This window comes from Symphalangus syndactylus, chromosome 20 (assembly GCF_028878055.3).
Source record: "Symphalangus syndactylus isolate Jambi chromosome 20, NHGRI_mSymSyn1-v2.1_pri, whole genome shotgun sequence".
NCBI lineage: Eukaryota > Metazoa > Chordata > Mammalia > Primates > Hylobatidae > Symphalangus > Symphalangus syndactylus.
Window position 1 is genome coordinate 43,225,302 of NC_072442.2, and position 134,569 is coordinate 43,359,870.

Here is a 134,569-nt window from a genome sequence, read left to right on the forward strand (position 1 = left end):
GGCTGTGGAACCAAGTTCCGAGCAGAAAGAAAGGAGCAGAGACTGGGCATGGTGGCTCACACCTGGAATCCCAGCAGTTTGGGAGACTGAGGGGAGATAATTACTTGAGCCCAGGAGTTTGAGACCAGCCTGGGCAATGTGGTGAAACCCGGTCTGTACAGCAAAAAACACAAAAATTAGCTGGGAGGCATGCACCTGTAGTCCCAGCTACTTGGGAGGCTGAGGTGGGAGGATCACCTGAGCCTGGGTTGAGGTTGAGGCTGCAATGAGCCGAGATCATGCCACTGCACTCCAGCCTGGGTGACGGAGTGAGACCCCGTTAAAAAAAAAAAAAAAAAAAAAAAGGAAGGAGGGAGGGAGGGAAAGAGAGAAAGAGAGAGGAAGAAGGGAGGGAGGAAGGAAGGAAGGAAGGAAGGAAGGAAGGAAGGAAGGAAGGAAGGAAGGAAGGAAGGAGCAGAGCCAACGGGGAAGGAGCATCCAGCTTCACTTGCCCTTTTGAGAAAGTTTACCCAGGAGCCCTGCTCCACGACTTCTGCTTACATCTCATTGGCCTGAACTGTGGCAAACACAGACCAATCATTGGGCGGTAACTAGGGTGAAAGGGTGAGACTTGCTGCTCGACACTGTCTGCCACAGGGACCTCAGATATAGACACAAAATCTTAAGCCATGCGTAGTAGCATACATTCGTAGTCCCAGCTGCTTGGAAGACTGAGGCAGGAAGATTGTGTGAGTCCAAGAATTGGAGGCCAGCCTGGGCAACAGAGCGAGACCCCCTCTCTCTCTGTCTCTCTCTCTCTCTTTGAAACAGAGTCTTGTTTTGTCACCCAGGCTGGTGTGCAGTGGTGCAAAGACTGCAGCCTCGACCTCTTGGCCTCAAGCGATCCTCCCACTTAGGCCTCCCAAAGTGCTGGGATTAGAGGTGTGAGCCACCATGCCCAAGACAAGGTCTTGCTCTGTTGCCCAGGCTGCAGTGTGGTGGGATGATCTCATCTCACTGCAGTGACCCTATCTCTTAAAAAGAAATCTTAATACAATTTCAACGCTACAGAAGCTCCCAAAAGTAGGCACATACCTCAGCTCTGTGAGCCTCAGTCTGCTTATCCATAAAATGTATGAGATGCATGACTGGCATTTTGCGTAGGACAATTCATCAGTGTGTGGAGCTCTCCTGTGCATCACAGAGTGTTTAGCCTCTCTAATCTCTAGATACCAAATGCCAGTATCACCCACCCACAGCATTGTGATAAAACCAAAGGCCTCTGTGGGTTTGCAAATACCTTCTGGTTGGGGTGGGGTATGGGAGGGGACCACCTTTCTGGGCTGGAAACCACCATACTTTTTTTTTTTTCTGTCACCCAGGCTGGAGTGCAATAGTGTGATCGTAGTTCACTGCAGCCTCAAACTCCTGGGCTCAAGCAATCCTCCCACCTCAGCCTTTGGAGCAGCTAGAAGTACAGGCACACAACACCATGCTCATTTAATTTTTAGGTTTTTTTAAGAGATGGGGGTTTCATTGTGTTGCCCAGGCTGTAGCCTCTTTTATAAAGGTTAGAGGTTTTTTGGGGTTTTGGTGTTTTTTTAGCTTTCTTTCTCTGTTGCCAGGCTGAAGTGCAATGGCGCAATCCTGGCTCACTGCAACCTCCACCTCCCAGGTTCAAGCGATTCTCCTGCCTCAGCCTCCCAAGTAGCCGGGATTACAGGTGCATGCCACCACATCCATCTGATTTTTGTATTTTTAGTAGAAACAGGATTTTGTTATGTTGGTTAGGCTGGTCTCAAACCCCTGACCTCAAGTGATCCTCCTGTCTCAGCCTCCCAAAGTGCTGGGATTACAGCCATGAGCCACCGCACCTGGCCTCTATCTACTATTGTTCCAATGATCTAACGACTTCAAAATCACTCCTCCATATTCCCAGAAGATCTTCCTCTCCACATTGGGGGGGGCGGGGGGGGCAGCTCACTCTCATCCCAGGTGATTTTTATTAGGTTGGTGCAAAAGTAGTTGCAGTTTTTGCCATTACCTTTATTTTATTTTATTTATTTATTTTTTGAGATGAAGTCTCGCACTGTTGCCCGGGCTAGAGTGCAGTGGCGTGATCTCGGTTCACTGCAACCTCTGCCTCCTAGGTTCAAGCAATTCTCCCGCCTCAGCCTCTGGAGTAGCTGGGATTATAGGCACCTGCCACCACGCCCGGCTAATTTTTTGTATTTTTAGTAGAGACAGGGTTTCACTATGTTGGCCAGGCTGGTCTCCAGTGCCTGACCTCATGATCCGCCTGGGATCATGCTGGGATTACAGGCATGAGCCACCGCACCCAGCCTACTTTTTTATTTTTTATTTATTTATTTTTTGAGACAGAGTCTCACTCTGCTACCTAGGCTAGAGTGCTATGGCTCCATCTTGGCTCACTGCAACCTCTGCCTCCCAGGTTCAGGTGATTCTCCTGCCTAAGCCTCCTGAGTAGCTGGAATTACAGGTGCCCACTGCCACACCTGGCTAATTTTTGTATTTTTAGTAGAGACGGGTTTCATCATGTTTGTTGGCCAGGCTGGTTTCAAACCCCTGACCTCAGGGGATCCGCCCACCTTGGCCTCCCAAAGTGCTGGGAATACAGACGTGAGCCGCCACACCTGGTTGCCATTACCTTTAATGGCAAAAAGCACAATTACTTTTGCATCAACCTAGTATGTCCATCTGGATGGTCCTGGCTGGACTGGCCGTTCCCCTTTACCAACACCATTTACCTCTTCTCTATTTCACTTGCCCACACAGTGGCCAGAGCCCAGCACTTGCCATCCATGAACTATTCCTTAACCTTAAACTTCACTGGCTCTGGCCGGGCGTGGTGGCTGTAATCCCAGCACTTTGGGAGGCCAACGCGGGCAGATCACCTGAGGTCAAGAGTTTGAGACCAGCCTGGCCAACATGGTGAAACTCCGTCTCTACTAAAAATACAAAAATTAGCCAGGCGTGATGGTGCATGCCTATAGTCCCAGCTACTCTGTAGGCTGAGGCAGGAGAATTGCTAGAACCCAAGAGGCAGAGGTTGCAGTCAGCTGAGATCATGCCATTGCACTCCAGCCTGGGTAACAGAGCAAGATTCCGTCTTTAAAAAACAAAACAAAACAAAACAAAACAAAAAACTTCAGTGGCTCATCCGTGGTTCATCCCTTCCTGTATCTCCACTTTCTCATTCCCTTGGTCTCATTCTTCTTCCCCGTGTTTATTCACCCTCCTCAGCTATCAGCCCCATTCTAGCTTCACATTCTTCTTCCTGCAGCCTAGATATGCTGATCCATGCTTCCTCCATTCCCCTGATCCTCCCCTCATCCTCCTGGGAGAACCTCAGCCCTGGCTCCAGCTGACTTTCTGCCCTCTTATCCCACACTTGGCAGCTGAGCACTGATGGAGGCAGTGCACACCCAAGCAGATGGTTGCCATGACAACCCGGTGGTCTCTGGCCGCCCCACCCCCTCCACTCCTGGGCTGGGAGTTCTTCTGGGCTGTCCTTGTCAGCCCTTTCTGTTTCCTACCTTTATCCTCCTCCCTTCTCATTGTAACTCTCAACAGATAACTTCACTCCTACTTGTAGGTGAAAATAGAAGCCATCAGAAAGAAGCCCCCTCAACTTCCTGCCCCCCACTCCCACCCCACTGAAACATTTATTTTTATCCACTCTTATCCTTTCCTCCCTTTTATTGTGGGAAAGGTTTCCTTCCTGTAGTTAATCCCTCCACCTGAGCCCTGCATCCCAGTAGTTCAGCCTCCTCAGGGACCTTGGCTCTCAAAATCCCCTCTCTGCCCTTTCAGTATTTTAAAATGTTAGCCTCTCTTCTCTCCTAAAAAGCCAGGTTCCCCAGACACTACAAGTCTCCCTTTCTCTCTTTTCTCTTGGAGCAAGGGTTCCTAACCTTTTTTAACTGTGGATTCCTTTGGCAGTCTGGTGGGGGTTTTTTTGTTTTGTTTTTTTGTTTTTTGAGGCGGAGTCTCTGTCACCCAGGCTGGAGTGCAGTGGTGCAACCTCTGCCTTCCCGGTTCAAGCAGTCCTTCTGCCTCCGCCTCCCAAGTAGCTGGGATTACAGATGCCCACCACCACGCCCAGCTAATTTTTTTGTATTTTTAGTACAAAAATACCATGTTGGCCAGGCTGGTCTCGAAACTCCTGACCTCAGGTGATCTGCCTGCCTCAGCCTCCCAAAGTGCTGAGATTATAGGCATGGGCCACCGCCCCGGTGTTTTTTGAATACATAAAATGATACACATAGAATTACCACAGGAACCAATTACATACAATATGTTGTTACAATATTTTTAAGTTGCCTGAATAATTTTTGACACAGTTATACATTTTCTTTTATTTTGTGTCCTTTATTAATGCATTCAATAACGAGATCTTGAAGTGGGCCTAATAACTTCTGTATTTAAATTTTTTATTTTTTTTTAGAGACAAGGTCTCACTCTATTGCCCAGGCTAGAGTGCAATGGCACGATTATAGCTCACTGTAACTTCAAACTCCTGGGCTCAAGCAATCCTCCTGCCTTAGCCTCCCAAAGTGCTGGAACTATAGGCATATGCCACCATGCCTGGCTAATTTTTTTTTTATTTTTATTTTTTTGTAGAGAGAGGGGGTCTGCATGTTTCCCAGGCTGGTCTCAAACTCCTGGGCTCAACTGATCTTCTCACCTCGGCCTCCCAAAGTGCTGGGATTACAGGTGTGAGCCATCACACCCAGCAATTTCTGTATTTTTAAAATATTGATAATTATAAGCAATATTTTGCAATATCTGCATCAAAAAACTTTTTTTCACTAGCCGAGCATGGCAGCATGTGCCTGTAGTTCCAGCTACTCGGTAGGCTGAGGTGGGAGGATTGCTTGTGCCTGAGAGGTTGAGGCTCCAGTGCATGGTGATTATATAACTGTACTTCAGCCTGGGCAACAGAGCGAGACCCTGAACCCTCCAAAAAAAAGTGTATACTCACTGACCACTTCCTTATCTTCCACACATCTCAATTTTATGATTTCTCAAACATCCATTTGTGCCAACTGTGTATAAGGATAAGCAGTGATTGTTTCGGCAGCACATATACTAAAACTGGAATGATACAGAGATTAGCAAAATTAAACTAAAAATTCAAAAATACAGCCGGGCGCGGTGGCTCACGCCTGTAATCCCAGCACTTTGGGAGGCCGAGGCAGGAGGATCACGAGGTCAGGAGATCGAGACCATCCTGGCTAACACAGTGAAACCCCGTCTCTACTAAAAATACAAAAAATTAGCCGGGCGAGGTGGCGGGCGCCTGTAGTCCCAGCTACGCGGGAGGCTGAGGCAGGAGAATGGCGTGAACCCCGGGGGGCGGAGCCTGCAGTGAACCAAGATCGCGCCACTGCACTCCAGCCTGGGCGACAGCGAGACTCTGTCTCAAAAAAAAAAAGGCCAGGCGCAGTGGCTCACGCTTGTAATCCCAGCACTTTGGGAGGCCGAGGCGGGCGGATCACGAGGTCAGGAGATCGAGACCACGGTGAAACTCCGTCTCTACTAAAAAAAAAAAAAATACAAAAATTTAGCCGGGCGTGGTGGCGGGCGCCTGTAGTCCCAGCTACTCGGAGAGGCTGAGGCAGGAGAATGGCGTGAACCCGGGAGGCGGAGCTTGCAGTGAGCCGAGATTGTGCCACTGCACTCCAGCCTGGGCAACAGAGCGAGACTCCCGTCTCAAAAAAAAAAAAAAAAAAAAATTCAAAAATACAAAAAGGATAAGTAACCTTTTGCAACCTAGTTTTTACTCCATGGCCCAGGGCCACTAGTCTTTCCAAAGGTTCCAATAGTCCCTTGAATTTTTTTATTTTATTTTATTTTTTTGAGACAGAGTCTCACTCTGTTGCCCAGGCTGGAGTGCAAGTGCCATTCACTCAGCTCACTGCAACTTCTGCCTCCCAGCCTCAAGCAATTCTCCTCCCTCAGCCTTCAAGTAGCTGGTATTACAGGCGCGCACCACCATGCCTGGCTAATTTTTGTATTTTTAGTAGAGACGGGGTTTCACCATGTTGGCCAGGCTGGTCTCAAATTCCTGACCTCAAATAGTCCATCCACTTAGGCCTCCCAAAGTGCTGGCTGGGATTACAGGCACGAGCCACCGTGCCTGGGCCCTTGAATTTAAAGCACATTTTCTGGCTGGGTGCGGTGGCTCACGCCTGTAATCCCAGCACTTTGGGAGGCCGAGGTGGGTGGATCACGAGGTCAGGAGATGGAGACCATCCTGGCTAACATGGTGAAACCCTGTCTCTACTAAAAAATGCAAAAAAATTAGCCGGGCATGGCGGCGGGTGCCTGTAGTCCCAGCTACTCAGGAGGCTGAGGCAGGAGAATGGCGTGAACCTGGGAGGCGGAGCCTGCAGTGAGCCTAGATCGCACCACTGCACTCTAGCCTGGGCGACAGAACAAGACTCCGTCTCAAAATAAATAAATAAATAAATAAACAAACAAAAATAAAGTACAGTTTCTTTTCTATTTTTTTGAGATAGAGTTTTGCTCCTGTTGCTCAGGATGGAGTGCAATGGCACAATCTCAGCTTACCTCACGCAACCTCCGTCTCCCGGGTTCAAGCGATTCTCCTGCTTCAGCCTCCTGAGTAACTGGGATTACAGGCATGCGCCACCATGCCTGGCTAATTTTGTATTTTTAGTGGAGATGGGGGTTTCTCCATGTTGTTTAGGCTGGTCTCGAACTTCTGATCTCAGGTGATCCACCCGCTTCAGCCTCCCAAAGTGCTGGGATTACAGATGTGAGCCACCATGCCTGGCTTTTCTTTTCTTTTTTTTTTTTTTTTTAATAGGCATGTTTCAGAGCTCAGTTTGATTATGTAACATCTAGCATGAGTGACTCCATTCTGGTTTGGTCTGGATTGCTAGGGCCTAGGACAGGAGGCTAGTCTAAAGCAATGGCCTCCTGTAAATTGTATTTAACAGCATGAATAGGGTCTTCCAGGGAGAATATGTGCTGTGGGAACATCCTAGATTGGAAGAGGACTAGACTAGAACCTGATAGTGAATGGCAAAGAAAAATGAAGGAGCAAGCAAAAAAAGCAGAAGGAAAACTGGCATGTGCCAGTATGGTTTCATTGCCTACCCCTTCATTTGGGACAAAGCCTTGATTTCGTTTTGCATTCCACCCTTCCTCCAAGTGGTTCAGCAATGAGTCCTGATTAATCCAAGCCAATCATTGTTATCACAATTTCCCTGCCAGGGACTGATTTAGGAAGGGGCATATAATGCAGTACAGGCCAGTGAGATGTGAGGATAAAGACTTCTGGGGGCTTCTGGGGAAGGTCTCCTCATTGGTTAAAAATAAAGAGACATATGGGAAAAGACACACTCTCTAGCTGCATTTTTTCATGTTGGGATATAGCATTGGAATGACTTGTATTAGGGTTTTCCAGAGAAACAGAACCAGTAGGTTCTAGATACAGATATACAGATAGATATTTATATATGAGGAGATTTATAGGAATTGGCTCATGTGGTTATGGAGGCCAGGAAGCCCCATGGTATGCTCTCTGCAAGCTGGAGAACCTGAAAAGCCAGTGTGTAATTCTGTCTGAGTCCAAATGCCAGGTAATCAGCCGAGGGCCAATGATGTGGGTCCCACTCTGAGTCTGGAGCCCAAGTCTGAGGGTAGGAGGAAATGGGTTTCTCAGCACAAGCAGAGAGAGGGAGTTCACCCTTGCTTGATCCTTTTGTTCTATTCAGGCCTTTAATGAATTGGGTAATGCCTACCCACACTGGGAGAGCCATCTGCTTCACTCAGTTCATCAGCTCAAATGAGAATCCCTTTCAGAAACATCCTCACAGACACAGACAGAAATGTTTTACCAGTTATCTGGGCATCCCTTAGCCCAATCAAGTAATATACCCAATTAACCATCACACACTGCTGCAGTCATCCTCGAACAGTGCAGACAGCACCTTTAGGACAAGGCATCGTCTTCAGGGTGGTAGATCGGAATGGTGGATGGTAGCTGGGAGCAGCAGCTCATGCATGCAATCCCAGCACTTTGGGAGGCCAAGGCAGGCAGATTGCTTGATCCCAGGAGTTCAAGACTAGCCTGGGTGACATGGTGAAACCCTGTCTCTACCAAAAAAACCCCAAAAAATTAGCTGGGCATGGTGGCGCATGCCTGTACTCCCAGCCACTTGGGAGGCTGAGGCAGGAGGATCATTTGAGCCCAGAGGTCGAGGCTGTGATGGGCCAAAATCATGCCACTGTACTCCAGCCTGGGTGACAGAATGAGACCCTGTCTCAAAAAAAAAAAAAAAAAGGTGGAAGGCACCCAAGTCCCGGATGACACTGCCGAGCCTTCAAATTAATCAGCCCTGAAGCTCTTCAAATGTGAGGTATATTTTTCCTATGGTTCAAGCTATTTGACTTGGATTCTTTTTTTTTCTTTATTTGCAGCTAAAGGCACAGCCATAGAGAAGAATACTGCAAGAGCCTAGGTGGCAGAAAGCTCCAAAGAGGAAACGAGTTGGCATCTGAGGCTGCAGGGAAATGGAGTCATATGGAGAGAGAAAAAGGTACTTTAGGCTGGGTGTGGTGGCGCATGCCTATAATCCTAGCTACTTGGGAGGCTGAGGCAGGAGAATCGCTTGAACCCAGGAGGCAGAGGTTGCATTCAGCCAAGATCACACCACTGCACTGTGCCAGCCTGGGCAACAAGAGTGAAACTTCATCTCAAAAAAAAAAGAAGGAAGAAAAAAAGGCCAGGCACAGTGGCTCATGCCTGTAATCCCAGCACTTTGAGGGCCAAGGCAGGAGGATCACTTGAGGTCAGGAGTTTGAGACCAGCCTGGACAACATGGTGAAACCCGGTCTCTACTAAAAATACAAAAATTACCTGGGCATGGTGGTGCATGCTGGTAATCCCAGCTACTCGGGAGTCTGAGGCAGGAGAATCGCTTGAACCTGGGAGTCAGAGTTTGCAGTGAGCCAAGATCATGCCATAGCACTCCAGCCTGGGTGGTAGAGTGAGACTCTGTCTCAAAAAAAAAAAAAAAATTAAATTAAATAATTAAAAAAAAGCACACCACGAGATTCACAGCACCCAATCTAAAGAGCTCAGTTTACCTGTTGCCATGATAATGAGGCCGGCTCTGTTTCAATCCTGTAAGGAAATCACTTTGAAACAACAAATCCACTTTTTGTTCTCTGTTTCTGCTTTCCTCAGTCCTTTTCTGTCTACAAAACCAATCTTTTGGATGTTCAGTTGCCTGTTTGGGGTGACGGACTTTCCATCCTAGAACCACGGCCTAATTTGTCTGTAACCTCACAGAGGTGACTCTGGCGCTAGTGAACAATGCTGCTGTGACTTATGCGAAACCTCAATTGGCCACATTTTGATACTATGCCAAAGTTGAGCTGGTTCCTCCACCCCTGTTGAGATCCCTAGAGCTATCCAAAGCCTGGGGGAAAAAAATAAGTCACTAGTGCTCAAACTGGTAGCTTCAAACCGCTCACAGTTAAGGAAGTGGTGCTGAATGATTTGGTGGCCACTGAGGTGTGAATGTGGTTTTATGTCGGAGAGATCACAGGCAAGTGTGACATGATTGGCTATAATATTTGAAGAACAAGACTAGCGAACAATGCAGTCAGGATGGCTAAAGGTGACCCCAAGAAACCAAAGGGCAAGATGTCTGCTTATGCCTTCTTTGTGCAGACGTGCAGAGAAGAACCTAAGAAGAAAAACCCAAAAGTCCCTGTCAATTTTGCAGAATTTTCCAAGAAGTGCTCTGAGAGGTGGAAGACAATGTCTGAGAAAAAGAAATCTGAATTCAATGAACTGGCAAAGGCGGATAAAGTGCACTATGATCAGAAAATTAAGGATTATGGACCAGCTACGGGAGGCAAGAAGAAGAAGGATCCTAATGCCCCCCAAAGGCCACTGTCTGGATTCTTCCTGTTCTGTTCAGAATTCCGCCCCAAGATAAAATCCACAAACCCCGGCAAAAACGGGAATTTTTGGATTTGGAGACATGGCAAAAAAGCTGGGTGAGATGTGGAAGAACTTAAATGACAGTGAAAAGCAGCCTTACATCACTCAGGCGGCAAAGCTGAAGGAAAAGTATGAGAAAGATGTTGCTGTCTGTAAGTCGAAAGGAAAGTCTGATGGCTCAAAGGGTCCTGCTAAAGTTGCCCAGAAAAAGGTGGAAGAGGAAGATGACGACAAAGAGTTCTGTATTCTACACTCAGTGCTAACTTTTTGGTATGTCTATCTCCTTCACAAAACCATATGACTTTGGTTTGCTATCTCTCTTTTCCGAGCTTAAAGTAGTGTTCAAGGCCGGGCGTGGTGGCTCACACCTGTAATCCCAACACTTTGGGAGGCCGAGGCAGGTGGATTACCTGAGGTCAGGAGTTTGAGACCAGCCTGGCCAACATGGAGAAACCCTGTCTCTACTAGAAATACAAAATTAACCGGGCGTGGTGGTGCATGTCTGTAGTCTCAGCTACTCAGGAGGCTGAGGCAGGAGAATCGCTTGAACCCGGGAGGCGGAGGTTGCAGTGAACCGAGATCGCACCATTGCACTCCAGCCTGGGCAACAAGAGCGAAACTCCGTCTCAAAACAAAACAAAACAGTGTGCAAACTTGCACATGTACCCACTGAACCTAGAATAAGAGTTGGAAAGAAAAAAAAAATATGGCAAATAAATCTATAAAGAAAAGGGGCCGGGAGCGGTGGCTCATGCCTGTAATCCCAGCACTTTGGGAGGCTGAGGCGGGCGGATCACGAGGTCAGGAGATTGAGACCATTCTGGCTAACACGGTAAAACCCTGTCTCTACTGAAAATACAAAAAATTAGCCAGGCGCGGTGGCAGCGGCTGTAGTCCCAGCTACTCCGGAGGCTAAGGCAGGAGAATGGCGTGAACCCGGGAGGCGGAGCTTGCAGTGAGCCGAGATGGTGCCACTGCACTCTAGCCTGGGTGACAGAGCGAGACTCCGTTTCCAAAAAAAAAAAAAAAACTACAGAAACAGCCCATTTTGTTCTATTTCACAACTAAAATGAATTTAGTACAACTCCCTTCACGTAAAGACCATCGGCTCTTTGCCTTCATTGTTTTAATTTTTCCTTTTCTTTTCTGATTTATTTTGTTTTGTTTTTGAGACAGAGTCTTGCTCTGTGCCCAGGCTGGAGTGCAGTGGCACAATCTCGGCTCACTGCAACCTCCACCTCCCTGGTTCAAGCAATTCCCCTGCCTCAGCCTCCTGAGTAGCTGGGATTACAGGCGCACACCACCATGTCTGGCTAATTTTTTTTTTTTTTTTTTGTATTTTTAGTAGAGACAGGGTTTCACCATGTTGGCCAGACTGGTCTCGAACTCCTGACCTCAGGCAATCTGCCCGCCTCGGCCTCCCAAAGTGCTGGGATTACAGACGTGAGCCATCGTGCCCGGCCCCCTTTTCTTTATTTCGAAAGTTAAACTCTCCGGGGTCATAAGATTCCAGTCTCATGACTAGAAGCAGCTCTAATTAGCTGCTCTTCTTCCCAGTCCCTGCTACAGCCTCATTCAGCCACCTCACACCTCTACCTCCTCACCTTGACAAGATACCTGTGCTCCTGACATACCACAGGTTGGGCATTCAGGAAAGGTCAGAAATGAAAGTGCATCCCAAAACATGTTTTATTCCACCTGGGATGTCCAAGAAAGGCTCTGGACATTTAACAAACTTGTTAGTTTACAAATGCTACGTTTATTATCAGAGGCCAACCAAGGTCTCAGACCAAGGAACAGCACATCCCACTGCATTATCACAACCGGGACCAGAGAACTTGGAGCCAAGCCAATTAAAGTCAACATTCAACAATCAAGCCATGGGTACATGACCTTGAGGCCCTGGATGTGAAAGCTATGAGAAGGACCATGACCCTGGGCTTTCTGCTCAACCTCATGAAAGTTTGATCTTAAACTGAATCTGTGGGATCATAAGCACTTGGGTGTTCAAGACCAGCCTCGGCAACTCCCATCTGTACAAAACAAAAACAAAAACAAAAACAAAGCCGGGCAAGGTGCCTCATGCCTGTAATCCCAGCACTTTGGGAGGCCAAGGCAGGAGGATCACCTGAGGTCAGGAGTTCGAGACCAGCCTGGCCAACATGATGAAACTTCGTCTCTACTAAAAATACAAAATTAGCTGGGCATGGTGGCTGCCGCCTGTAATCCCAGCTACTTGAGAGGCTGAGGTGGAAAAATTGCTTGAACTCAAGACGAGGGCGTTGCAGTGAGCCGAGATCGTGCCACTGCACTCCAGCCTGGGCGACAGAGTGAGACTCTGTCTCAAAAACAAAGAAACAAACAAAAATTAGCCAATATGGTGGTATGTGTCTGTAGTCCCAGCTTCTCAGGAGGTTGAGGTGGGAGGATCAGTTGAGCCCAGGACCCAGGAGGTCGAGGCTGCAGTGAGCCATGATTGTGCCAGTGTACTCCAGCCTGGGTGACAGAGCAAGACCTTGCCTCAAAAAAAAAAAAAAAAAAAAAAAATTCTTTCATCTGCAGCAGCAGCCAAGCTATATATACTTCAGTTCCGATTGCATCTAGTGATGACAATAACAGTGGCTAATATTTGTTAAGTGCTTACTATGAGTCAGTCACTGTGCTAGGTGCTCATGCATCATCTTATTTAACCCATATTGATTGAAAAGCATACCCTGCTAATGACTGGGAGAGCCACGGTCAGTTCTGAGAGTGCATTTCAATTTCCAACCCACTTCTACAAGACCAAAAAGAGAGGAGCCTCCTGTGTGTTAGAGATGGCTTCTGAGAAGAACTGTGCCGGGCAACTCCTCCAACTCAGATTCACGTTTTCTTTTTTTTTTTTTTTTAATTTGAGACGGAGTTTCACTCTTGTTGCCCAGGCTAGAGCTCAATGGCACGATCTCAGCTCACCGCAACCTCTACCTCCCAGGTTCAAGTGATTTCCTTCCTCAGCCTCCTGAGTAGCTGGGATTACAGGCATGTGCCACCATGCCCAGCTAATTTTTTGTATTTTTAGTACAGATGGGTTTTCTCCATGTTGGTCAGGCTGGTCTCGAACTCCCAACCTCAGGTGATCCACCTGCCTCAGCCTCCCAAAGTGCATGAGCCACCACACCCGGCCAAATTCACGTTTCCTAAGGTTCTTGCTTGCCTACAACCTGGGATTTGAAGAAAGTTTTCCAACTTTTGGGAGACTTAAACTCATCCTTCAACTTCTGGGAGACTATATGTTTGAGTAAGGCACTGTTATGAATCACAAGAAAAGGAGAAACTTAATTCCCCGGTTTCCCAAGTGTTTATGAAGTAATTATCATTGTTATTATTGCTTTATTTTATTTAATTAATTTCTTTTTTGAGACAGTTTTGCTCTTGTTGCCCAGGCTGGACTGCAATGGCACAGTCTTGGCTCACTGCAACCTCTGCCTCCCGGGTTCAAGCGATTCTCCTGTCTCATCCTCCCAAGTAGCTGGGATTACAGGCTACCATCACCATGTCCAGCTAATTTTTGTATTTTTAGTAGAGATGGGGTTTCATCACATTGGCCAGGCTGGTCTCGAACTCCTGACCTCAGGTGATCCATCTGCCTCAGCCTCCCAAAGTGCTGGGATTACAGGCGTGAGCCACCGCACCCGGCCTATTTTATTTTTTTGAGACGGAGTCTTACTCTGTCACTCAGGCTGGAGTGCAGTGGCGAGATCTCGGCTCACTACAACCTCTGCTTCCCAGGTTCAAGCGATTCTCCTGACTCAGCCTCCAAAGTAGCTGTAACTACAGGCATGTGCCACCACCCGGCTCATTTTTGTATTTTTAGTAGAGACGGGGTTTCACCATGTTAGCCAGGCTGGTCTCGAACTCCCGACCTCAAGTGATCCACCCGCCCGCCTCGGCCTCCCAAAGTGGTGGGGTTACAGGCGTGAGCCACCACACCCGGCTAATTATTATTATTATTTTTAGAGATGGGGCTCTCGTTATGTTGCCCAGGCTGGGCTCAAACTCCTCTGCTCCACCAATCCTCTCGCCCCGGCCTCCCAAGTACGTGGGACTACAGATGGCGCCACCGCGCCCGGCTTTAGCTTACTATGTAAAAGCCCTACCAGACTCACGTGGCCGGGGTCCAGTTTATTCTCATCTCTTGAAGCCATGCGCTTCAGCTGGGCCGACTGGAAGACTGTCCTGGCAAAGCCTCTGAAAACAGCCAGCCCCTAAAGGAGCGGTTCTGTTGGGGGAAGAGAGCCTCAAGGCTAACGAAGGAGCTCCGACCCCACCCTTCAACTTCAGAGGGAGCAATGAACCCTTCCCTGAAAGGGCGAGACTACTGGGTCCTCTTGGGGGACGCTGGAGATCCTCCCGGCCGGAGCTGGAGGAAGCTGGGAGGCTCTGCGGGGTGCAGGGAGGGAAACTGAGACGAGGCCAGGTAGAGGGCGGGCGTGGGGCGAGCCAGAGACTTCTCAAGAAGCCCAGAGGATTCTGGGGACTGGAAAGCGGCCGAGTTCTTTAAAAAAAAAAGAGAGAGAGAGAGAGAAGAAAACAAAATCTCTCGTCTGAGCATGACTCTTGGCGGTGGTGCTTTCGCCAGCGCGTCTGCAGCGGTTCCCAGAGAAAGCCCGCCAGGCAGGGACAGACGGACAGACCGACTGAACGGTCTTCCCAGCGAAGACTTGGAACGGCCCAGGGGGTGGGGGAGGCTGCACCGCCTCTTCAGTAATTGGTTTGGAGACAATTGGCCATCCATATGGAAAAGATAAAGTAGATCCTATCTGACGGCAGGCCTCCAAATAAATTCCAGATGAACTAGAGACCTACAGGGAACAAGCAATGCTATTACAGAGCTTTGGGAAGAAAACGGAAAGATAGCTGTATGACACTGGGATAGGGGATGTTTTCTCTAACAAAGTATAAAACGTGCAAAACATAAAGGAAAAGATGGTATGGACCAGGCGCAGGGACTCACGCCTGTAACCCCAGCACTTTGGAAGGCGGAAGAGGGAGGATCGCTTGAGCCCAGGAGTTTTTGTTTTCGTTTTCTTGAGACAAGGCCTCTTGCTCTTGCCCAGGCTGGAATGCAGTGGCAGCGGGATCTCCGCTCACTGCAACCTCCGCCTCCCAAGGAACTGGGTGGGGCTACAGGCACCACCACCACACTTGGCTAATTAAAACAATTTTTTTTGCAGAGATGAGGCCTCACTATACTACCCAGGCTGGTCTCAAACTCCTGGCCTCAAATGATTCTCCCGCCTCGGCCTCCCAAAGTGCTGGGATTACAGGCTGTTCCACTGTGCCCAGGGCACTCAGGAGTCCGAGATGAGCCTGGGCAACACAGCGAGACTCCTGTCTCTATTTTTTTTTTTTTTAAAGATGGTATGGTGTTATGATACATATTGGTTTTTGTCCACAGCTCCTGGCTCATGACTCACATAGTCCTTGTTAGTCTTTTGTTATAATATTGAGTGTGTTAGCCCTCAGGGGCAGTATCTGACCTTCTCCTGCCCTCCTTTCACTCTAACCTTCCTGGGCCTTTCTGACTGTGGGCCTAACCCTCCCATAAAGCTTCCATGAAAACCCAAGAGGACAGGGTTCAGTGAGCTTCCAGATGCCTGAACACCTGGAGGTTCCTGGAGGGTGGAGCACCCACAGAGGGCATGGAAGCTCCACACCCCTGCCCTCGTACCTTACCCTCTGTGTCTCTTCATCTGTATCCTTTGCAATATGCTGGCTTTTTTTTTTTTTTTTCTCAGATGGAATCTTGCTCTTTCACCCAGGCTGGAGTGCAGTGGCACCATCTCGGCCCACTGCAACCTCCACCTCCAGGGTTCAAGCGATTCTTATTGCCTTAACCTCCCTTGTAGCTGGGATTACAGGCACCCACCAACCACGCCTGGCTAATTTTTTTTTTTTTTTTTTTTTTTAAGTAGAGACGGTTTCCCCATGTTGGCCAGGCTGGTCTCGAAGTCCTGACCTCAAGCAATCCACTTGCCTTGGCCTCCCAAAGTGCTGGGATTATAGGCATGAGCCACCACACTGGGCCTGTAATATGGTTTCTAATAAACCAGTAATTGTCAATGTTTCCCCGAGTTCTGTGAGCTGCTCCCACAAATCAATTGGACCCAAACAGGGGGTCATGAGAACCCCAACTTGAAGCCTGCTGGTCAGAAGTTCTGGAGGCCTGGACTTGGGACTAGTGCGGGGCAGGGAGGCAGTCTTGGGGACTAAGCCCTCAACCTATGAGGTCTGACACTATCTCTGGGTAGGTGGTGTTGGAACTGAATTAAAGGACACCCAGCTGGTGTCCACTGCTGGGTGGGGAACAAAAGCCCCATGTGTATGGTCACAGAAATCTTCTGTGTGGATGATTGCTGTGGCGTGAGAGTAGAGGAAATGGTTAGAGTTTTCTCTAAACAATTGGTGTCAGTGAAGTGGGATTTGCAGGAATGGTCCTAACTCACATAAACATGTGGTTTGGGAAGAAAAAGGATAAAAGGGTGGAGGAAGACGTCGTCAATTCCTGAGTGACCATGTGGTCACCATGGTGTGAAGCCACAACTTTGTTGAGATCAGTTACTAAAGGTAAAACTTACCAGTGGAATTTAGAGATGGATCCAACTCCCAGGAATTGGTTCATTGAATGTATAAGGAAATGTAAACTAATAAGAAAAATGTGAAATATTCAGTCCCCTGCTTATTGTTATCTATAATGGCTAAAATGAAAGTAAAAGAGGGTGCTGGGTTAGGAATTGAGGCTGGACCAAGCACAGATGTGGGTCTAGCTGAGCTCAGGCCACTAGCCTCAGAGTCACCCACAAAGGAGGAAATTATGCAGGGACAACAGAAAGTACCTCTGAGACCTGTGGTTACCAAGAAGGTAGTCAATGTGAAGGAACCAAGTAATTATCGAAACCAGACAGTAGAGTGTGGAGGAATTGTTCCAGTTCGTAGATCAGTATCATCAGCTTCCTGAGGAACATTTACTAAAATGGATTCTGAGAGTGACTAATTTAGGGGCAGTATGCAGAGTGAAAGAGCATGTTTGGGTTGATGCAGGACTCACAGTTCACTATTCTAGTCACAGATGGGTATATATGATTCAGACACACAGGAGATTATTCCTGAGGGAACAGCCAGCCTGGTGGAATGTAGAAAAGTCACTGTAAAGGTCGGGCATGGTGGCTCACATCTGTAATCCCAACACTTTGGGAGGCCGAGGCGGGTGGATCGCCTGAGGTCAGGAGTTCAAGACCAGCCGGGCCAACATGGTGAAACCCTGTCTCTACTAAAAATACAAAAATTAGCCGGGCGTGGTGGCTCATGCCTGTAATCCCAGCTACTCGAGAGGCCAAGGCAAGAGAATCACTTGAACCCGGGAAGCGGAGGTTGCAGTGAGCCAAAATCATGCCACTGCACTCCAGCCTGGGCAACAGAAAGAGACTCTGTCTCAAAAAAAAAAAAAAAAAAAAAAAAAAATTAGCTGGCATGGTGGCATGTGCCTGTGGTCCCAGCTACTCAGGAGGCTGAGGTGGAAGGATCGCTTGAGCCCAGGATTCCAAGGCTGCATAAAAAGTCTCAGAGGCTGGGTGCGGTGGCTTATGCCTGTAATCCCAACATTTGGAAGGGATCCACAAGGTCAGGAGTTTGAGACCAGTCTGGCCAACATGATGAAACCCCGTCTCTACTAAAAATACAAAAATTAGCAGGGTATGGTGGAGCATGTCTATAATCCCAGGTACTTGGGAGGCTGAAGCAGGAGAATTGCTTGAACCTGGGAGGCAGAGGTTGCACTGAGCTGAGATCAAGCCATTGCACTCCAGCCTGGGCTACAGAGTGCGACTACATCTCAAAAAAAAAAAAAAAAAAAAAAAAAGGCTGGGCGCGGTGGCTCATGTCTGTAATCCCACAGCACTTTGGGAGGCCAAGGCAGGTGGATCACCTGAGGTCGACCAACATGGAGAAACCCCATCTCTACTAAAAATACAAAATTAGCTGGGCGTGATGGTGCATGCCTGTAATCCTAGCTCCTCGGGAGACTGAGGCAGGAGAATCGCTTGAACCCGGGAGGTGAAGCTTGCGGTGAGTTGAGATCGAGCCATTGCACTCCAGCCTGGGCAACAAGAGTGAAATTCCATCTAAAAAAAAAAAAAAAAAAAAAGATTGTAACTTGGCTGAGCATGGTGGCTCATGCCTGTAATCCCAGCACTTTGGGAGGCTGAGGCAGGTGGATTACCTGAGCTCAGGGGTTCGAGACCAGTCTGGGCAACATGACGAAACTCCTGTCTCTACTGAAAATACAAAAAAATTAGCCGGGTGTGGTGGTGCACACCTGTAAACTCAGCTACTAGGGAGCCTGAGCCAGGAGAATTGCTTGAACCTGAGAGAGGCAGAGGTTGTAGTGAGACGAGATCGTGCCACTGCACTCCAACCTGGGCAACAGAGTGATACTTTGTCTCAAAAAAAAAAAACAAAACAAAAAAACTTAAGTGGCATTTACAGTGTTTGTGATTCTAGAATCAGGCTACATTTCATTCCATAAAATAAATAGAATGAGTGTTCAGATGAGTCAAGCACAGGTTAGTTTTTATGGACAAAAAAGGGCAGAGAAAAATAGAAACAGAAGAAAAAAAAGCAGATTGGTCATTTCAAAGTTACTTTTCTTATAAAGGTTAAAGCAGAAAGGACTTCTGTATCATGCCAGCTAACACTGGCTTGTTTGGGGTTTTGGCTATTCCTTCCCTCTCCTGATTCCTCTGAAGGTTTGATGAACAACTTAGTGTTGCTTAGTGACATGGAACTTTAGCATGAGTGACTCCATTTTGGTTTGGTCTGTTGGGCCAAGCACAGGAGCTCAGTGCAAACCAATGGCCTCCTATAAAATTTATTTAACTGAATCCTTGTGCATCGCTGGTGGGAATTTAAAATGGTGCAGCTACCATAGAAAATCCTATGGCGATTCCTCAGAACATTAAACAGAATTACCATATGATCCAGCAATTCTACCTCTGGGCATATATCCAAAATAATTGAAAGCAGGGACTCGAACAGATATTTGTACACTCACATTCAAAGCAGCAACATTTACAATAGCCAAAAGGTGGAAGCAACCCAAATGTCCATGGAGGGATGAATGGTTATGCAAAATGTGGTACATCTATACAATGGAATATTATTCAGCTGTAAAAAGGAAGGAAATTCTGATACATGCTACAGAATGGAAGGATCTTGAAGATATTATGTTAAGTGAAAGAAGCTGGACCCAAAAAGACAAATACTGTACAATTCCACTCATATCAGGTGCCTAGAGTAGTCAAGGGGAAGTTACTGTTTAATTGCTATAGCGTTTCAGTTTGGGAAGATGAGAAAGTTCTAGAAAAGAATGGTGGTAATGGTTACAGAACAATGTGAGTGTACTTAATGCCACAGAACTGTATGCAGTACTTACAAATGGTTACAATGGTAAATATAGGCCAGGAGTGGTGGCTCATGCCTGTAATCCCAGCATTTTGGGAGGTCGAGGCAGGAGGATTGATTGAGGCCAGGAGTTCAAGACCATCTTGGGCAATACGGTGAGATCCCCATCCCTATAAAAATACATTTTAAAAATGTAAAAATTAGCCGGGCGTGGTAGCACACGCCTGTAGTCCCAGCTACTCGGAAGACTGAAGTGGGAGGATCACTTAAGCCAGAAGTTCAAGGCTACAGTGAGCTACGATCGCGCTACTGCACTCCAGCCTGGGCGAGAGCGAGACCCTTCTAAAAAATAAAAAGTTAACATACATGTGTATGTATTGTAACACCATTAAAAAATAGAAATTTAAACGAAGAAAAGTTGGCTTCTAGCCCTTGGACCTAGCAAAGCTGACAGAGTCCTCACCTACCAATATAGGTAGGTGACTCCTTACACGTGGACAAGCACATCCACCTGGTCGCTTCTCCCCTTTCCTCCCCTCCCCTGCTCCTCTCCTCCCCAACACATCCAGGTTCCGACCCCGCCACCCCCAACGAGTCTCACTGCGCAGGCGCGGAGCGGTGGTCAGGAGCGGGCGTGGCCTGCCTCTGCGCCTGTGCGGAATTCCAGCTGCGACTGCTGAGGGAGAAAATGATACCCAGGTTGGGCTCCCCGGCCCACCAGCCGAGGAGAGGCCTGCGCTGCACACGCGCAGACCGAGCATCCGCGTCAAGAGGCGAAGAGAGCGCGCACTCCCCACGTCCTGCGCGCCTGGCTGCCAGGCATTCGTTTCAGCCGTGACTCTCGCCAGGCCGGGGCTGGCGCGCCCACGTCTGAAGAGCGATGCCCCGGGAGATCATCACCTTGCAGCTGGGCCAGTGCGGCAACCAGAGTGAGCAAGCGAGCACCTGCCCCGCCGGTCTCTGGTTCTGCCCCTTCGGGTCCCACCCAAGTGCCTGGCTTCCACCAGTCCCCCTTTCCCTTCCATGAACCCCCTGCCCTGCTGCTCTGGATAACCCAGACCGAGAGCTGGGCCTCCAGCCCGGGGCTGGGGCAGCTACCAGACCCAGGCATCCTGGGTCCACCCTCTGATCGTGTCAGCCTCTGAGACTAAAACTGGGCTCCTCAGGCCTTAAGGCTCCAGCAGACCTGGGCATCTCCCCCCTCCCCCAGTTGGGTTCGAGTTCTGGAAACAGCTGTGCGCCGAGCATGGTATCAGCCCCGAGGGCATCGTGGAGGAGTTCGCCACCGAGGGCACTGACCGCAAGGACGTCTTTCTCTACCAGGTGCCCCCAGCGACTTGGCCAGGGGCGGCAGTGGCCAAGGGGGCGGAAGGGAAGGGAGTGGCCTGGTCCTGGGAACCCCGCTGGGCAGAGGGGCCAGGCGGCTGGCTTGAGGAGGGAGGGCCGGAGGGAGCCAGAGTTGGGAGGACTTCGGACTTGGGCCGCCCTAGCTGATTGGGCCCCCTCCTGGACTCCCCATGACAGGCAGACGATGAGCACTACATCCCCCGGGCCGTGCTGCTGGACCTGGAACCCCGGGTGATCCACTCCATCCTCAACTCCCCCTATGCCAAGCTCTACAATCCGGAGAACATCTACCTGTCGGAACATGGAGGAGGAGCTGGCAACAACTGGGCTAGCGGATTCTCCCAGGTGTCCAGGCGACCGTTCCAGAGATCTTTGATATTCCCATCCAGAGGCAAGGCAGGCTGAAGCTACTAGGAATTGGACGGGACTGACAGAAAATAAGAGACAAAAGGATGCCCCGAACAAGAGGGACAGCCAGGGAGAGGTTTATGCAAATTTTGTGCAAATCATTTGCAATAGTAGCACTTCTGGGTTGAGGGCTACAGCCTAGGCTCTGCTTCAGGGTGGCAACAATATTCCAGGGTAGACAGAATTCTTGGTGCTGTGCTGAGAAAAGATGCTCTCTGGAACCTTTGGCCTGACCCTCGGTTTCCATGTCTCTATACAGGGTGAGAAAATTCATGAAGACATCTTTGACATCATAGACCGAGAAGCAGATGGAAGTGACAGTTTAGAGGTGAAGTTATGGAGTCGGGGGAAGGAATGGGCAGGGAGGCTGAAGAGTGCTGGGGAAAGGTCAGGAAGTGGCCTGGATAGGTAATAATGAGGGGAGCAATTCAATTCAAAACCCGTTTATGGAGCACCAGATGTGGGATATTGAGGTGAATAAGATATAATCTTTGTTCTCAAGGAAGTCATAAATCTGAATGGCACCGGCCCCTTAGGCATGAGTCATTCAGCTGCTTCTCCAGCTTCAAACCTTTCCAAGGAGCCTCAGCGTGGATGCATAAGAGGAAGCTTTGAGACATGGGCGTTTTGGGAATGGGGAATGAGCCATGCCTAAGTCTCTCCCCCAGATCCTTGGAGACTGCCTCTCCATCTCTCCCCATGCTGGGTGCGATATGGTCCTGGCTTACAGCTCTTATAACCCATGTAATTTCCTAAGGGACTAGAGCAATAATAGTATGTTTTGTTAAAATATTTGACCTTTTGTCCTTGGTTTCTGAAACAGCTCCAGAACAGCTCCAGAGTGATAAAGGTGAAAGACAGTCTTTTGTTATTTATAACAAGCCCCTTTCTTTTAGTTTAATCTTTCATTTTATTTTAATTAGTTAATTTTACTAACCGCAGTACTAAGGAGGAACAAGTGCCTTTCAACCAAACCTGAGCTTATGTTAAAGAGGCGATTTTGGAAAGTCCCAGATAGCCACTGGATGGGGGGCTGGTTGCCAGGGGAACAAACCTGGTGCTCTGACGGTTGGAATTTACAGGCCTACCCCTCACCTCTGGGGAAGGGAGAGGGGATGAAGATTTGAGTAGAGCACCAATTGCCAATGATTTAATCAGTCATGCCTGTGTAATGAAGCCTCCATAAAAATGCAAAAGGACTGAGTTTGGGGGCTTCCAGGAAGGTGAACAAGAACACATCCACAGGCCAGGAGGGTGCAAACCCAACGCCACAGGGCAGCAGCTCCTGTGCGCCGGACCCTTCCAGAGCTTCCCCTCGGTATCTCTTCATCTGGCTGTTTATTTGTATCCTTTAAAATATCCTTTATAACAAATGGGTAAACATAAGTAAGTGTCTCCTTGAGTTCTGTGAGCTACTCTAACAAATTAATTGAACCCAAGGAGCAGTCCTGAGAACCTCGATTTATAGCTGGTTGGTCAGAGGCACAGATAAAACAATCTGCAGCTTGTATTGGCATTGGAAGTGGCAGAGTCTTGTGGGACTGAGCCTTCACTCTGTGGGATCTGATGCTATCTTCAGGTACAGATACTCCTCAACTTACAATGGGTTTATCAGGATGTAAACACATCACAAATTGAAAATATCGACTAAGCACACTGGCTCATGCTTGTAATCCCAGCACTTTGGGAGGCCGAAGCAGGTGGATCATCTGAGCCCAGGAGTTCAAAGCCAGCCTGGGCAACATAGTGAAACCCCATCTCTGCAAAATATACAAACATTATCCAGGCATGGTGGTGCATGCCTATAGTCCTAGCTACTTGGAGGCTGAGATAGGAAGATGTCTTGAGCCCAGGAATTCAAGGCTGCAGTGAGCTATGATCACACCACTGCACTGCAGTTTGGGGGACTGAGTGAGATCCTGTCTCTAAAACCAAAACAAATTTGAGGCCAGGTGTGGTAGCTCATGCCTGTAATCCTAACATTTTGGCAGGCCGAGGCGGGCAGATCACTTGAGGTCAGGAGTTCAAGACCAGCCTGGCCAACATGGTGAACCCCCATATCTACTAAAAATAAAAAAATTAGCCAGGCATGGTGGTGCATGCCCGTAGTCCCAGCTACTTGAGAGGCTGAGGCAGGAGAATGGCTTGAACCTAGGAGGCGGAGGTTGCAGTGAGCCAAGATCGGGTCATTGCACTACAGCCTGGGTGACAGAGCAAGACTCCGTCTCAAAAAAAAAAAAAAATGGAAAACACCATAAGTAGAAATGCATCAGGTTATAACCCAATAAGCCCATCATGAAGTTGAAAAATTGTAAATTGAGCCATTGTAATTCAGATGCTTCTTTTTTTTTTTTTTTTTTTTTTTTTGAGACGGAGTCTCGCTCTCTCACCCAGGCTGGAGTGCAGTGGCGCGATCTCGGCTCACTGCAAGCTCCGCCTCCCGGGTTCACGCCATTCTCCTGCCTCAGCCTCTCCGAGTAGCTGGGACTACAGGCGCCCGCCACCAAGCCCGGCTAATTTTTTGTATTTTTAGTAGAGACAGGGTTTCACTGTGGTCTCGATCTCCTGACCTCAGATGCTTCTTGATTTATGATGGGATTATGTCCTGATAAACCCATCATAAAGCCAAAACATCTTAAATTAAACCATCCTAAGTCAGGGACAGTCTGTAGGTAGTCCAGAATTGAAGTGAATTAGTGGATACTCGGCTGGCATCTACTGTAGAAATGACTGCTTACCTGATGTGTGTGGTAAAACCCCACCCATCTGGTATCAGAATTGGCAGGAGAAACTGAGTCTGTTTATTCCTGTATACACACAGGGCTTCGTGCTGTGTCACTCCATCGCTGGGGGTACGGGTTCTGGCCTGGGCTCCTACCTCCTGGAGCGACTGAATGACAGGCAAGCCTGTGTTTGGGGAGAGGGCATTAACCCTGGTTCCCTGTGTAATGTCATTGCTTTTTTCTCTTGAGCTAGAAAGTCTGCCACTACCCCTTTTGAGTCATAGGAACAGACCCACCCAAGGACCATGTTGGAAGCCATTTTGGGGGTGGGGGTTTACCTATGGAGGGAAGGGGATCTACAGAGTTTGAAGCTTTCAGGCTTATCCTTTTTGGCTCTGAAGACTCAGTTCTGCCCTCACCCCTTTTGTACAAAATGGCACAGATGGGCGGTGATGGGTGGGGTCCTTCCAGTTCACTATGCCACCATCCTCTTTTCTCTCAGGTACCCCAAGAAGCTAGTGCAGACTTACTCAGTGTTTCCCTACCAGGACGAGATGAGCGACGTGGTGGTTCAGCCCTACAATTCACTCCTGACACTCAAGAGGCTGACGCAGAACGCAGACTGTGTGGTAAGCAAAGAAAGAGTTGAGGGGCCGGGTGTGGTGGCTCATGCCTGTAATTCTAGCACTTTGGGAGGCCGAGGCAGATGGATTGCTTGAGCTCAGGAGTTCAATACTAACCTGGGCAACATATGAAACCCTATCTCTACAGAAAATACAAAAGTTAGGACTGGGCGCGGTGGTTCACACCTGTAATCCCAGCATTTTGGGAGGCTGAGACGGGCGGATCACCTATGGTTGGGAGTTCGAGACCAGCCTGACCAACATGAAGAAACCCTGTCTCTACTAAAAAAAAACAAAATTAGCCGGGCGTGGTGGCACATGCCTGTAGTCCCAGCTACTCGGGAGCCTGAGGCAGGAGAATGGCGTGAACCCGGGAGGTGGAGGTTGCAGTGAGCTGAGATCGCACCATTGCACTCCAGCCTGGGTGATAGAGTGAGACTCCATCTCAAAAAAAAAAAGAAAAAAAAATTAGCCAGTCCTGGTAGCATGTGCCTGTAGTCCCAGCTACTTGGAGGCTGAGGCAGGAGAATCACTTGAACCCAGGAGGCAAAGGTTGCTATGAGTCAAGATCACACCATTGCACTCCAGCCTGGGTGACAGAGCGAGACTCTGCCTCAAAAAATAGCATAAAAAAAATTAGCTGGGCATGGTGGCATGTGCCTGTAGTCCTAGCTACACGGGAGGCTGAGGTAGGGGGATTGCTTGAGCTCAGGAAGTCGAGGCTGCAGTGAGCCATGATCACACCACTGCACTCCAGCTTGGGCAACAGAAGAAGACCTTGTGTTTAAAAAAAAAAAAGGGTAGAGGACTTTGGTCTGTCTCCTCAGGCCAGTGAATCTCATTCACCCCACCCCTCCTCAGCCCCTATACACACAGAACAGAAGACCAACAAAGCCATACCTGTGGGCCAAATTAGGAAATAAGGTCCTGACCTGTAAGTTTCTTAGAATCCTTTTAGGCAGCAAAACTCTCAACAAAGTGAATATACCTTCCCCACACCACCATGTATCCCACCTTTGCCTACTTAATGCCCACTCATGCTTGTATTCTCAGCTCAAGGATAACTTTCTTAGCAAAACCTTTCCTGACTACTCAGTCAAGATCAGATTCCTTTGTGTGTATTTCAGGGAGTTAACTATACTTTTCTGTTTTATATTTAGTGTGCCTCCCTCCACGAGACTGTAGGCCTAATGAAGGGAAAGACGGTGCCTGTTCCTCTCTGTGGTCTCCCCAGAGCCAGGCACAGTGTATGGCACATGTGGGTACTCATGTGTTGGTTTACTGCCCTGCGTAGTCCGAGAGTATCTCATGGTGCCCCAGAAACAGTACTTTTCTATTTTATATATATATATATTATATATATATGTATGTATATATATTATATATATATTTATACTTTTTTATTTATATTTTTTACAGACATGGCATCTTGCTGTATTGCTCAGGCTGGTGTCCAACTCCTGGCCGCGAGTGGTCCTCCCACCTTGGCCTTGGGATTGAGGCCTTGGGCCATGCCCAGCAGTACTTTATTTTATTTTTTATTTTATTTTATTTTTGAGACAGAGTCTTGCTCTGTCCCCGAGGCTGGAGTGCAGTGGCGCAATCTCGGCTCACTGCAAACTCCGTCTCCCGGGTTCACGCCATTCTCCTGCGTCAGCCTCCCAAGTAGCTGGGACTACAGGCGCCCGCCAACATGCCTGGCTAATTTTTTGTGTTTTTAGTAGAGACAGGGTTTTACCATGTTAGCCAAGATGGTCTCGATCTCCTGACCTTGTGATCCGCCTGTCTCGGCCTCCCAAAGTGCTGGGATTACAGATGTGAGCCACCGCACCCAGCCTCAGTACTTTTTTTTTTAAAGTAACAAACCTACTTCCTGGCTTTGGAGTTCAGCAGGGGCTAAGCCAGTATCTTATTTCTATGCCCATTTTATCCTCAAGATGCTGTGACGCTCTTCTGTCCCCCCAGGTGGTGCTGGACAACACAGCCCTGAACCGGATTGCCACAGACCGCCTGCACATCCAGAACCCGTCCTTCTCCCAGATCAACCAGCTGGTGGGCCCCCACTCCCGGACTCCTTTGGACTGGAAGCCCTCCTTGCTGGAGGGTCATCTGGGGAAGGAAGGTCCCACCCAGGCCGAGCCCCATGACATGGCACGCCTGTCCCCAGGTGTCCACCATCATGTCGGCCAGCACCACCACCCTGCGCTACCCCGGCTACATGAACAATGACCTCATCGGCCTCATCGCCTCGCTCATTCCCACCCCACGGCTCCACTTCCTCATGACCGGCTACACCCCGCTCACTACAGACCAGTCAGTAAGAGCAGCCTTCAGTGTGCCAGGCCAGGCCGGCCCTGGGCCCAACAGGCCCTGCCCTAGCCTTTCTCTCTTCCCCACTGCCCCAGGAGCTGCCCTTTGCGGGCCCCAAGGCACTGCCCTCAGGGACTGGCACAGAGCAGGCAACTTTCTTGCTGACTTGCCCTCCACCCTCCCTCTGCCTTTGGCTTCTGCCAAAGAGAAGCCAAAGGGGGACTGTGCCCTGAGCGCTGGCCAGGTCCCTGTCTCACTGTCGCATCAGGTGGCCAGCGTGAGGAAGACTACGGTCCTGGATGTCATGAGGCGGCTGCTGCAGCCCAAGAACGTGATGGTGTCCACAGGCCGAGACCGCCAGACCAACCACTGCTACATCGCCATCCTCAACATCATCCAGGGAGAGGTGGACCCCACCCAGGTAGGGGAGGCCCCTTCATACCGCGCCCTGGACCCACAGGGGTAGAGGAGAGGCCACCTCCACTGCTCCTGTGCCCACCCCAGGTCCACAAGAGCCTGCAGAGGATCCGGGAACGGAAGTTGGCCAACTTCATCCCATGGGGCCCCGCCAGCATCCAGGTGGCCCTGTCGAGGAAGTCTCCCTACCTGCCCTCGGCCCACCGGGTCAGCGGGCTCATGATGGCCAATCACACCAGCATCTCCTCGGTGAGTTTAGGTTTCTGTTCTTCTTAGGAGAGTCTGTTCCACTGGCCACCTTCATCATCTTCCCCAAGTTCACTCCTAACCCCCAGGTCGCATTTTGGAGATTTTCATCTCTTTCAGCTCTTTGAAAGTTCCTGCCAGCAGTTTGACAAGCTGCGGAAGCGGGATGCCTTCCTCGAGCAGTTCCGTAAGGAGGACATGTTCAAGGACAACTTTGATGAGATGGACAGGTCTAGGGAGGTTGTTCAGGAGCTCATTGATGAGTACCATGCGGCCACCCAGCCAGACTACATTTCCTGGGGCACCCAGGAGCAGTGATTTCCCTCCCCACTACTCCTTCTGGATGGGAACCACAGCCTCGACAATGCCTGCTCCCTCTGACCCAACTTCACCTCATGAACAACCCTTCTTGGTTCATCTCCAGCCCATGAGCTGGTCCTGCTTCCTCCCTTCCATGCCCTAACTCTTAATATGTTTGTTCAGCTCTAATAAAGTAATAAAGCTTGGTTGTCCGTATAGCCAGGGCTTGATCTGTGAATACAGGGGGTGGTGAAGGGGTCCAGTTTCTAGGCATCTGACAGTAGGGTGGCCTTCACCTCCTCCAACGTCTTACTACTTAGTCCAAATCTTAGTGTGTTCACTGTTTCCACTGGCATCCCTCACCTTGAACTAGGCTGTTTAGTATTACTAGAGTCAGCCCTTGTCTCAAGATTACAGAGCTTTACTGAGGTTTGCTGTCTCCTCAGCGCCTAAGCTTTGCCCCAGTGAGGGTCAATGTTGCCCCAACCTCTTCCACTCAGGGCAGAGGAGGTGGGGTCTACCGACGGAGGGCACACTACATTCCGAGCAGGCCAGGAGAGCCAGGACTCCAGATTCCCAGTGCCCAGGGCCATGAGAGTTCCAGGAACTCAATCCAGTTCAACCCAACCTGATCAGTAGAAACAGAATTCAAGAGTAGGGCTGAGCACATCCTGAGTTACTTTTCTGTGCCAGAGAAATTCGTGGGTTGGTTATCTGCCCCAAGCTTCTCTCCATTCTAGGCCCAAAGCATTAGGCACACCAGTGATGGGCCCAGAGCTGGACACTGGGTAAGAAATGGGCAGTGCCAGATCTGATGACTCACTGCCCTCCAGCCTCAGGGATTCCAGGAGGCCATCTGTATGCCACTCAGTGGAGAAGGGAGGGTGAGTAACTGCCAGCTTCCAATGAGGCCTGTTTGCCTGCTCCACCCACAAGCTTGTGGCAGCATACTGGCCAGGAGGAGGTTAAGTCTGGAAGGTCAAGGAGGGGGATGGGGAAGCGCTGTGGTGTCCAGACTTCCCCCAGAGCCTGGTAAAAGCCCAGGGTGTGGGCGTCCCCAGAGGCGGGGCTCTGCATGATGGGGTTCCAACTTGTCCCACTGAATAACACTCCCACAGGAAGGGTTTGTGTAAATAAGAAACCTTTTTTTTTTTTTGCTTCTCTTCTACAAATAAATTAAGAAACAAACTAGAAAATTGCCCACACCCATTGTAGCCCTTGGGTGTGGGATGTGCCCTGTCCCTGCAGGGCCAAAAGGGTCCATGTTTCCCTCAAATCTCAGAGCAGTCCTGGCCCAGGCTGCAGGCAGGAGGAAAGTCGTGACCTCTTGGCAGGCTCAGTCCTGCAGCTGCCCCAAGCAGCCAGACTGTCCCTGGGGCTCGTCCAGGCCCGGGCGCTGGCTGGGAAGGGATGTGTCTGGCAGGTCTTGGCATGGAGGAGAAGAGTTGCTGCAGGGCCTCTCGGGGGAGGGGTTGGCCAAGTAGGCATTCACCAGCTGCATGATCTCTTCCACCTAAGAGAGGGCAGAGGTCAGTGTGCAACAGGGGCTGCCAGGTTCTCTTCTTTTTCTCATCCTTTCTCCAGGCTCTAGGGCTCCAGCTTCCCCACCAGGGTCCTACGTGCTCTGGCCCTGCAACCTTTCCTTCCTTATCACCACTCTCTCCTTCTTTTTTTTTTCTTTTTGAGATGGAGTCTCGCTGTGTCTCGCTGTGTCCCCCAGGTTGGAGTGCAGTGGCACGATCTCAGCTCACTGCAAGCTCCGCCTCCCGGGTTCTCGCCATTCTCCTGCCTCAGCCTTCCGAGTAGCTGGAACTACAGGCGCCCGCCAACACGCCCGGCTAATTTTTTGTATTTTTAGTAGAAACGGGGTTTCACCGTGTTAGCCAAGATGGTCTCGATCTCCTGACCTCGTGATCTGCCCGTCTTGGCCTCCCAAAGTGCTGGGATTACAGGCATGAACCACTGCGCCCAGCCTCTCTCCTTCATTTCTATGTGCCAGTTATACTTGGTTCTTTCTGCTCTTCTAACATTCTGTTGTTGTTGTTGTTGTTGTTGTTGTTGAGACGGAGTCTTGCTCTGTTGCCAGGCTGAAGTGCCTCGGCTCACTGCAACCTCTGCCTGCCGGGTTCAAGCAATTCTCCTACCTCAGCTTCCCGAGTAGCTGGGACTACAGGTGTGCACCACCACCCCCAGCTAATTTTCATATTTTTAGTAGAGATGGGGTTTCACCATGTTCGTCAGGATGGTCTCGATCTCCTGACCTCGTGATCCGCCCGCCTCGGCCTCCCAAAGTGCTGGGATTACAGGCATGAGCCACTGCACCCGGCTGCCTTGCAATTCTTTCTACCTGGAATGCTGTTCCCCCAGGTCTTCCCTGGCTAGCTTAAATGGCACCCTTTTTGAGAACCCTTCCCTGGCTTCCTGTCACATCACTCTTTCCCTTGTAGCATTTCTCACTGTCTTCATAGCCTGGGATTCCTTGTTTATTGTCTGACTCCACTCTAGTGTAAGCTCCTTCAGCTTGTCTGTGATCACTGCTGGATCCCCAGTGCTTAGAGCTCTACCTGGCCCATGTTTGGTGTTCCATAAATGCTTCCTGACATTCCTTCCCTTCTCCCCTCCTCCCACAACTCCTCTTCTCACTCACCTGGGGGCTCTGCAGGAGGAGCTGGCTCTCTCCTACCCTCAAGGCCAGGGTGTGGGGGCCCATTAGTTGGCAGGCGGCCACATGGCCATAGCTGACACTGTGGATGGGCTCTGTCTCCCCCGGCCGGGAGAGGGACATGGCCTTGGCTCCCAAGCCCAGGCACAGCTTCTGTGGAGCACCCCCACCAGGCTCCTGCAGACAGAGGGGCAGAGTCAGGGTGGAAGGAGGAGCCCAGCGTTATTTTTGGTAGGGGGAGATGGGTGTCTGTGAGCAGGAGTTTCCTGATCCCCCTATGATTCACAGCACGTGTGTGGAGGGGGCTAAGGCTCCAGGGATGTGAGGGCCCAAGGGCTGGTGACTCCTGGGGTTTGAGATGAGTAACTGTTCTGGATGTGGGGAATTACGTGACCCTCCGTGGGACCTGTGGCTCTGGGGCAAAGGTGTGGGGCTTGGGCCGCCAGAGTCCCCTTCTCCCTTCTCCCCCTCACCGTGCTCAGCTCCAGAACGTCATACCGAGCAGCGCCGAACCCCGGACACTGCGCCGCCAGGGCCAGGTAGGCGGCCATGGCCTCAGCTCGGCCCATGCCCCGTAGCCGCTTCCAGCCGCCCAGCACGGCAGCTGCCGTGCCGGCGCCGCCTCCTCCCTCGCGGGCAATGCTTCCCGCAGTGCGGCCGGCCCCGCCGCGCCGGGCCCGCTCCGCCCGCCTCTTGGCCAGGCCCGGGCTCCAGAGCGCCCCGGCCAGCAGGGCAGCGGAAGGGGGCGGCCTGGAGGTCGGGCGGGGCGGGTCTTCGCGCGGCGGGGCCGGGGGCGGGAGCAGGCGGTCCAGGCGGGGCAGGGGCACCCGCGGAGAGAAGTCCCGGTGCAGGCTCTGCAGGCGCAGCGCCGCCAGGGCGCGCAGCGTGTCGTCGGGTGGGGGCGGCCGGCCCCGCAGCAGCAGAGCGTGAGCCTGCAGGGGAGGCACCTGGCGTCAGGGCACGAGCGGCGGCGGAACCGTCGCGAAAACGCCTCGCGGAATCTGAGGAGTTTTAGGTTCCAGTCACGCCTTCCGCGGGGCTGCCATAGTGATGAAATGAGACGGCCCAGAAAACCAGGGGTTCAGGTTTGGGGGTCTGTTTGGAGGCGTGAACGCCGGAGAGCCTCACCTGCTCAAAGAGGAAAGGCAGTTCGTGACCGTCTGGGGACAGCCCCTCAGGGTGCAGAGGTCCGTGAAGACGCAGACATAGTCTCCACCCGGAGTCAGGCGAGTCCTCCAACCCAGCTTCCTCCGCGGCCAAGCTGCAGAAGAGGAGCGGACGAAGCGCTAGGGAGAAGCCGGACCCCTACGGCGAGGGCAGCTTGGGGTGGGGGCGGGGCCATATGTTTGGGGCGGGGCCTGGGCGGAGCCGACGGCGGAGGTGATGCTGCAGTCGGACTGCAAACCTGCGGCAGGCAGGTCCATCTGTAAACCAGAGGATACCACAGCGCAGGGCCAGGGACAAGCGCTGGATAATGTCCGCTTAGAGACTGACCTCAGCTGAGAAGTGGGTGGGCTAATAGAGAGCAGGGCTGGGGCTGGACATTTACTTCTCAAACCTGGTGAGCACGTCGGCCACGAGGGTCCCCCCAGCCAGGGCTCGCTCCTGGGCGCCTCGCTGCTCGTACAGCGCGAATGCGTTGCGGCTCCGGGCCAAGCCCAGCCGCCCCACCAGCTCTCGAGCCACCTAGAAGAGGAGGGTGAGGGGAAAGTTAGACCACTCAGGGTTCTTGCCAGGATGCTGGGAGGGGTTGATTCAATTGGAAGGGGTCTCTTAGTCCTGTCACCACCACTCCCTCCCTTACCAAAATAATCTGAGACTCGGGGCAAACCTAGGGTCCAGGAAGCGGGAGAGACAGGCGTGAGAAGCTGGCAGGGAGGGATGGAGGTCATGGGGCCTTTCTCTGGCCTCACCTCCCCCGCCGTGGTGTGGGAGTCGATGGCCACAGCACAGGCACCAGCCCCCGGACAGTGCACGGTACACAGCAGCTCCTGCCGTTGGCTCAACGCGGAAATCTCCGCCAGCGAGGGCACCAGCTCTCGGCCGCGCGTCCGGCCCAGCGCTTTCCGGATGAAGCGCGCATATTCCGCAAGTTCCGAGTCCGGGAGTGCCTGCTCGGTCCTGGGTTAGGAGGAACCAGGGATCAATACTCCAAGGGCTTTCCTTCTCCCCCTCCCTCTTGCCTTCTTCTCTTACAGTTTATTTTATCTAGCCGATTTCCTCCCCGCCCCAACTCAAGTTCTTTGAAGGGTCTTCTAAATCTGTCCCCAGTGCTTTGCATAGAGCTGAATTACTTTTCAAGTCCCCTGGCAGCTTTCTCCCAACTGCCCCCACCACTTTCGAAAGTCTTCGTGATCTTCCTTCGGCCTGAAATCGAAATCCAGCTACTTTACTACATTTTCCTACGCCCTGGCGCTGGCCTGCATCAGCTGGAGGAAAAGTAGCCTTTTCATAATTCCTCAGCCCAAGGGGGGCGTTTTATTGTAATACATCCGCTCACAACTGAGGATCTTGTATTTCCCACAAAGGCACTGTATGTATTACTAGGTTCTTTACCTACCAAGTCTTTTGCAAAAGACCATTCTCTCCCAGCCCGGTAGCTCCTCGCCTAGGCCGTAACCCCCGCCCCGCCCCTCTCACCTCTCCAAGTGCCCCAGGAGGTGCCCCCGCACAGCTCCCCCAGGTCGGAAGGTGCAGCTCATGCAGGTGAGGAGTTGCCAGTACCGCAGGGCCGCAGGGTCTTGGGTAGCCGGGAGCCCGGGGGGGCCTGCAGGGCCGGAGGTCTGCTTAGCCAGCTGCAGGAAGAGTTCATCCCGGAGCGCGGGCAAGTCCCGGCAGGTTTGGAGCACACCCTGCATCAAGGGCCCAGGGCGCCGCGCCCCCTCCAGCGCCTGCAGCGCCAAGAACAGCCGCACCGCCTCCTCGCGCAGGGGTGCATAGCCCGGACCTGTGGGAGGGTGGGGGCGGAGGGACGGTTTGGAGAGGGGACACAGAGCTGCGCCCTGGGAGGAAGGCATGAACCAGGGGAAGGTCAGAGGGAATATAAGGGGATAGGGTGGCAGGGAGGGGAGGGTACGAACGACAGGAAGAGTGAAGGGAAAGCAGTGGTCCCACGGAGCCAGACTCTCAACCTCTGCCTCCCGGGAATCCCCTTCCCAATCCCACTAAGCCTGGATTTGGACTTAGGGAGAGGGACGGCCGGGAAGGGCTGTAGATTCACACCCCAGATGCTGTAACTCCATACTGAGGCTCACCACCATAGTCAGAAAACAGGCTGGACTAGGAGTCAGAAAACCGGGGTTCCTCTCCTAGCACCCTTTAATCCTCTAACTTTAGGACCTGGGCCAGTTACTACAGCGTTTAGGGAGAAGTACAGTTGGATGAGGCCAGCACGTTCTACAAAAGTGGTAGCTTTTCTACCACTTGTAAAGGTAATATGGCATGGTCTCAAGAGGATAATGAAAAAATAGGAGAGTGTACAAACTCCTGAAGGAACATCAGTAGTCAGAATGAGACCCATAGAGAAGGTGGCCAAAGGGGGCCCTTTTGTGTATGCTGGCTTCCTCCCCTCCACCCTGGCCAGCTTCCAGTTTCACCTTCATCCTTCAAAAAGTGGGGAGCTGGCAGGTCTCTGAAGGATGCTTAGATCCCTGCCAGTTAAGGGATTCAGATTCTTACCTCTGAACCACGCCATCCCATCAAGGGGACTTGGGCCATGGGACCACTCACCTGGGGCGCTGACTCCATAGGGCAGGGGCAGGAGCGGGGCGTACAAGGCTCCACTAGTGTGTCTCAGAATCGGGTTCCTCAGGTAAATGAGGGCAACGGCCTCTGGGTCCCCGCAACTTTCCTAGGGGGCCAGGGAGAGAGGGTCACCTTGATGGGGAAGGGAGTTCCTCACGAGCCCAGAAAGCTTTGGGGTCCACCACTCTCCTGGCTCTCCCTGGTGTGTACCTGTATGTCCCTGAGCAGTAGCTGGGTGGGGGTCTCCAGGGGTGCCTTGGAGGCGATCACTTCCCGCAATGCCACCCCCCAGCGCTCAGCCTCTGCCTGGCGTGGGGAGCAGAGGCGGACACTGTGTTTCCGACCAGACACAGTCACTGACCACAGACCTGGGGAAAAGAGAGGCCGGGGAGGGCCATTAGGGTCTGCCGGGGCCCCTGCCCAGGAAGGTAGGAGAGTCCCCAAGAGGTCTCACCTGTCTCCTTACGCCTGCGCTCTGGGCCGGTCACCGAGCACAGGCTGGTGAGCACGAGGCTCCCGAGACGCCGCGCCCCTTTCCCGCTGCTGCTGAACTGATCCAGGGAGTCCCGCGTGAGCACAAACCAGGCTCGGCGCGGGGGCAGCCAGGGCCGCGCCCCTCCTCCGCGGGGCTCCCGGTACAGCCAACCTGGGGGCCGGAGAGGGAGGGAAGGGACATCAGTAGGAGACATTAATCCCTAGGGGATTGGGATTGGGGGCCTCCAGAGTGCGCTGAGGGGGGTCTCTACCTTTCACAACGATGTCCGGGTCGTCCTCCGGCAGCCCTTTCTCCGGGATGAGGCTCCAAGTCTCCTCCCAGCTCTGCAGCCTGGGCCAGAGGGGAGGGAGGGTTGGGCCTCCACTCTGCCTCTAGGGGGCTCCTCTGTAGGGGCTCCCCAGACCGCAAGGGTGTCTGCTCCCAAGCTGGGCACCCCTCCCCCAGGCTGTGGGAACCGCTGGGCCATTCTGACCTGGAACCAGAAATAGCCCCGACCCCCCTCTTTCTCCCCGCGCCCCCAGCCGGACCGCCCCCCGGGACCCCAGCCAAACCACAGCGTCCGGCGTAGGGCCTCTCCCTTATTGCACAACCGCTAGGGGAGACAGAGAGGATGGAGGTCCCGGGAACATGCTGGGGTCTCCAGACTATGGGACATAGGGGCGTAGCTCACCTGTTGGAGACAGGCCCGCTCCTCACTGGCTGAGTCAGCGTCACTTCCAGGGGACCCTGGGGAGACAGGCGGGGAAGCCCTCAGGGTCAGAGCCCTTCCTGCGCAAGGTTCGTGCCTTCTGCCCTCAGGACAGGGCTGCTCAGGGGATTGAGGAAGGAGTCACAGAGTGGGGTCGTGACTGGGGTGGAGCACGCTGGAGCCGCTGGGCTCGCCCCTCCCGCCGGTCTCAACAGGACAAGCTCTCCAGAACAGCAGGAGCTAAGGAGCCAAGGCTCCTCTCAGTTACCCTTTGAAGATACAATCAAGGGTAGGGTAGGGTGGAAAGAGCACTGGGCAGAGAGTCAGGAGACCTGGGTTCCAATTCCCGCCCCACCACTAACTCACTGTGGAACCTTGGGCAAGTCTCTTCCCGTCTCCGGGCCTTAGTTTCCCCATCTTTGAAACAGGAGAGGTGAGCTCTTTCTGCCAGGCTCCAAGGCACCCTCTCCTCCTCATTTTCCCTTCTTCCACACTGCCTCCCTGGCCAAGGCAGGACAGGTGGTAGGCACAGAGGTGAATGAAGGGCAGAGGGACCCTTTCAGTATAGGGCTTTCTCCAAAAGCGTCTTACATTCTCCCATAGACACTCCTGAGACTCAACGGTGAGCAGAGACCCTGCCCCTTTGCTGGGGCTTAGGAAGGCCGGCCAGACTGAGGAATGGCACACCCTCTGGAGGCAGGTGTAGTTCAGGGTTTTGCCCTCCCCCTCCCCCTCCTCCTCCCTTCCCCCTGTCCTGGAACTTCAACTGTAGACTGGGGTCTGACAGAGGCCACAAACCCAACCCGGAGGCCAGTCAGGCAGGAACCGTGCCATCCTCATATTGCTCCCAGACTGCTAAAGCCAAGAGGGGGAGGTGGGGGAGGGGACCAGGGACACCTGTCCCCGGGCTCTGGGAAGGGGGGAGTTGAGGTGGAGCATGAGGGAGGCAATGGCTTGGTAAAGCCGACCCTGCCCAAGCTGGAAGCTTGGGGATGCCTGGGTCCTGCGCCCTTCTTACGTGAACCTCCACCTATTTTCTGGAAGGTCTGAGTGGGGCTGTCAGCCACACCACATGTGGCAGGTACTGACCACCCTCTTAGGCTAACTCCCCTAATCGCAGTGCCCTGCTTCCCTCCCCCCCCTCTATATTTATCCACTCTCCGCCTCCGCCAGGTGCTGGCGCCGGCCCCGGCGGCGCAGCCCGCCCCACCCGGGCACCGAGCCACTGGGCCTGCTGGGGACCCCTGCGCGGGGGATGGGAGCCTGACCCGGGCCACAGCACACGGGAGTCTGGCCGCCAGTGTGCAGGGGGGATGCGGGAGGAGACGTCAAGGGATGGAGGTCTCCCACACCAATGATGCCTCTATTTCCCCACGGGGAGATTCGACAAAACCAGTCAGCAGCCCAGTGTCCCTCACCATCCATCCCCTCAGGGGTTTCCCAGGAGCCTCACCGGGGAAAGCCGAGAGTTCTGTCCTGAGTGGCAGGGTAATGAGGAGGGGTCCTCAAAGAGCCCCCACCTCCCTCTCCGTGGGGTCCCCTCCACAGACCCCAATCCTGGGATGACTTCTCTCCCTCGTCCAGGTCTCCGCAGCGGGAGCTCTCGCATCTGGCCTCCGCGCTTGCGAACTGGGAGCGGAGGGGGACCCAGGCGTTCGAGCCGCCCAGCCGGCCTCGCCACATTCCTCGGCGCTGGCGGAGGCGGAAGGAGACGGGATGGGACGCGGGCCCAGCGGGGAAGGGAGAGGCAGGGCCAGGTCGGGCCACGCGTGACACCTCCCCTGCCTCAGGGCCCCCAGCAGGTGGACAGCGCCCAGCCTGCAGCGGGAGGCCCACAGGCACATCCCGAGTAGGGCTGCTGCTCCGAGAGCTCCCGGGGGCTTTGGCCCCCAGGCAAAAAACTCTCCCTTGTCCCTAGTTCGCCAAGCGCGCAGCGTGTGGCTGGAGGCTGGAGCGGATCAGCGTGACGGCCGGTTACAGCGAGAGTGATTGAGACGAGGCTCCGAACCCCCGGGACTTACCCTCCCGCCGCCCGCTGGACTCGGGGTCCGCAGCTCAAAGGTTTCCTCGTCCTCGTCCTCGTCCCCGTCCCCGCTAAGCTCGCCGTCCCCGTAGTCCCGGTGCAGAAGAGTGAAGCCTCGACGGCAGCAGAGAAGCCACCACAGTCCCCCGGGGAGAGGCATCCGGGCGAGGAGCTGGGGATGGGGGCGCGGGCAGCCGCGGCCGAGCAGCAGGGGGTCGGAGGAACTGGCGGGGCTCCGACCCGGGCAGGGGAAAGATGAGGTGGGAGGAGCAGAAGGGAGAAAAGGACAGGGAGGAGGCAGTGTCCTGGGCTGGGGTGCAAGGGGACGCTAGCCAGACGCTGAGGGGGGCTCAGTGTTTGGGCCCCCGGATGGGGGAGGGGGAAAAGCGTCCAGGGCCCCGGGAGAGGAGGGAGCAATGTCCGGAGCTGGGAAGTAGTGTCCGTTGGAGTGTCCAGCCCTGTGGGGGGCAGTGTCCGGTGCAGCGTCCGAGGTGGGCAGTTGTCCAAGCTGCAGGGAGGGTCGTGTCCGGTAGGGCGTCCGTTGGCCGGGGCCCGGGCCGCGCGCGCTGCGCTCCCTGCAGCCCCGGGACTGGCACGCTGGGGGCGCGAGCACAGAGCTGGGACCCCGCCCCCCAGGCCCCCTCCCTCCCGGGGGCCCCCCCTCTCTCTTCTTTCTCTCCTCCCTTCTTTACTAGGCAGGGTCCAGGTTTCGTCACAGCCTCCTCTGTCCAATCCCTGAGCCTGGCGCCGGGCGCGGCTACCAATCAGACGGCTGAAACCGCGTTGGGTTGCATCATGTGCCCCTGGCTTGGTGACAGCGGGGAGGGGCGGGGAAACAGGGAGGGAGGGGACGAGGCTATGTTAGCCACGCCCCAGTCTCTGAGGTCGGACGCGGGGTGCTAGTGACGTCACGGAAGCCCGCCTTCAGGCCCTTGTTTTAACTCTTGGCTCACCAACCAACAAATTAAAAACACTGTTGAGGAGCTTTGGCACAGGACAGAGGAAAACCCAACTGCCTCTCTCTGAACCCCTGTGTCGTCTCAGGGTCCCTGAGAAAGGGAAACGCCTTGGCTACTAAGAGTATGTCCAGACCTGCGAGGACACAGCTCTGGAGGTGGCCCTCCACGTCTGGGGAGAAGGAGTCCGGTTTCTCGAGTTTCTCGGTCTGATTCAGCTCTCCCCCATCCTTTTTTTTTTTTCTTCCAGACAGGGTCTCGCTGTCTTGCCCAGGCTGGGGTGCGGTGGAGCCATTATAGCTTACTACAGCCTCGAACTCCTGGGCTCAAGGGATCCTCCCACCTCAGCCTCTCCAGGAGCTGGGACTACAGGCGCACACCACCATGCCTGGCTAATTTTTAAAATTTATTTTTTGTAGAAATGAAGTCTCACTATGTTGCCCAGGCTGGTCTCGAACTCCTGGGCTCAAGCGATCCTCCCAGCCTGGCTTCCCAAAGTGCTGGGATTACAGGTATGAGCCACTGCACTCGGCCTCACCTCCTTTTTGAGGTGAAGGAGTTGAGGCAGGCACTCTGGGAAGGTGCAGACCTAGGCCGGAAATAAAATCGAATATAGAGCTCACAGCTCACCGAACTCAGCTGGGAAGAGTGGCTTGGGATTCTAAGGAATTCTGTGGTCTCCGAATAGAGTGGAGGCCTCTTAGGGCTAATATCCTGCGGTTCTGTATAGGAAGGGGTTAACTCAGGCGCTAGGCGGCCGGGGCGGGGCCGCGGCCTCCGCGGGCGCGCGCGCGCGTTGCTGACTCAGCGGCGATTCCCGAGATCTCGGATGGAGGGTTCCAGGTCGGTCCCCAGTGGCTGGCGTGCGGGACCCTTTGAGGATCGGCGCCGTCTCCGGACCTTCCCTGGATCCTGGCCCCTAGAGGCCGTGGGGGACTCCTTTTCGCCGCTGCTGCCGGAGGCTCTGTGGACTGCTAGCCTGGGCCGGGCTGGGCTGGGCGGGGAGGGGCGGGGCAGGGCAGGGCGGGACGGGCGGGGCCGTCAGGCCAGCACCTCCCTTGAGACCTTCTCGCCACGCCCCGCCCTTCTCGACCCTAGACTCCAGGCTGGAGCAGTGGGGACAGCTTTGCTGACCGATATTAAACCGCGAGAACTGTCGCACGTGAACACCATCCTGCCCGTTGTGATTGTGTAAAACAAAGACCAGGAATCAATGCGAGCGTGTCTAGGAGGCCATCTCGGCCGTGGCCTCTCTCCAGATGAGAGTGGCCTGTACTGAGAGATTACCTAGGAATGGAGATACCACAACCATCTTCCCGGTCTGGATCCCAGGCCCTTGCCTGCAGAGAAGTTTTTTCCCATATCCAACCTCTCTCCGGCCAGCTCAGTGCATTTCCTCTGACCCAGTCCCCAGAGAAGATGGAGTACAGCAAATATCCCTCACCCCCACCACACCCATGATAACTACTCTGGAAATTTTCAGATTGCAATCCCTCCTAGGTTTTTCTTCAAGGTGAAAAACTTCAACTCAACTTTTACAATTAACTTTTTCATTTTTTCTTTCCATCACAGACACTAGGAAGGGATCGTAAAGTGGTAATGTAATCCAAACGCCCACCAAAAACGGGAATCCCCTGCCCCTCCCCCTCCCCCCACACCACGCAAAGGCCCACAGCGTCCCCGACAGTTTGAACATTCCAATAGCGGGAACTCAGTATTTGCTAAGGCAGCCATTACTGGAGAGCGCTCTGGTTGTTAGAAAGCTCTTCCTTACAGTATTGCAAGAGGAACCCCCACCCCTCCTTGCCTGGCAGCTTTCCCACCTCACCTCTGTTGGCTGAGGCCAGGTGACGGTGGAGCGGGTGTCAGTGGCTAGAGCCTTAGTAGACTCAGCAGCCCCCCACCCCCACCCAGGCCCTCAGCGTCTTCCACTCAGAAAGCCAAGCGCAGGGCGGGGGGGCGGGGGCGGGGTGTTAACCCACCGGTTCCGCCCTGCCACAAATCACTTCCAAGTCGGTGACTCAAAAATAGTAACAGTTGTTGGGTTGCATCTCATTTCCATGTTATCAATTTAATGTGGCAAGGCACAGAGGTAGTCCCTTTAGGTCCCTGCCTCTTTCTCAGTGTTCCCCCACCTACTCCCCTTTCCCACGACCCTCAGCCTGCCCCCTCCTCTAGATTCGCAGCCCTAGTTGTCCCAGGAGAGACTGTGGGTCTCCGTGGGAGCTGAACAGGAAGAAAGGCGGGGCCGGCGGGGGCAGCCGCGGCGGGGTTGAGGCCCTGAGGGGCAGCCCGCACCCCGTAGCAGCCTCCGCAGGTCCTGGCGGAAGCGCAGGCCCAGGAAGGCGTAGAGCACGGGATTGAGGCCGCAGCGGGCGAGGGCCAAGCCGCTGGTCACCAGCAGTGCGACATCCTTGCGTTTGCTGGCAAGGCAGCTCCGCTCGCGCGCAGCCAGTAGATCGGCCGTATCCAGCAGCAGGGCGAGGCTGTAGGGCAGCTGCAGCACCACGAAGGCCGCCACCAGAGCCACCACGACGCGCAGCGCACGCTGGCGCTCGGGCCCCCTGGCGGCCAGCAGCGTGCGGCCCAGAAGCGCGTAGCAGGCTACCATGACGCCCAGCGGCAGCGCGAAGCCCAGGGCCACCTGCGCCACGGCGCTCGCCCCCTTCACCGTCTGCGTGAGGCCCTCGGGGAAGATGAGGCGACAGCGTCGTTGGCCTTCCCGCTGCCCATCCCGGCTGTAGAGGAGCGCAGGCAGCGCCAGGAGCAGCGACAGCAGCCACACGATGACGGAGACCAGGTGTGCGCGGCCAGGAGTGGAGGGCCGCGGCCCGGCTGGGAGCGCTCGCGCGATGGCCACGTAGCGGTCGGCGCTGATACAGGCCAGGAAGAGGAAGCCGGCGTGGAAGGAGGCCGAGTAGAGGCCAGAGATGGTGCGGCAGGTGGCACTTCCCAGACTCCAGCCCTGAAGAGCCCCTGCTGCCGCGAAGGGCAGAGTCAGGGCCAGCAAGAGGTCGGCCAGGGCCAGCTGGAGCAGGTGGGCAGAGGTGGGCGAACGCGCTGCGCGTCGGGCTGCCAGGTGGGTGGCCAGGACCAGGCCATTGCCGGCCAGACCCAGCGCAGCCACGGTCAGGGAGACACTGGGTTGGAAGGCCCGGCTGAAGGCCTGGACATCGGCCTTGTAGCAAAGCTCCGGTAGCGGCTCAGCCGAGTATGCGTCCTCTTCATCCCCAGAGTAATGGCCCCAGGAAACCTGGGAGGGTCAAATGAGAGGCGGGATCTTACGAGACAGATCTGACCACACAACTCCCCTGCCCACACTTGCCTTCCAAGCCGAGAGCTCCTGTGTGGCCGGATGTAACAGTACACAGGGAGACATAAGCTCTTCTCCAGACTCTTCCTAGCACACCTTCAGCAGGCCTTGGCTTCCCTTGCACCCCTCCTACCTCTGCTTCCAGCTTCCTGGGTGACCTTGAGCAAGCCACTTGCTCTTTCTAGACCTCAGTTACCTAACCTGTAATGTTGAGATTATAAATCCTGACCAGCCCACCTCTCAAGGTTTGCTGTGAGGATGGCAATATGGAAAATAATGGATGGGGAGAACCTGTATTCTCCAAAGGACATAATACAAAGTTTGTATTATTATTATTATTTATTATTATTATTATTTTTGGAGACAGAGCCTTGCTCTGTCGCCCAGGCTGGAGTGCAGTGGCAGGATCTCGGCTCACTGCAACTTCCGCCTCCGGGTTCAAGCGATTCTCCTGCCTCAGCCTCCCGAGTAGCTGGGACTACAGGCGCCCACCACCGCGCCCAGCTAATTTTTGTATTTTTAGTAGAGATGGGGTTTCACCATGTTGGCCAGGCTGGTCTCGAACTCCTGTCCTCAGGTGATCCGCCCACCTTGGCCTCCCAAAGTGCTGGGATTACAGGCGTGAGCTATTGCGCCCAGCCCAAAGTTTGTATTATTAATAAATCCTAGAGCTTCAGTTCCCTTTGCAGCGCCCTCTCCTGGAAGGATGCCCATATGCAGGCTTTGCCTCAGACCTGAGCCCTGGACTCCAACCTCGGTCTGGAGCGGGTTTCTGTTTCTCTTCTTTCCCTTCCCTACCCACCTTCCCTGTACCTCCAATACCAGCACACTGAACCACTCATGCCAAGGGGGTCTCCAGCGTTGGGACTCAGGTTTTCAGGGCCCAGGTGGGACCCTGGACCTCTAGGTTCAACCTGCCTTTCCCCTCAGCCCTAGTCCCTGTCCCACAACCCCAGCCTCACACCACCAGCCCATTTATCTGGAGGACCCTTAGTCTGAGATAGCGCCAAGAATCCCGATAGGATGGCAGAGGCCTATTGCCAGGTGGGGAATCCCATTCCTTCCCTGTTTCCTCCCTCTCTGTAACCCTTCTCCCCCTCCCTGCCCCCACTCCCACCTGCTCTGTGGCCTCCGTCCCCATCTCTGGCTACACAGGTTTCTGAGGTATAGCCACACGGGGTAGAAGTTAAACTACTAGCGGGACAGGAAGGAAGAGGCGGGGAGAGGGGCCGAGAGAGAGGTGGGGATTAGGGTCTACGGGGTCACTTTCCCATTCCACCTCCTCCAAAAGACTTTACCCTCTTGTGCAGGATCTGGATTTTACGAAAAAAAAAAAAAAAAAAAGAAGGAAGAAAGGAAGGAAGGAGGAAAGAAAGAAAGAAAGAAAAGGAAGGAAAGAAAGAAAAAAGAATGAACGAAAGAAAGAAAGAAAAAACAATTTACTGTCTTTGTCAGGGAAGAAAGAACGGGCTTAGGTATATAATCATTTGCTGTGTGATATTGACTACGTTTCTTGACCTCTCTGAGCCTGAGGTTTTTCATCTGCAAAGTGGCATAGGGCAAAAATGCTAAATTCACAGTGCCCAGCACTACTCCTAGAGCATAATTTGCCTTCAGAAAATGTTAGATTCTTTTACTTACCCTTCATTCCATTTCCAGGCACCCCTCCCCGCCAACCACCTCCCTTTTCTTGAAATTTTCAGGATGCTTCTGGCTCTAGGTTCCCTGCCCTCACCCCTGTGGCCCTAGTCCCGGGCAGCCTCGGGTTACTTGGGGTTTTCCCGGTGGCTAGAGGCTCTCTACCCCCGCCTTTTCGCAGCAGGGCTGAGGCACGCGCTTGCGCGGGGTCCGGGAAACCGGCGCGTGCCAGCAGACAGAGGCTGGGGAAGGGGGGAGGTGAGAGGAGAGAGGGTGGAAAGGAGAGGATAGAGAGAGAAGAGCGGAGGACCAGGAACCACAGAGAGAGAGAGAGAGAGAGAGAGAAAAGAGAGAGGAGAGAGAGAGAGCGCTTGGGGGCGAAAGGAGAGAGGGAGGGAGGGGTGGGCAAGGAGGAGAGAGCGGTCTGCTGCAAACCCCAGGAGGAGAGCTTGGAGCCCAAGCCAGAACTCGAGCCCTAGCCGGAGCCGTTCACAGGGAGGCGGCTGCCGGGACCGTCAGCCCTGCAAGATGCGTCTCCGGCTCTTCTGCATCCTGCTCGCCGCGGTCTCAGGAGCCGAGGGCTGGGGCTACTGTGAGTGTTGGGCTCGGAGGCAGGTGGGGTTGGGCCCAGGAGTCCAGAGCCTGCAGGGCTGCCCCGAACCGCATTGCGGCTGGGTGGTCGCGGGTCCTTCCCGGCCGGCGCGCGCCCGCTGGCTCTCATCTTTTCCTGCCTCTCCCCCGCGCTCCGCATTGCAGCTCTGAGGCTGCCGCGCGCGCCCGGGGCTGGGGCTGGGCTCCGGGGCGAGGATGAAGTCAGCGGGCAGGGATTTGGGGATGGGATCCAAGCAGGAGCTGGTGCCTGGGTTTGAGGCTAGGGGGCTGGGGGATAAGTGTATACTGGTGACCGATACTAGGATTAAGGTTTCGCCAGGGCTTGAGACTGGACTTTGGAGCTGGCCGAGGGGTGGGGTTTGTGGCTAGGGCTGGGGTTTGTGGCTGGGGCTGGGTTTTGCGGCAGGGATCCAAGCAGGAGCTGGTGCTCCTGACTGATGCTAAGGCTGGACTTGGAGCTGGTGATGGTGCTAGGACTGGCTGAGGTTGGGTGCAAGGCCTGTATTTGGGGATGGTGCAGGTTTTGGGGGCCGAGTCGGATTGAGGCTAGGGTTGGAGCTGGATTGGTGTCTTGGGTTGACTTAGGTTGTGGAAGATGCTGAGGTTTAGGATTGAGTTTGGGGAAGTACTAAACCAGGGCAGGTATTGGGCTAGCTAGGGAGGGTCTGGCCTTGGGCCTATAGTTGTAGCCCAGGGGTTTCCCTAGAAGGAGAAGGCAGCCTCCTCTGAGCATGCAGCCGTTGCTGCAGCCAGGATTGAATAGATGGCTTTAAGGTAGGGCTGGGTGTGCCTCTGGGGGTGGGGGTTGGGGGCACAGAAGGGGAAGCTTCGGTCGCTAAGTGGGCCGGCCTTTGGAAGGGTCTGGGAGGGGCCAGCGCTGACTAACATGTCGGTTTCCCTACCCTAGACGGCTGCGACGAGGAGCTGGTGGGTCCCCTGTATGCACGCTCCCTGGGCGCCTCCTCCTACTACAGTCTCCTTACTGCGCCGCGATTCGCCAGGCTGCACGGTGAGCTCCGCGGAACATCAGCTGCGGACTGGCAGCGCACCGTGGAAGGGTGGGGGCCTCCGGAGGACTTCGGGGAGAGGGATAGCCGGTTAAAGCTCCTGTCCCTTCTATAGGCATAAGCGGGTGGTCACCACGGATTGGGGATCCGAATCCCTGGCTCCAGATAGACTTAATGAAGAAGCACCGGATCCGGGCCGTGGCCACACAAGGCTCCTTCAATTCTTGGGACTGGGTCACACGTTACATGCTGCTCTACGGCGACCGAGTGGACAGCTGGACACCGTTCTACCAGCGAGGGCACAACTCGGTATTCTGGGCGCCAAGGCGGTAACACTTGGGGAGCTTCCTCTGTTCCGGGCTCTGGGCCGGGCACCAGCCTCTGGGAAAATGGAGGGGGCGGTGGTGAGGGCTCCGACGAGGAACAGTGACTCCACTCAAGGGACTCTGTCCAGAGGGACTGTCAGCTTAGGACGTGCGCGAAACACTTGGTTCACAGGGTTTAACACACTTTAGGGTAAAACCTGGGAGGGCTTCCTAAGGAGGTGACATTTGATTTCAGGTCTGAAGAAATAATAGGATTGTGGGAGAGGACACTTTATGGAAACTGTGCGGGCAAAGCCGCCAAGCAGGGAAGACCAAGGAGTGTTTACTTTCCAGAAGTCGAGATTGCCTGGGTGTGAAAGTTGTGGGCTGGGAGGCTATGGTGAAAGAAGCAGAGGGGTGCCGGGCGCAGTGGCTCACGCCTGTAATCCCAACACTTTGGGAGGCCAAGGCAGGTGGATCACGAGGTCAGGAGTTCAAGACCAGCCTGGCCAACATGGTGAAACCCCCGTCTCTACGAAAAATACAAAAAAATTAGCCAGGCGTAGTGGCGGGCGCCTGTAATCCCAGCTACTTGGGAGGCTGAGGAAGAGAATTGTTTGAACCCGGGAGGCAGAGGTTGCAGTGAGCCGAGATCATGCCACTGCACTCCAGCCTGGGCGACAGAGCGTGACTCTGTCTCAAAAAATAAATAAAAAAAGAAGCAGAGGGTGGGACGTGGTTACTACTCTCCCCCACCCCCGCAGACCTTCTTTGGTAACGTGAACGAGTCGGCGGTGGTGCGCCATGACCTGCACTACCACTTCACTGCGCGCTACATCCGCATCGTGCCCCTGGCCTGGAACCCACGCGGCAAGATCGGCCTGAGGCTCGGCCTCTATGGCTGCCCATACAGTAAGCGTGCAGAGAGCTCAGAGGGGGCCCGGGAGACAGACAGCCTCCCCAGTCCCCGGCCCACCTACGGTCCTTTGCGCAGAGGCCGACATACTCTATTTCGACGGCGACGATGCCATCTCGTACCGCTTCCCGCGAGGGGTCAGCCGAAGCCTGTGGGACGTGTTCGCCTTCAGCTTCAAGACCGAGGAGAAGGACGGGCTTCTGCTGCACGCCGAGGGCGCCCAGGGCGACTACGTGACGCTCGAGCTGGAGGGGGCACACCTGCTGCTGCACATGAGCCTGGGTGAGCTCGGCGACCGGGTGCAATGCGAGGCCAACCCCTGAAGCTCTCTCACCGCCCCCTCGCGGCACCTCCTCCGCGCATCCGCGCTCAAGCCTGGTCTTCCACTTCTCTAAGGCCTGGACCAAACTGTCCTTTTCTTGTAGCATTTGGTGCTAGCAAAACACTGGAGTTGAGTGAGAACTGGATTCCAGTCTCAGCTCTACCACTACACAGAGATGTGACCTTGGATGGGGCACTTCCGAGCCTCAGTTCCCTCTTTGTAAACACACACACACACACACACACACACACACACATTGTATCTCATTAGCTTTTCATAACACCCGCGCATGAAATAGAAGCAGCTCATGTGTTCCCAGTTTTACAGACAGGAAGCCAGGCTAAATGGCTTACCCTGTCACACACTAGCCAATGGCTGTTGATCTATTCGCCCACTCTCTCTGGTTGCCCTGGGCTTTGTTACACGCTGCTGCCTAGGAGCTTGGACACCATGGAGTTCTCCAGGCTTGAGGTCTCACTCTGTCCTGCCCCACCCTCAGGCAGCAGCCCTATCCAGCCAAGACCAGGTCACACCACCGTGAGCGCAGGCGGAGTCCTCAATGACCAGCACTGGCACTACGTGCGGGTGGACCGATTTGGCCGCGACGTAAATTTCACCCTGGACGGCTATGTGCAGCGCTTTATTCTCAATGGAGACTTCGAGAGGCTGAACCTGGACACTGAGGTGAGAGACTGGGGAGGTGCTATTTCGTGGTAGCGTAGATGCTGGATGAGTGAGTGCAGGTCGGTCGCTCCCTTTCTCTCTTTCTCTCTCTCTCAGAGGTAAGACCTCGCATTCAGGCTGTGGGTGGTGGCTCATGCCTGTAATCCCAGCACTTTGGGGGGCTGAAGTGGGAGGATTGCCTGAGGCCAGGTGTTCAAGACTCACCTGGGCAACATAGTGACATCCTACCTCTATTCAAAAAAAAAAATTTTTTTAAGACCTCGCATTCCAATTCCCGAATATCCTAGCAGCCCTTGGCAAACTTGCCGCTCACCAGAAAAAGGCCTGTTTTTTTTGTTTTTTTTGTTTTTTTTTTTTTTTGGTGGGTGTTGTTGCTGTTAGCATGCAGACTCCCAGGCACTATTTCAGAACTAATGAGATGGAGTTTGGAAATCCAGATTTTGGGAACTAGGCAAGGTAGGAAAATTGTTCCCTTGGATCCTCCGACAACTTTGTGGAGTTGTTAAAGACCCTGAACCCATCTGCAGATAAGAATCCCAGGCAGGCTGATTGTCTTGCCCAAGGGCGTGCAGCCGATTTGTGTTGGAGTCATAGCTTGAACTCAAGCCTTGAAAGGCCTAGCGAGCTTTAGTACCGACACTGGGGAAATGTGTGTTTTAAGTCTTTTACAAAGCCCCACCTGGCGTTTGGGAAAGCGTACGGTGGGGACGCGCGAGAAAGGCAGGCGCGCTCCTGTGCCCAAGAGGCCTCATTCCCCACGCCTCCCGCAGATGTTCATCGGAGGCCTGGTGGGCGCCGCGCGGAAGAACCTCGCCTATCGGCATAACTTCCGTGGCTGCATAGAAAACGTAATCTTCAACCGCGTCAACATCGCAGACCTGGCCGTGCGGCGCCATTCCCGGATCACCTTCGAGGCCAGTGGGCAGGGGGGTCTGGGAGGACAGGATACCAAAGCCTCGTGGAAAGCAAAGAGGTGGAGCGGGAGGAGATACTGAGCATCAGATAAAAGCCGAGGATCCCTCTGTCCCCAGCCAAATGCTCAAGTTGGGAGGGGAGCGGGTCTCACTCGAGGTGCACGAGCCACGCAGGCCCCTAGTTAAGAAGCAGTGGTCGGGTCCAGTCACCTTCTTAGTTCATAGATGAGGAACGTAAGGCGCAGAGACAGGGAGTGGCTTGTCCAGGGGTCGTGCGGCTGCACGGTGGCTGAGTAGGGACTTGAACCGATGGCTTCTGTGATATGCCCCCCTCACCCCTCTCCGACTCTGGAGCTCTGTCGGGAAGCTGGCAGGAGCCAGGTCTGTGGTCCAAATTTGCCTCTCGATACTGGAAGGAGAGAAGCGGTCACGTCGCAGACGGTGGAGACCAGCGACAGCAAGCCAGCAGAGTTCCGAGGGCCCACTGGGTTGGGGCCCCCTCCACAGATGGTCGAGCTTGGAGGGGAAGAGGTCATGTCGTGGTTGGAGATCTCATCCCCGCCAACACCGAAGGAGGGCGGTGACCAGGGTGTTAGACCAGTGTGAAAACTGAATTCCCAGCTGAGGCAGAGGCGGCTCACGGGTGTTGATGCGTCTTCACTTTTGCCCCTAGGGTAAGGTGGCTTTTCGTTGCCTGGACCCTGTACCGCACCCTATCAACTTCGGAGGCCCTCACAACTTCGTTCAAGTGCCCGGTTTCCCACGCCGCGGCCGCCTGGCAGTCTCGTTTCGCTTCCGCACCTGGGACCTCACCGGGCTTCTCCTTTTCTCCCGTCTGGGGGACGGGCTGGGCCACGTGGAGCTGACGCTCAGCGAAGGGCAGGTCAACGTGTCCATCGCGCAGAGCGGCCGAAAGAAGCTTCAGTTCGCTGCTGGTGAGGGCGTTTCGGGGGAGGCACAAGCAGAGAAGTGTAGAGGATCCCGGGAAAGTTGTAGGCCTGTACTGAGGCCTTTACATTCTGGAGAGGGGAGAGGGAGTGAAGGGGGCAGGGCAGGAGGCCCCAAGGTACTGGGAAAAGGTGGGAGTGGCTGGAGGCAGTGAGGAGGTGGATCTGAGGGACTAAGTATTCTTGGAGAAGGTGGAAGCCTGGGAGCCCTGGTATTCTCCAGTTCCAGAGGGCCCCTGGAGATTTGGTTACTCATTTATAACTGTGCAGACTCTGTGGCAGTTGCTGGGTCATGGATAATGAAGAAACATTCACAGAGGTCTCCACTGGGTGTGAGAAGTGTAATCACGCGGGCACACAGGCTGCTACTGGGACACAGTGGGGCTGCTGCTTCCCCACTCAGGACATTCTTCTAGCATAGTTGCTGCTTCCCTCCACCCACACCATCATGCATTCTTGTCCAGGGTACCGACTGAATGATGGCTTTTGGCACGAGGTGAATTTTGTGGCACAGGAAAACCATGCAGTCATCAGTATTGATGATGTGGAGGGGGCAGAGGTCAGGGTCTCATACCCACTGCTGATCCGGACAGGGACCTCATATTTCTTTGGGGGTAAGTGGGGGCCAACCTGACCAGACCTATGTTTCTGGGTGGGAAGGCTCCATCTAAGTCCACCCAGATGGGGCCACATGGAGAATTTTGGAGGGATCAAGCCCTCTTTCCCCTCTGGGGCCTTGGGGAGTGGAAGGTCATTGCCTTCTACACTTTGGTTGTAGCCCCCTTTCTTCCTTTATGTCTGGCTCCCCCTTGGCATCTCCCTGGGGGAGGGTCTTTGGGGTCTCCCCTGGGGAGGGTCTCACAGGGGTGGTTGCTCCAGGTTGTCCCAAGCCAGCCAGTCGATGGGACTGCCACTCCAACCAGACGGCATTCCATGGCTGCATGGAGCTGCTCAAGGTGGATGGTCAACTGGTCAACCTGACTCTGGTGGAGGGCCGGCGGCTTGGATTCTATGCTGAGGTCCTCTTTGATACATGTGGCATCACTGATAGGTACCCAGAAGCCCCTAACAAGAGGTGACCCCTCCAAAGCCCTCTTCCCTGGTCTCCCAGTAGGAATGGCCTTTCTCAATAATCTCCCTTCTCCTTGTCTCTGCCCCTTAGTCCCCTGCTTGGGGATGATTCTTCTTTGATCTTTTACTTCCTATTTCTTCCCTTAAGGTGATACATGCTCAGGATGGAAATGACATATCTGCTTTTGGTCCTAGAGGGGTTTTTTGTGCTAGGGGGATGATGGGGGTAGAATAAGGCATGTTTTGATGTTTTCGGAAGGGAAGGGGGAATAGTAGTACTTGAGCCCCGAGAACTGCCTAGTGCTCCTGCATCTGCGCTTATAGCCGGCTGGCTAGGCGGGGTGTGTCTCACCGGGTTCTGGGGCTTCAAGGAGCTGGGAGTGAAGCTTGCAGGGATCAGACCCCACTCTCTAGCTCCCAGTAAGCCTCCTTCCCTTGGTCCTGACCCCTTCCCTAGGTGCAGCCCTAACATGTGTGAGCATGACGGACGCTGCTACCAGTCTTGGGATGACTTCATTTGCTACTGCGAACTGACAGGCTACAAGGGAGAGACCTGCCACACACGTAAGCCAGATGTGGTATGGGGGGAGTCAGGGACAAGGGAGGTCAGGAGAAGGTTGCTGGGGATCATCAGTCTGCTAGAGATGGTGAGGATGGCCCTTCCAGCCCTCTCTCTTTTTGTTTTTGGCTTTTTTGAGACAGAGTCTTGCTCTGTTGCCCAGGCTGGAGTGCAGTGGTGCCATCTGGGCTGGCTGCAACCTCCGCCTCCTGGGTTCAAGCGATTCTCCTGCCTCAGCCTCCTAAGTGGCTGGGACTACAGGTGCGCCCCACCATGCCTAGCTAATTTTTGTATTTTTAGTAGAGATGGGGTTTCACCATGTTGGCCAGGCTGGTCTTGAACTCCTGACCTCAGGTGATGCACCACCTCAGCCTCCCAAAGTGCTGGGATTACAGGCCCGAGCCGCCGCACCTGGCAAGCCCTCTAACTCTCTAACTGCCTTTGTCTCACCCTATTATCTGCCAGCTTTGTATAAGGAATCCTGTGAGGCTTATCGGCTCAGTGGGAAAACTTCTGGAAACTTCACCATTGATCCTGATGGCAGTGGTCCCCTGAAGCCATTTGTAGTGTACTGTGATATCCGAGGTAAGTGTCTCTGATGGGTGGTGAGGGAGTGAGGAGAGAACCGGGAAGGATAGAGTGGTGGGTGGGGGCCAGTTAGACTAAACAGGTGAGGGTAAAGGAGGACAGAGGGGAAGGGGATACTGAGGGATTTGTAACCTAGCCTTAAAAGTAAATCCCAAGCCAGGCGTGGTGGCTCACACCTGTGATCCCAGCACTTTGGGAAGCTACTCGGGAGGCTGAGGCAGGAGAATCGCTTGAACCTGGGAGGTGGAGGTTGCAATGAGCTGAGATAGCGTCATTGGACTTCAGCCTGGGCAACAGAGCGAGACTTCATCTCAAAAAAAAAAAAAAAAGTAAATCCCAGCTTCCTTACCCATTCCAGTTATCTTATTTCCAGCCTACAATGCAGAGTGCCCAGGGCAGAGGTGGAATGGAGCTGCTGGCCACATTCAGTGGCTCTGAGTTGCAGCAGCGGTGGTGGAGGTGGGCAGGGAGATGGGTAGAGAATGCCCAACTCCAGCCAAAGCTCTGTCCCCTCTTGTCTCCCAGAGAACCGAGCGTGGACAGTTGTGCGCCATGACAGGCTGTGGACAACTCGAGTGACAGGTTCCAGCATGGAGCGGCCATTCCTGGGGGCTATCCAGTATTGGAATGCATCCTGGGAGGAAGTCAGTGCCCTTGCCAATGCTTCCCAGCATTGTGAACAGTGGATCGAATTCTCCTGCTACAATTCCCGGCTGCTCAACACCGCAGGTTAGGGCTGGGGTCAGGGAGGTGGCGGAACTGGAGGAGACACCAATGGGGGCCTGGGAGAAGGAAGCCAGAGAGCCAGCTGGGGCCTTGGGTTGGAAGATTGAAGGAGGCGTCTGAACTGGTTGGAAGGGCGAGAGGAGCCCAGAGGCTAATGGAGGGACAGGGCCTGGAAGCTGTCTGCACCTCTTCCCCAGGAGGCTACCCCTACAGCTTTTGGATTGGCCGAAATGAGGAGCAGCACTTCTACTGGGGAGGCTCCCAGCCTGGGATCCAGCGCTGTGCCTGTGGTCTGGACCGGAGCTGTGTGGACCCTGCCTTGTACTGCAACTGTGACGCCGACCAGCCCCAGTGGTGAGGGGGCAAAGGGACAGGGTTTTTAGGACTCCGGGAGTGGGGGGAGCTGAGTGGCTGGGGCTGAGCCATGGCATCCTGCCCCCACAGGAGAACTGACAAGGGACTGCTGACCTTTGTGGACCATCTGCCTGTCACTCAGGTGGTGATAGGGGATACGAACCGCTCCACTTCCGAGGCCCAGTTCTTCCTGAGGCCTCTGCGCTGCTATGGCGATCGTGAGTGGCAGTCCCCTTTTGTGTGCCCTCCCAGAGCTGACTCTCTAGTTTCCAAAATCTAGGTCGCATGAGTCACTGGGGGTCTCTAGCTGGGGTGCCTGACCCCCAGCTCCTGCTGTGATGGGATCTCATTGCCCCTCTGCACCTGGTTCCTCTTTCATTCCACTCCTTAGTCTCCCCTCCGTCACCTCAAACCCTCCCCCTTTGCCCGACCTTCCCTGCCCCCAACTTCTCTTCCTCCTCCACCTTCCAATCTCGCTGACGAGACCTTCCTCCATTTACTTTTCTAGGAAATTCCTGGAACACCATTTCCTTCCACACCGGGGCTGCACTACGCTTCCCCCCAATCCGTGCCAACCACAGTCTGGATGTCTCCTTCTACTTCAGGACCTCTGCTCCCTCGGGAGTCTTCCTAGAGAATATGGGGGGCCCTTACTGCCAGTGGCGCCGACCTTATGTGCGGGTGGAACTCAACAGTGAGCAGGCAGACTGTGGGAGGGCCTCGGGGTAGATGAAAGTGCTGTCTGCGGAGACATGGGCAGGTGCAGGCTGGGGTTGGAGCCAAGGGCAGATGCCCTTTTGACAGGCAGCACGGGAAGGGTTGAGATACCCTGGGTTCTAGCCCTCACTCGGTCCTGATGGCTGGCTGGGTGACCCTAGGCATTCACTTGGCCTCTCTTGGCCTTAAGCCCCTTCCTTGTGCATAAGGAAGCTGGACCTTCGAGTCCCTCTCACCAGTGATGAGCCATGCTTCTAGCCTGGGAAGTGAGGCTGGGAAGCTGGCTTCAGGGATCTGTGATGTGGGGAGAGACTAAGGGTATGAGGTTTTAAGCAGTTGGTAACAAGCTACGGACAAATTGGAGGGATATTCAAGAAGCTCCAAAGAGGTGAGGGAAAGAGGTTGTATTGGGCAAGGATCCATGAAGGGTCTTGTAGGTCTGAGTCCTTTTCTCCCCCACCCCGCATCACACTGTCCAGCATCCCGGGATGTGGTCTTCGCCTTTGATGTGGGGAATGGGGATGAGAACCTCACAGTACACTCAGACGACTTGGAGTTCAATGACGACGAGTGGCACCTGGTCCGGGCTGAAATCAACGTGAAGCAGGCCCGGCTCCGAGTGGATCACCGGCCCTGGGTTCTGCGGCCTATGCCGCTGCAGACCTACATCTGGATGGAATATGACCAGCCCCTCTATGTGGGTGAGCAGCAACCCAGAGGCAAGTCTGAAGCCTCTTTACCTCCCCACCCTCCAAGGCTGCTCGCCTTGTTTCCAGGAGCCTCCTGTCTTAGGTGCCAGGCCCCTCTGCTTCAGAGCAAGCCAGGGTCTCACTTGTCCCTCCAGGCCTTTGTATCCTATTCTATTCTTCCAGCCCCCTTGGCTCCCTTTCCAGCTACAATACTTCATCCTGTCTCTGGCTCTGCCTCCATTTCTTGACCTGTTGCCTACCCTTCCCAGGATCTGCAGAGCTTAAGAGACGCCCCTTTGTGGGTTGCTTGAGGGCCATGCGTCTGAACGGAGTGACTCTGAACCTGGAGGGCCGTGCCAATGCCTCTGAGGGGACCTCACCCAACTGCACAGGCCACTGTGCCCACCCCCGGCTCCCCTGTTTCCATGGAGGCCGCTGTGTGGAGCGCTATAGCTACTACACGTGTGACTGTGACCTCACGGCTTTTGATGGGCCATACTGCAACCACGGTCAGTGCTGCTGGTTATGGGGCAAGAGGGAGCCATAGCGTGTAATGGGATGTAGGGAGGGCGGGCAAGGAAATAGCATGTAAAGCCCACATCATGGAAAATTAGAGTTGTCCCTGGATTCCTGAGCTCTGAGTTTGGGGAGTCAGGCAGCTGAAGATGATGGGTGACTCCAAAGGCATGGACAAGGAAGGGATGGTACAGATAGCTGGTGCAAAAAGAGCTCAAAATCACCAAGCATGCTTTGGGAGCCCAGGGTGGGAGGATTGCTTGAGACTAGGAGTTCGAGAGCAGCCTGGGCAACATGGCAAGACCCTGTCTCTATAAAAAAAATTCTTTTCTTTTTCTGAGATGGAATCTCACTCTGTCACCCAGGCTAGAGTGCAGTGGCACGATCTCGGCTCACTGCAACCTCCGCCTGGTTGAAGCGATTCTTCTGCCCCAGCCTCCCGAGTAACTGGAACTACAGGTGTGCACCACCATGCCCAGCTAATTTTTGTATTTTTAGTAGAGACAGGGTTTCACCACATTGGCCAGGCTGGTCTCGAACTCTTGACTTTGTGATCTGCCTGCCTTAGCCTCCCAAAGTGCTGGGATTATAGGCGTAAGCCACCGCGCCTGGCCAAAAAAAATTTTTTTTTTTTTTTTTTTTGAGACTGAGTTTCGCTCTTGTTGCCCAAGCAGGAGTGTAATGGCTCAATCTCAGCTCACTGCAACCTCCGCCTCCCGGGCTCAAGTGATTCTCCTGCCTCAGCTTCCCAAGTAGCTGGGATTACAAGTGTGCACCACCACACCCATCTAATTTTTGTATTTTTAGTAGAGACAGGGTTTCACCACGCTGGCCAGGCTGGTCACCAACTTCTGACCTCAGGTGATTCACCCACCTCGGCCTCCCAAAGTGCTGGGATTACAGGCATGAGCCACCACGCCTGACAGAATTTCTTAATTAGCTGGGCATGGTGGTGCACACATAGGCCTAGCTACTCGGAAGGCTGAGGTGGGAGGATCACTTGCACCTAGGAGGTCAAGGTTGCGGTGAGCTATGATCATGCCACTGCACTCCAGCCTTGGGGGCACAGCAAGGACTGTGTCTACGAAAAAAAAAAAAAAAAAGCAAATCGCTTCTCCATCTTCCCACCATCACCATGGTAACACAGGCGAACTCCCTTGTCAATGTATTTGATGATTGCTGCATTCCTAAAACATGTCAATGACACGGTTCTTGGTTAAGGTGAGCCTTGACATTCCCCATAGCAAGATCCTACACACATACCAAGACTGCATCCTCCCTAAGGCTGGCCTATAGGGAGGATATATGGGCAGGTGAGTTACTGGTGGGAGGAGTGTGGGGGACTAGGGAAATATAAGACTTAGGGACCAACAGATTTCTGGTGGTGGTTTGGAAGTGTGAGTAGTGGCACATAACTACATGGGGTCAGGATATCCCCATTCTAATCTTGGCTGTCCCCTTACTGTGTGTCTTTTTTTTTTTTTTTTTTTTGAGACGGAGTCTCACTGTCACCCAGGCTGGAGTGCAGTGGCATGATCTTGGCTCACTGCAACCTCTGCCCCCTGGGTTCAAGCAATTCTCCTGCCTTGGCCTTTCTATAGTAGCTGGGATTACAGGCATGCACTACCACACCTAGCTAAGTTTTATATTTTTAGTAGAGATGAGGTTTTGCCACGTTGGCCAGGCTGTTCTCGAACTCCTGACCTCAGATGATCTGCTTGCCTTGGCCTCCCAAAGTGCTGGGATTACAGGCATGAGCCACTGTGCCTGGCCTTACTGTGTGTCTTTAAGCAAGTCACTACTCATCTCTGAGCCTGTTTCCCCATTTGTAAAATGCAGGGGTTGGATCAGATGATCTCAAGTTTCCCATGGCTGTAAGATTCTGTTCTGTGACAGAGGGGCTCAAGGGGACCTAAAAGTAAATGGAGGGTTGTGAGGGTGGCAGAAACTGAAGTAAGTCTCAGGATGTGTGTATGGATGACATAAAACCTCTGAACTGGGGAGTGAGCAGTGTGGAGGCCCTAACCTCCCTGCTTCTACCTGCAGATATCGGTGGTTTCTTTGAGCCGGGCACCTGGATGCGCTATAACCTACAGTCAGCGCTGCGCTCTGCAGCCAGGGAGTTCTCCCACATGCTGAGCCGGCCGGTGCCAGGCTATGAGCCTGGCTACATCCCGGGCTATGATACTCCGGGCTATGTGCCTGGCTACCATGGCCCCGGGTACCGCCTGCCTGACTACCCCCGGCCTGGTCGGCCTGTGCCTGGTTACCGTGGGCCTGTCTACAATGTTACGGGAGAGGAGGTCTCCTTCAGCTTCAGCACCAGCTCTGCCCCTGCTGTCCTGCTCTACGTCAGTTCCTTTGTTCGTGACTACATGGCTGTGCTCATCAAGGATGATGGTAAGCTCTCCTGGGCTCTCTCACCCCACTCCAGCTTCACCCCGGTGCCCCTAATTCTCCTATTGATTCACAAATACAAGGACCCATGTGCTGTTAGAAGACGGGTCATGGGGCCTGAGACCCCGAATTTCTTCTCCCCACCCCACAGGGACCCTTCAGCTGCGATATCAGCTGGGCACCAGTCCCTATGTGTACCAGCTAACCACTCGACCGGTGACCGATGGCCAGCCCCATAGCGTCAATATCACCCGTGTTTACCGGAACCTCTTCATCCAGGTATGCACAGAGGGAGGTGAGCCAGTTCAGATCATAAGCTCATGATCTCCGTTGTGGCATCCAGGAAAACATCAAATACTTAACATTTGTAGATCACATTTGAATGTATAGAGGATTTTCACGTGTGTCACCTCATGTAACCCTCACAATAGCTCCAAGAGGACAATAGGCATTTTTTTTTTTTGAGATGGAATTTTGCTCTTGTTGCCCAGACTGGAGTGCAATGGTGTGATCTCAGCTCATTGCAACCTCCGCCTCCTGGGTTCAAGCAATTCTTCTCCCTCAGCCTCCTGAGCAGCTGAGATTACAGGCATGCGCCACAGCGCCCAGCTAGTTTTGTATTTTTAGTAGAGACAGGATTTCTCCATGTTGGTCAGGCTGGTCTCGAATACCCGACCTCAGATGATCCACCTGCCTCAGCCTCCCAAAGTGCTGAGATTATAAGCGTGAGCCACCGCGCCCAGCCAGACAATAGGCATTCTTATTTAAGTGTTTTACAAATCAGTAAAGAGCCTCAGAAAGTAAAGTGGTTTCAGCTACTCAGGAGGGTGAGGCAGGAAAATTGCTTGAACCTGGGAAGCGGAGGTTGCAGCGAGCTATCGTGCCACTGCACTCCAGGCCTAGGCGACAGAGCGAGACTCCATCTCAAAAAAATAAAGAAAGTAAAGTGGTTTACCCAAAGTCAAACTGCTGGTAAGCTGCAAAGACGGGGCTTAAAACCAGGGTTTTAAAAAATATATAGGCCAGGTGCAGCGGCTCGCACCTGTAATCCCAACACTTTGGGAGGCTGAAGTGGGAGGATTGCTTGAGGCCAGGAGTTTGAGACCAACCTGAGCAACATAGCAAGACGTCATCTTCACAAAGAAAAATATTTAATAAATAAAATAAAATAATAAAAATAAAAATATATATACCAAATCCTACATCTAGGCCCAGGGGTTGCCCACTTCAGATTGAGCTAGGACTCACCCAGCTGGCACTGCCAGTTTGGACAGAATGAGAGATCTCCAGTATCTGCCCCCAAGTATATTCCCAGGGTCCACAGAGTTCCAGTCCAGCCCACAGGCATCTGCTTCTGGTCCCCGCTCCCTCATCGCCCTCCCGCTCCCCCTCCCCTTCCCCACCTCAGGTGGACTACTTCCCACTGACAGAGCAGAAGTTCTCGCTGTTGGTGGACAGCCAGTTGGACTCACCCAAGGCCTTGTATCTAGGGCGTGTGATGGGTAAGCTGCGGGTGCGGACACGTTTTAGGCAAGGAGCTGTGGGGTATGTTCCTGGATCCTCAAGGAAAGTGAAGGCCCTGAGAATGGCTGTGAGGGCGGTGGGAAAGATGAGTGGGAAACCTGTGGACAGTGAGAGTGGCAGGGCCTTTGGGTCCAAGTCCCTCTCTCTGGGCCTGCCTCTCTCTCAGAGACAGGAGTCATTGACCCGGAGATTCAGCGCTACAACACCCCAGGTTTCTCGGGCTGCCTGTCTGGTGTTCGATTCAATAATGTGGCTCCCCTCAAGACGCACTTCCGAACCCCTCGACCCATGACTGCTGAGCTAGCTGAGGCCCTTCGAGTTCAGGGAGAACTGTCCGAATCTAATTGCGGAGCTATGCCGCGTCTTGTTTCAGAGGTGCCACCTGAGCTCGATCCCTGGTATCTGCCCCCAGGTACATTCCCAGGACACAGAGGATGGAAGGGAGGGATGACAGGGAAGAGAAATGATTCTTAACATGGAGGAGGCATCTCCTAACTGGTGCTTTCTCCTCTCCAGACTTCCCCTACTACCATGATGAAGGATGGGTTGCCATACTTTTAGGCTGTGAGTAGCACTGATCACTAAGCTGACCTCCCAAGACTACCCTCTGACTGTCAGCATCCTTTCCCTGCCCCGATCCCCAAGGCTGCAGGATGGCAAAGGCACTAGATGCACGATGGCACAAAGGATGATGAGACAGGCTATGCTGAAGGTGCCATATAACTGGGCAGAGATTTTTAAATGTTTGAGGATGCTATAGATTTTTAAATAAAATATTAAAATGGGGCTATAGCTAAGGGATGGGAAAATGGGGATACAGTAATACCTAGAGAGATGAGAAATTGGGGTAACTACCAGGGATGTGGAAAGAGAATCTTAGAAACAGAAGTGGCAAGGGGTAAGCCAGGAATTCAAACCTACCAGACACTTGAGATGAGTTTAATGTGGCCAAACAGCTAACTGAGTGTCATACATTTTGCTTTTGGCCAAAAGTAACAATGTGTGTGTGTGTGTGTGTGTGTGTGTACAGGTGAAATCCCAAACTATGGGTGTATACAGGTGAAATCCAAAAGTGTGTGTGTGTGTGTATACAGGTGAGATCCCAAAGATCTGCCCTGAATTGTCCCTTTTCTTCCGTTCAGTTTTGGTCCTTTCTGCTGCTGGGGCTGGTGGGAATGTTGGTGCATGTGTGTGTGTGAGTGTGTGTGTATACAGGTGAAATCCCAAAGATGTGAACTGTCCCTTTTCTTCCTTTCAGTTTTGGTGGCCTTTCTGCTGCTGGGGCTGGTGGGAATGTTGGTGCTCTTCTATCTGCAAAATCATCGCTACAAGGGCTCCTACCATACCAATGAGCCCAAGGCTGCCCACGAGTACCATCCTGGCAGCAAACCTCCCCTACCCACTTCAGGCCCTGCCCAGGCCCCCACCCCTACACCAGCTCCCAACCAAGCTCCAGCCTCAGCCCCAGCCCCAGCCCCAACTCCAGCCCCAGCCCCTGGCCCCCGGGATCAGAACCTACCCCAGATCCTGGAGGAGTCCAGGTCTGAATGAGTCAGAAGGGCTTCTGGGACCAATTCCAACTCCTGAAATTCTCCAAGTCCTGCCTCTCCCCCATCCTATCAGGGACATTTGGCTCCTCTTAGCTGGCTCTGCTCATCCAGAGGATATCCCCCATTCCCCCCTGTCAAGTATGGTGGGCAGAGCTACAGATGGGACCCAAGGGAGTGGCCGAGCCTCACTGCCTAAACCAATGCCCTGCTCATCCCTGTTCCCCAGGCTCCTGGCTGTTTGTCTGCCCCAAAAGAGAAGCCTCATGGGGTTGACATAGTTCCTTCCTGCCATCTCTGTCCCAGCTGCTGTCAGGGATTAACAACAGAGTGTAGGGGAGATTAACTGCCTCCCTTCCAATAGACACTATCAGCAGGGACAGATGCGTGGGAGTGCAGGGCTGCAGAGGGTATGGGGGGAGGAGGCTGCTAAACCCTATCCCCCAGCCTCCCCCCTGCCCCGAAGATCTTCCATCTGCTTCCACTCAGCTGGGGGCTCGAGAGGGCTTGATGGCTGTCCCCTGCCCCCCTCCTTTTTTTTGTACACAGAGACCAAGAGGCCTCAGTTTAGCACCTTAGTACCTCCGCTGCTTCACTTGCTTTAGCCAAAGCCATAAAAAACCTGCAACGTAGAGAAAATAATGCAGATACCCTGACTAGTCAGCCTTCTACTCCTCCACCCTTTTCCAAGATATGCAATGGCCTTTGTGCCTGCCCAAAGGCTTCGCCCCCCTCCAGTGCATGAGGAACCCTCTTTCCTCCGCTCAGAGATGCTGCTTCATTTACCCAGGAGGTCGTATTCTTTATACATATTTTTTGTTGCAAAGTCTCTCTCTAGAGAAACTCTATATATTATTCGATTTTTTAAATTATTTGTTTATATATAAAAGAAAAGCTCAATTGGCTGTGCTGTCCTGTGCTGTGCTGTGCCCACAGTCTGTAGTTTGCCTCTCCTGTGTTGGAAGTGTCATGAGTCCTGCTGGTCACTCACCAGCCTGGTCCGGCCTCCACTCTGAAGCAGGGTTGAGCCTGCTGTGCTCTCAGATGCAGAGCCGTTCCAATAAAGCAGAGTGGCAGAGCCCCAGTCTGTGTGTGGTAGCTGGCGTCGTGGTTAGGGGATAAGTGGGATGATTTTAAGGGAACTAATCTGAGGGCTCAGGAATTTCTAGAAGGAACTCTCAGAATCCTTGCATCACCTTCCAGGGACTTGACTGACTGGCTCTTGCCAGACCCCCCATCTCTCCCTTTCCCAGATCTCGGTGGGTAAATGGGGATCAGAATGCTGATGCTTCGGCCCGACCTGCTCCTGGACCCCACCCCCGGATCCTTCCAGCCCCAAAGCACACAGTACACAACTTGCCAAAATGGATTCTAACACTTTATTCAGATAAGAGGTCACAAGCCACAGGACTTTAAAGTGCATGAAATTTATTGGCAATGAAGCCGCATGTATACCAGGCTCCCCCAGTCCCCACCACCTTGCCCCATCCATCATGACGTGGTGGGGAGGGGTTGAGACCCATCTTTAAAAGTAGGGGACAGCAGGGACAAAGGATGGGAAACTGGAGGAACAGGAGTATTCATGAACTGAAGCTGGGACAGGAGGAGACTGACCACAGTGATTCTGCTCACTGAAGGAAGGGTAGGGTCAGTCTAGTCTCTCAAAGGCTGGTGAAAAGTTTCTTTTCACCTATTCCTCATGGCGAGCCCCTGGCATTTCAAACAGACCTAACTCCTCCTCTTCATCTTTCTCTGGTTTTCTCCTCTATGAGTAATTTGGAGCCCACAGTCCAGCTTGAGGGTATCCCTGATGTGCACAATGAATACAAACCAAGGTGGATGCAGATTTCAGGATCATGCTGGGGCCTGGCCCGTTTCGGTGGGAGGAGCTTTCTGTCAGGAGTTGCTGGGTGCGGGCTGCATGTGTGCCCTCCAGTGTGGTGAGTGAGAGCATGTGAGTGTGTGTGCATGTCCCACACCAAACCGTAAGAGGCAGCTGGGTCAGGGGGAACCCCACTTCTTCCTTCATGGGATAACCAGTGGAGTGGGAAGAAGGGGGGCTCTGAGTCCCAGAAAGAAGGGAGAAGCCTGCTCCCTACTGTAACACTCCCAGGCCAATCTATACCCGCCCACGCCCTTTCTACTCAACACACTGCTCCTTGTTCCCAGCCAGCCCGGCACACCCGCCATGGACACAGGGCAGCTCTTGCTGGCCCCATTCACATGAAATTCTTCTGTGTGGAGCTCACTCCTCTGCCTCTCCCAGGAGATGAGACAGGACTGGAGGAGAATCTCCCACCCTCTCTTCTTCCCCCTCCCTCAGGAGTGGGATTTAGGCAGGGACCCTAGAGACCTTAGCCCAAACTCTACCCCAATCTATAGACCTTCTAAAATAAATGGTTAAAGTGCTTTGCTCTGCATGAATCCCAGAGAGGGTGGCACCACAGCCTGGGACAGGTGGTCTACCTGCTTCTTCTCCCACTTCAGATACCCTCTGCCAGTGTGCCCTGCACACAGGGTGCCAGCCTAAACACGTGCAATTTAGCCCCCCACCGACCTTGGAACACATATTCTAACTCACCCTTTCCAAACAGCAGGCACTACAGACAGGAAAGCAGATTACATCAATCTTTCTCCTCTCTAGTCCAAGCCTGTGCCCGCCTACCTGAAGAGATAAGCAACACTGGCCATTGGGCCTTGCCTCTATGGGGAATGGAAGGCCTGAAAACACCCACAAATCCAGTGAGCCAGGGTGCTCACACCTGCCAGGCACACCCCTAATGCTTCTTCAATAGCAGCATAATGCTTGCCTGTAGCTGCTAAGCCAGAACTTTGGAGGAGCTAGGGCACTGGTGTCTGCTCCTAGGAATCTGAAAACACTTCTCCATCTATCTCCAGAGTACACAGAGAAGGCTTTCTCAAAGCCTCCTGGGCCCAAGCTTAGCCGTTTAACTACTATCATCTGACTGGTTCTCCCTCTCTGGCCAAGGAAGGATGGTGTAGCTTTCCTTCCCCCAGCCTTGAATGCCTGTACTTAGAACCCACACTCTTTCAGTTTGAGCCCTGCCACGAGGGAGGAGGTAGTAAGGTGACCAGTCTACCTCTAAGTTCAATCTGTGCTGCCTGCCAGGCTTGCCTCTAACCCAGACCACTTGTAGGCTCCAGGGACCACGCTTCACTTAGCCTGTCCTCTCCAGGTCTTAGGACCACAAAGGTTTGCCTGCACCCCAATGACATAAAGACTCTTGATGGGGAAAGCTACAATTACAGGATAGCGCTTGTTGGGAACTGCCTAAGTTGATTCCTGAGGCCCACAGCCTGGGGAGCCGACACAAAATCACGCATAAGTCATCCACCCCAGCCTGTGCTCACTTCCTCTGAGGCCAGAGAAACAGTCTCCCATTTCTGTAACTCTCTTTCCTGGGAGGCCAAGCCCTAGCTGCCTCTGTCTCCCCTCCCAATGAAACAGTTTTGTGCCCATTGGACATGGCAGAGGCCTCACTACAGAGGGAGTGGGTGGGGGGTTTCTCAGTGTGGGAGACACAGTGCAGGAGACTCGAGCAGCAGTGGTGTGAGCATGAAAGCCAAGACAGTGCCGCTACCATAAGTGCTGCCGTGGGGCCTGGGAGGGCTAAAGGACGTCGGTCTCCCTCTCGATCCCCACGTACTTGAGAGCATCAGCTTGGCTGTACCTGTCCCAGAGCAGGGAGGAGGAACCAGGTTACTCTCATGACTTTTGTGATTGATAAGGCGGAGTCCCCTCCCGTTTCACTTCCCCTCCCACTCCTTAACAGCTGTTTACGATGGTCCCACTTCTGAGGCAAGGCACCAGGTATCAGAGCAAGCGACACAGCCTTGTTCACCGGGAGACTCTCTCCATCCCCATTACCCTCCCTGAGCCCCCAAATCTATTCCAACGGCCACTCTTTCCAATTCCTGGGCCACATCCCAAGGACCATTACTGGCACCTCACCTGTAATCAAAGAAGAGCTCTTCGCCAGCTTGAATTGCCCTCTTGGCAAAGATCCCAATCCGATGGTCTCCATTCACCATGACCACTGCAAACAGGATAAACCCGAGGCTAGGTTCCTACCCAACTCCAAGTCAATAACCAGTAGGCTTCTGGGTTGATTTTCTCCAAATTCCCAGTGAAAACATGAATCAAATGGAATTTGAAAGTAGTCAATATGGTAGTTGCCTCTATGCTTTTAGATCTGTTATTATGGCAGAAAAATTATCTTTATTATTATTATTAGTGGGTTTTTTTTTTTTTGAGACAGAGTCTTGCTCTGTTGCCCAGGCTGGAGTGCAGTGGCATGATCTTGGCTCACTGCAACCTCCACCTCCAGGGTTCAAGCGATTCTTGTACCTCAGCCACCTGAGTAGCTGGGACTACAGGTGCATACCATCACACCCAGCTGATTTTTGTATTTTTAGTAGAGATAGGGTTTCACCATGTTGGCTAGGCTGGTCTTGAACTCCTGGCCTCAAGTGATCCACCTGCCTCAGCCTCCCAAAGTGCTGGGATTACAGGCATAAGCCACCACACCCAGCCTATTATTATTTTGTGAGATGGGTCTCACTATGTTGCTTGGGCTGGTTAAATCATGTTTGTGGGAAAGTGTTTATAATGTATTCACTGAAAAAAAGCAGATTGCAAAACTAAGATTGAGAGGGGCCTAAAATGATAACAGATATTAATCATGATTATCTTTGGACAAAAAATAGCTCAGCTAAGGAAAAGGTTCAACAACAGATGGAAATCACAGTAAAGAGGCATCCATCCCCCACCCCACCTCCAGGTCACTGGGACTCACCTTTGGCATAACAGTTGGGATTCACTGAATGATTTGCAAATCGAATTTTGTTTCCTTTCCGAGTAGCATCCACTACAAAATCTGTATAAAGTAAATCAAGGAAAACCATAAGCACGGCAGGCAACTCCACAGCTTCTCAGCCTGAATTTAAAATCAGTTAGATGGTAACAGAAACACTTTAGTCTGATGGGAATGTTGAAGCCCAGTGTGCTAACAGAAGCAGAGGAAAGCATGCAGCCTCAGAATTCAGCCTTGTGTGGGAGCACTCCCTTTGGGTCCCTCTTTGAATTATGGATCTTCTCATCTACTGGGTAGGGAGATTTCTCAGATAGAGGTGCTCAGTGCTCCTATTACAAACAGAACCCAGAGATGGAGGTTCTTCCAAAGCAAGGGCACTATGGCCTGTGGGATCCCCGAGTGTGATCCTGCCCCCTTGCTCTATGCATCTGCTGGAAGATTCAGAGCTGATCTAAACTTGGACTACAGCAAGGGCAATCTGGTAGAAAGATCACCTTGGGGCCGGGTGCGGTGGCTCACTCCTGTAATCCCAGCACTTTGGGAGGCCGAGGCGAGTGGATCACTTGAGGCCAGGAGTTCGATACCAGCCTGGCCAACATGGTGAAACCCAGTCTCTACTAAAAATACAAAAATATTAGCCGGGCATGGTGGCAGGTGCTTGTAGTCCCAGCTACTCGGGAGGCTGAGGCAGGAGAATCTCTTGAACCCGGGAGGCGGAGGGTAGAGGCTGCAGTGAGCCAAGATCGCACCATTGCACTCCAGCCTGTGCAACAGAGCAAGACTCCGTCTCAAAAAAAGAAAAAAAGAAAAAAAAGAACACCTTGGGAGAGACAAAGAGACTTCATACCATTATTGAGGTTGAAGAGGAAGCTAGACATGTATTTGTCATAGACCTTTCCGCGTCGATCAGCCTCATCCTGAGAGATGAGCTAGAGAGATAGACAAATAACAAATAGGAGTATCAGGCTGCCTGCTCAGGGCATGGTACCCTGTCCCCAGAAAGGGCTGGGTGGTGTCTCACATGAATGCTTACTGAGTATCATGATGAGAATCATAAGAGAGCAAGCTCAAGTTATGCTGTTCCAATTCCCACCCAGGCCAACCAGTTTTAAGGCTGAAAAGAGCCCCCCCGATCTCTTGTGTCTGGAGTTGCCAAAGAGTTGAACAGTGGTTTCAGTACTGCAAACAGTTCTGTGGGATCTCCCCAAGAGGCCACGTGAGAACACAGCTGAGTTATTTAGAGATTAATTCAAAGAAGCCTGGCCCACAGAAAATCAGTTTCTCATCAGTCTCCCCCGAGTAAGAATGTGGGCTAAAACTATAGCACTCACCTCACCACAGTATTCAGAAATGAATTCGTTCTTCTGCACAGACTCCTTTATGAAGGTGCCCCATCCGGCCACATCTGAGGGGGCCAGCAGCAGGTGCTGGGGAAGAGGGGGCCAAGTCTCAGACTACAGGGTGTGCACGAGTAGGGGGTGTGTGCTGGATGTGCACATGTGTGGTGGGGGTGGGGTGGAAAGAACCAGCAACTGTTAAGAGGATCCGAAAGCAGAAAAAGGTCTAAGCCATTCTTTTCTGCTTGGGGGAGAAAAGAAAATGGGAGGTGGTGAGGAACGGAAATAGGATCTCTCTTCCTCTATCCATGGAGCCCTCCCGGGCCTTAGTCTATAGGAATTCACTGCGATGTGTGAGGTAAACATAGACATCGCCAAAGGTGCATACAGCTCTCAGCTCCTTTTTGTCTGGCCAGTTCAAGGAACCACTTTTCTTTCTTTTTTTGGAGATGGAATCTCACTGTCCCAGGCTGGAGTACAGTGGTGCGATCTCGGCTTGCTGCAACCTCCACCTCCCAGGTTCAAGCGATTCTCCTACCTCAGCCTTCCGAGTAGCTGGGATTACACGCGTGCACCACCATGCCTGGCTAATTTTTATATTTTTAGTAGAGACAGCATTTCACCATGTTGCCCAGGCTGGTCTCGAACTCTTGACCTCATGATCCGCCGGCCTTGGCCTCCCAAAGTGCTGGGATTACAGGCGTGAGCCACCAAACCTGGCCAGGAACCACTTTTCTAAACCCTACTGGGACTGAAGCCTTTATTAGTTCAGTAAATATGTGTCTTTTAGGATTTATCAAGCACTTTCACATAAAAAGCCTCAAAAGAACCAGTGGAAAGAGAATGCTTGGGACCGTTCCTTCCTTCCCTCTCCATGTTATCTGGTGTGGGGACCTGAGGAAAGGCCTCACCTTCTTGAGGCCACGCTGGATGCTGCAGTTTTTACAGGAAACCACCTTGCAGTCCCAGTGCTCTGAGGCCCCACAGGTGAGACACAGGTCAGGGTCACATTCTCGCACTGCCAGATAGCAAGGACATTGCTTGGTATTGCACTGGGTCTTACAGCGACAGCCAGGGAAACGATTCTGACCTGGGAAGGGAAGACAGGTAAGTCTTAGAAGGGAAATAAGCTAATACTGGGGATTGTGGTTGATTCAAGGGACAGCAAAGAAGTAAATTTTTTGTGTTCAAGGATGTTTGGCAAAATAAGAGGAAGCTCCCTTCCCAATAATCAAATACACAAGTTTTGTCCATAGAAAACTGAGTGCTTCCCAACATTCATGCCTTCGAGTCAAAAAAGCAGGTGTGGTCAGGCATGGTGGCTCATGCCTGTAATCCCAGCATTTTGGGAGGCCAAGGCAGGAGAATCACCTGAGCCCAAGAGTTCAAGACCAGGCTGGGCAACATAGGGAGACCCTGTCTCCACAAAAAATTTAAAAAAAAATAGCCATGTGTGGTGACACCTGCCTGTAGTCCCAGGCTTGATGGATGTGGGGGGATGAATTGCTTGAGCCAAGGAGGTTGAGGCTGCAGTGAGCCATAATTGTGCCACTGCTATCCAGCCTGAGCAACAGAGCTGAGATCCTGTCTCAAAAAAAATAAAAAAAATAAAATAAAAGCAGGTATACTAATAAGAAGTGTCCCCTAGAGATTCCCCAACAATCCTCTCTCTCCCACTGAGGTGGAGAGTACCCCAGAGAGAATGAAATCAGTGCTTTTCACTGGTAAATTGTCACCATCAAAACAAGTATCATTTTGAGAACAGAATGCATCCGTTCTATGCCATCCTTCTCCACCCACTGCCCAACCCAGCGCAACCACTTCTCTGCTGTGGCTAAGATCACTATCTGCTATGGGTTAGGAGGTATTTCCTCCAGCAAAACTGCCTGGGCACCAAGTTCTGCAAGCTGTGGGGACTGCCATCAAACCGCTCAGCTTTGAGTTGGGAAGGGCATGGTGGGATAAGAAGTGAAAGATAAGTACCCAGATGTCTCTGCTGACATCCAGACCCCTGTCTTCTATCTGATATTAAAACTCCAGCTATGAAATGAAAATAGACATACACAGAATCACAAACAAAAAATATCTGAATAAAAAAATTTTTTAAACAGTATTCAGAAAAGGGAAACTGGGGCTATAACTTAAAAAAAAAAAAGAGTCCCACATTTCTTTTCTTTTTGAGACAGAGTCTTGCTCTGTTGCCCAGGCTGGAGTGCAGTGGCACAATCTTGGCTCACTGCAGCCTCTGCCCCCTGGGTTCAAACAATTCTTGTGCCTCAGCCTCCCAAGTAGCTGGGACTACAGGCATGCACCACCATGTCTGGCTAATTTTTGTATTTTTAGTAGAGACGGGGTTTCACCATGTTGGCCAGGCTGGTCTTGACTCCTGACCTCAAGTGATCTGCCCGACTTGGCCTTCCAAGTGCTGGGATTACAGGCATGAGCCACCACGCCTGGCCTAATTTTTTTATTTTTAGTAGAGATTAGGTTTCACCATGTCAGCCAGGCTGGTCTTGAACTCCTGACCTCAAGTGATCCGCCCACCCAAAGTGCTGGGATTACAGGCGTGAGTGACTGTGCCTGCCGCCCCCCACGTTTCTTAATTCTCCCCTAGAAGACAAAGTTGGGAAAGTATCTGATTTCTGTGTAATTGCTGCTTTTAGAATCATGAACCTAAACGTTTTCCAGAAACGACTCTCCCAGATCTCATGCACTTATTTCATTTGTAGAATCCCTAAAACACAGCAAAGAGAATATCAGAAGGCCATAAGCAGTAAAGGGCACAGGAACGGGGCAAGCCTAGGGCACACTGGGGCCGACTATTTTGGTAGACTATATGGAAAACGTAGCACACTTACAGTCTGGGTTGCACTGGCAGAACTTCTCACAGAAATTCTGAGTCATGATGCAGGGGCAGGTGCTGTCACAGGGGCGGTCTGGGTGGTCGCAGGGTTGGTAGTTGTACACTTGTGTGGAAGAGTTATCTAGGAAAGAAAACAGAGGAGGACGCTGCTGTGACCATGCTCTCCAGCTGTCTTCCCTCCCAAGTGTCCAGCTGCCCTGATTTAGAGGAGGCTGGTCCTAACAATCTCCTTGGACACACATTTAGCACCTGAAGTGAGAAGACAGGGATGACCGTTGTTCATAAGCTGCAGTGGGGTGATCTACTTTGTGGAGAGGGTATGGAGATGGTCTGGGACAACAGGGAAGCTATTCTAAACATTAAATGAGGTCTGGAACCTAGCAAATGGCACACTAGAAAAGTCACATACTGGCCAGGCGCAGTGGCTCACGCCTGTAATCCCAGCACTTTGCGAGGCTGAGGCGGGTGGATCATTTGAGATCAGGAGTTCGAGACCAGCCTGGCCAACATGGTGAAACCCCATCTCTACTAAAAATACAAAAATTAGCCAGGCATGGTGGTACATGCCTGTAATCCCAGCTACTCAGGAAGCTGAGGCAGGAGAATTGTTTGAACCTGAGAGGCGGAGGTTGCAGTGAGCCAAGATTGTGCCACTGCACTCCAGCCTGGGTGACAGAGCGAGGCTCCATCTCAAAAAAAAGAAAAATCACAGACCACAAGGCCCTTAATGCTACCTCCTAAGAGGTCTTCTCAGTTGCAGTGAGAAGCTGAGCTGTTCTCAGTTGCTGCAGAGAATTCTGCAATCTGCGGAAGTGGCACAGGGTCAACAAGTGCAGCTGGAGGTGGGGTAGGGTGATGACCACAGAGTGAGGCCTCCAGCTGAACTGCTGAAGAATGCCCTGGTAGAACTTACCTTTCTTCAGCTGAATCTTCCTGCAGTGTGCAGCCCACAATCTGAAAAAGATAGGCAGGATAGGTCTCAGTCACAGCCCTAGGGAGCTCTGCAAATGCAGGTAAATGACAACGTGACTTGCTCTGAGGGACTGTGTTTTATGACTGGGGAGTATGTTCCCAAACCCCTCAACAGGACGACTTTGGTACACAGAAGCTAGAGTACATCCTAAATCCAGCTGGTCTGTGCTACAAGATTTAAACTTAAACACAATCCCTCCCAAACGAGCAAATAACATAAAAGAACACAACACAGAAACAAAAGAAAGCCCAAGCCTATTGGTCTATTATAAAGCAATTGTTTCTCTCCAGATCTCTCCCTTTGTCTTTGTGGAGGTAGAGATATGGGGGACTTTCAAGATGGGGAGGTGGGAAGGCCTTTCAGGAATCTTCTCCGAAAGAACTGAAAGGGAGGAGCCACAGGGATTTCCTTCTGTATCTAGAAGCGGTGTCAGCTCCTTCCTCTAATAGGTGATAGTCACTAGGGAACAGAGCCAGGGTGCAGAATTTTTTTAAAAACTTCCAACCTAAGTAAAGGCTAAGTAAAGGCTATCATGTAACACAGAAAAACAACGCAAACCAAACAAATAAATAAACTCTGGTCAGAGTTGAGAAATGGGTAAGGTGGTAACTAAACCAACAAGGAGAAATGGCTTCGGGGTGGAGCCATAAGGCCAGCTCATGTCCTATTGGCCAGAAGCTTAAATAGAAAAACAGACAGTTATGTCATGGTCCACAGCACTGGGGGACAAGAAGAGGGCTGATCCAAGGCACAGACCCTCGGGGAGCACTCAGGAGGCTGGCTCTCAGTCATGTGATGCCAAGCTGATGGGCTCACACAGCCTGTGCGGTTGCTAAAGAGGGAGGCAGATGGGAACTCCAAGGGGAGGTCAGAGCACAGGGAACAGTCTGGCTGTAAAACAAAACACTTTGTCCAACCCTTGCCTGTGCTTTCTTTTCTTCTTCTGTGAGGGGTTCATGAGCTCATCTGTTGGCAGCTTCAGGATAAGTGATTCTTTGACTGCAAACTGAAAGACCTGGAAGAGAAATCCAACGGGCCTGTCACTCCTCGAGCAAGGGGGTCAGGTAAGTGGCTCAGCTGGGTGCTGGCCTTAGGAGGGTTCTGAGGAACTCAGGCAGCTGACCAAACCTGTCATCAGTCAGGGAGAGACAGAGTGCCATTGGGACATTGGGTTACTGGCCATGAAGTTCATTCCTAATTATTTATCCTGACTCGGGAAAGGAGAAATACTGAGCACAGTAATACCACCCCTGGTCAGAAGCTGTCACCTACTACTCTTTCTACCAAGCCACGGGTAGAAGAGTGGGCTGACTGTGACCAACAGTATCTTCTTCTTTTTAGGAACGGCAACTCTGTGCCTTGTGTAACTGAGTGTAAGGCAGGACAGGACAGGACAGGAATGGTTTCAGTGGGCTAAATATTAGCTCCCTCTGTCAGTATAAAGATACCAGAGCCTTGGCCATTTCAATAGGATCTGTTTTTCTCTTAAAGCACTGGTTTTTAGTTTTTCCTTTTCTTTATTGGGGCTATTGGCCCTTTGGGGGGTATCTTTGAAAACTGTAAATATTCTCAGGAAAATACAGACAAGAACATTCTTGCATACAAATCCGTTGAGAACCTGTGACTCAGGGAAATAGGTATGAGCTCCAAAATGAAAGCAAAGGGCACTTCAGCTCATGGTTCTTTTTTTTTTTTAGAGAGAGGGTCTCATGCTCTTGGCCAGGCTGGAGTGCAGTGGTGCCATCACAGCTCACTGTAGTATAGAACTCCTGGGCTCAAGCCATCTTCCCACCTCAGCCTCCTGAGTACTAGGACTACAGGAGCATGGCTTTTTTTTTTTTTTTTTGTAGAAATGGGGTCTCACTTTGTTGCCCACACTGGTCCTGAAATCCTGGCTTCAAGCAATCCTCCCACCATGGCTTCCCAAAGCACTGGAATTCTAGGTGTGAGCCACCTCGCCCAGTCCATGGTTCTATTAATTGTTCTCAGTACAGGAAGCATGAAGAAGAGGCCACAGAGTCTCCTCCAGAAGCTAGGAAGCCAAAGCATTGGGGTTCCTTTCCTGTTGGACATACTGGCCCTGACACCTGCCTCCCTGTCCCTGTTCTTCAGTCTGTCTTCTCATTGTGGTCTTTTCCTGTCTCCGGAGCATCAGTGGCTGCTGTCAACTGTGTTTCTTGTGATGGTATGAGTGAGAAGGGTGAGGTCCAGGCTCAGCTATTGGGGGTGATAATTAGAAAATCTAGTGATGGCCAAAATCTAGTGGTGGCTCATGCCTGTAATTCCAGCACTTTGGAAGGCTGAGGCAGGTGGATGGCTTGAGCCTGAATTCAAGATCAGCCTGGGCAACATGGTGAAACCCCATCTCTACAAAAAATTTAAGAATTAGCTGGGCTTGGGAGGCCGAGGTGGGCCAATCACTTGAAGTCAGGAGTTTGGGACCAGCCTGGCCAACATGGTGAAACCCCATCTCTACTAAAAAAAAGATACAAAAATGGCCAGGCACATTGGCTCATGCCTATAATAACACCATTTTGGGAGGCCGAGGCGGGTGGATCACCTGAGGTCAGGAGTTTGAGACCAGCCTGGCCAACATGGTGAAACCCTGTCTCTACTAAAAATACAAAATTAGCCAGGTGTGGTGGTGCATGCCTGTCATCCCAGCTATTTGGGAGGCTGTGGCAGGAGAATCACTTGAACCTGGGAGGCGGAGGCTGCAGTGAGCTGAGATAGTGCCACTGCACTCCAGCCTGGGCAACAGACCGAGACTCCGTCTCAAAAAAACAAAACAAAAAAAATTAGCTGGGTGTGGTGCTGGGCACCTGTAATCCCAGCTACTTGGGAGGATGAGGCAGAAGAATCACTTGAACTTGGGAGGCGGAGGTTGCACTGAGCCAAGATTATGCCACTGCACTCCAGCCTGGGCAACAGAGCGAGATTCTGTCTCAAAAAAAAACAAAAACAAAAACAAAAAAAATTAGCTGGGCATAGTGGCCTGCACCTGTAGTCCCTGCTACTTGGTTGGCTGAGGGGAGAGGACTGCTTGAGCCCAGAAGGCAGAGGTTGCAGTGAGCTATCATCATGCCACTGCACTCCAGCCTGGGCAACACAGTGAAACCCTGTCTCAAAGACAAAATAAAGATAATCTAGTGATAGAAAATGTGGAGAATAAAATGACTGAGGAGGCTGGCGGAGTGGTGGAGGGAGCAGCAGCTGCAGCAGCAGCAGCAGTGTGCTTGCTAACAAGAGCCACAGAAAGACCTGGGAGTCCCTTCTGGGAAAGGGGTACACATTTAGAAAGGAGGCCAGAGCCAAAAAAAGGAAGCGAAAGAGTGTAGGACCCAGAAGCATTAAATAGAGGCCAGACAGAAATGAGCATTCAGCAAGGAGGAGGCAGGTCCCCAAGCATCATTAGGCCTGGCACTTGCAGAAGGGCCATGTTTGGGAAACTCACAGAAGCACAGGCTCATCAGGGACTGAACTTAAGACAACTTCTCTCCAGACCCAGACACACAGCCTGATAAGATGGCAAAGGCCTGGACAAAGCAACGTGTGAAAAGAGGGGCCCATTTGTTCTGCTGCTTCCAGATGGTACCTGCTTGCACGTCTTGGTCCCCAGAAGCCTGGCTATTGAACAGAAGTTGTTGAAGTAGGTGCCATGGAAGACTCGAAAAAGAGATTCTTCAGCCCCAGTCCATTCCACAGGCTCTGAGGGTGCTTCCACTACGCAGAGCTGAGGTGGGGCTGGACTAGCCTTCTGTTTTGTGGGAGTCTGACAGCGAGAGTTAGCCTCTGAGAAGGGAAGAAATAACAGAATCAGAAGAAGGTAGAATGCAGTTGTCATCAGTAGTTTGTCACAAACTCAGAAGTACTTCATTCTACTTTAAAAGGTAGAATAGTTAGGAATGAAAATATTCCCTATCTTTAGGCCAGGCATGGTGGCTCACACCTGTAATGCCTGCACTTTGGGAGGCCGAGGTGGGTGGATTGCTTGAGCTCAGGAGTTCAAGACCAGCCTGGGCAACATGGCGAAACCTTGTCTCTACTAAAAATACAAAAATTAGCCAGGCAGGGTGGCTCACGCCTGTAATCCCAGCACTTTAGGAGGCCGAGGCAGGCGGATCACCTGAGGTCAGGAGTTCAAGACCAGCCTGGCCAACATGGCGAAACCCCATCTCTACTAAAAATATAAAAATTAGCTGGGCGTGGTGGCAGGCGCCTGTAATTCCAGCTACTTGGGAGGCTGAGGCAGGAGAATCGCTTGAACCTGGGAGGTGGAGGTTGCAGTGAGCCAAGATAGCACCACTGCATTCCAGCCTAGGCAACAGAGCGAGCGACTGTCTCAAAAAAAAAAAAAAAAAAGAAAAGAAAAGAAAAGAAAAGAAAAGAAAATATTCCCTATCTTTACTGTTTACAAAACTTGTAGAAATAATTTATAATTTTTAAGAGGTAGTAAAGTTAAGTGTCAGGCAGTGATCCTGGGTTTACCAGAGTCCTTGCATGGAAAGAAAAAGTCTTCATTTTCTGTTCATTGTACCTGAAGAACTGGAGGCCCAGTCATTGCCTGTGTCCCTGTCACTGTCTCCTTCTTTAGTCTCAGCCACAGCAGAGGCTGAGGCATTGGAGCAGGAAGCACTGACCATGTGGTGCCTTCTCCGGCGACGACCAGAGCACTTGGAGCGGGGGTTGTGGAGCATGGCATACTCCTTTGCTCCTTCCTGCAGTGGACACATTCCAGACAGGAAATAGGAACAGGCCTGTCACCATATTGATCTCATCATCACAAACCTTCATCTTTACAACATCTGTGCTTAAATACAATAATAGTGTCTTTTCTTTTTCTCTGTACCATATAGTAAGTATGATCATATAACAGTGAGAGAGCTGCTTAACAAAACTTACAAACATACTTTTTCACAAAAGAGTTGTCCTATAATTTTTTCTTTTTTTTTGAGACAGGGTCTCTCTCTGTTGCCCAGGATGGAGTGCAGTGGCCTGTTCATGGCTCACTGCAGCCTCGAATTCCTGGGCTCAAGTGATTCTCTTGCCTCAGCCTCCCAAGTAGCTAGGACCACACGCACATGCCACCATGCCCAGCTAATGTCCTATAATCTTAAAACAGATATAATCTATGCATCTGTGTCTTCAATTTTCCAGTGAGTTGTATCTAAAATTAACTTGCGTGTTAGTTGTTTGGAATTTGAGAACACATTCTCCTACGGATGAAGAAATGAGATTCAGAGAGGAGAAGAAACTAGCTTGAGAGTATGCAGCTAATAGTTCCAGAGGGGTATAGGAATCAGGGCTCCTTGTCTCCCTAGGCCACTATTCTTTCCATTCTACCACACTTTCTCTGTTTCCTTAATAAAATGTGTAATGCTTAATCTGTACAATCTTACTACTTAATTTTGAAACTTCCTCCCAAATCTGTGTATGAAACTCAGAAGAATATTGTTTCATTATTTTACAGCTATCACCCCCTTTTTTAAAAAATGAAATAATTATCACTCACCTAGATCATCAATATTTTCTCATCAGACTTGGTTTTCAAAGACTTCCTAGCTGTTTCTGAAAACTAAATCTATTTCTACAAAATAAAGGTTTATCTTCCAGTGACATTGTATAGAGGCACTCAGAATGGTCCAGCATTTGAGATAAATGTAGGCTTTCCTACAATATAGCCTTTAACAAAACTAGGCTGTCCTGAGCCCCTGGTAATAGAATTGGTTACCTTTATACCAAGAGGGTTGGGAAAGCACTGAAATCTGCATGTGGCGTGTGCCCAGCAGACTTCGGGGGGTTTGTGCTATGAGACCTAAAGTTCCTATGAGATTGTCCAAAACAAAAAAGCATGTCAGCAGGGTCTGTGGTGGATCCGTGTGTGCTGAATGTATTGGTGCAGGAGCAAGTGTGCTTTCCTTAGGAGCAGAAAATTGTTGTGAAAGTGTTGAAGGCACAAGCAGAGTCAGAAAGCTCAATTTAAAAATGAAGTTTTGAATAATAAAAATGAAAAAAAATAAAGGTTAACCATCATTAAGGATATTTGGAATTTGGAATAATATACAGTAAGGCCTAAAGGAAATTCCAAAAGAGAAGTTTCGAAATTCATTGAACCTGATATTATGTGCCTATGCTGTGTGTGAAGTATACAGTATCACTTATACTATTTTAAACATTTATATATTTTTATATATAATTTATATATATTATATATTATACATATTATATAAATATATACTATAAAATTATATATAATTTATATAAATATAAAAAATATATATTATATTTATAGATAATATATAATTATATATAAAATACATAATTCATATAAATATAAAATATATAAAAATATATACAATTTATAGAAATATAAAATATATAAAAATATATAATTTATATAAATATAAATATATAAAATATATAATTTATATAAATATAAATATATAAAATATATATAATTTATATAAATATAAATATAAAAATATATATAATTTATATAAATATAAATATATAAATATATAAAATATATAATTTATATAAATATAAATATATAAAAGATATATAATTTATATAAATATATAAAAAATATATAATTTATATAAATATAAATATATAAATATATAATTTATATAGATATAAAATATATAATATATAATATATTACATGTATTTTTATATAATATATATTATATGTATTTATATATATATATATTTTTTGAGACAGGGTCTTGCTCTGTCACTGAGGTGAGTACAGTAGCATGATCTCAGCTCACTGCAGCCATGACCTTCTAGGCTCAAGTGATCCTCCCACATCAGCCTCCCAAGTCCAGCCCAGCTAATTTTTGTATTTTTTATAGACACGGGGTTTTGCCATGTTGCCCAGGCTGGTCTCGAACTTCTGGGCTCAAGCTATCCACCTGCTTCAGCCCCCCAAATTGCTGGGATTACAGGCGTGAGCCACCATTTTAATATAATGGCCAAACATTTTAACATAAATAAAATCAAGTTTCCAGACCTAATTTCTGGGTTATAAGAAAGAGGAGACAGAAAACAAAGAAATAACACTGTGAAAAAACAACAGATGAATCCAGGATGTGGGTCATCCTACAAAGACAACCAGCCTGGAACTTTTAAAAAGATTTTAAAAGTGATAGAATTATTTGAGATTAAAAATGAGTAAAAAGACATAACAAGGCAGGGTGCCTTATTACGCCTGTTAATCCCAGCACTTTGGGAGGCCAGGCAGGCTGATCACGTGAGGCTGGGAGTTCAAGACCAGCCTGATCAACACAGAGAAACCCTGTCTCTACTAAAAACACAAAAATTAGCTGGGCATGGTGGCGCATGCCTGTAATCCCAGCTACTTGGGAGGCTGAGGCAGGAGAATCGTTTGAACCCGGGAGGCGGAGGTTGCGGTGAGCCGAGATTGCACCATTGCACTCCAGCCTGGGCAACAACAGCGAAACTCCATCTCAAAAAAAAAAAAAAAAAGAGACATAATAACCAAATATGATGCCTGACTGGATGATCCTGGTTTGGAAACAAAACAAAACAAAACAAAACACAAAAATACCTATTCTTGGTACAGCTGAAAAAAAAATTAAATATATTAATAGAATGGGTAATAGAGGATATTATACAATTTTTGTTAATTGTCCTAGGTGCAATAATGTGGTTATGTAAGAGAATGTCTTTATGCTGAAACATTTACCAAATGAGCATCACAATGTCTGCAACTTATTGTCAAATGGTTCAGCAAAAGATATACATACACAAATATATGGAGAAAGGATATACAGAAAAAAATGTTATCAAATCAAGAAGAAGGTATCTTTCAACTCTGCATGATTGAAAATGTTCTTAATAAACAGTTGGGGGAAAATAGTCCAGCATTATATTTAATATGCACTCAAACCTAAAACACAATAAAAGAAAAATTGTGCGTACATATCTCTGTAAGTTAAACATGCACACATTTCAGGCATTGGCAGCATCTTTGTAATACATGTACAGGGTATCAAGGTGACTACTGTGAGAAGGGCAATGCCCTTTTGACTTATATAAATGCTGGTATGTTGACATAACATGGTATATATATATATTTTTAAGCATGAAGTAATTTCATTTTATTATTATTATTATTTTTTTTTTTTGGAGACAGAGTCTTTCTCTGTCCCCCAGGCTGGAGTGCAGTGGCGCGATCTTGGCTCACCGCAACCTCCACCTCCTGGGTTCATGCCATTCTCCTGCCTCAGCCTCCCCAGTAGCTGGGACTACAGGCGCCCGCCAACATGCCCGGCTAATTTTTTTTTGTATTTTTAGTAGAGACGGGGTTTCACCGTGTTAGCCAGGATGGTCTCGATCTCCTGACCTCGTGATCCGCCCGCCTCGGCCTCCCAAAGTGCTGGGATTACAGGCTTGAGCCACCGCGCCCGGCCGTATTATATTTTTTTTGAGATGGAATCTCACTATCTCACCCAGGCTGGAGTACAGTGGCGTGATCTCGGCCCACTGCAGCCTCCACCTCCTGGGTTCAAGCAATTCTCCTGTCTCAGCCTCCTGAGTAGCTGGGACTACAGGCATGAGCCACCACACCTGGCTAATTTTGTATTTTTAGTAGAGACAGCGTTTCACCATGTTGACCAGGCTGGTCTCAAACTCCTGAACTCAGGTGATCCACCTTCCTCAGCCTCCCAAAGTGCTGGGATTATAGGCGTGCACTACCATGCCTGGCTGAAAAACATGGAGTAATTTTAAAAGCATGATCTGTGGAGTCAGAACCTGACTTGAATTTCATCACTGCCATACCACTGACTTATCAACAAACTTTAGGCAAAATATATAACTTCTGTAATCCAGTTTCCTCTACCTCATGACACTGTTATAGGATGAAAATAAGACAAGGTATGTTAAAGGTCTACTACGATACTTGGCACATAGGAAGGAGTCAATACACATTAGGAAAAAATAAACCCAATAACGTCTATTCTTTTGCTTTTACAGTATGGCCCATTTTCCACACGTGTGCCCAACAGCATTCTCTACCATCTTTCCATCTATTATCCCACTAAAGATGGTTCCAAAAGCACTTGGCTGGTTGTATAATATAATTTTAATAGGTGGCAGAAATTTTATAAAGGTATTTTATTCATCGCCTAGGCTCATCCTATTGTGTAAAAAGCCAAACTGTGTCTTTGGCAAGTTCAGTTGATCTATTTCCTTCTAGCTCTCAGTATATGGCCTCCCCACAGGTATGCCAGACCATTTATGCTGCTTTTTAAGGTCTGTCCATCAGGGAACAGTCCATCTGGTTGATCACAACAAGACATTAGCATCATCACGTGCTATTCATCTCATAGTTATATGCATTTATAAGAAGATAGCAAAGAAACTAGAGTGCATACCCACACCCCCAGCACACAGTTTGCTCCGATTCTAACAATACAGTTTTAGGCTCTGAAATCTAAGCAGATGATATTTAGAGCAGGCAAGCCTTTAATGATCTTTGAATCTGCACTCCATCAGACTAACTTTATAGTCCTACCAGGTCTGGGGAGTTCCTTAAGAGCGGTCCCACAGTAACTGGGGAGCTTCTTAAGAGCAAAAGCCATGTCTTATTTGTGCTATATGACCCCCAGAGTGCTGTGTACTGGCTCACGTGGCTTGTGTTCCCAGAGGCAGAGAGCCTGAGGACCATTTCCTGCTCAATCTTCAATGAAGTTAATAATGCCAGAACAGCTTAAGAACATACCAGCAAAAGGAAGCAGTCTGTGCCACATGGTTCTGGTTCAATCTTGATTTCTTTATTCTTGCGTTTATATACATTAGGAGTGGCATGAAAAGCTGGAAAACAAAAACTGTCTTGTTGCCAGTGGTCTATCCACTTGACAAGATGGGAAGAAACAAAAGTGAATTAGAGAGCTATTGTAGGAGTTAGAATTCGATATAAATGGCTACCATCAGGGTGCACAAAATTCAGTCATTTCTGACATCAACACAATGCTTTCAAAGCTAAGAGGTACTGAGGGACAGATAAGTTGGTAGTTAGTCTGTCCCTATCATGCAAAGCATGTTGCACTATAATTGAACAAGGGAATATAGAACTGGCCCTTTGTAAAACGTTAGAACAGAAGCCAGGAACTCTATACGAGAAACCAGAACAAAGAGAAGGAAATGGTGGCTGGGGATGGAAGAGAGGAGAGCATTTCAAACAGAGTAGCCCCACTCACGGTGAAGGAAGCAGTCGTATTTAAAGCAGCGCCGGCAAAAAAGTGTGTGGAAGGAGTGCAGAGATTGCTCCCGCTGCACAGACTTGGCATTGGGGCCATCGATGTTGGGTGTGCACTGAGGGGGAAGTGCATTGGGGTCTGACATCTCTGTTAGCTCTCGATACCTATTTAAGAAAAGAGAGATAAGAGTTCCTCTGAGGAACTGCCTCCACTGAGGAAATACAGATTGGGTACTGACAGTAGACCACCTACGGTCTGCCAAGGGAGGATGGGTGTTTTTTATAGGTCTGGTTGATAAGAGAATGGTAGATAACTAAAGTGGGTCCACCACTGTAATTATGCTGGGTTGGGCAAATGTTGGAAAGTAAGGGGAGGGAAGGATTTGATAAAATGGTGCTGGAGTAACTCTCCAGAAAAATGGCAGGGTAAAAGTTCTCTGCCCAAACTCACTCAAAAGCCAGTATACGATGACCCTTAATATAGCAAAGGGGGCATTTAGAGGTAATTGAGTAAGCAAGAAATAATCAAATTGTGGGCAAATCATGATGCCCTTACCATAAACAAAGCTTTTTACTAACCAAAAATTAGGAGGGAATAAAGGTTTTGTCTGAGCACTCTGTATATGGCCTAAGTGGGACAGCTTTCCCTACCTCTCCTTCATGTCATCTGGGACACCATTCTCAGGGAACATTGAGGCAATTGCACTGAAGATCATGTCATTTGGGAACTGTTTCTTGGAACTCTTTTTGTTGCCTGAATTGGAAATGACAAAAAGCTCCTGAGTGCGATTATCAGAACACGCAAACAAATCTGTGTGATCTTTTTTCCTTTTGTCATAGCATTTTGATTAGAGCTGCTTTGTTAACCTAACCACTGATTGTTTGGAGATATATAAACATCAGTGCTATCTGGACTTATCTGATATATGCTACCAGTAAATAAGGAAGTTAGAGTAGTCTACATATTAACAACAAAATCCACAGTCCCAATTAGAATCTGGATGTGAGGTGGCTCACGCCTGTAATCCCAGTCAGTACTTTGAGAGGCCGAGGGGGGCAGATCACTTGAGGCCAGGAGTTTGCGACCAGCCTGGCCAACATGGTAAAACCCCAACTCTACTAAAAATACAAAACTTAGCTGGGCATGGTGGCACATGCCTGCAGTCCCAGCTACTTAGAAGGCTGACACACAAGAATCACTTGAACCAGGGAGGTGGAGGTTGCAGTGAGCCGAGATTGTCCCACTGCACTCCACCTTGGGTAACAGAGCAAGACTGTGTCTCAAAACAATAATAAATAATAGATTTTAAAAATAAAAATAAGAATTTGGAGGTGAAAAGAGTATTCATAGAGAGACCTGAACATAGAAGAATCCTATCATAACTACACTGATACCATAATTATGATACAATAAAAGAGAATACACTATGTCCCTGGACATATAGTATAATTAAAAAATGTACAGTATAATTAAACTATTAAATTTTAAATTAAACATTAGTGACATGGAAAAGTACTCATAAGATTAAATAAAAAGGGATATAAAATTTGCTATATACATATATATAAATTGGCATGATCCCAATTTCACATAACACATATAATTAGAAATGAATAGCAATGATTATTCTATCAGTTCTTCTACTTTCTTCTTCACCCAAGTCACAGCTATCTGAAGCTATCAGTTAATGATCATGTTCTCCTTTTAAGTGAACCAACAAGAAGCACCAACAGCCTTTAATAGGCAACAAACCTTTCCAGTTCTTCCTTCTTTCCTATCCCTGTCACTTTAAAAAAGGAAGAAGGGAGCCAGTGCCATGTACCTTCAATAGCATGTCGCTTTCTCTTTCTTGTTACTGGCAGATCTTCTTTGCTGTCATCCTGCTTTCCATCTGAGGTGTCATTGTGCCCTTCCTCCTCCTCATCTGAGTACTGATTCAGGGCATCGACCAACTCCAGAAAAACAGCATCACTAATCAGGACGGATCCAGGGATCATCTCTGAAACACCAGGATTCGAAGGATGAGCAGTGGTCACTTCACATTCCATTAGTCCTCCTAGGCAGGTTTTCTTGTACTCACTTTAGAGGCCCAGGTAAGTCACATGTGTACATTTTTACATGGGAGATCAGGAAATTACAATCATTTGATTGGCTCCTACACATGCAGTGGGCAGCTGGCTAGAGTAGGAATACAGCTATAGGCTTTATTTATTTTTATTATTTTTTTCAGACGGAGTTTCGCTCTTATTGCCCAGGCTGGAGTGCAATGGTGCGATCTTGGCTCACCGCAACCTCCACCTCCCGGGTTCAAGTGATTCTCCTGCCTCAGCCTCCCGAGTAGCTGGGATTACAGGCATGTGCCACCACCCTGGCTAATTTTGTATTTTAGTAGAGACTGGGTTTCTCCACGTCAGGCTGGTCGTGAACTCCAGACCTCAGGTGATCCACCTGCCTCGGCCTCCCAAAATGCTGGGATTACAGGCGTGACGCACCGTGCCCAGCCATAGGCTTTATTCTTACTGAAGAACTTTACTTCCTCAGTCATAAGTCAACTCTGAATTTCTGGTTCAAAATCTCACGAAAGTGTTCAAACAATCTCCAAGTAGGGCAGAGAAAAATAATAAAATGAAAATTCTCTTGGCTTTGCTGCTAATGGGTCGGTAATGACGTCTCTAAATCAAAAGACAGCAATTTTTCCTAAAATTGTACTTTATGGAGATGTACTATAATTTAGGAGGTCTTTGAACACTAGGAGGCACTGTGGACAAATAATGTAGTTCAACAGCATCATAACAGTGCCCACAATTGTCAAAAGAGCAGGTGGGGCTGTTGGTTTACGAATTGATGGGGAGCCTCTCCTCTTTCCATTTCTTACACATGGACAGATTTTTCTAGAATTATGACTAAACCCAAACAGTTGGCTTTTAGGAAATTCAGATTATTAAAACCAACTTCTGGGAGATCCAGGGGATGCCTGGATCAAAGAAGTATGACAGAGAGCCTCATTGCCATTCTCAGAGAAAGAGAAATAAAGAACAAAATGGTCTTGGATGTCCTTATGGAAAACTCCTAAGCCCTAAGATTAAACTTATTTGTACAATAAACTTTCTCTCCAGCCATTGATTACTACATAATCCTTTTATGTCCCAACTCCTTTTAAAATTTAACTAGGGTACTTTAAATAATTTTTATTTCTGCTTCTGCTGCTTGAATCAGAAATAACTAGGGTAATAAAAAAAAAGAAAGAAAGAAAAAAGAAATAACTAGGGTATTTTGGGCCAGGCATGTTGGCTCACTCTTGTAATCTCAGAGCTTTGGGAGGCCAACATGGGAGGACTGCTTGAGGCCAGGAGTTTAAGACCAGCCTGGGCAACATGGTGAGACTCTATCTCTAAAAAAATTTTAAAAATAAGCCAGGGCCAGGCACAGTGGCTCATGCCTGTAATCCCAGCACTTTGGGAGGCTGAGGCGGGAGGATCACAAGGTCAGGAGATCGAGACCATCCTGGCTCACATGGTGAAACCCCATCTCTACTAAAAATACAAAAAATTAGCCGGGTGTGGTAGGCACCTGTAGTCCCAGCTACCTCGGGAGGCTGAGGCAGAAGAATGGCATGAACCTGGGAGGCAGGGCTTACAGTGAGCCGAGATTGTGCCACTGCACTCCAGCCTGGGTGACACAGCAGACTCTGTCTCAAAAAAAGAAAAAAAAAAAAAAAAAAAAAAGCCAGGTGTGGTGGAGTGCACCTGTAGTCCCAGCCCCCCAGGAGGCTAAAGCAGGAAAATCACTTAAGCCCAGGAGGTTGAGGTTACAATAAGCTATGATTGTGCCACTGCATTCCAGCCTGGGTGACTGAGTCCCTGTCTCTAAAAAAAAAATAAAAATAAAAAAATTGGGCTAGGCATGGTGGCTCACACCTGTAATCCCAGCACTTTAGGAGGCTGAGGTGGGTGGATCACCTGAGGTCAGGAATTCGAGACCAGCCTGACCAACATGATGAAACCCCATCTCTACTAAAAATACAAAAATTAGATGGGCTTGGTGGCAGACACCTGTAGTCCCAGCTACTTGGGAGGCTGAGGCAGAAGAAGAATCGCTTGAACCCAGGAGGCAGAGATTGCAGTGAGCCTAGATTACACCACTGCACTCCAGCCTGGGCAACTAAGGTAAAACTCCGTCTCAAAAAAAAAAAAAAAAATTAACTCCCAGCCATGTGATGACATTGAAATATTCTGCAGTATGTACCCCATGGGGCAGAAGATAAAAGCAAGATGGCAAGATGATGAGGTACCAAAGAAGAGGCCTGATTCTAACAAAATTTTCTCCAAAGAGTTCAGTACCACTACCTTCTTCACCATGGACTTTCCCATCATAGTTATTGATCAGCTCCTCAATAAAAGTCTCATCTTCTTCTTTCACTTCATCTCCCATGTAGGGAATATTGCACAAAACCGTCTCATCTTCTACCTGAAATCAAACCAGATGTGATTTATTCCATGAAGCCATTATGCATCTCCTCTTTCCTACTTAGTGGAATCTTTACTGAGCTTTGTTTGCTGCTTGAGTCTCCTGAAAATGCCTTTGTCCCAGAGTTTCCTGCATTTTAAACACTGGCCATCTTGTTTTGCCAAAAAAACCTCAAATGGGGCCAAGTGTGGTGGCTCACGCCTGTAATCCCAGCACTTTGGGAGGCCGAGGCAGGCGGATCATGAGGTCAGGAGATCGAGACCATCCTGGCCAACATGGTGAAACCCCATCTCTACTAAAATACAAAAAATTAGCTGGGCGTGGTGGCGCGTGCCTGTAGTCCCAGCTACTAGGGAGGCTGAGGCAGGAGAATCGCTTGAACCTGGGAGGCAGAGGTTGCAGTAAGCTGAGATCGCCCCACTGTACTCCAGCCTGGCGACAGACTGAGACTGTGTCTCAAAAAAAAAAAAAAAGTTTCTAACTGTTTTCATAAGTAGAGAGACAGATGGATAAATAAAAATGAAGGCTTCTAAAATTATGATCTGTAATTTAACTACAAAATAAAGTGGGCAACCATAGGACATGGGTATTCTATAAAATGGACTAAGATTCTCCAATAATTAAAAAAAAATTATGATTACAACTCATGCCAGTCATATTCAATGGGAACCTGAAATCAACTGCAGCCTAGGCTATGGATATTTTCTGGGAATAAACAATAGTAAATAACTTTGGGGGAGTGGGGTGCTCAGCAGAGAATACAGTCATTCTAAAATCCCCAAGTAGCAAGTAAAATTATTCTGAAGTTTTATTCTAAGAGATGATTCCCTTTTATAAACTTTGACCTCATTCCAACCAGTAGTACGGCTATCTGTCACCAGGCAGATGATAAGCAATGGCAGTATTTAGAGAGGAATGATTATCAAAACCACAAATAATCCTAGTAGGAGTCAGCACAAAGGTCCAGATGAAAGGACTGTGTGCACGTCTGTTGTCTCAGTTGTTTTTGTAGCATCTTGCACTTAGAGAATTCAGAAAGGATTACTCCATCAACAGGGAGCAGACAACCTGCTCAAGCCTCAAGAGTCTGATTTAGACTGCATTTAATTGTACATAATATTGGGCCAAGGTACTAAGAGAAAATTGAAGTCTTGCCCAATATTATTCATTTAAAAAAGAACCAGCATCAATTCCAAAGCACACATCAGAGAGCATAAAATCTGACAAGTCAGAACAACTTGCAATATATATTGTTTAGAGTAAATAAATTACAACCTTGTTCTGCCCGGCATGTCCTAGCTTTGTTAAGTACTGGACAATCTTTACCCTAAGAGGAGCTCCGGCATATCAACATAACACAATCATACAGTTTAAATAACCACCACAGTGCTTTCAATACATACCATAAAGTTCTGTTGGAGAGGGGACCAGGAATACATGATGGGAACCAATGCAACTGTGTTCAGTGACCTCATTAACATATGTTGGCTTGCAAATCCCGGGAAAATGCTCTCTATGGTACACTGAAATATAAGCAATGACATGGAGAGGGAAAGACGGGCATATAACCCAAGAAAGAAAAGTAATTTCCTTCCAAAATTGGCCGGGCATAGTGGCTTATGCCAGTAATCCCAGCACTTTGGGAGGCCAAGACAGGCAGATCACTTGAAGTCAGTTCGAGACCAGCCAGGCCAACATGGTGAAACCTCATCTCTACAAAAACATAATACAAAAATTAGCTGAGCATGGTGGTACACACATGTAATCCCAGCTACTTGGGAGACTGAGACATGAGAATCACTTGAACCTGGGAGGCGGAGGTTGAGTGAGCCACTGCACCCCAGCCTGGGTGACAGAGCGAGACTCTGTCTCAAGAAAAAAAAAAAAAAGAAAAAAAAATGATCTTAGTAGCCTCTAGTTCTTACAAGCTAATAAATTAAATTTTTAAAATTCAGATGGCATTTAAAATTATAAAAAATTTGGCCAGGCGTGGTGGCTCACGCCTGTAATCCCAGCACTTTGGGAGACCGAGGCGGGTGGATCACGAGGTCAGGAGATCAAGACTATCCTGGCCAACATGGTGAAACCCAGTCCCTACCAAAAATATAAAAATTAGCTGGGCGTGGTGGCACATGCCTGTAGTCCCAGCTACTCGGGAGGCTGAGGCAGGAGAATCGCTTGAACCTGGGAGGTGGAGGTTGCAGTGAGCCAAGATCACGACACTGCACTCCAGTCTGGCGACATAGCGATACTCCGTCTCAAACAAAAACAAAAACAAAATTTTAAAAACAAATTAATAAATTGAGAGTTTTGTAACATCATCTCTTAAAAGGAATCCCTAGACTGCAAACTTGTGGAAAGTAAGAAACTCTTTTTTTTTTTTTTTTTTCTTGAGACGGAGTCTCGCTCTGTCGCCCAGGCTGGAGTGCAGTGGCGCAATCTCGGCTCACTGCAAGCTCCGCCTCCCGGGTTCACGCCATTCTCCTGCCTCAGCCTCTCCGAGTAGCTGGGACTACAGGCGCCTGCCACCACGCCCGGCTAATTTTTTGTATTTTTAGTAGAGACGGGGTTTCACCGTGGTCTCGATCTCCTGACCTCATGATCCGCCCGCCTCGGCCTCCCAAAGTGCTGGGATTACAAGCGTGAGCCACCGCGCCCGGCCTCTTTTTTTTTTTTTTTTTGAGACAGGATCTCACTCTGTTGCCCAGGCTGAGTGCAGTTGTATAATCACAGCTCACTGCAGCCTCTGCCTCCCAGACTAAAGCCATCCTCCAACCTCAGCCTCCCGAGCAGCTGAGATTACAGGCATGTGCTACTGCATCCAGTTAACCAGCTAATTTTTCTTTTTTTTTTTTTTTGTAGAGACAGGGTCTCACTATATTGCCCACGCTGGTCTCCAACTCCTGGACTCAAGCAATCATCCTGCCTTAGCCTCCCAAAGTGCTGGGATTACATGTGTGAGCCACTACGCCCGGCCAAAAGCAGGGACTCTTATTCACCTTTGTGTCCTCTACAGAGTTCAGCACAGTACTTCCCATACTCAACTGATGTTTACTTCAGCTCAAACTGTTGGTCTACTTAGGTTATACACAACAGTAAAGAGCCTCTGAAAGTCCTAAAAGATGAGGAAGTTTTCTGAAGACTTAAACTTTAAGAGAGTGGACATCAACTTAGCTGCATAGGTGATAGGGATAGTACATGGAGAAGAAAAGTGGTATAGAAATTATAGTAACGTTCTGCTTCAGGAAAGATATTTGCTCTCAATACACTATCTGCTTTTTGTTTTTTGTTTTGAGACAGGGTCTCACTCTGTCGCCCAGGCTGGAGTGCAGTTGCACGATCTTGGCTCATTGCAACCTCTGCCTCCCAGGTTCAAGCAATTCTCCTGCCTCAGCCTCACGAGTAGCTGGGATTATAGGTGCATGCCACCACGCTCGGCTAATTTTTGTATTTTTAGTAGAGACAGGGTTTCACCATGTTGGCCAGGCTGGTCTCGAACTCCTGACCTCAGGCGATCCACCTGTCACAGCCTCTAAAAGTGCTGGGATTACAGGTGTGAGCCACTGAGCCCAGCTTCTGCTTTTCTTTTTTTTTTTAAGAGACAGAGTCTCACTCTGTCACCCAGGCTGGAGATCATAGCTCACTGCAGCCTTGAACTCTTGGGTTCAAGTGATTCTCCCACCTCAGCCTCCGAGTAGCTGAGATTATAGGCATACACTACGATGCCTGGATAATATTTACTTTTCATATTTTAAAAATATTATCTATTTCCCAGGAGTTGGAGGTTACAGTAAGCTATGATCATGACACTGTACTCCAGTCTGGGTGACACAGTGAGATCTTGTCTCTAAATAATAATAATGATAATAATTTATTTTCATAAAGTTTCTTTTTTTTTGGAGATGGTGTTTTGCTCTTGTTGCCCAGGCTGGAGTGCAATGGTGCCATCTCAGATCACTGCAACCTCCACTTCCTGGGTTCAAGTAATTCTCCTGCCTCAGCCTCCCTAGTAGCTGGGATTACAGAAGTGCGCCACCATGCCTGGCCAATTTTTTTGTACTATTAGTAGAGATGGGGTTTCACCATGTTGGCCAGCCTGGTCTCAAACTCCTGACCTCAGGTGATCCACCCACGTCGGCCTCCCGAAGTGCTGGGATTACAGGTGTGAGCCACCGCGTCCAGCCAAAGTTTCTTAACTAGAAAATTCTTTCATTTATTTATTATTTATTTTTTTCTGAGACACAGTCTCACCCTTTCACCCAAGCTGAAGTGCAGTGGCGTGATCTTGGCTCACTGCAACTTCTGCCTCCTAGGTTCAAGAGGTTCTCAGGCCTCAGCCTCCCAAGTAGCTGGGATTATAGGTGTGCACCATCACACGCAGCTAACTTTTGTATTTTTAGTAGAGACGGTGTTTCACTATGTTGGCCAGGCTGTTCTCAAACTCCTGGACTCAAGTGATCCATCTGCCTCAGCCTCCCAAAGTGCTGAGATTACAGGTGTGAGCCACTGCGCCCGGCCCCCAAGATTATTCTCGAAGCTGCAGATTTACTATCTTAATTATTCAAAGTTGACTAAAATAGCTGTATCTATTAACCTTAACCTTATTTATTTATTTATTTCCTTTCTTTCCTTTTTTTTTTTTTTTTTTTTTAGACATAAAGTCTTGTCTGTCACCCAGACTGGAGTGTTGTGGTGAAATCATAGTTTATTTCAGCCTTGAACTTCTAGGCTCAAGCAATCCTTCCACCTCAGCCTCCCAAGTAGCTAGGACTACAGGTGTGCACCACCATGTCTGGCTACTTTTTAAAAAAATTTTTTAGAGACACAGTCTATGTTGCCCAGGCTGGTCTCAAATTCCTCACCTCAAGTGATTTTCCCACCTCAGCCTCCCAAATAGCTGGGAATACTTGTGTGAGCCACCATACCTTGTCTTACTTATTCACTTTCTAAAAAGTCACAAATATAGGAAAAAGCTTTAAGCCCAAGGAAGAGAGGAAGACTGAGCTTAAACTCCCAAAAGTACCTTTTTGAGAAAAGGGTGTCCACTCACAGGCTTCATTGACTGAACAGGTTGGACACGAAGCTTCTTCCATTCTTCATTGAGGATCTGGGTTTTTTCTTGAACCTTTGCAAAATTTGCCACATACAAAGCCTAGCAAAGCCATGGAAAAGATTAAGATATATTCTTATTTTATTAATTAATAAATTTTTTTTTTTTTTGAGATGGAGTCTTGCTCTGTTGTCGCCCAGGCTGGAGTGTAGTAGCGCGATCTCAGCTCACCACAACCTCCGCCTCCCAGGTTCAAGCGATTCTCCCAGCTACTCGGCCTCCCAAGTAGCTGGGATTATAGGCACAGACCACCATACCTGGCTAATTTTTGTATTTTTGGTAGAGACAGGGTTTCACTACGCTGGCCAGGCTGGTTTCAAACTCCTGGCCTCAAGTGATCTGCCCGCCTCAGCCTCCCAAAGTGCTGGAATTACAGGTGTGAGCCACCGTGCCTGGCCTTTTTTTTTTTTTTTTTTTTTTTTTGAGATGGAGTCTTGCTCTGTCACCCAAGCTGGAGTGCAGTGGCACCATCTTGGCTCACTGCAACCTCTACCTCCTGGGTTCAAGCAATTCTCCTGCGTCAGCCTCCCGAGTAGCTGGGATTACAGGCGCATGACACCACGCCTGGCTAATTTTTGTATTTTTAGTAGAGATGAGGTTTCACCAGGTAGGACAGGCTGGTCTCGAACTCCTGACCTCAGGTGATCCACATGCTTCAGCCTCCCAAAGTGCTGGGATTACAGGTGTGAGCCACCACACCTGGCCCTGTTAAGATTTCAAAACAAAAGTTAAAAAAAAATTCCACCCCGTCTCTACTAAAAATACAAAAAATTAGCCGGGCGTGGTGGCGGGTGCCTGTAGTCCCAGCTACTCGGAGGCTGAGGCAGGAGAATGGCGTGAACCCGGGAGGCAGAGCTTGCAGTGAGCCGAGATTGCACCACTGCACTCCAGCCTGGGCGACAGAGCGAGACTCCATCTCAAAAAAAAAAAAAAAAATTCCAACTCCTTTACAGTGTGTCAGTATATTGAAATATATAAACTTTCACTTGGGAATTATTTTTTACCTTTGCACCCATATTTGCCTGAAGCCGTTTAAGTTGTCGAAGTCGCATGTATTCAGATTTCACTTTTCTTTTCCAGTAAGTGATACATTTGGAGGTAGGGGGATTTGGTATTTCCATCTTGCTGTAATCTAAGAGAGAAAGAGATGAGAAATAGCATTTTATTGCCTGGAAATGAAGCACTCCTCAAATACAAAAAAAAAAAAAAAAAAAGATCAATTATGCTTTCATTCCCATTAAATTTACTCATAAAAACATACATTTAAAGAACCCAAACGTGTGAGTTCAACAGAAAGTTTCAATTTAAAAAAAAGAGGCAGTGGCTCACACCTGTAATCCCAACACTTTAGGAAGCCGAGGTGGGAGCACTACTTGAGCCCAGTGATTTGAGACCACCTTGGGCAACATGGTGAAACCCCATCTCTACAGAAAATACAAGTTAGCCAGGTGTGTTGGCGAGTGCCTGTAGTCCCAGCTACTCAGGAGGCTGATGTGGGAGGACTACTTGAGCCCAGGAGGTCAAGGCTACAGTGAGCCGTGACCACGCTACTGCACTTCAGCCTGAGTGACAGAGTGAGACCTTGTCTCAAAAAACAAAACAAAACAAAAAACAAAAAACAACAAGAATTCCAGGCACAGTGGCTCACGCCTGTAATCCCAGCACTTTGGGAGACCAAGGTGGGTGGATCTTCTGAGGTCAGGAGTTTGAGACCAGCCTGGCCAACATAGTGAAACCCCGTCTCTACTAAAAATACAAAAAAAAAATTAGTCGGGCATGGTGGCTTGTGCCTGTAATTCCAGCTATGTGGGAAGCTGAGACACGAGAATTGCTTGAACCTGTGAGGCGGAAGTTGCAGTGAGCCAAGATCGCACCACTGCACTCCAGCCTGGGTGACAGAGTGAGACTCCATCTCAAAAAAAAAAAAAAAGGCCGGGCATGGTGATTCATTCATGCCTGTAATCCCAGCACTTTGGGAGGCCAAGGCGGGTGGATCACGAGGTCAGGAGTTCAAGACCAGCCTGGCCAAGATGCTGAAACCCCATCTCTATTAAAAATACAAAAATTAGCCGGATGTGGTGGCACACGCCTGTAATCCCAGCTACTCAGGTGGCTGAGGCAGGAGAATGGCTTGAACCCGGGAGGTGGAGGTTGCAGTGAACCGAGATTGCATCACTGCACCCCAGCCTGGGAGACAGAGCAAGACTCCGTCTCAAAACAAAAACAAAAAAACAAAAACAAAAACAAAACAACAACAAAATTTCACATCAGTAATTTCTGGTCCAATTATCAAAAAGCTTAGCCTCTGTCCTCCTGTGGTATCTTGTTTTTAATTAAGCACTCAAGAAGTTCTCCCACAGGTACTAGGAACTTGGATTACTTCAAGATATGGAAGTCTTCTCTTTACTTTGAGTAAGAGAAGTGGTCAGCAAGAACCAAGTTTGCATCCACGGGTTTCATGGAAAGATCCACCCATGTTACAAAACCATACTGCCAAATTGTCTAAATTTACCACATGCCTAGCAATAAAAGTAGGATATGACAGCAGTATAATCTCATCTCCAAGTCAGCAGCAAGACATATGGAAATAGATAGCAATGCAAATCCCCCCTTTTTTGGTATTGGATTAAGGCTCCACGTTTTAAAGAAGTATGTATTGTAATATACTTTACCTACCTCATAGAATGCAAGGGGAAGTGTTGGGTTTTACAGTGTGCCTCTGTTCTTCAGGAGAATGGCAAGACACAACAGCAGAACAGGTGTCCAGCTTTTCAAAAGAGAACAGACAGTGGTTCTATTAAGTTAGTGTGGCAAATTAGACCCTGACACCCTCAGTAGGATGTTCCCTCAGAATCAGAAAGACTTCAAGGTTTCTCCTACTATTTTTGTATGTCTAAGACAGGTCTCTATAATACTTGATGCCATTTGGGAAGAGGCCCTTTACTTTATTAAGTTCTATTTTTTTATAATGCTTTTTTTTTTTTAACGACAGAGTCTCACTCTGTTGCCCAAGCTGGAGTGCAGTGGCACAATCTTGGCTCACTGCAACCTCCGCCTCCTGGGTTCAGGCCAGTCTCCTGCCTCAGCCTCCCAAGTAGCTGAGACTATAGGCGTGCACCACCATGGCCGGCCAAATTTTTTTTTTTTTTTTTTTTTTTTGAGATGGAGTCTCGCTCTGTCACCCAGGCTGGAGTGCAGTGGTGCGATCTCGGCTCACTGCAAGCTCCGTCTCCTGGGTTCATGCCATTCCCCTGCCTCAGCCTCTCCGAGTAGCTGGGACTACAGGCGCCCGCCACCACGCCCGGCTAATTTTTTTTTTTGTATTTTTAGTAGAGACGGGGTTTCATCGTGGTCTCGATCTCTTGACTTCGTGATCCGCCTGCCTCGGCCTCCCAAAGTGCTGGGATTACAAGCGTGAGCCACTGCGCCCGGCAAATTTTTTTGTATTTGTAGTAGAGATGGGGTTTCACCATGTTCGTCAGGCTGGTCTTGAACTCCTGAACTCAAGTGATCCACCTGCCTCGGCCTCTCAAAGTACTGGGATTACAGGTGCAGGTGTGAGCCATTGCACCTGCCCATAATGCTTTTCTGAACCAATTTTTAGGCTCAGCTAACAGGACTGTCAATTATTTTAGAGAAAGTACAAACACTAAATACATGTAAAAATTCAATAAAATCCACAAGATGATGCTTTTACTCTATAATAACTACTTAGGTTTCTTAGATAACTAGCTCTATTTATTCCACCTAACATTAAAAATGTTTAAAAACAGGCCGGGCGCGGTGGCTCACACCTGTAATCCCAGCACTTTGGGAGGCCGAGGCGGGCGGATCACGAGGTCAGGAGATCGAGATCACGGTGAAACCCTGTCTCTACTAAAAATACAAAAAATTAGCCGGGCGTGGTGGCGGGTGCCTGTAGTCCCAGCTACGCGGGAGGCTGAGGCAGGAGAATGGCGTGAACCCCGGGGGGCGGAGCCTGCAGTGAGCCGAGATCGCGCCACTGCACTCCAGCCTGGGTGAAAGAGTGAGACTCTTTCTCAAAAAAAAAAAAAAAAAAAAAAAAAAAATGTTTAAAAACATTGCAAGGAGCTAGCCAGGTGCAGTGGCTCACACCTGTAATACCAGCACTTTGGGAGGCTGAGGTCAGGAATTCAAGACCAGCCTGGTCAACACGGTGAAAGCCCGTCTCTACTAAAAATACACACACAAAAAAAAATTAGCCAGGTGTGGTGGTGGGCACCTGTAATCCCAGCTACGCGGGAGGCTGAGGCAGGAGAATCATGTGAACCCGGGAGGCAGAGGTTGCAGTGAGCTGAGATCGTGCCATTGTACTGCAGCCTGGGCAACAAGAGTGAGACTCTGCCTCAAAAAAACAAAACAAAACAAAACAAAACAAAACAAAACAAAACAAAACATCACAAGGAGCTATGAAGAGCCAAAATTTGAAACAAAAACTAAAGTTTCACACCCTATTTTTAAAAACTTCCTACATGTTTTTTTTTTTCACTGAGGTGAGAGGATCACTTAAGCCCAGGAGATTGAGGCCACAGTGAGCCATGATTGCACCACTGCATCCAGCCTGAGCAACTGAGCAAGACCCTGTCTTAAAAACAAAAACAAAAACAAAAACAAACCAAAACCAAAAAGAAAAAAAAGGAAAAGAAAAGAAAAATAAATGATCAGGCAATGTGCAGTGGCTCATGCCTGTAATTCCAACACTTTGGGAGGCCGAGGCAGGAGGGTTGCTAAGAGGCCAGGAGTTTGAGATTAGCTTGGCCAACACAGTCAGATCCTATGTCTATTTTTCAAAGTTTTCTTTTGCTGTTGTTTTTGTCATTTTTTAAAGGAAAAGAGGCTGAGTGCAGTGGCTTACATCTGTAATCCCAGCACTTTGGGAGGCCAAGCTGAGAGGATAGCCCGAGCTCAGGAGTTTGATAAAAGCCTGGGTAACATAGTGAGACCTCATCTCTATTAAAAATCGAAAAATATTATCTGGGCATGGTGGTGCATGCCTGTAGTTCCAGCTACTCAAGAAGCTGAGGCAGGAGGATCACTTGAGCCTAGGAGATCAAAGCTAGAGTGAGCTACTGAGATTGTGCCACTGCACTCCAGCCTGGGCAACAGAGTGAGACTCTGTCACGTGCAGTGGCTCATGCCTATAATTTCAACACTTTGGGACTCTGAGACCAGCCTGGGCACAAAGTGACACACCATCTCTACAAAAAAAAAAAAAAAAAAAAAAGCCAGGTGCGCTGGCTCACGGTTGTAATCCCAGCACTTTGAAAGGCCGAGGCGGGCGGATCACCTGAGGTTGAGAGTTCGAGACCAGCCTGACCAACATGGAGAAACCCCGTCTCTACTAAAAATACAAAATTAGCCGGGCGTGGTGGCACATGCCTATAATCCCGGCTACTCTGGAGGCTGAGGCAGGAGAATTGCTTGAACCTGGGAGGCAGAAGTTGCGATGAGCCGAGATTGCGCCATTGCACTCCAGCCTGGGCAAGAAGAGCGAAACTCTGTCTCAACAAAAAAAAAAAAAAAAAAAAAAAAAAAAAAAGGCTGGGCACAGTGGCTGAAGCCTGTAATCCCAGCCAGCACTTTGGGAGGCCGAGGCGGGCGGATCATGAGGTCAGGAGATCGAGACCATCCTGGCTAACACAGTGAAACCCCGTCTCTTCTAAAAATACAAAAAATTCGCCTGGCATGGTGGCAGGCGCCTGTGGTCTCAGCTACTGGGGAGGCTGAGGCAGGAGAAAGGCATGAACCCGGGAGGTGGAGCTTGCGGTGAGCCGAGATCACACCACTGCACTCCAGCCTGGGTGACAGAGCGAGACTCCATCTCAAAAAAAAAAAAAAAAGGCCGGGCAGGGTGGCTGACATCTGTAATCTCAGCACTTTGGAAGGCTAAGGCAGGCGGATGACGAGGTCAAGGGATTGAGACCAGCCTGGCCAGCATAGTGAAACCTCGTCTCTACTAAAAATACAAAAAATTAGCTAGGCATGGTGGCAGGTGCCTGTATTCCCAGTTACTTGGGAGGCTGAGGCAGGAGAATCGATTGAACACAGGAGGTGGAGGTTGCAGTGAGCCGAGACAGCGCCACTGCACTCCAGCCTGGTGACAGAGCAAGACTTCATCTCAAAAAAAAACATCAGCACAGACAAGAAAACAGCAAAATTTAACCCATTACCACACATATACCACAATAAGCTCATGATTATATCTCATGCACATGGATTTTTTTTTTTTTTTTGAGACGGAGTCTCACTTTGGCACCCAAGCTGGAGTGTAATGGCACGATCTTGGCTCACTGCAGCCTCCACCTCCCAGGTTCAAGCGATTCTCATGCCTCAGCCTCCTGAGTAGCTAACATTACACCACTATGCCCGGCCAATGTTTGTATTTTTAGTAGAGACAAGGTTTCACCATGTTGGCCAGCCTGGTCTGAAACTCCTGGCCTCAAGTGATCCACCTGCCTCAGCCTCCCAAAGTGCTGGGATTACAGGCATGAGCCACTGTGCCTGGCCAAAATAATGGTTTTAAATTGCAATCCCTCTTCCGTTCCTTTTTGGCATTCATTTTCCTTTTTTCTTATTTTCCGTTTTGAAATAGTAAGCTTAGGTCTCTCCATGTATTTGAAAATGAAGATTACCAGCTGGGACAACATGCCAAAACCCAGTCTCTACAAAAAAATCACAAAAATTACACGGGCATGGTAGTCTGTGCCTGCAGTCAGTCCCAGCTACTCAGGAGGCTGAGTTGGGAGAATCACCTAAGCATGGGGAGGTAGAGGCTGCAGTGAGCCATGATCGTGCCTCTGCACTCCAGCCCGGGTGACAGAGTGAGGCCTTGTCAAAAAAAAAAAAAAAAAAAAAGAAAGAAAGAAAGAAGGAAGGGCCGGGCGCAGTGGCTCACACCTGTAATCCCAGCACTTTGGGAGGCCGAGGTGGGCGGATCACCTGAGGTCAGGAGTTCGAAACCAGCCTGGCCAACATGGTGAAACACATCTCTACTAAAAATACAAAAATTAGCCGGGTGTGGTGGTGGGTGCCTGTAATCCCAGCTACTTGGGAGGCTGAAGCAGGAGAATCGCTTGAACCTGGGAGGCAGAGGTTGCAGTGAGCTGAGATCGCGCCACTGCACTCCAGCCTGGGTGACAGAGTGAGACTCGGTCTCAGAAAAAGAAGAGAAAAGAAAAGAAAAGAAAGGAAGGAAGGAGGGAGGGAGGGAGGGGGGGAGGGAAGGAAACAGAAAGGCAGGGAGGGAAAGAAAAGAAAAAAGATTAAGTAACGGAATAGAACATAATCTAAAGATGCTGTCGTGTCTGGCTGGTTGTGGTGGCTCATGCCTGTAATCCCAACACTTTGGAAGGCTGAGGCGGGTGGATCACTTGAGGCCAGGAGTTCGAGACCAGCCTGGCCAACATGGTGAAACCCTGACTCTACTGAAAATACAAAATTTAGCAGGCCATGTTGGCACACACCTACTTGGGGGTCTGAGGCAAGAGAATTGCTTGAAACTGGGAAGCAGGGACTCACCTCAGTGAGCCAAGATCTTGCCAACTCCAGCTTGGGTGACAGAGTGAGACTCTGTCTCATAAAAAAAAAAAAAATACATTTTTTTTAATTAAAGAAAAGAGCTATAGCTGAAATGTGATCTCCTATAGTCTGTCGAGATGACAGTAAACATATCATAATCCAATAATTAATGGCACCATTTCTAATTTTACTCAACTGTTTTAATTTGGCCAGAGGAATACACACATACACAAAAATGCCATTAAGATTTAACCAATCACAATGTAAAGTAAGCCACACTTCCTCCTTTTACAATTAGAGTGATATTTGACTCTCATGTGTCCATAAGTGAATATTTATCTTACATGGCTTTTCAATGGGTCTTCAATGTCTCTAAAAGTTTATTTGGCAGTTGGTCAGTCCCCACAAAGTGTCTAAGAAAGATGAGAATACTGTTTGAAACAGACAGATATGATTAAAATAAACACCTGAAACACAGCCATAAGATGAGTTTTCACAGCAGCTGGACCCTAACCAACAATTATCATATCAAAGTTAAAAAAAAGTGAACAAATAAAAAACTTAGCATTCACTAGAACAGGCAGATTTGGAGAGATGGATTCATTCGTGTTGGGCAAAGGGAGTGGCACACAAAAAATACTTTATATTTCTACTAAATCTATTCTTTAGTTACTTACACATGCAAAACAGCACTTATATTCCAGTTAGGTACTTGGCTAGTACTTAAGAGCCTTTCATTATATTCATCTACACATTGAAGATAAACTCCAAAACATACGCTGTTTTGATCAAGAAATTAAAAAATAATTATTTATATAAGCAAGTCCTATAGCTCAATAATAAGACAAATCACCAATAAAAAGTGAGCAGAAGGCCGGATGTGGTGGCTCACGCCTGTAATCTCAGCACTTTGGAAGGCCGAGGTGGGCGGATCACAAGGTCAGGAGTTCGAGACCAGCCTGACCAACATTGTGAAACCCCGTCTCTACTAAAAATACAAAAATTAGCCGGGTGTGATGGCGTGTGCCTGCAATCCAAGCTACTCAGGAAGCTGAGGCAGGAGAATTGCTTAAACCCAGGAGGCAGAGGTTGCACTGAGCCAAAATATCCTGCCACTGCACTCCAGCCTGGGAGACAGCGAGACTCCGTCTCAAAAAAAAAAAAAGTGAGCAGAAATTTGAACAGATATTTCACCAGAAAAGATACAGGAATGGCAAATGAGCACACAAAAGGTTGCTCCATATCATTAATCATTAGGGAAATGCAGATGAAAAATACAATGAGATACTATCAAACACCACTACCATGGCTAAAATGAAAAAAGACTGATAATACAGCTTGTTGGTGAGGATGTGAAGCAACTGGAATCCTCATACACTGCTCGTAGGAATGCAAAGTGATATAGCCACTGTGGAAGGCAGTTTGCCAGTTTTTCAAAAATAAAGCTGAATATATACTTACCACAGAACCTGGCATACAATTTCTAATTATTTATCCAAGAGAATTGAAAACCTATGTCCCCACAAAGATCTGTACCCAAATGTTCATATTTATTTATAATAGCCAAAAGTGAAAACAACACACATATCAATGGATTGGCTAATGGATACAAAATGTAGTGTGTATAGTTATATACACACACAATGGAATACTACTCAGCAACAAAAAGCCATGAATAGTTTCTATACATTCACCACATCTCAAAACCATTAAAAGACTATGCTGGTTGAGCGCAGTGGCTCATGCCTGTAATCCCAGCACTTTGGGAGGCTGAAGTAGGCAGATCACTTGAGGTCAGGAGTTCGAGACCAGCCTGGCCAACATGGTGAAACCCCATCTCTACAAAAATACAAAAATTAGCCGGGCATGGTGGTGTGCACCTGTAATCACAGCTGCTTGGAGGCTGAGGCAGGAGAATCGCTTGAACCTAGTGGGGCAGAGATTGCAGGGAGATGGAGATTGCAGTGATCTGAGAACGCACCACTGCACTCCAGCCTGGGGAACAGAGCGAGACTCTGCCTCATTAATAATAATAGTAACAATAAAATAAAAGCACTATACTAAGTGAAAAAAAAACAAGACACAAATAACTGCATATGATTCCACTTAAGATGTTCTACTGGCCAGTTGCCATGGCTTCACGTCTGTAATCCCAACACTTTGGGAGACTGAGGCGGAAGGATCCCTTAGGAGTTTGAGACCAGCGTGGGCAACATAGGGAGACCCTGTCTCTATTAAAAAAAAAAAGTGTTCTACTAGAATAAATCTAGAAAGGGCAAAACTAGTCACAGAAAGCAGATCAGTGGTTGCCAGGGGCTGAGGTACAGTAAGAGATTAAACGGGAAGGAGCACAAGGGAACTTTCCTGGGATGATGAAATGTCCTAGACTTCGGTAGTGGTGATGATTACATGATTATATACTTTTATGAAAACTCACTGAACTATATAAAGTGGGTGGATTTATTGTATGTAAATTTTACCTTAATAAAGCTGACTTAAGAGAAAAATAAGTCTTGGTCAGGCCAGTATTTTCTAGACATTTGCTATTAAAAATCTGCAGACAATTCCACCTTTTTTTTTTTTTTTTAACTCAAGTGAATTCGGAATGAATAAGTATAATAATATAATCAAAAGTGGTTCATTAACTGTAACAAATGTTACATGTATACTAATATAAGATTTTTTTTTTTTTTTTTGAGACGGAGTCTTGCTCTGTCGCCCAGGCTGGAGTGTAACGATGCAATCTCAGCTCACTGCAACCTCCATCTTCTGGGCTCAAGCAATTCTCCTGCCTCAGCCTCCTAAGTAGCTGGGATTACAGGCACATGCCACTGCGCCGAGCTAATTTTTGTATTTTTAGTAGAGACAGAGTTTCACCATGTTGCCTAGGCTGGTCTTGAACTCCTAACCTCAGGTGATCCACCCGCCTTGGCCTCCCAAAGTGCTGGGATTACAGGCGTGAGCCACCATGCCCAGCCTACAATTTTTAAAATAAATCTAAAACTATTCTAGGGCCGGCATGATGGCTCATGCCTGAAATTCCAACACTTTTGGAGGCTGAGGCAGGTGGATCTCTTGGGCCCAGTTGTTCAAGACCAGCCTGGACAACATGGTGAGATCCCATCTCTACAAAAAAATTACAAACATTAGTTGGGCATGGTGGTGTGTGCTTCTAGTCCCAGCTACCAGGGAGGCTGATGTGAGAAGACAGATGGAGCCTGCACGATCAAGGCTGCAGGAGCAAGCTGTGACTGTGCCACTGCACTCCAGCCTGGGTGACAGAGTGAGACCCTGTTTCAAACAAACCAAAAACAAACAAACTATACTTTCTTTTTTTTCTTTCTTAAAAAACAAACTATTCTAAAAAATAGAGTCTATTTTTTAAAAAGATTAATCATTGGAAATACGAACCACTTTATTTACGTGTCACATCTCTACAGGAAAAGAAAGCTATAAAAACGTGGAAATCTTTCTCCAGAAAACTGGATCTCAATTTGCTGCAAAGGCTAAAACTAGAATGTAGTCTGTCCCTAGGCGGAAATGGGAAAACATTACTGAAATTGTATGGCAATAAAAAATTTAAGGAACGGCCAGGCGCGGTGGCTCACACCTGCAATCCCAGCACTTTGGGAGGCCAAGGCAGGCGGATCACGAGGTCAGAAGATCGAGACCATCCTGGGTAACACGGTGAAACCCCATCTCTACTAAAAATACAAAAAATTAGCCGGGCACAATGGCGGGCACCTGTAGTCCCAGCTACTCAGGAGGCTGAGGCAGGAGAATGGTGTGAACCCAGGAGGCAGAGCCTGCAGTGAGCCGAGATGGCACCACTGAACTCCAGCCTGGGCGACAGAGTGAGACTCTGTCTCAAAAAAAAAAAAAAAAAAAAAATTTAAGGAACAAGTTCTTAAACAGAGAGACTGAGATCAGAATACAAAAGTTCCAAACTATTAAATTTTTTCATCTACATAAGCTGTCCCTTTGCAGAAATAGCTTCTTTGTCTTAGGGGCAAATTCAGTGTCTTTGATAGTTTCTCTTGAATAATAATTTTATTAACTAGCAAGGCTAAGTAAGGCTTTGGAGGCAGATGGCACTACAGATTTTTATTTTTTTATTTTACTTATTTGTATTTATTATTATTATGACTTTTTGAGATGAATCTCGCTGTTGCCCGGGTTGGAGTGCAGTGGCATGATCTCAGCTCACTGCAAGCTCCATCTCCCGGGTTCACACCATTCTCCTGCCTCAGCCTCCCGAGTAGCTGGGACTACAGGTGCCCGCCACCACTCCCAGCTAATTTTTTTGTATTTTTAATAGAGACGGGGTTTCACCTTGTTAGCCAGGATGGTCTCGATCTCCTGACTTCATGATCCTCCTGACTCGGCCTCCCAAAGTGCTGGGATTCCAGACATCAGCCACCGTGCCCAGCCTATTTTTTTTATTTTTTTTTTGAGATGGAGTCTCACTCTGTTGCCAGGCTGGAGTGCACTGGTGCAATAACAGCTCACTGCAACCTCTGCCCCAGCTAATTTTTGTATTTTTAGTAGAGACAGGGTTTCACCATGTTGGCCAGGCTGGTCTCGAACTCCTAACCTCAGGTAATCCACCCACCTTGGCCCCCCAAAGTGCTGGGATTACAGGCGTGAGCCACCAGGCCTGGCCTAGATTTTTTTTTTTTTTTTTTTTTTTTGAGAAGGAGTCTTACTCTGTCACCCAGGCTGGAGTGCAGTGGTGCTATCTCGGCTCACTGCAATCTCCACCTCCTGGGTTCAAGTGATTCTCTTGCCTCCACCCCCCTGAGTAGCTGGGACTACGCCCGCCACCATGCCCAGTTAATTTTTGTATTTTTAGTAGAGGCAGGATTTCACCATGTTGGCCAGATGGTCTCGATCTCCTGACCTCGTGATCCACCTGCCTCGGCCTCCCAAAGTTCTGGGATTACAGGCGTGAGCCACCACGACCAGCCCCTGGCCTAGATTTTTAAATATTCCATCCTATTCCTTTTTTAATTCACAGTGTAATTGAAACCTAATGATAGGGGTGAACCTATCCCTGCAAAGAGCTCTAGTAACACACCATTGGGTCATTCTGGTGATCACCAATTTCATCAACGTTCCAATTAAAATCAATTCTGTGACTAGGTACACAGCCTGATAGATCTCTCAGTTAGGATCTATAAAGCACATCTCTAATTTATACCCTCCAACTTCTCTGAGGTATTTTCATCTGCCATTAGTTTGAGTTTCTGGGCACTACACACAGAAAGAACCTTCCTAACAGGAAACTGTGGCTCTGAATTCTAATTTAAAATAAAATTATAACATTAGTATTTCCTAGTGTTGTTTAATTAAGAGAATCAGATCAGCTGGGCGCAGTAGCGCACACCTGTAATCTCAGAACTTTGGGAGGCCGAGGCGAGTGGATCACCTGAGGACGGGGGTTCGAGACCAGCCTGACCAACATGCAGAAACCCCGTCTCTACTAAAAATACAAAATTAGCCAGGCGTGGTGGCGCATGCCTGTAATCCCAGCTACTCGGGAGGCTAAAGCAGGAGAATCGCTTGAACCCAGGAGGCAGAGGTTGCAGTGAGCTGAGATCGCGCCATTGCACTCCAGTCTGAGCAACAAGAGCGAAATTCTGTCTCAAAAAAAAAAAAATTAGATCGTATGCACTGAAGGTAATGGTAACAAAAATCTAAACAGGATTAGTTTTTTTTTTTTTTTTTGAGACGGAGTCTCGCTCTGTCGCCCAGGCTGGAGTGCAGTGGCGCGATCTTGGCTCACTGCAAGCTCCACCCCCCAGGTTCATGCCATTCTCCTGCCTCAGCCTCCCAAGTAGCTGGGATCACAGGCGCCCACCACCATGCCCGGCTAATTTTTTGTATTTTTAGTAGAGACGGGGTTTCACCGTAAACATGATTAGTTTTTATGAGACCCAAAGGAAAATGCTGGCTCACAGGATTTGTAACTCTGGTTTAATTTTATTTAATTTTATTTTGTTTTTTTGAGAAAGGGTCCGGCCGGGCACGGTGGCTCACGCCTGTAATCCCAGCACTTTGAGAGGCCGAGGCGGGCGGATCACGAGGTCAGGAGATCGAGACCATCCTGGCTAACATGGTGAAACCCCGTCTCTACTAAAAACACACACAAAAAATTAGCCGGGCGTAGTGGCGGGTGCCTGTAGTCCCAGCTACTCGGGAGGCTGAGGCAGGAGAATGGCGTGAACCCGGGAGGCGGAGCTTGCAGTGAGCCGAGATCGCGCCACTGCACTCCAGGCTGGGTGACAGAGCGAGACTCCCATCTCAAAAAAAAAAAAAAAAAAAGAGAAAGGGTCCCACTCTGCTGACCAGGCATGATCATAGCTCACTGCAGCCTCGACCTCCCAGGTTCAAGGGATCCTTTGGCCCCAGCCTCCCTAGTAGCTGGGACTACAGGCACATGCCACCATGCCTGGCTAATTTTTTATATTTTCAGGGGAGACAAGATCTTTTTTTTTTTTTTTTTTGAAACAGAGTCTTGCTCTGTTGCCACGCTGGAGTGCAGTGGCGCAATCTCAGCTCACTGCAACCTCCGCCTCCCAGGTTCAAGCAATTCTCCCGCCTCAGCCTCCTGAGCAGCTGGGAATACAGGTGCGCGCCACCATGCCCAGCTAATTTTTGTATTTCAGTAGAGACGGGTTTCACCATGTTGGCCAGGATGATCTCGATCTCTTGACCTTGTGATCCACCCGCTTCAGCCTCCCAAAGTGCTGGGATTACAGGTGTGAGCCACTGCGCCCAGCCTACAAGATCTTGCTATGTTTCCCAGGCTGGCGTTGAACTCCTGACTCGAAGTACTCCCCCTTCCTCAGCCTCCCAAAGGGTTGAGATTACAGACTTGAGCCACCGTGCCCAGCGAGAACGCTGACTTGGAAGAGTAAACGCAATCTCCTAACAGGCCAGAGCCCTATCTTGACTGGTTCTGTACTGTGTCAGCCCAAAGTTTAATACTGTACTGTATTTAGTGCCTGCTCATATCATCCAATAAAAATAAGACTTTTTAGTCTATTTTGTATCAAATTATTAGGGTAGGTGAGTTAGAGAATAAAACACATTAAGGTACTGAACTCTAACTACCCATTAAGTAACTCATGACTTTAGGGTGTAGTGTACTCAAGTCCCAACTGATGACTGACTGATAGACTAAGGAGTAGGAAAGAATCCAATATGTACACAGTTTGGACATAAAACAAAGAAAAAGCTGGGGACTTTCCAGAATGGAGAAGCACAATTTTTCTTTTTTTAACCTTTAACCCTTCCCCTCAATCCCAACCTATCTAATTATCTTCACTTTTCTCCACACACTCTTTTCTCTTTAGTTTACTCTATATAGAAATGGAATTAGTGTGTTTTTAGTGTTGCTACCTCAAATCTTTTCTGGGACGCTACTAGTGAACCAAATAGAAATAGTGAACAAAGTGGAAACTTTTTTTGAGACAGGGTCTCCCTTTGTCACCCAGGCTAGAGTACAGTGGCGCCATCTCGGCTCACTGCAACCTCCGCCTCCCAGGTTCAAGGGATTCTCGTTCCTCAGCCTCCCAAGTAGCTGGGATGACAGGTGTGTGCCACCACGCCTGGCTAATTGTAGAAACGGGTTTCATCGTGTTGGACAGGCTGGTCCCAAACTCCTGGCTTCAAGTGATCAATCCCTCGGCCTCCTCCCAAAGTGCTGGGATTACAGGTGTGAGCCACAACGTGGGGGGCCCAAAGTGAAACTTTTTAAACTTAATCTAAGACCAGAAAACGATACACTTAATGACATGATTGTTACATGTTTCATATAAAGAGCAAATCAAAGGGAAGGAACTGTTGCCTATAGAGTAATGAAGCCAGGTTTCAGATCCTAGGAATTAAATATTTTGAATCGGTTTCTTATTTTGTTTTGAGACAGGGTCTTGCTCTGTTGCCCAGGCTGGAATGCAGTGGCTTGATCTCGGCTCACTGCAACCTCTGCCTCCTGGGCTCAAGCAATCCTCCCTACTCAGCCTCCTGAGTAGTTGGGACTACAGGCCCACACCACCAGGCCCAGCTAATTTTTGTAATGTTTTTGTAGAGATAGAGTTTGCCATGTTGCCCAGGCTGGTCTCACACTCCTGAACTCAAGTGATCTGCCCACCTCGGCCTCCCAAAGTACTGGCATTACAGGCGTGAGCCACAGTGTCCAGACTTAAATTGGTTGTTTGAAGGTATAATTCAAAGGCAAATATATAAGAAACAAGCCCGACCACATTTTTCTCACCTTTCCCTTCTCCCAAATGTCTTCTTGGGAGTAAAATTTCATTTTTAGTTCCAACCTCCTTATTCTAGTGCTGTCTCTTTTTTTTTTTTTTTTTTTTTTCCAAGACGGAGTCTCGCTCTTTCACACCCAGGCTGGAGTGCAGTGGCGCGATCTCAGCTCACTGCAACCTCCCACTCCCAAGTTCAAGTGATTCTCCTGCCTCTGTCTCCCAAGAACTAAGATTATAGGTGTCTGCCACCACACCTGGCTAATTTTTTGTATTTTTAGTAGAGATGGGGTTTCACCATATTGGCCAGGCTGGTTTTGAACTCCCCGACCTCAGGTGATCCAACAGCCTCAGCCTCCCAAAGTGCTGGGCTTATAGGTGTGAGCCATCAAGCCCAGCCTCTAGTGCTGTTTCAAAGGGCACTAATGTAACCATCATAATGAAGAAGTCATTTACACTTTAAGGAATTTTAAGCTGGCCCTTAGCATCAAGTTCCATGATTAGCATACAAGTACTCTGCCAGTTACTGACAATACTAGCATCCCGATCACCTGACTCCCAGTGCCAGAAATTTCCCCACTATTTATTCCACAAAATATGTTGAGCACCTACTATTATACTTAATAGTAGTATCTACTATGTGTTACCGTTTTAGGTGTTTGGGGTACATCAGTGAATAAAACATATATCCCTGCCTTTGGAGTTGATTCATTATGTTTGTGACACACAACAATAAGCATAAACCTTGACAATGATAGCATTATTACAGTTTTATAGATGGTCCTTTCTCCTATTATGTATGTGCGTTTTTAAGTACTTCTCTCTCCCTTTTTTTTTTTTTTCTTTTTTGGGACGGAGTCTTGCTCTGTCACCCATGCTGCAGTGCAGTGGTGCAATGTCGGCTCACTGCAACCTCCACCTCCTGGGTTCAAGCGATTCTCGTGCCTCAGCCCCCTGAATAGCTGGGATTACAGGCACCCACCACCACACCCAGCTAATTCTTGTATTTTTTGTAGAGAAGGAGTTTCGCCATGTTGCCTAGGCTGCTCTCGGACTCTTGACCTCAAGTGATCCGCCTGCCTTGCTTGGCCTCCCAAGGTGCTGGGATTACACTGTGCCCGACCTCCTTTTTTTTTTTGAGACAGAATCTCACTCTGTTGCCCAGGCTGGTGTGCAGTGGCGCAATCTCGGCTCACTGCAACCTCCACCTCCCAGGTTCAAGCGATTCTAATGCCTCAGCCCTCCCGAGTAGCTGGGACTACAGGCGTGTACCACCACATCTGGTTAATTTTGTATTTTTAGTAGAGATGGAGTTTTGCCATGTTGCCCAGGCTGGTCTCAAACTCCTGGGCTCAAGTGACCGGTCCACCTCAGCCTCCCAAAGTGCTGGGATTACAGGCCCTCAGCCTCCCAAAGTGCTGGGATTACAGGCATGAGCCACCGTGCCTGGCTTTTTTTTTTTTTTCTTGAGACAGGTTCTCAGGTGCTGTCACCCAGACTGGAGTGCAGTGGCAGGATCAGAGCTCATTGCAACCTTGACCTCCCAGTCTCAAGCAATACTCCTGCTTCAGCCTCCCAAACAGCTGGGACTATAGGAGAAGGCGCCACCACACCTGGCTAGCTTTTTTTTTTTTTTTTTTTAAGAGATGAGGTCTCGCTATTGTTGCCTGAGCTGGTCCCAAACTCCTGGGCTCAAGCTATTCTCCTGCCTGGACCTCCCGAATGCTGGGATTTCAGATGTGAGCCACCAAGCCCAGCCTCTTAACACACTCTCTCCTATGTAAGTAATCTCTTCTATCAGTGGCATATCTGGGGATTCCAAGACTTAAAATAGACACGCTTTCACAGAAACCTCTAATAGGCTTAGCACCTTCTCAGGCTGGAAACTTCCTTCAATATCAGTTTCCTAAATTTAAAAAACACTGGGTGTGGGAATTTTTCTATTCAGCGGCAACATGGCAGCAATCGTGGAGAAGGAAACCCACGTTTTCAATGCCATCCTTGCACACACCTAATTGTTAGTCTACCTGAGCTCCTTTACCTTCATTCTCCCCTGCCAAGCGTCAGGTTCCTATCGGCCTGGGCTACACCACGTACAACCCTATATTTCACCCTCCATATTCCTTCACATTCCACGGGGGGCACTAACATCCTTCAGGCATCCCTTCCCTTCCCTGCTCAAGAAACAATTCCTCAGTAGTCACTTTTTATTGAAATAAAAGTTTGTCCCACATTTCCTAACAGGCATGTCCCAAATACAACACCTTGTCTTTGCTTCAAGGCACTTTTATTTATATCATTTGATCCTCGGGAGAATGGTGGGGGTGAGCGATCATTGGCGTGAGACCAAAAGTGTGGAGTGAAGGAGATTCTTGCTCAGGGCCAGCCCTGGGGCGAGGCGACCGAGGCACCCAGGACGCACGTGAGGAGGCGCTCACTGCACTTGCACGACCCTGACTCAGTACTCCTTTACACTTTGTGCCTTGGGAGCCTTACTCACCTCACCCTAGTTCCGGCCCTGTTTTTACTGCTACCCCTTCTCAACAACCCCGAAAGCCATCGCAACATCAGCCCCGGTCTCTAGCCCTCCCCAAGCACAGCTCCAGGTCCCCAGGGTCCACCTCGCTAAAGGCCCCCGCAGGTGCCACCGCCCACCCGCGCCCTTTGGGCGCTGGGGCTCCCGCCCACCGGCCCACCTCGCCGTCCAACGGGATTCCCCGTCCCCGAGCCCGCCCGCGCCGCTCCTCCTCCCGGGCACACAGCCCTCGTAGCCCCAGACGCTGTCCTCGCCTGGGGCTCCCTCGCCCCGTCGCCCCCATTCCCCCAGCCCTCGGAATGAAGAGGGGCGCCCGCTACCCCCGGCCAGGCAGGCAGTGTGTCCTTCTGATGCCTTCCAATTCCCTGATCCCTCCGCCTCTCCCTCCCTCAGGCCCAGGGCGGCGAGGGGAGGAGGCCCGGCCCCACCGCCGGGCCCAGGCTTGTTTACTCACTCACCCTCCATCCCGAGCCGCAGGGACCCGCTGCTAGGACGCATGCGCGCCGCGGCCCCACCCCTGCGCCGTGCCCCGCCCCGCGCCTCCTGTCGGCGCTTGCGCATTGACTCACCCGTGCCGCGCGGACGCACGACTGTCAGTTGCCGCCAAAACCGCCGCACTCAGGAGTCCTGGCGGGTGCAGCCGCCCCGACGGCTTCCAAAGCGGCGCTGGCAGGGGAGGGGAAGGGCTCTGGGGAAACCTTCGCAGAGTCACTAATATCTTCCTGAAGACCCTTTTCAGCAGATACGCCATCCCCACGCGCTGGTGACAAGCCACATCTCACTTCAGCGTTGAAGCCATCCCAGAGCACCTTCATACCGATGCTTCACCCCTACCAGTTCCCCAGACACCGGTCTATGGGTTCTAAGCCCTTTATTTATGTCTGATCTCCCTATTTCTGTCCATAGTTCTTCTATAGTCACTTAGAATCAAAATTATAGCCTTGTATCGAAATAAATCCCCACAAGACACCTGCTAGTTACAAAGGGAAAAAATAGCAACTCTACAGATAAGAATCTGGCAGACGCCACCTTAACCAAGTGATCAAAGTTAACATCACTAATGATAAGAGGTATTGTTTTCTTCTTCTTTTTTTGCCGGGGGCGAGGCTGGACGGAGTCTCGCTTTGTTGCTTACACAAGCTGGAGTGCAGTGGCGCGATCTCGATCTCGGCTCACTGCAACCTCTGCCTCCCGGGCTCAAGCAATTCTCCTGCCTCAGCCTCCCAAGCGGCCAGGAATACAGGTTCCTGCCACCACGCCCGGCTAATTTTTGTATTTTTAGTAGAGATAGGGTTTCACTGTATTGGCCAGGCTGCTGTCAAACTCCTGACCTCAGGTGATCTGCCTACCTCGGCCTCCCAAAGTGCTAAGATTACCAGCATGAGCCACCACGCCTGGCCTCTCTCTTCTTTTTAAGGAGACAGGGTCTTGCTGTGTTGCCCAGGCTGGTCTTGAACTCCAGGGTTCAAGCCATCCTCCCACCTTGATTTCCCAAAGTGCTAGGATTGCAGCCATGAGCCATTGCCCCAGGCTGAGAGGTATTCTTACCAGGTCCCTCTCAACATGATGCAATGACAAGCACACAAAATCACTTCTGTGGTATTCTTGACAAACACGCATAAACTGATTTTTTTGTGCGTGTTTTGTTTGTTCGTTTGTTTGTTTTGAGACAGAGTTTCACTCTTGTTGCCTAGGCTGGAGTGCAATGGTGCAATCTCGGCTCACTGCAACCTCTGCCTCCTGGGTTCAAGCGATTCTCCTGCCTCAGCCTCCCAAGTAGCTGGGTTTACAGGCATGCACCACTACACCCGGCAAATTTTGTATTTTTAGTAGAGATGGGGTTTCACCATGTTGTCCAGGCTGGTCTCAAACTGCTGACTCAGGTGATCCACCCACCTCTGCCTCCCAGTGCTGGGATTACAGGCATGAGCCACCATGCCCAGACTGCATAAGCTGAATTTAATTATGAGGAAACATCAGACAAATCCAAAATGAGAGACAATCTACAAAATAACTGGCCGATATCTTCAAGTGTCAAGATCATGAAAGACAAGGGGTGAGAAACCATCTCAGATTGGGAGACTGAGGAGATATGACAACTAAATTCAAGCCAGGATCTGGCTTGAATCCTGGTCCAGAAAAAGAACACCAGTGGGATAATTTGAAGAAATTAGAATAAAATCTCTAGATTAGTTAATAGTATTTTATCAATCTTATTCCTGGTTTTAATCATTGTAATTGACAAAGTTTGATGGACATATAGGAATGCTACCATATTTGCAACTCTAGTAAATCTGAAATTATTTCAAAATATAAATTTTTAAAATTAAAATGCAAAATAATATCTTGATTTTGATTTTGTCTCAAAGTATATAATTAGAAAAGCTTATAATGTTCATTTTTTCAAGTAATCTTCATAACAACTGTAAGAAGTACGTAGGGCAACTTCAGTTTACACATCAGGTTACTCTGGCATAAAGGAGTTAAAAGACTTGCCTTACACAGATGAATAATTCTGTCAGGTCTTAAACTCAGATCGCTGGATTCCAACCAGATTTAGTGTTCTTTTCTTTATATAAAAACTTTGACTTTGCTGTTTTTCCCTTGCCCCTATCCATTTAACTACCAAATCAAGGAAAATATTCCTTTATACTTGCAATTTACACTGGCATTCCTTTCTATTCCCGCTGCCTTCTAGATAAGTGGTTCTCAGACTTGGCTCACACTTGGGGAGCTTGAGGAGCGTTTTTTTTTGAGATGGAGTTTCACTCTTGTTGCCCAGGCTGGAGTGCAATGGCGCCATCTCAGCTTACCGCACGCAACCTCTGCCTCCCAGGTCAAAGCTATTCTCCTGCCTCAGCCTTCCCGAGTAGCTGGGATTACAGGTATGCACCATCACACCTGGCTATTTTGTATTTTCAGTAGAGACAAGGTTTCTCCATGTTGGTCAGGCTGGTCTTGAACTCCCGACCTCAGGTGATCCGCCCGCCTTGGCCTCCCAAAGTGCTGGGATTATAGGCGTGAGCCACCGCACCCAGCCAAGGAGTTTTTTTTTTTTGAGAAGGCGTCTCGCTCTTTCACCCAGGCTGGAGTACAGTGGCATGATCTCGGCTCACTGCCCCCCAGGCTCCGCCCCCCAGGGTTCACGCCATTCTCCTCCCTCAGCCTCCTGTGTAGCTGGGACCACAGGCGCCTGCCACCTCACCCGGCTAATTTTTTGTATTTTTAGTAGAGACGGGGTTTCACCGTGTTAGCCAGGATGGTCTCGATCTCCTGACCTCGTGATCCGCCCGCCTCGGCCTCCCAAAGTGCTGGGATTACAGGCGTGAGCCACCGTGCCTGGCCCAAGGAGTTTTAATAACTACTGATGCCCACCTCCCACACCCAAAAGTCTGATTAATTGATCTAGGGTATGGCCTGAGCTTCAAGAGTTTTTAAAGCATCCAGGTGATTACAATGTATAGTGAAGTTTGAGAGCCACTGCACAACATTAATAATTGTTGGGAGAAAGACTGTAGCTTTAGCTAAGGAGAGCTGTCCAGAAGATCTGAATGTCAGGAGAGAGAGTAGTGAGAGATTTGGAAACCATCAACATATTGTTGGTAACTGAAGCCACAGAAGTGGACAACACTGCCTTAGGAGAGGATGCCAAATAACAACAGAGTAGATACAAAGACATTTTGACATAACAAAATACGGTTACAGAAATATTTTCAGGTGGAAAGGAAGTTGAAGGGATTTATGCCAAAGCTGTAGATCAGAATCTGATCTACAGCCTAACCTAAGTTCCCTCTCTTCGTTTTTTTTTTTTTTTTTTTTTTTTTTGAGGCGGAGTCTTGCTCTGTCACCCAGGCTGGAGTGCAGTGGTGCGATCTCGGCTCACTGCAGGCTCCGCCCCCCGGGGTTCACGCCATTCTCCTGCCTCAGCCTCCCGAGTAGCCGGGACTACAGGCGCCCGCCACCGCACCCGGCTAATTTTTTGTATTTTTGGTAGAGACGGGATTTCAGCGTGCTAGCCAGGATGGTCTCGATCTCCTGACCTCGTGATCCACCTGCCTCGGCCTCCCAAAGTGCTGGGATTACAGGCGTGAGCCACTGCGCCCGGCCCCCTCTCTTCATTAAGCCTTCTAGCCCTCCTGGATTTCCCAGCCCTTCAACTTCAGTATCACTTTACACTCACTACTACACTGTATATCTATTTCACCTCCACCATGATAGGACTACACACAGGGAGGGCTTAGTAACCCTCATTCACTGAAAGATTACAAAAATAACTTTTGGCCAGGCTCAGTGGCTCACACCTGTAATCCCAGCACTTTGGGAGAATGAGGCAGGCAGATTGCTTGAGTTCAGGAATTCGAGACCAGCCTGGGCAACACGGTGAAACCCCATCTCTATAAAAAACACAAAAAAATTAGCCAGGCATGGTGGTGTGGGCCTGTAGTCCCAACTACTCAGGAGGCTGAGGTGGGAAAATCGCCTGAGCCTGGGAAGTCAATACTGCAGTGAACCGTGATTGCACCACTGCACTCCAGCTTGGGCAACAGAATGAGAACCTGTCTCAATAATAATAACAATAATAATAAAAACAACTTTCCACACCACCAATAAGTGTGAGATTCTTGGAGGAAAATTTGTTTGCCAGTTGGTTCCTCCTTATTGTGATGGGAGAGCTTTTCCTGAGACCAGACCCTTTCTTAGCTGACATTTCCTGAGACATTATCAGCCAAACTTTAGCTAGCTCTTCTTCTACAATTCTTTTTCTTTTGCAACCCTTCAGGTCTTTGTCCTGTAAATTCGTAGAAAAACTGCTGGCAAGTGGTCAGCAACTGGACCTTTGAAAAACAGTACAATCACCCCTGCCCCACTCCTCCCGGCTCCACCCCCAGGCAGTTAATGGGAGAAGGGAATAACTGTGTCACTCCTGGCTTCCAGTTGCTCATCTTGCTTTAAATTGGAGGCCTCTGGGGCTGAAAGAAACTGGACAAAGTGTGCTGAGTAGCCTAATAGGGCTGGTTCTTTTTCTGAAAGTTCCCTATTGCAGAAAAATAAAATTATGTGTTTAATTTTTGAAACCTGATGCCTGATTTGCCTTGGCAGCTACTCTCCTGGGCTTGGCCCAGAGTCCAGCAACCCTAGTATACTGATTAATACCAGCTCAACTTGCTCCCTGGAGAATAAGAGCATTATTTACTTGACCATTTTCTTAAATCCTTTTTAATTTGCTTATATTTTAGCATAATCTTCTTGGCTTTAACATGCTGTATCTTTGACCACTGGTCCCAGCGAAGCCTTAGGGAAGACCACTCTGCTCTGTACACTCACATCCCCATCACAAAGCAAGATTGTGTTCAAGCCCGTGATTAGAAATGACATGTCACGTGTTCTAGTCCTTCTGGGACGGGCGAGTTCTAAGTGTACTTTCGTCCCCTGCTGGTCCTCAGGCCACTGGTAGAAAGGGAAGGAGATGATGCTTCTCAGAATTCAAACAGAGCTCTCTGCACTAGTATTCCTGCCTTCCAACCTGAGCCCCCTTCGGATGGTGACCCCTTGGCCTGTTGCACCCCTCCCTTGTAATGCCCACAGAGATATCAAATAGCAATTTTCAGAGGGGACACAGCAGACTGAGGAAAGGCTGGGCCACAGACAGTTCCTGACAGGGAAGTGTAAACACAGCTGTGGAGATGGGAGCAAACCATCCTCCCTCCCCCCAGTTCCCACCCAGAAGCAGGGAAAGGCCACCCTGCCATGAAGAAACAAACAAGAAAACAAAGCAAACCACAACCCAAAAGCTGCACAAAGGTCACCAGAAACTGGGGCTGCTGCCCAGGACTTGGTGGGGCCTGTTGAAGTGCCAGACCCTTCCCTGAACACTTAGAGGTGAAGGCAGCTCCAAAGCAGTTGAGGTCCGGACATTACAGAACCTGGAAACACGGCTCAATTTTTGAAGCCTCTCCACTCCTGGACACTTTGTCCTTTGATCCCAAAATCCTAGCTGTCTTACGTACTTAGCTCCTGACCCCTAGTTGCTTAGGGATCATAATAATGAATTCAATTCAGCAAGTAAGAACAGGCCCACAATAAACTCTTGTCCATGGCTGTTATAAGTTTAAACTCTGAGCCTCCAAACCAAAATATCAGAAAGGGCTTCCATAGTCATTGTTAATTACAAAATAAATAATTCCAGCAGGAAGGGACTTTCTCTTTTGGGCACTCATTTGGGTGGAAGTCATGCCTTGATTTGCACATACCCTCAAGGCTCCAACCCCACAGCTAGGATGGTGCTGCTGGTTCTTGCTCTCAGCACAGTTAATGCAGGGTCTTGATCCCTAAGGACACGCCGTTGGCACAACCCTGCCTGGGAAGTAGCTCTGATCGGGTGGACAGCTAATGAGTTGTGCTTCCTTTCTGGCCATTAGGGTCCTCAACTGTGAAAATGAAATGGCAGAACAAGAGAAAATGGTAACAGCTTTCAAATAACGAGTACTTACTATGTACCTGACACTGTCCTGAGAGCTTTATATCTGATTTCATATGAATCAGGAATATTCTTTTTTTTTTTTTTTTTTTTTTGAGGCGGAGTCTCGCTCTGTCGCCCAGGCTTGAGTGCAATGGTGTGATCTCGGCTCACTGCAAGCTCCACCTCCCGGGTTCACGCCATTCTCCTGCCCCAACCTCCTGAGTAGCTGGGATTACAGGGGCCTGCCACCATGCCTGGCTAATTTTTTTTGTATTTTTAGTAGAGACGGGGTTTCACCGTGTTAGCCAGGATGATCTCGATCTCCTGACCTCGTGATCTGCCCACCTCGGCCTCCCAAAGTGCTGGGATTACAGGTGTGAGCCACTGTGCCCTGCTGAATCAGGAATATTCTTATGCCCACTTTACAGCTGAGGAAACTAGGATTTAGAGAGATTCTATAACCTGCCCCAGGTCATCCAGCTGGTAAGTGGTATGGCCGGGATTTGGGCTGAGTTATTCTGACCCATCCAATCAATACTCTGAACCACTCCACTATACCGCCTCCCTTCTCTGAGGTCTCTAGCTCTGACATCATGATTCTGGATTTTCTCCATTGCTTTCTGCTCTCACCAGTGGTGCCAGAAAGAGAACGTGTTTGGGACTCTAGTCTGCAAGTCCAGAGGAAAACAGCTCCTGAAAGTTAAGGGGCTCCTTACTTCCTCTGTACTGGAGATGCCAATCAAAGCTGGACACTTGACAGACCCCCATATCAACAGGGAACATACAGCCTGTGTGGAAGACAAACAAATCCTAGCCAGACAGGAAAAGGGAGTTTCTCTTGGTTCTGTGACTTCCCCTTCTCTCTTCCCTATCAGCAGGGTCCCACACTGCTGATGCTATGGCCTTTTGAACCCTTCTGTGGCTAGGATGAAACACCAGGCTACAGAGACACTTTGGGAGCAAGAGAAGTGGCCACTGTATTCACAGTACACACATCTACAAATTATATCTATGATACTGCATGTGAAGGAGCAAAAATAAATCACATTTATTTATACATTTAACAAGTTGCTTTTAGCGTTTATATTATCACTAGACATTGCACTGGGTAGGAATCCCATGTAATCCTGGCAAAATGCCTGGGAGTCAGGTATTATCCACATTTTACAGAGAAGAACACTGAGGCTCAGGGAAATCGACAACATTCTCCATGGCCCTAGGCTGGTAAGAAGGAGAGCTGGAATTCAAATCCAGACTAGGTCTGTCTGACTCCAAAATCTATATTTGTTTCAATAAAAGGAGTGTTGTATAGTAAAAAGAGCAAAATTATGAAACTGTAAAGATCCCAGAATATCTTGGAAATATAATTGTCATAATTATATGTGTTACACATTATGATAGTAACTTCCATTTATTGCATGCTTAGCAGTGCCAGGCATTGGGCCAAATTCTTTACATAGTTCATCTGCACCGCTCAGTGAGATACACGCTAGTGATCCCATTTTGCAGATAAGATGACAAGCTCAGAGGAGTTAAGTAACTTGCACAAAGTCTTTTTTTTTTTTTTTTTTTTTAGATGAAGTCTCGCTGTGTCGCCCAAGCTGGAGTGTAGTGGTGCGATCTTGGCTCACTGCAACCTCCATCTCCCGGGTTCAAGCAATTCTCCTGCCTCAGCCTCCCAAGTAGCTGGGATTACAAGTGTGTGCCACTGCACTTGGCTAATTTTTTGTATTTTTAGTAGAGACAGGGTTTTACCACGTTGGCCAGGCTGGTCTTGAACCCCTCACCTCAGGTAATCCACCTGGCTCAGCCTCCCAAAGTGCTGGGATTACAGGTGTGAGCCACCATGCCCGGTCGCACAAAGTCTGATATAGCCAACTAAGCGATGGAGCTGGGATGCAAACCCAGGTCTACTTGACTCCAAAGTGTGTGCTCTTAAGCACTAAGGCAGTAATAAGAATAATGTAGTATTAACTATGGGCCAAGTTGTGCTTTAAATGCTTTATACTTTGTAACTTACAGATATTATTATCACCCCCATTTTACAGATGAGGAAAATATTGCCTTTTGTAACATTACTTATGTTCACATTACAGACATCACACCCACGTGTTAAACACCCATGTGTTATTAGTGTCATGTTTGCTTAACGTATGTTGGATCCTTGCTTATGATCTAGAAAATAATGTATTTTTTTCATTGTCCATCTAATGTGTTAATGTGTCTTGCAGGAAAGAATGTGAAAAGGTACTGTCTATAGACAAAGTAAGCATAATCAGGAGAGGGACAGTACTGAGTGGGGAAAGACCTGTGTGCCCTGAGGGGCCCTGTCAGGTTGCCCTTCTAGCCACTCTTCCTCATTCTTTCCTATTCGATTCTCTCTAGCAAGTTGACTTATTTTTTTTCAAGCTGTATCCAGCTTTATTAAAGACACTTTCCATAAACAATCATGGCATTTCAGGCAGGACATGGGCAGACAATCGTTAACAGTATACAACAACTTTCAAACTCCCTCCTTCAATGGACTACCAAAAATCAGAAAGCCATTATGAAACCCAATGAAGTCTTCATCTGATGCTCTGAACAGGGAAAGTTTAGAGTGAGGGTTGACATTTCACATTTAGCATGTTGTTTAACAACTTTTCACAGGCTGAACCTGACTTTCAGGAAGTGAAATGAAAAAAGGCAGAATTTATCTGAAGATCCACAATCTAGAAATGGAACCACTACTCTTTTGACAGGTGCCATCTCAGCGGCATCACTGGAAAATCCAGATTGCCTGACACACTGGTAACCAATGACTAGAGGTCAGGTCCCAACAGATGTCTGCGCTTAAGGGAGTTAAGTCTATGCTGAAGGATGGAAAGGGAGAAGAGGACATAAAAACGAATTTGTTATTCCATACCACAAGGCTTTTGTGCCAAGGTGGCCATGTGTGTCAAAGTCAGGGAATCCCTCCTCCTGGGAGCCAAGAGGAAATCTTTCAAAAGTAGAAGGGAAATGTGTTTTCCCCACATAAATCCAGCTTTGGAGACATTCTATTAGTGACATATGCCCCTTCCCCAAAAAACAACAACGAAGTGTTCTGTGAGCTAACAATATAGCTTAAAAAAAAAAAGTAAAACAAAATTCTGCATTTTTATAAAACTTGATAAAAAATAGTATTTCAAACTGTACAGTCACCAGAAGTACACAGTTATCAAAAATGCACACACTTCACTTGACATCTCCAGCACCTTCAGCTTTCTGTGCCTGGTCTGTTTTGGCATCTCCATTTTCTGCAGGGTTATTCCCCTCCTTGTCAGCATCACCTTTTCCCTTTTTCCCTTTGGGTATCTTCTCTCCCTTCTTTGCAGGGCCTTTTTAGGCTTGGGCTGTGGCTTTGGAGGAGCAGGTTTAGCAGACAACCTCGCGGATCTTCTCTGTGGTTCGTCCTTCACCTTGGCTTTGTCTCCTTTAGCATCCCTTTCAGCCTTTCTCTTGGGCATGGTGGTGGCAGTGATGGCGGCGGGACGTAGGCGCTGGACGCAGGATGCAGTGGCACACGGGCTTTGGTCGGTCCGGGGGTTGTTCTCACCTCTTGTTCACACTGCTTCAACTTCTTCTTTTTTTTTTTTTTTTGTCTATCACCCAGGCTGGAGTGCAGTGGCACTATCTTGGCTCACTGCAACCTCCACCTCCCGGGTTCAAGCGATTCTCCTGCCTCAGCCTCCCAAGTAGCTGGGATTATAGGCATGTGCCACAACGCCCAGCTAATTTTTGTATTTTCAGTAGAGATGGGTCTCACCATGTTGGCCAGGCTGGTCTCCAACTCCTGACCTCAGGTGATCCACCTGCCTCGGCCTCCCAAAGTGTTGGGATTACAGGCGTAAGCCACCGTGCCCGGCCTGTTTGTTTGTTTTCAATACAGGATTTTGCTTTGCTGCCCAGGCTGGAGAACAATGGCATGATCATGGCTCACTGCAGCCTCAACTTCTGGGCTCAAGCAATCCTCCCACCTCAGCCTCTCAAGTAGCTGGAACTACAGGCACACACTACCAGGCCCAGATAATTTTTTGTAGAGATGGAGTCTCCCTATATTGCCTAGGCTGGTCTCAAACTCCGGGCTTAAGCAATCCTCCTCCCACCTCAGACTTCCAAACTGCTGAGATTACAGGAGTGAACCACCATGCTTGGCCCTTAACATTTGAGCCTCAGTTTCCTTGTCTGTAAAGTGAGTTGCTATGATACTTAATTTAATAGTTCAGTTTTAAATAAAACAATTTGTATGATGCATTGAGCATATCAGCATATCGCCTATCATCTTCAAGGCTTGGTAAACAAATATGAGTACCCTGTGTTATGCAGTATCCAGGCTCCTGGCATGCCGGGATGGGGTAGAAGGGTTCCTGGGGAGGGTTTCATAGGACAGTCCTAATGAATGGAGAGAGAAAGCAATCCTGGCATCTGGCATTGGGTCCTACAGCAACCATGAGTCAGCCCCAGGTGCTAAGGGACTAGCTATGTTCTCAGCACCGCTGGGTGTGTGCTATGGGTCACTTGGCCACAGTCCTTGACAGTCACGCTGCCTGAGCATCATTCTTGTAAATCTGGCCTGAGTTCTTTTTAAAAAACAGTCTCCACCATGTGATGTCATGGTCCAGCCAGGGTTGGAGAAGGAAGGAGGAGGAGGGTGTGTGCACACAGTCTGGGGATCTTCCTATTTGTGGAGGAATCAATTTGGTCCTAGAAGAAACTCTCTATCCTTCTCTCCTCCTTTCCAGACCCAGTAAGAAATTGGTATTCTGATCTGCAGTGAGAGGAGGTGATAAATCATAATGGTTAAGACATGAACTTTAGCATCAGGCTATCCTGGGTTTAAATCCTGGCTCTGCAAATTACTAGCTCTGGGACTGTAACCTTTCTCCTCCTGTTTCCCCATTTCACACATGGAGAAGATAATTCTGATGTTATAGTGGTGTGCCTTTCAGACATACATGCAAAGCTTTCAGCACGTGTCAGTAGGCATATTATGCAGCCCACAGTAAGTGTTCAATAAATGGTAGTGACTGTTAGGTCCCCAGCAGTTGATGAATAATATGACTTGATCATCTTCTCTGGAAGGACCCCATCTTCTCCAATGGCTTTTTTTTTTTTTTCCTTCAGACAGAGTTTCACTCTTGTTGCCCAGCCTGGAGTGCAGTGGCACAATCTCAGCACACTGCAACCTCTGCCTTTCGGGTTCAAGTGATTTTCCTGCCTCGGCCTCCCAAGTAGCTGGATTACAGGCAGGCACCACCACGCCCAGCGAATTTTTGTATTTTTAGTAGAGATGGGGTTTCACCATGTTGTTCTGGCTGGTCTCGAACTCCTGACCTCAGGTGATCCACCCACTTCGGCCTCCCAAAGTGCTGGGATGACAGGCATGAGCCACCGCACAAGGCCCAGTGACCATTTTTCCCCCGAAGGGTAGTCAGGCCCCTCCCAGGTGTGCCATCATTCTAGAGATGGGGAGGCTGGGGAGAGATGGAGTAGTTGTGTCTCCACTCCTTTGTCTTCCCTCCCTTAGCTGGCTCCCTGGCTATAGCTCCTCTAGTTCTCCCTGCTATCTCCCTGCCCTCTCAAGAAGTCTGTCTCCTCTCTCTAGTTAGGAAGGATCAGCCCCTGCCAGCCAGGACTTCTGGCTTCCCCGACCCTGCCTCTTTCTCACATCTTCTCTTGTGCTCTGCTCTTCATTTTGCAGACAGCTGGGGGAGAGACCAGCAGGTGTGAATGACTGTGCATCATAGAGACGCTTATTGCAGGATGCTCCACATATAATTTTAAGGTGTAGAAGGCCCTAGCACTTTTTACTTCCTCCTGGGTGGCTCTGCATTTGTGTGTGTGGTGGGGGTGGAGGTCGAAGATTAGAGATGCCACTCTTCCTAAGGGTCACGTCACCTCTTGCCCTGCTCCAGGCAGGATGACCCTTGGCCTGTAACAAGAAGGGAAGTGGCAGTAGGATGGTCGTAGGATCCCTGCTCATGAGGAATTAACCTACACTGGGGCCAGAAGTCTCAGGACAATGTCCAGCTGGACGAGAACCAGATCCCTCTCTTTCCAAGCCCTAGGTGGTGGGGGGCAGAGGAATAAGGAAATGTGTAAGAAACTTAAAAATTAGATTTATGGCCGGGAGCGGTAGCTCACACCTGTAATCCCAGCACTTTGGGTGGCCGAGGCAGGTGAATCACCTGAGGTCAGGAGTTCGAGACCAGCCTGACCAACATGGTGAAACATGTCCTACTAAAAATACAAAAATTAGCTGGGCGTGGTGGTGGGCGCCTGTAGTCTCAGCTACTCGGGAGGCTGAGGCAGGAGAATCCCTTGAACCCAGGAGACGGAGGTTGCAGTAAGCCAAGATAGCACCATTGCACTCCAGCTTGGGCAACAAGAGCGAAACTCCATCTCAAAAACAAACAAACAACAACAAAAAAACAAACAAACTAGATTTCCAGGCCAGGCACGGTGTAATTCCAGAATTTTGGGAGGCCAAGGTGGGCAGATCACTTAAGGTCAGGAGTTTGAGACAAGCCTGGTCAACATGGTGAAACCCCGTCTCTAGTAAAAATACAAAAATTAGCTGGGCCTTGTAGGGGGCATTTGTAATCCCAGCTACTTGGGAGGCTAGGGCAGGAGAATTGCTCGAACCTGGGAGGCGGAGGTTGCAGTGAGCTGAGATCACACCACTGCACTCCAGCCTGGGCAACAGAGCAAGACTCCGTCTCAAAAATAAATAAATAAAAAACAAACAAAGAAAACCCCCTAGATTTCACTGGACACAAGGAAAAAAAAAGACTAAAGGCAATACTACGTACAGTTAAAAAGAAAGAGGCATACATACATATGTAGTATCATGGAAAGATATCCAAGACATGTTACTAAGTGTTCCTTCCTTTCCTTCCTTTTTCCCCTTCCCCTTCCCCTTCCCTTCCTTTCTTTCTTCTTTTCCTATTTGGAGACAAGGTCTTACTCTGTAGCCCATGCTGCAGTGCAGTGGCATGATCATGGCTCACTGCAGCCTTAAAATTTTGGGGTCAAGGGATCCTCCTGTCTCAGCTTGCTGTGTAGCTGGGACTACAGGCATGTGCCAAGCCTGGCTAATTTATTTTTATTTTTTGTAGAGACAGGATCTTGCCATGTTGCCCAGGCTGGTCTTGAACTCCTGACTTCAAGTGATCCTCCTGCCTTGGTCTCCCAAAATGTTGGGTTTACAGGTGTGAGGCACTGTGCCTGGCTTCTTTATTATTATTATTATTTTAGACAGAGTCTCACTATATCACCCAGGTTAGTCTCCAATTCCTGGGCTCAAGTTCCTGCTTCAGGCTCCTGAGTAACTGGGACTACAGGCATGAGCTGCATACCCAGCAATAGTATCACATTTTTTAAAAGACAGTGAAGTCAGGCACAGTGGCTCACACCTGTAATCCCAGCATTTTGGGAGGCCAAGGCAGGTGGATCCCTTGAAGTCAGGAGTTCAAGACAAGCCTGGCCAACCTGGTGAAACCCTGCCTCTACTAAAATACAAAAATTAGTTGGATGTGGTGGCGTGCACCTGTAATCTCAGCTGTTCAGGAGGCTGAGGCAGGAGAATCACCTGAACCTGGGAAGTGGAGGTTGCAGTGAGCCAAGATGGCACCACTGCACTCCAGCCTGGGCAACAACAGAGTGAGACTCCATCTCAAGAAAAAAAAAAGTCACTGAATAATAAGAGTATAAAATCCCATTTATGCTTTTCTTTAAAAAAATCCAAAATATGTGGGAAATGAGATAGGAGTGGGGATACAAAGTTTTCTGGGTTAAATATTTTGCAGCTAGTATATACTTATATATTACTTGCGATTTAAAAAGTGTATTTTTTAATAGCAAAAGCAGAAAGGGGCTTAGAAAGGGAAGGTGAGGGCCCTCAGGGGTGGAAAACAGGGGACTTCCCATGATGAAACCAGCTTCTGTTCCTAATACAGCCCTTCCTCTACCCATTGCTACAGATCATCAGATCGTGGGACTATCTCCTATGGCTACATGGAAAAGAAAGGTGAGGTCTCCTGTCCCTATTCATCTCCAAAGACCCCCACAGTAAACCCTCAGCTACCTGGATGCTCTCAGAGGTCAATAAAAACATTCAAACATCCAACTGGCATGGAAAAGTGGAAGAGGAAAATCAAAACGAGAGAAAATTCCCAGATTCTCCAATTAGACAGTTTGGACACCCGAGCTCAGGAATGACTATAATAAGCTCTCCTTTGGAGGTCTCAACATCATGATGCAAACTTAACTCCAACCCTAGGCTAAAAATAAAACTTCCCGAGGGCCAGGTGCAGTGGCTCATGCCTGGAATCCCAACACTTTAGGAGACTGATGCAGGAAGACTGCTTGAAGCCAGGAGTTCGAGACCAGCCTCGGCAACAAAGCAAGACCTCATATCTACAAAAAATATGCCTGTTGTCCTAGCTACTTGGGAGACTGAAGCAGGAGGATCTCTTGAGCCTAGAAGCTCAAGACTGCAGCATGCCATGATTCTTCCACTGCACTCCAATGTGGGCAACAGAGTGAGCCCCTGTTCCTAAAAAGTAAAGTAAGATAAAAATAAAATAGGAACTTCCTACCAAGTTACCTATATTTTCTTTTTTGATTTTAAGGCCATTTTACATATGAAAATCTTGAGCTCCAGAGATGTGAAATAACCTGCCCAAGTTACCTGCAGTAGGACAGAGGCAGAACCTACCTTCAGAATCCTCATCAGTATTTTTTCTTTTATCCGTTATCATTATCCATTATCATTATGCCATATTGTCCTTTTTTTTTTTTGAGATAGGGCACAATCACAGCTCTCTGCAGCCTCGACCTCTGGGGCTCAAGTGATCCTCCTGCCTCAGCCTCCCGAGTAGCTGGGACTACAGGTGCATACCACTATGCCAGGCTAATTTTTTAAAAATTTTTTTGTAGGTTTTTTTTTTTTTTGTAGAGACAGGGTTTCACTATTGTTGCCCAGGCTCTATTTTAAATCTAACATTTGCTTTGGTCTCCTTTAATCTTGACCCCAACCCCAGTCCTAACCCATAGTGGGCTCATGTGCTTCTGGCCCCAACCCAGTGAAAATGGCTTGTTTTGCTTTCTGCACCTCCTTGCTCTTTCCTCCCATCTTATCACTCAGAAATCTCCCATGCTTCCTTCTTGACAGGAGCAATCCTACGCAGGCAGGAAGGACAAGATTTGGTCCCAGCCTGAAATATCTCAGAGACTGCATGGCTGTTTTCTGCATTATTGTAGAAATGATCCTTACCAGGAGGACTTTGGAGTTCACGTCAAGCAGGCCATTGACTCTCTCCCACTGGATTCCTTGCAAAAGCAGCCTCTTGACCATAGAGGAGGACAACAGGTTATCCGTGCCCATGATCCAAGAGCTTGAGATCCTGAGATGAAGACTTCAGGAGAGATCAGGACAGATAATTTGTGGTGGGCAGGAATCAGTAAACTGGGACAACAGCAGCGGGCTGAGTCCAAGGGTCAGTGTCTGGGAGTAATTTAGGAAAGTTTGGTGCTGACAGCTGTGTCTGGGACTTGAACGTCATGGCCAAACCAGCTCCTGGGCTCCTCAGCTGCTTCAGACTAATGAACCTCTGGCCCAGGACACAAGAGGCAGCTGTGGTGTGGTCGAAGTCAGGGCCCCTGGAGGCCCAGGCTCAGCCTCGCTGCTTCCTTAACGGTGTGACCTTAGACAAGTCACTTAGGAAAAGAGGAAAGGAAACTAGCATTTAGCAAGTGCGGATGCCCTGCCATCATACAGTGAGGAGGGGAATGTCCCTATTTTACATGAGAAGTCCTGAAGGTAAACGTGTCATTCAAGGCTCTATAACTGGGGAGTAGGAAGACAGAATTAGAACCCAGAGCTTCTGAATTCAAATCCCGGGCCGTTGGCCTTGAGCTTTAGCTTCTCGGTCTGTAAAATAGTGATACACTCACCTGGCACATGAAGTCGCACACTGAAGGTTCTAAAACCCCTCCCTTCTTTCTCCCAACCGTGGTCCTGAAGAGCGGTGGCACCTTCTTCCTGCGAACGTAGTCATCGTATTTTGCCCTCCCCACAACAGGTTTGTGCGGTCTAGGCCCCAGGAGGTGTCTGAAGGGAAGGTATTTGGACTTTGCTTTCCCCTCTACCCCACTCCCCAGACCTTCTCCCGACTCCGGAGGGCCGGCTCCCGCTTCTCCTCCCTAGTTTTGGCTGGCGGGCTGACATCAGCTGGTATTCCTAGGGACAGGATAAGGAACCCTGAGCTGCCTGGCTCAGCTCCAGGCGCCCCTTCCCCCACAACCCAGGACAGCCCCTTAGATGCAGCGGCGTCGAGAGGCCGCTGGAGCTCCCAGCCCCCTCCCTCTTCTCCAGGTCTGGGAGAGTAGCTTGCCGACCCCTCCAGACCCGAAAGAGAGAGGGGGCGACTCGAATCCGGGGAGCGATCCTGGGAGACCCTGGAAAGTCCTGGGCGCCACCCAGCCGAGCCCCCGAAATCGATCGCGGTTCCGGGGTTCCGGGAGCTGTCCAGCCTCGCGGGGTGAGCTACGAGAGGGTGGGCCAACGCCGGCGAGGCGGAGGGAGCAGCGGGCGCCAGGCGCGGGTGCGGCAGCGACTCCCCCTCCAGCCGCGGGCGCCGGGCGTCGCCCCCGCCCCCCACGTGGCCGCCGCCGTCCCAGCCCCTCCGAGGAAGCGGCGCGGCTTCCTGCAGCTTGGGCTGGGGATATAGGCGCCCCCACACCCGGGCCCGGCTCAGCGCCGCCGCCGCTCCTCGCCTCCTTGCTGCACGATGGCCTCGCTCCGGGTGGAGCGCGCCGGCGGCCCGCGTCTCCCTAGGACCCGAGCCGGGCGGCCGGCAGCGCTCCGCCTCCTCCTCCTGCTGGGCGGTGAGCGCGGCGCCCCGAGGCCCGGGCGGGAGGCGCGAGAGGCCCCAGAGGGGAGAGGCGAGAGGGGAGAGGGGCTGGATGGCCGAGGCCGGAACGGGCCCCGGGGTGCGGGTGCGGACCGACGGACCGAGCAGCACTCGCCCTCGGACGGTCCCTGACCCCACCTCGGGGCGGGCGCAGCATGAGCTGCTTCCCACCCAGAGAAAGCTGGGGTGCTGGCCCCGGCTCCTCGGAGAGGGCTTGGGAGGACGGGAGCTGGCCAGGGAAGGGGGTTTTGGGCCCGGGTGTGAGTGACAAGGAGCTGGTGCCAGCCCCTCCCTCCCCGGCACTGAGGCGTCCGTGGGGGCTAGATTATTCCTCCTTTTCTTCCAAGGTAGCCTATTTTCGGAGGGTCTCAGTCCCCCAACCCCCCTCGCAGGCTCCACTGCCGGGGTCCCCGCTATGCTACCCTCCTCTCCCGTTTCTTCCCACAGCTGTCCTGAAGCCCCACGAGGCCTTGGCTCAGCTTCTTCCCACCACAGGCACACCGGGATCAGAAGGTGGGTACCCGGGGTGTGGAAGGGTGGCCGAGGGCAAGGACGAGAGCGAGTTCAGTGGGGAGGGTTCCTTTCCCACGAGGCCTGCCCAACCCCAGCTGATGCCCCACTAAACTCTCCTCTGTTCTCTCTTGGGGTTCCTTGTGTTCTTTCTCCCTGTCCTCCCACAAAGCCCCTGCCCGGCTCTGAGCTGCCCACCTCACAAGTGGGCGAGAAGACCCCAGGAAAAAGTGTACGTGGAAGTTCTTATAAGGCTGGGATGGAAAGTGCTTAGCACATGGAAGTCATTATAGGATTCCCGAGCTGGGACTCTGTCCTCAGCCAGAATGTTTTGCTAGGGAAACTTTCTGAAGGGTTCCCACGTTTGAAGACAGGCGGTTCACCTTGCAAGCACCTGGGCAGGAGGGTTTGTAGGGAGGGGCAGGGGTGTGGTCATTGTGCAGCATCTGTACCTACAGGGGGGACGGTGGAGAACTATGAGTCAGCTGTCCAATATTGCTGGAATCGTTATAAGGATCAAATGGATTCTATTGAAAAGGATTGGTGCGACTGGGCCATGATTAGCAGGTAGGGGCAGTGATGGAGGGTGGCTCAGGCCAGGGCGTGGACCTGTTCATTGCAGGTAGACCTTGAGTGAGAGTGGGGCACTCTTCTCCCTGGGTCCACCCCCTCCCTCACTCAAGTCCTCTTCTGCCCCTAGGCCTTATAGCACCCTGCGAGATTGCCTGGAGCACTTTGCAGAGTTGTTTGACCTGGGCTTCCCCAATCCCTTGGCAGAGAGGATCATCTTTGAGACTCACCAGATCCACTTTGCCAACTGCTCCCTGGTGCAGCCCACCTTCTCCGACCCCCCAGAGGATGTACTCCTGGCCATGATCATAGCCCCCATCTGCCTCATCCCCTTCCTCATCACTCTTGTAGTATGGAGGAGTAAAGACAGTGAGGCCCAGGCCTAGGGCCACGAGCTTCTCAACAACCATCTTACTCCACTTCCCCACCCCCACCAGGCCTCCCTCCTGCCTTCCTACTCCCTTTTCTCACTCCCATCCCCACCACAGATCCCTGGATTGCTGGGAATGGAAGCCAGGTGGGGTCATGGCACAAGTTCTGTAATCTTCAAAATAAAACGTTTTTTTTGGACAATGTCCTTCTCCCCATTTCAGTGGAACCTGTGTCCTTCCCTGACACTCCCACAGGCCCTCAGCTCTGGGTAGTAGAACTGGAAAAATCTGGATGGCCCATTGTTCTGTTCATTTCACCTGCCCCCCTGCTCTCTGCCTCCATGAAGGTCACACCCCTATATTCTTTCCTCCCAGGCGGGCCTTTCCTGCTCTTATCCAAACTCAGCTCCAGGAAACAAGCAGGAAGAGACTCCCTTCCGGTCTGGACAGCAGCTGGGGGCCTGCAACTGGGGAGGTGTGGGGGAAGGGGCAAGGGAGGAATCTCTGCTTATGACTCCTGCAAGAGGAGCAGGAGGCTGCCCAGGAGCCCTGACTATTCCCCTTCTTCATGCCTCAGTTTACTCGCAGGGCCTGGGAAGAGGAACCCTGACTGAGCAACAGGAATCTATTCCTCAGGACCTTACAATTGAGGGAGAAAGCAGTGGGGGCTTCCTTTACTAGGTTCCCCACCCCTCTCTTATGTCCCTTGCCCTCATCCTACGTTATCCTGGACTGGGTGTGGCCTACAGCCTAGCAACACACTGCCCCCTGGTGTCCACTAAAGCCAGCAACCAGAAGACGTATATGATCTGGAAAAGGCTCAAGGCTGAGGAGCACTGGACCCTGGGGTCAGAAAACTGCCATATCCACAGCAATCACTAGTTCCTTGTTTGTTTGTTTGTTTGTTTGTTTGTTTGTTTGTTTGTTTGTTGAAATAAGGTCTCATTCTGTCACCCAGGCTGGAGTGCAGTGGCACAAACATGGCTCACTGCAGCCTCGACCTCCTGGGCTCAAAGATCTTCCCACCTCAGACTTCCAAGTAGCTGGGACCACAGGTGTGTGCCACCATGCCTGGCTACTTTTTTTTTTTTTTTTTTGAGACGGAGTCTCTCTCTGTCACCCAGGCTGGAGGGCAGTGGCGCGATCTCGGCTAACTGCAAGCTCTGCCTCCTGGGTTCACGCCATTCTCCTGCCTCAGCCTCCCAAGTAGCTGGGACTACAGGTGATCGCCACCACGCCCGGCTAATTTTTTGTATTTTTAGTAGAGATGAGGTTTCACCGTGTTATCCAGGATGGTCTCGATCTCCTGACCTCATGATCTGCCCACCTCAGCCTCCCAAAGTGCTTTGATTACAGGCGTGAGCCACCGCACTCGGTCTTTTTTTTAAGTTTTTTTTTATACAGATGGGGTCTTATCGTGTTGCCCAGGCTGGTCTTGAACTCCTGGCCTCAAGTGATCCTCCCCAGTCAGCCTCCCAAAGTGCTGGGATTACAAGCATGAGCCTGCTGTGCCTGCACAACCACTAGTTCTCAGCTGGACCCTTCTATCAGCTTCCTGAGACACACAACGCTCTCTTAAGATACCTTCCTACTTTCTAGGATCATACCCAGCCCCTCTCTACAACTCACCACTGCTGTATATGAACACACCTATATGTTCCCTGGATAGTGAGGCCCAGTTCTTACCAGGTAACCTACACCTTCAACTCTCCCTCGGACACAACTGCCAGGTCTCCAAAAACATCTACAAAACAACTTTATTCTCCATGGATACATCTGTTTACTCCTTGTGGCACTCTGAGCCTCTTCAGGGACTACTAAAAATACAAAAAATTAGCCGGGTGTGGTGGCACTCATCTGTAGTCCCAGCTACTCAGGAGGCTGAGGCAGGAGAATCGCTTGAACCCAGGAGGCAGAGGTTGCAGCTGTGCCACTGCACTCCAACCTGGCGACAGAGTGAGACCCCGTCTAAAAAAAAAAAATTAGCTGGGTATGGTGGCCACGCGCCTGTAGTCACAGCTATTCAGGAGGCTGAGGCAGGAGAATCACTTGAACCTGGGAGGCGGAGGTTGCAATGAGCCAAGATCGTGCCACTACACTTCAGCCTGGGCAACAGAGTGAGACTCCGTCTCAAAAACAAACAAAGAAACAAACAAACAAGAACTCAGCTGGATGTAGTGGCACATGTCTGTAGTTCCAGCTACTTGGGAGGCTGAGTGGGGAGGATCAGGGATTCAAGGTTATGGTGAGGTATGATTGGGCCACTGCACTCCACCACTGGCAACCCTGTCTCTAAAAAAAATTTAAAAAAATACCAACAGACCCTTGATATATATTCATGAAATGCATGAAGGCAAATACATGCCACGAAGGGAGCAGATATACCTTTAGGGAAGACAGATGCATTCATGGAAATAAAGCAAACCTTTGTTTCAGGTGAAAACTCAAGATATCTTTAGGGAATATTTTCCACTTCCCCATTCAACACTCCTTTGCTCCATGTCCTCATTTTCTCAAGCCTAGATTATTGCAATAATTTCCTAATTCACCTCCCTTTCTACTCTCTCCCATAGGGAGAAAATTAGCAGGACTTGGATAAAACAGGAGGGAGAGGCCAGGGCTGAGGGAGAGGAGAGGTTACGGGTGACTCAGGCTTTGGACTTGAGTTACTAGAACAATTATGGCAGTAATAATAGAAAAGAGCCATTGAGGAGGGAGAACTGTCCTGAAGAAAAGAATGTACAATTATAAGGTAACAGTGGAACAAGCTGTTATATTCCACAGAGAGTTAGAAATGGGGGGATGGGAGTGGAAAGAGGTTGGGTCTGGAAATATAAGTGTGGGAGTCTCCTGCACAGAAGTGCACTATAAAGCCATTAGATGGATGATAACTCTAAGACAGAAGGGTTCATTGAAAAGAGGAAGGCTGGCCGGGAGCAGTGGCTCACACCTGTAATCTCAGCACGTTGGGAAGCCAAGGCATGCGCAGATTACCTGAGGTCAGGAGTTCAAGACCAGCCTGGCCAACATGACGAAACCCTGTCTCTACCACAAATACAAAAATTAGCCAGGCACGGTGCTGTGCGCCTGTAATCCCAGTTTCTAGAGAGGCTGAGGCAGGAGAATGGCTTGAACCCGGGAGGCAGAGGTTGCAGTGAGCCAAGATCATGCCACTGCACTGCAGCAACAGAGTGAGCCTTCGTCTCAAAGAAAAAAAAAAAAAAGAAAAGAAAAGAAAAGAAGAAGGCTGAGGTTACACTCTTAGGAAACATCACACTTAAAGAATGAGAAAAGGGCTGGGTGCAGTGGTTTATGCCTATAATCCCAGCACTAGGAGGCTGAGGCAGGAGGATTGATTGAGTTTAGGAGTTTGAGACCAGCCTGGGCAACATGGCAAAAACCCATCTCTACAAAAATTTTAAAAGTTAGCCGGGTTTGGTGGTGCATGCCTGTAGTCCCAGCTACTCAAAAGGCTGAGATGAGAAGATCACTTGAGCCTGGGAGGTCGGGCTACAGTGAACCAAGATCACACCACTGTACTCTCCAGCCTGGGCAACAGAGTAAGATCCTGTCTCAAAAAAAAAAACAAATAAATAGGCTGGGCGCAGTGGGGTCACGCCTGTAATCTCAGCACTTTGAGAGGTCGAGGCAGGCGGATCACGAGGTCAGGAGATCGAGACCATCCTGGCTAACACGGTGAAACCCCGTCTCTACTAAAAATACAAAAAATTAGCTGGGCATGGTGGCGGGCGCCTGTAGTCCCAGCTACTGGAGAGGCTGAAGCAGGAGGATCGCTTGAATCCGGGAGGTGGAGGTTGCAGTGAGCCGAGATCACACCACTGCACTCCAGCCTGGGCAACAGAGCAAGTCTCCATCTCAAAAATAAATAAATAAATAAGAGGGACAGAGGGAAGATCAGAGATGTAATAGCAGAACAAGAATAAAGGAGTGTCAAAGGCCAGCCGTGGTGGCTCACGCCTGTAATCGCAGCACTTTGGAAGGCCGAGGAGGCAGATCACCTGAGGTCAGGAGTTCGAGACCAGCCTGGCCAACATGGTGATACCTCGTCTCTACTAAAAAATACAAAAATTAGCCAGGCGTGCAGTGCCTGTAATCTCAGCTACTCAAGAGGCTGTGACAGGGAGAATTGCTTGAACCCGGGAGGCAGAGGTTGCAGTGAGCTGAGATCACACCACTGCACTCCAGCCTGGGCGAAAGGGAGAGACTCCACCTCAAAAAAAAAAGAAAAAAAAAAAAAAAGGCTGGGCCGGTGGCTCACGCCTATAATCCCAGCACTTTGGGTGGCCAAGGCAGGCGGATCACCTGAGGTTGGGAGTTTGAGACCAGCCTGACCAACATGGAGAAACCCTGTCTCTACTAAAAATATAAAATTAGCTGGGTGTGATGGCACATGCCTGTAATCCCAGCTACTTGGGAGGTTGAGGCAGGAGAATTGCTTGAACCCAGGAGGTGGAGGTTGCAGTGAGCCGAGATCTTGCCATTGCACTCCAGCCTGGGCAACAAGAGCAAAACTCAATCTCAAAAAAAAGGAGTGCCATAAAGTCAAAGGAAATAGTGAGCTTTGAGAAGGTATTATCAACTGAATAGTTCATTCATTCATTCATTTAACAAATATTTGTTGGTCATTCTGTGGACCAAGTACAGTGCACAGTGTTTTTACTTTTTTTTTATTTCTTTTTTGTTTTTTTGAGACAGACTCTCGCTCTGTCACCCAGGCTGGAGTGCAGTGGCACGATTAAGCTCACTGCAACCTCAGCCTCCCGCATTCCAGCAATTCTCCCGCCTGAGCCTCCCGAGTAGTTGGGATTCCAGGCGTGCACCACCAGGCCCGGCTAATTTTTTGTATTTTTAGTAGAGACGAGGTTTCACCATGTTGGCCAGGCTGGTCTTGAACTCCCGACCTCAAGTGATCCGCCCACCTCGGCCTCCCACAGTGCTGAGATTACAGGCATGAGCCACTGCAGCTGGCCTTTTCTTTTTTTTTCTTTTACCCAGAGACTAAGGTCACAGGAACTGTGCACATGAAGGATTTGGGTGAGGGAAAGGTTGGAAATCAGACAGAAAATTGAGATGAGATGACAAGGTCAAGGTTTGTACTTTTTTATTTTTTTATTTTTTTGACACAGAGTCTTGTTCTGTCTCTCAGGCTGGAGTGCAGTGGTGTGATCTAGGCTCACTGCAACTTCTACCTCTTGGGTTTAAGCAATTCTTGTGCCTGTATAGCTGGGATTACAGGCATGTGCACCAACACATCCAGCTAATTTTTGTATTTTTAGTAAAGACAGAGTTTCACCATGTTGCCCAGGCTGCTCTCCAGCTCCTGATCTCAAGTGATCCGCCTGCCTCAGATTCCTAAAGTGCTAGGATTACAAGCGTGAGCCACCACGCCCAGCCTGTACTTTTTCTTTTTTTTTCTTTAAGAGAAAGGGTCTTGCTCTGTCATCCAGGCTGGAGTGCAGTGGTGCGATCATACCACACTGCAGCCTCAAACTCCTGGGGCCAAACAATCCTCCTGTCTCAGCTTCCCAATGTGTTGGGACTACAGGCATGTGTCACCATGCCCAGCTAATTTTTAAAATTTTTCGTATAGCTGGAGTCTCGCTATGATACCAAGGGATGTAAATATCATTATTATTGGGCCGGGTGCGGTGGCTCACGCCTGTAATCCCAGCACTTTGGGAGGCCGAGGCGGGTAGATCATGAGGTCAGGAGTTCAATACCAGCCTGGCCAAGATGGTGAAACTCCGTCTCTACTAAAAATACAAAAATTAGCCAGACGTGGTGATGATGCACGCCTGTAGCCCCAGCTACTTGGGAGGCTGAGGCAGGAGAATCGCTTGAACCCGAGAGGCAGAGGTTGCAGTGAGCTGAGATTGTGCCATTGCACTCCAGCCTCGGTGACAAGAGCGAAATTCTGTCTAAAAATATATATATATATATATATATAATTATTATTATTATTATTATTATTATTTGAGATGGAGTTTCGCTCTTGTCACCCAGGCTGGAGTGCAATGGCGCGATCTCGGCTCACCGCAACCTCCGCTTCCTGGGTTCAAGCGATTCTCCTGCCTCTGCCTCCCAAGTAGCTGGGATTACAGGTGCCCATCACCACGCCCAGCTATTTTTTGTATTTTTTAGTAGAGACAGGGTTTCACCATGCTGGCCAGGCTGGTCTTGAACAATTCCTGACCTCATGTGATCCGCCTGCCTCAGCCTCCCAAAGTGCTGAGATTACAGGCATGAGCCACCGAGCCTGGCCAAGGGATTACATATTTTTAATTAAGGAAGACCGGCGCATAGTTATAGTATATGAGAGAGGAGCTAAGGGCAAGGGCGAGAGGGAAGATGATAGAGAAGTCCTGGAGGAAGTTGAAAAGGGGAGGCAAGAACATATGCCAAAGGGTGCAACATTTCTGAGTCCAAAAGGAAGGAGTAGGCTGGATGCGGTGGCTCACGCCTGTAATCCCAGCACTTTGGGAGGCCGAGGTGGGAGGATCACTTGAGGTCAGGAGTTTGAGACCAGCCTGACCAACATGGTGAAACCCCGTCTCTACTAAAAATACAAAAATTAGCTGGGTGTGGTGGCTCATGCGTGTAATCCCAGCTACTGGGGAGGCTGAGGCAGGAGAATCGCTTGAACCAGGGAGGCAGAGGTTGCAGTGAGCTGAGATCAAGCCACTGCACTCCAGCCCGGCAACAGTGCGAGACTCCGTCTCAAAAAAAAAAAAAAAAAAAAAAAAAAGGAAGGAGTAAAAGTGGAGAGAAATTTTTTTTGAGTGATGAATCAAGTATAGAGACAGACAGAGGGAAAACTTAAAGGGTTCACATGCATGGCCTCAATCTCATAAAGCAGGAACGAAAGGCATTCTGCAGAGAGCAGAGAGATGGGGACAGGTGGAGTGGCTTGATGGATGTGGAAAAGTTTGAATAGTTATCTTGAGGGTGACAGGGAGTCAATAAAAGACAGAGGATCATGGAGCTGCCCTTAGAGCCCGGCAGTGAGGCTAGTCAGGGAATCTGGGGCTTGGCAAACATGTTCTCGTTATTTTTCTTCCAGCAATACTCCAGAGCCCAGGAGTGAAAAAAAGGTGGGGGACATGGAGCAACGATCATTGGTTTGGGAACTGACCTGTAGATAGGTAGGTAAGGGGACAGGATTGAGTAGTTTAGGCTGGGTAAGTTGTCAGATAAAACCAAAAGGGGTCCTAGGTCTTGAGACAAGGAAGGCGAGGTCATGGCAGAGGTGAGAGATAGGTGGTTGTGGTCAAAGTCTGCAGCTCTGAATCATGGAAGTAGGGCTGTCTCTAGTGATTCAAGCTACAAAGTGTGCTCTCATGGGTGCTGCAGGAGCCTGAGGAATGGTGAAGTCAAAGGAAATTGGAGGGCCGGGTTGGTCACCTGTTATCCCTTTGGGAGGCTGAGGTCTAGAGATCGCTTGAGCCCAGGAGTTTGAGACCAACCTGGGCCAATATAGTGAGTGCCCATCTCTAGAAAATATTAGCCGGGTTGCTGGGAACATTAACTCACTCCTATAGTCCCAGCACTTTGGGAGGCTGAGGCAGGAGGATTACTTGAGCCCAGGAGTTTGGTGAGACCCCCATCTCTACCAAAACAACAACAACAAAATGTATTTAATAACTGGGTGCAGTGGTGTGTGCCTGTAGTCCCAGCTACTCAGGAGGCTGAAGCTGGACCATCGCCAGATCTTGGGAGGTAGAGGCTGCAGTGAGCTGTAATTGTGCCACTGTATTCCAGCCTGGGCAACAAAGGGAGACCTTTCTCAAAGATAAACAAACAGATAAATAAAAAATTAAAAATAAAACAAAGGAC

The 134,569-nt window shown here is 49.7% G+C and overlaps 6 protein-coding genes and 3 pseudogenes across 30 annotated transcripts; 5 read left to right on the plus strand and 4 right to left on the minus strand.

Moving 5' to 3' along the window:
- Window positions 1–9,309: 9,309 nt before the first annotated feature.
- Window positions 9,310–9,619, plus strand: LOC129469652 (ATP synthase subunit g, mitochondrial-like; annotated as a pseudogene).
- Window positions 9,620–9,649: 30 nt separating this feature from the next.
- On the plus strand, window positions 9,650–20,264 carry LOC129469653 (high mobility group protein B3-like; annotated as a pseudogene).
- TUBG2 (tubulin gamma 2) lies at window positions 20,051–28,018 on the plus strand. Of its 4 annotated transcripts, none has more exons than XM_055256702.2 (12): window positions 20,051–20,355; window positions 20,637–20,749; window positions 20,951–21,118; window positions 21,441–21,509; window positions 22,005–22,031; window positions 24,003–24,082; window positions 24,407–24,533; window positions 26,493–26,579; window positions 26,695–26,844; window positions 27,106–27,258; window positions 27,342–27,503; window positions 27,621–28,018. In XM_055256702.2, exons 1-12 carry the CDS (start codon window positions 20,307–20,309, stop codon window positions 27,816–27,818), a joined length of 1,383 nt encoding a protein of 460 aa, XP_055112677.1. In that variant the 5' UTR covers window positions 20,051–20,306; the 3' UTR covers window positions 27,819–28,018. The 4 variants fall into 4 exon arrangements, with proteins under 4 accessions (XP_055112677.1, XP_055112678.1, XP_055112676.1 ...); XM_055256700.2 differs by having other exon boundaries at window positions 20,081–20,355; window positions 20,951–21,169; XM_055256703.2 differs by lacking the exon at window positions 22,005–22,031.
- A 906-nt stretch (window positions 28,019–28,924) lies between these two features.
- PLEKHH3 (pleckstrin homology, MyTH4 and FERM domain containing H3) lies at window positions 28,925–37,584 on the minus strand. Of its 11 annotated transcripts, XM_063629002.1 has the most exons (15): window positions 37,412–37,492; window positions 36,844–37,082; window positions 35,757–35,891; window positions 35,373–35,428; window positions 34,953–35,032; window positions 34,661–34,852; window positions 34,417–34,574; window positions 34,192–34,312; window positions 33,103–33,409; window positions 32,376–32,583; window positions 32,012–32,148; window positions 31,591–31,723; window positions 30,936–31,394; window positions 30,448–30,639; window positions 29,324–29,918 (listed from the first exon to the last, which is right to left on the minus strand). In XM_063629002.1, the coding sequence occupies exons 2-15, from the start codon at window positions 36,997–36,999 to the stop codon at window positions 29,655–29,657; spliced, it is 2,598 nt and encodes an 865-aa protein (XP_063485072.1). In that variant the 5' UTR covers window positions 37,000–37,082; window positions 37,412–37,492; the 3' UTR covers window positions 29,324–29,654. The 11 variants fall into 11 exon arrangements, 8 of the variants coding, with proteins under 8 accessions (XP_055112660.2, XP_055112666.2, XP_055112663.2 ...); XM_055256685.2 differs by lacking the exons at window positions 29,324–29,918; window positions 36,844–37,082 and adding an exon at window positions 28,925–29,313 and having other exon boundaries at window positions 37,412–37,584; XM_063629003.1 differs by lacking the exon at window positions 36,844–37,082 and having other exon boundaries at window positions 32,021–32,148; window positions 37,412–37,584.
- Window positions 37,585–40,406: 2,822 nt separating this feature from the next.
- On the minus strand, window positions 40,407–42,964 carry CCR10 (C-C motif chemokine receptor 10). Of its 2 annotated transcripts, none has more exons than XM_055256709.2 (2): window positions 42,800–42,964; window positions 40,407–41,622 (listed from the first exon to the last, which is right to left on the minus strand). In XM_055256709.2, exons 1-2 carry the CDS (start codon window positions 42,821–42,823, stop codon window positions 40,558–40,560), a joined length of 1,089 nt encoding a protein of 362 aa, XP_055112684.1. In that variant the 5' UTR covers window positions 42,824–42,964; the 3' UTR covers window positions 40,407–40,557. The 2 variants fall into 2 exon arrangements, with proteins under 2 accessions (XP_055112684.1, XP_063485111.1); XM_063629041.1 differs by lacking the exon at window positions 42,800–42,964 and adding an exon at window positions 42,223–42,767.
- A 28-nt stretch (window positions 42,965–42,992) lies between these two features.
- Window positions 42,993–60,799, plus strand: CNTNAP1 (contactin associated protein 1). 2 transcript variants are annotated; one of them, XM_055256652.2, is made up of 24 exons: window positions 42,993–43,912; window positions 44,840–44,941; window positions 45,055–45,248; window positions 46,009–46,156; window positions 46,239–46,442; window positions 46,982–47,166; window positions 47,937–48,080; window positions 48,754–49,015; window positions 49,492–49,641; window positions 49,907–50,078; window positions 50,556–50,662; window positions 51,123–51,242; window positions 51,771–51,974; window positions 52,169–52,325; window positions 52,416–52,543; window positions 52,834–53,019; window positions 53,522–53,743; window positions 54,001–54,240; window positions 56,294–56,647; window positions 56,796–56,923; window positions 58,053–58,146; window positions 58,335–58,580; window positions 58,685–58,732; window positions 59,427–60,799. In XM_055256652.2, exons 1-24 carry the CDS (start codon window positions 43,849–43,851, stop codon window positions 59,717–59,719), a joined length of 4,152 nt encoding a protein of 1,383 aa, XP_055112627.1. In that variant the 5' UTR covers window positions 42,993–43,848; the 3' UTR covers window positions 59,720–60,799. The 2 variants fall into 2 exon arrangements, with proteins under 2 accessions (XP_055112627.1, XP_055112628.1); XM_055256653.2 differs by lacking the exon at window positions 42,993–43,912 and adding an exon at window positions 43,923–44,706.
- Window positions 60,800–61,080: 281 nt separating this feature from the next.
- On the minus strand, window positions 61,081–108,396 carry EZH1 (enhancer of zeste 1 polycomb repressive complex 2 subunit). Of its 8 annotated transcripts, none has more exons than XM_063629017.1 (22): window positions 108,326–108,362; window positions 97,412–97,480; window positions 92,205–92,295; window positions 90,533–90,660; window positions 89,442–89,570; window positions 85,822–85,941; window positions 84,298–84,418; window positions 81,774–81,950; window positions 80,602–80,704; window positions 79,952–80,115; window positions 79,474–79,565; window positions 74,261–74,441; window positions 73,319–73,515; window positions 70,647–70,738; window positions 69,664–69,704; window positions 68,746–68,871; window positions 66,799–66,977; window positions 65,882–65,977; window positions 65,398–65,479; window positions 64,533–64,613; window positions 63,689–63,773; window positions 61,081–63,407 (listed from the first exon to the last, which is right to left on the minus strand). In XM_063629017.1, exons 4-22 carry the CDS (start codon window positions 90,647–90,649, stop codon window positions 63,347–63,349), a joined length of 2,244 nt encoding a protein of 747 aa, XP_063485087.1. In that variant the 5' UTR covers window positions 90,650–90,660; window positions 92,205–92,295; window positions 97,412–97,480; window positions 108,326–108,362; the 3' UTR covers window positions 61,081–63,346. The 8 variants fall into 8 exon arrangements, with proteins under 8 accessions (XP_063485087.1, XP_063485088.1, XP_055112667.1 ...); XM_063629018.1 differs by having other exon boundaries at window positions 89,469–89,570; window positions 108,326–108,345; XM_055256692.2 differs by lacking the exon at window positions 97,412–97,480 and having other exon boundaries at window positions 108,326–108,396.
- A 6,955-nt stretch (window positions 108,397–115,351) lies between these two features.
- LOC134735242 (non-histone chromosomal protein HMG-17-like) lies at window positions 115,352–124,032 on the minus strand (annotated as a pseudogene).
- Window positions 124,033–124,441: 409 nt separating this feature from the next.
- Window positions 124,442–126,931, plus strand: RAMP2 (receptor activity modifying protein 2). Of its 3 annotated transcripts, none has more exons than XM_055255885.2 (4): window positions 124,442–124,892; window positions 125,712–125,777; window positions 126,233–126,341; window positions 126,475–126,931. In XM_055255885.2, exons 1-4 carry the CDS (start codon window positions 124,673–124,675, stop codon window positions 126,728–126,730), a joined length of 651 nt encoding a protein of 216 aa, XP_055111860.1. In that variant the 5' UTR covers window positions 124,442–124,672; the 3' UTR covers window positions 126,731–126,931. The 3 variants fall into 3 exon arrangements, with proteins under 3 accessions (XP_055111860.1, XP_063485216.1, XP_055111861.1); XM_055255886.2 differs by lacking the exon at window positions 124,442–124,892 and adding an exon at window positions 124,915–125,238; XM_063629146.1 differs by lacking the exon at window positions 126,233–126,341 and having other exon boundaries at window positions 124,496–124,892.
- The last annotated feature ends 7,638 nt before the right edge of the window (window positions 126,932–134,569 follow it).

Excerpts from the sequence above, each read along its gene's own strand:
- CCR10 (XM_055256709.2), bottom strand. The coding sequence starts at position 42,823 with ATGGGGACGGAGGCCACAGAGCAG. Across the intron at positions 41,623-42,799 it reads GGACGGAGGCCACAGAGCAG|GTTTCCTGGGGCCATTACTC; the intron begins GTGGGAGTGGGG and ends TGACCCTCCCAG.
- PLEKHH3 (XM_063629001.1), bottom strand. The coding sequence starts at position 37,573 with ATGCCTCTCCCCGGGGGACTGTGGTGGCTTCTCTGCTGCCGTCGAGGC. Across the intron at positions 35,429-35,756 it reads GACTTGCCCAAGGTTCCACA|GGTCCCCTGGAAGTGACGCT; the intron begins GTGAGTTAGTGG and ends CTGTCTCCCCAG. Across the intron at positions 31,724-32,011 it reads GTGCTCACCAGGTTTGAGAA|CTTGGCCGCGGAGGAAGCTG; the intron begins GTAAATGTCCAG and ends CCTCTTCTGCAG.
- CNTNAP1 (XM_055256652.2), top strand. The coding sequence starts at position 43,849 with ATGCGTCTCCGGCTCTTCTGCATCCTGCTCGCCGCGGTCTCAGGAGCC. Across the intron at positions 45,249-46,008 it reads ACCAGCGAGGGCACAACTCG|ACCTTCTTTGGTAACGTGAA; the intron begins GTATTCTGGGCG and ends CCACCCCCGCAG. Across the intron at positions 46,157-46,238 it reads CCTCTATGGCTGCCCATACA|AGGCCGACATACTCTATTTC; the intron begins GTAAGCGTGCAG and ends TCCTTTGCGCAG.
- RAMP2 (XM_055255885.2), top strand. The coding sequence starts at position 124,673 with ATGCAGCGGCGTCGAGAGGCCGCTGGAGCTCCCAGCCCCCTCCCTCTT. Across the intron at positions 125,778-126,232 it reads AGGCACACCGGGATCAGAAG|GGGGGACGGTGGAGAACTAT; the intron begins GTGGGTACCCGG and ends CTGTACCTACAG. Across the intron at positions 126,342-126,474 it reads GACTGGGCCATGATTAGCAG|GCCTTATAGCACCCTGCGAG; the intron begins GTAGGGGCAGTG and ends TTCTGCCCCTAG.
- TUBG2 (XM_055256700.2), top strand. The coding sequence starts at position 20,307 with ATGCCCCGGGAGATCATCACCTTGCAGCTGGGCCAGTGCGGCAACCAG. Across the intron at positions 24,083-24,406 it reads CTGGAGCGACTGAATGACAG|GTACCCCAAGAAGCTAGTGC; the intron begins GCAAGCCTGTGT and ends CTTTTCTCTCAG. Across the intron at positions 27,504-27,620 it reads ATCACACCAGCATCTCCTCG|CTCTTTGAAAGTTCCTGCCA; the intron begins GTGAGTTTAGGT and ends CATCTCTTTCAG.
- EZH1 (XM_055256692.2), bottom strand. The coding sequence starts at position 90,649 with ATGGAAATACCAAATCCCCCTACCTCCAAATGTATCACTTACTGGAAA. Across the intron at positions 69,705-70,646 it reads AAGAAGAAAAGAAAGCACAG|ATTGTGGGCTGCACACTGCA; the intron begins GCAAGGGTTGGA and ends TATCTTTTTCAG. Across the intron at positions 65,978-66,798 it reads TCCAGCGTGGCCTCAAGAAG|CACCTGCTGCTGGCCCCCTC; the intron begins GTGAGGCCTTTC and ends CCTCTTCCCCAG.